Source organism: Theropithecus gelada, chromosome 5 (assembly GCF_003255815.1).
Source record: "Theropithecus gelada isolate Dixy chromosome 5, Tgel_1.0, whole genome shotgun sequence".
NCBI lineage: Eukaryota > Metazoa > Chordata > Mammalia > Primates > Cercopithecidae > Theropithecus > Theropithecus gelada.
The window spans coordinates 87,143,418-87,287,596 of record NC_037672.1 but is presented as its reverse complement, the minus strand read 5'-3'; the positions used below and the strand labels follow the sequence as shown (position 1 = coordinate 87,287,596).

General features: G+C 40.8%; 1 protein-coding gene across 4 annotated transcripts; it reads left to right on the top strand.

The window, feature by feature from the left end:
• The first annotated feature begins 31,660 nt into the window (after positions 1-31,660).
• On the top strand, positions 31,661-115,025 carry KIT (KIT proto-oncogene receptor tyrosine kinase). 4 transcript variants are annotated; one of them, XM_025385348.1, is made up of 21 exons: positions 31,661-31,808; positions 70,263-70,532; positions 73,083-73,364; positions 74,431-74,567; positions 78,079-78,247; positions 81,500-81,689; positions 83,809-83,924; positions 97,895-98,009; positions 100,132-100,313; positions 101,556-101,662; positions 101,754-101,880; positions 102,161-102,265; positions 102,349-102,459; positions 103,673-103,823; positions 105,657-105,748; positions 106,201-106,328; positions 107,399-107,521; positions 110,815-110,926; positions 111,038-111,137; positions 111,491-111,596; positions 112,743-115,025. In XM_025385348.1, the coding sequence occupies exons 1-21, from the start codon at positions 31,742-31,744 to the stop codon at positions 112,869-112,871; spliced, it is 2,919 nt and encodes a 972-aa protein (XP_025241133.1). In that variant the 5' UTR covers positions 31,661-31,741; the 3' UTR covers positions 112,872-115,025. The 4 variants fall into 4 exon arrangements, with proteins under 4 accessions (XP_025241133.1, XP_025241131.1, XP_025241134.1 ...); XM_025385346.1 differs by having other exon boundaries at positions 100,132-100,325; XM_025385349.1 differs by having other exon boundaries at positions 105,660-105,748; positions 112,743-112,916.
• Positions 115,026-144,179: the final 29,154 nt, after the last annotated feature.

Below are 144,179 nucleotides of genomic sequence, written 5' to 3'. Positions count from 1 at the left end.
TCAAAGTGCATTTTTCCTCTGCTCTCAAACCACCACCACAGAAGACTTCTGTGATCAAACATGTGGGGGGTTTCCCCACATCCCAAGCAACAGATACCAGCTCGGCGGCCTCCAATTCAGTTCCGACACTATCTACCCAGAGATAATGTCAGATTCCACAGGTTGAGGGCTCAGTCCCACAAGACCTGTTCCCCCACTCCCCCAGTCTCAAGTCCAAGCCTCCAGCACTTCTGAGTGGCTTCAAGTTGGGGTTCCCACAACCCCCTCTTCAGGTTTAATTAATTTGCTAGAGTGGCTCACAGAACTCAAGGAAACACTTACTTATGTTTATCACTTTCATAAGAAGAATATTTTATTTTATTTTATTTTTTTAAGAGATGGGGGTCTCACTATGTTGCCCAGGCTGGTCTCAAACTCCTGGCCTCAAGCGATCCCCTCCATCTCAGCCTCCCACAGTGCTGGGATTAAAAGCATGAGCCACTGTACCTGGCCCAAGAAGGATATTTTAAAAAGTACAAATAAACAGCCAGACAAAGAGATACATCAGGGGAGGTCTGGAAGGGCGCCAGGCACAGGAGCTTCTGTCCTCATGAATTTGGGGCGTGCCACCCGCCTGCTTGGATGAGTTCTGCTATGCCTTCCTGTCAGCCTCCATGTGTGCAGCTCTCTGGAAGCTCCCCAGACCCTGTCCTTTGGGCCTTTTATGGAGACTTCTTTTGTTGTCTGTGATGGAAGCATGGACAACTGTGAGGAAATGAGATTGGGCAAAAAGAGTATGATCTAAACCCAGCAAGACCTGTCTGTTCAGATTCTTCTTAGCCTCTTTGTGCAGGATTTCTTCCTCCAGAATATAGGGCAGGACCCTCTTTAGAATGAGAGTCGTAGGACCCATAATCAGGTTAGAGTTCTGCCTTGGGCAGGTGAAAGGAGGATAAGAGAAGGTCAGAGAGAGATATTTTGTTCCCTGAGCCTTGAAGTGCCCCCAACATTACAACAAAAGACTGTAACAATGGCTATGAGAGTTAGGAGCTAGCAACCGTGGACAAAAAACCATATATATTAATATAATCATAATATCCCATCCATCCTACCCACAAGTTCCAGATCAGAATGTTCCACCTGCCTTGTGCCCTCGATTTCTACTGGAATCACATTTCCTCTTAGCAAGAATGCAAGCAGGTTGGGGATCTTCTGGACTGAGCCCTCCAAAGAACATGAGCAGTCAGGTCACCCACTGATACCCGACTAGACAAGCATTGTTTTTGATGCAGACAAATAATAAAGACAACAAAAGCAGCACATCTTAGGGAGTTAAGCAACAGAAACAGGTGGCTGCAAATTCCTTTCTTAACTCTACCATCAACTCCCTGTGTGACCTTGAGTTTCTCAGACTTATCATGAATATAGAGAACCTCAGATAATTTCCTAGGGCTATTTTGAACAATACATAATAATTAATTGGTTAAATAATGCAGTGATTACAAATCATTTTCTGTATGCAGAGTTTTCGCTAAGTAATTCTGCATGACTTACTAAATGACTGAACTGAAAGCAATGAAAGCAATGGAGTGAAGTTCACATTTTTTTTTTCTATATAATGAAAGCTAACAATTATTAAAAGGTTTATTATATACCAGGTGCTTAGCTTAGATGATCTCGTTTAATTTTTCCCAACAACCCTAAGTTGTCAATACTTTTGTTTTTCCCATTTTAGAGATGAGGAAACTGAGGCACAAATAAGTTAAATAACTTCCAAAAGTCTTGCAGTCAAAAGGAGCCAGAACGAGGATGTGGACTCTCATAGTTCATTTTTAGAGCTGATGCTTTTACTCATTCTGCCATAATGCTCACATATGTCTGTAAGTCTCTCAAACCATTGCAGGAAAGTTTTGACAATTCTTTCTTTAAAACATTCAGTCCCATGGATGAAATAATGAATAACTAACACTTATTGAACAATTACTATGTACAACTGCACATATTAAACCATTTAATTTTGACATTAACCCTATGAAGTTGGCACCGATATTACTGCCAATTTAAAGATGAGGCACAGAGATATTAAGAAACTTGTGCAAGGTCCCACAGCTAGCAAGTGGCAGAGGTCACAGCTTTGAACCCTGGGTGGTCTAGGTTTCGAGTTCATGTTCTTTCTCAAGAAATATGCCCAATAAATGACTGAAAGTGTAGGGAAGCATGTAGAGTGCTGTTATGGACTCAAGGAGTAGACTTGGCCACCAAACTAACTGTGTGACCTTAGGCTTGAGTTTCTTCATCTGAAAAATAGATGTTCTCCCTAACCCTGCCAGCTTTATAATTCCGTAACTTAACATGTATGCATTTATTTATCTTTTCTTTTTTCTTTTTTTTCTTTTTTATTATTTTTTTTAGACAGGGTCTCACTTTAATTGCCCAAGCTGGATTACAGTGGCACAATTTTGGCTCACTGCAACCTCTGCCTCCCAGGGTCAAGCGATCCTCCCGCCTCAGCCTCCCGAGTAGCTGGAATTAGGTGTGTGCATTACCACATCCAGTTAATTCTTCTATTTTTTGTAGAGATGGGGTTTTGCCGTTTTGCCCAGGCTGGTCCTGAATTCCTGAACTCAAGCAATCCACCTTCCTTGGTCTCCCAAAGTGTTGGGATTACAGGCATGAGCCATCACACCCAGCCGCGTCTGCATTTAGTAATAAGAGTCTGGAGACAACCATTGCAGTTTCAGAAACAAATTGGGTAGAAAAGATCAGTTTTAGGAATTTGAAAAGAGGCAGGAAGGATACACAGGTTTAGAGTTTCATTCAGGAGCCCTGGGATGCTGGAATCCAGAAGTGCTAAGGAGACTTCAAGGAGATGAAGCCACTTGGCAGGAGAACAACATTTTGATTCCAGCAGGAGAGCCAGCTGGTGTGGCTTATGGAGATCTGAGCAGAGGGGCCCCACAGGATTCACCTAGAACAGAGGTGCCAATGGAGAGGAAAGGGGAAAAAAATTACAGTTTAGTAGACAACACTGGCATTGTGTTTTGTGAACTGGGATGTGATATTGGGGAAAGAGTAGTCACAAATCCATTATTCTTAAAATTCAGGGTTTTATTTATTTATTTTTTATTTTATTTTATTTTATTTTTGAGACAAAGTCTTGCTCTGTTGCCCAGGCTGGCATGTAGTGATGCTAACCCTAATCCCACTCCAGGTTCAAGCAATTCTCCTGCCTCAGCCTCCCGAGTAGCTGGGATTACAGGTGCACACCACCACGCCTGGCTAATTTTTGTATTTTTAGTAGAGACAGGTTTCGCCATGTTGGCCAGACTGGTCTCTAACTCCTGACCTCAGGTGATCCACCCGCCTTGGCCTCTCAAAGTTCTGGGATTACAGGCATGAGCCACTACTCCTGGCCTAAAATTCAAATTTTATGGTCAAGGCAGCATATAAAGAGCGCCCCTAAGGGCTTTGCGGTGGGAGAGACATGGTTCGTATCCCTCCTCCACCACTTTTTAGCTTGGGATACTGAGAAAGTGCCTTAATATTCTCCTCGGTAAAATAAGGATCATACAGATACCAAAGAGGGACTCAGTAAATGCTATTTTCCATCCCAACAGGCCAGGATGGTTTCTACCCAACCCCACCATAAACCTAAGAAAATCAAAACCCAACTAACTCCTAGCAGTGAGGAAAATCTTTGATCTTGAAGAGGACTGAAGATGTTATGTTTACTCCTGTTGTTTTTTTCAAGTTGCTGTAGATTTCTCAGAGAGCTTAGCCCTGATCTTAGAGAGGCAGGGATGGGAATACAATGATAGGCAGCAAAACAAGCAACCCAAAATTAAAAGAGATGAACTTACTCCCAAAGGTAAGTACAGGAGGGTTCTACCAACAGCGTCGGAACAGGGGTTTCCCTTCCTCAGTCCTGTTTCCTCACCGCCACCCCAGGTAGAGTCAGCTAGGCAGATCCTGGCCAATGGCTGACCCACTTCAAGGGGCTATTCAGAGAATGATATTTGCTTATGCAACTTCTCAGGGTCCCCCAAATGGAAGAAACATCAGGCTTAACATCACTCCAGGGCAAAAGTGGGGAGATGAGGTGTCATGTACATAGATGCATGAGAGCAGGAGGGAGACAGTGGGAAAATTCGACCTACATTTGCTTCCTATCGTTACTACAACAAATTACCACAGACAGTGGCTTGAGACAACACAAATTTATTATCTCATGGCTCTTGAGGTCAGAAAGCTAAAATGGGTTAGCAGGGCACCACTCCTTCTAAAGGCTCTAGTGGGTAACTCGTTTCTTTGCCTTTTCCAGCTATTAGAGGCTGCCTGTGTTCCCTGACTATGGTTCTTCAACCATTCCTACCTCTACTTCTTCTTCACATCTCTGACTCTGACTCTGACTCTTCTGTTTCCCTCTTGCAAGAAGCCTTGTGATTCCTTTGGGCCCACCTGGGTAATCCAAGATGTCTCCCTATCTCAAGATCCTGAATGAAATCACATCTGCGAACTTCCTTTTGCCATGTGAAGTTAACATGTTCACAGGTTCTGGGGATTAGGACACAGACATCTTCAGGGTACCATTATTCAGGCTACCACACTACCTACATTTTGGTATCCAAAAATTTGGTTCATCTCCCTATTAACTTTATGACCTCAAACAAGTCACTTCTCTCTAACCTTGCCATCTATATCAGTAGCAGTATTTTACTTGATTTCTTTACTTTGAGGGTTTATGGGGTAATCCATATAAAATGTCTACCACTGAGCCTTGCATGGTGTGAGTTCTACTTCCCCTTTCCCTTCTCTACCACATGAGTAGACATTGTGGAGATGATGGTTGGAAAAGAGCACTGGGACTCTTGCCAGCTGTCACAGGCTGAATTCCTGAGAAAATTGACTTTGCAATGGAGATATGCATGCAGAAACTTTATTAAGACCTGGTCTTAAGATGGACACCTGTACAGGGATATGAAAGAAGCAGGTCTGGGCAGAAGGAGAAGTTGGGCTGCCATGAAAATGCAACAAAGGCCCATGGGGAACCCAGAGTAGACTCAAGTTAGGACAAGGGGCCAGGCCTTTTATATCCCTCCATGAACTAGTCATTATATGTGAGTTGCCCAGAGAGGGCCATGACATTGGCCAAGGTGGCTCTCTCCTATGGAGACAATCCTGGGTGGGGGGTCTCATCCGTGACTCACACTTCCAGCAGCTGGGGGAATGCATGCCCCAGTCATGCAGCAAAGACCTGGAGAGTGTCCCATGGCATCCACTACAGCAGCTAACCCTCTTGGCTCATTAAGTGCAGATCAGAGAGAAAACAGAAGGTAATAGCCTAGCAAGGCTATATACCTCAGAGGCTCAGCGGTTTCGATCCCAAGCAGGTAAACCTGAATTCAAATCCCTTCTTCCCATTGTATGAGTTGGGGCATGCCCTTTAACATCTTTGTGTCTCAGCTTCCTCATCTCTAAATTAGAGGATTTATCTCTTAGAATTATTGTGAGGATTAAAAGGATAGTCAGTATCTCTGCACCCATGAACAGGGGGTCCCATACATGTTAGATTTTGTGGTTAATAATATTCTCAGAACCCCTTGCCTACTCATCCTTTTTGGCTCAAATCTAGATGTTTAAATATGGACTGGAAAGAAAAAAGAAGACTCCTACGAGAACACTCATCATGATTTAAGACATGTATCAGTAAAGACAGGGATTGGGGGTTGGAAGGTGGGAGAGGGGGTGTTAAGAGCACACAACCTGGAGCGAAGCTGCCTAGGTGAGATTCCCAGATGTGCCACTAACTAGCTGGATGACCTCGCAGGTCATTGTGAGAACTAAATGAGAGAAAGCAAGTAAATCTAGTAAGACACTGCCCGACACATACTAGGTGTCATATGTGTTGTAATAGTATTCTTAAACTACAATATAATCCACAAAGGCAACATTGAGGGAAGATTCCAACCTCAAAGATTCTCCAAGAAGTTTAAAACACTCCAGATACACAAAGTGGTTTCCTAAAGTTGGCTACAGCCTGTCTGTTTCATCTGTTACCGGGTTAATCCTTTGCTACACCAATTCTTTGGATTATGTATTTAGTCATTTACAATTACAACAGAACGGTCAAAGAGGATGATGTTTTCCACAGTTTCAGGGGGTATTGAGTGGAGAAAAGAGGTTCAGGAAAAATGATTCCAGGGATCAGCTAAAGGAATTTGTATTCCTTGAGAATCCTGCCAGCCCCCACCCCCATAAAGGTAAAATAAAAGTGTGGTAGGGTAGGTTCAAGTCTCCATGCATTATATATCTTTTCATAATTGTTTTTTTCTACATGAAAAATTAAAACTTTTAGGCTGGGCGCAGTGGTTCACGCCTGTAATCCCAGCACTCTGAGAGGCCAAGACAGGTGGGTCACCTGAGGTCAGGAGTTTGAAACCAGCTTGGCCAACATGGTAAAACTCCGTCTGTACTAAAAATACAAAAAATTAGCTGGGTATGGTGGTGCGTGCCTGTAGTCCCAGCTACTTGGGAGGCTGAGGTGGGAGAATTGCTTGAACCCAGGAGGTGGAGGTTGAAGTGAGCTGAGATTGTGCCACTGCACCCCAGCCTGGGTGACAGAGTGAGGCTCCACCTCAAATAATAAAAAAAGAAAATTAAAACTTGAGGAACTGAATTCAAACACCCTTACAAACCTGCCATTTGCCCCAGTATTCGCTGTCTCCAATCTTTTTTCTCAATCCATCCCTGCCTGGCATACCCATGCTGGGTAGGGCTGCAGAAGATATGAATTATCAGAATAGAGCTGGACCTATACTACTGGAATTGACAGACATGGAGAACGGATTTAAGAGAACACTCTCCTCACAGATGGCCCAGGCTCCAAGCTGAGAGCACTTGCCCTAGCCACTCTCCTCATCTTGCCCTTCGTTCTGCAATAAGTTGAAAAAAAAAAATCAGATGTTCACTCTGATTTTCCTTTTCAAATGCTCTTGATTTTCAAGCCCAGCTTCTTTGGGATACTGCTTCACTAGGCCCAGGCTGGCTTTGTGGACGTCCTACTCCACAGAGTGAAAAAACAAGTCACAGGAATCCCAAGTCACATAGCAAGTCAGTTTTTTTTTGGTCTCATTTAAACTTTGTTCAAGATTAACTTCTCATTCGTTTTATTTGGTTAAGGGTTGCTATGAAGTTTCTTCTGCAACTATGGTGTCTTTTTTTTTTTTTTGAGCAAGTAGGTAGTAAAACGCATGCACTTAAGTATTTTCTTAAGAGGGGCAACTATGCTGTTTCTATCTTTTATAATCTGAGTAACTCCTTGTGACACAGAGTTTGGACATTAAGGGAGATATTTAGCAGACAGGATCATACCCCTGACTTTCATCTGTATGGACTTAAACTCGGTGAAAGTCAGTTCACAGAGATGTTTTTATTAGGCTGGAGTGGACTGTTCATTTCCTGCACTGACTTTTCATATCAGAAGACATTGTTGACTTTAAATCTCGTGACTTTTATTTCCTAGAAAAAGTCAAGAACAGCCTAACAGAGAGTCATGGGACTTGAGGAAAAAGTTCCTAAACAAACTACATCTGACATCTGTGCCCTTCTCACTATCTGCAATGTCACCATCCTAGGGCAGTCAGCCTTACCTCTTCCTGGGGTCACTACTTATGATGGCCTCCTCATTGATCTCCCTGTGTCAATGATTGCCTGATTCCTGTGTGCCTTCTGCACACACAACAGCCAGGAGGATTTTTCAAAAAGTGTGAATTAGATCAAGTCATTCCCCAAGTAAAACTCTCTAGGAACTTCCCTTGTGCTTAGGGTAAACCTGAAGTTCTTACTGTGGACACGTGGCCATGTGTGGTCTGGCTCCTGCTTGTCTCTCCAGGCTCAGCCCACTATCTTCTAGCCCCACTGGATTTCAAGTCCTTGAGTAGCTCTTTCAGGCCTCAGGACCTTCACACATGCTGCTCTACTTGGAAACTTTTTCTCCACCCCATCCCTTTTTTCCAAGTGACTTTCTCCTTATTCTTGAGACTTCAGCTTAAATAACATTTTCGCAGGGAGAACTTGCCTGACTATGCTATTTCAACTAGACTTTTCATTCTTGTCATTAGTCTATTTTAGACTTTTTCAGAGCATTTATTATGATTGTCATCCTTTTTACTTTTTCTTTTTTTTCTGATTTATTTTCTGATTCCTGTGGTTGAATGTAGAGAGCCAAGATCATGATTTTGTCTTTTGCATTTGTACCCTTTTTGTCTAGGAAGTCACTTGGCACAAAGTTAGGGACTCACCAAATAATTGTTGAATAAAGAAACACTTTATTCTGATAGAGAAAACGGCTGCATTTTCCAAGAAGTAGTCTTCTTTTTATTTATTTATTTATTTTTTATTCTTGGTTTTGTTGTTGTTGTTTTTAGAGAGAAGATCTTGCTCTGTTGCCCAGGCTGGAGTGCAATGGTGCAATCATAGCTCATTGCAGCCTCAAGCTCCTGGGCTCAAGCAATCCTCCTACCTCAGCCTCCCAAGAAGCTAGGACTACAGGTGCGTGCCACCATGGCCACCTATTTTTAAAAATTATTTTGTACAGACAGGGTCTTGCTATGTTACCATAGCTGGTCTTGAACTTCTCCTCTCAAGCAATCCTCCTGCCTTGACCTCCCTAAGTGATGGGATTACAGGTATGAACCATCACGCCTTGCCTGCTTTTAAAGCTTTAATTTTATTAAACTCTATATGACATTCTGAAGTGTCAAAATCGTCTAGTTATAACTTTCTTTGAGATTTTTCCCATCCAACTCCTTATGTTTTGTGGTCTTGTCTATTGTGAATTCTATGAATATGAATGTAAGCTTCATTTTGTCTGCCGTATCTCCAGTATCTATAACAGCGCTTGGCATATAGTAGGTATTATATATGTACTGATGCTACAGAAAAGCTATCCAGGATGAAATTTCTAAATTGATTTAGCACTAGGACCACAAACTCACAGGGCAGTGATTCTTAGAGAATTTGCAAACTGGTAGCCTAACGGCTAGCAGTGTCCCAGAAAATTGTATTATTTGACCTGGGTAATATTTTAACTTGTATTCAATCAGTTGCCAATGTATTAGAATTGGGAGACTTCATATAAAAATCCTGATGTGACTTTTCTTAAAAAGCCAGAAGATCTGGTCATATGGGGCCCTCTGTGCCATGTGCCACAGTGGAGTCAAGCTGCCCCTTTTGGAGGTGCATCTCCTCTTCATTTGCATTTTCTATCCATTTGTGTTGATGAAAGAATCATACCCTGTTACGATCATCCTGAAAATAATAGTGGGGGATTTTAAAACTAGGTAAATATAGAATTCCATCAGAAAATTCATCAGAAATGAAGAACTAACTCGGGGAATATTTGTGCAAGACTGAGATGGTGTCAGGCCTGATTAGCTCTTCAGAGATTTGTTCGAAGCGCTCTGCAAGTGGTGCAGTAGGTAGTGGCTGGAATAGAAATTATTTACCCTTGAGATCTTCTATCTTGTTAAATTCTGGGCATGGAGTAAGAAGTTAAACCAATTTCTTCCTCTCAGGAAAAAACTAACTTGGCTCATAATTATTCAAGGACACCACACCCCCAACTTCCAAAGAAAGAAGGAAACAATATAAAGGCAATATTCAAATCTACTCAAGGTCACATGCCTTGAAAGTTGTCAAACAACTAGTGCCTTGACGAGTCAAAGTGCACATTCCATCAACTGAGGATGAGTTAGCAGGAGCACAGAATCACCTTCATTACCATCACCATCATCATCATCATTATCATTTTGGAAATCTGAGTTTTAATATGGACCTTTGGAAACAAGTTGCTATAAAAGGGGTGAAGTTTCGTTTGATCAGAAAATATTTTGGCCATGTGGGCAATAGGGTCAAAATAAGAAATGATCTATGAGAACTGGCGATGAGTTATTGGCTTAAGTAAATTTAGGCTGACTTCAAAATGATAATTAAGTTTATTATAATTTTGCTTTTAGAATTTTATTTTTTGCTTCCATTTACTTGTTTTGGTCATCGTGGGAAAAAAAATAGGCCTGATGAGGGTAAAAACATCCAGTAATGCTGAATTTGATTTGGCCTAGCAATTAGATACATTCTTATAAGTGCTACTAATTGTCCCTTAAAATAAACTGGAATGTCACAGTCTAAAATTACTCATCTATTTTGAAATATAATTCATAGCTTCCACTGAAATGTTTACAGATTATAGTAAAAAATAAGAACTATCAAAATTATAAAATGTTTAAGTATAACTTTGAGGAATTTATCATTCATGATTTAATTAAGCAGTTTTTTGCAGCTGTTCAGATTCATTCCTGGGTAAAAATATCTTGCTCCAGCCGTACTACTGAAAACCAGAATTTTTTCCACAATAAGATTTGCTCTTTTTTTTTCTTTAAAAATGTAAGAAAACAAGAATTTAGGAAATTAGAAAATAATTCTTTTTAAATGTGGAAAAAATTAGCTGGAATAGTAGCACACTGTACCACGTTAACGGACCACTACCTTGGATTGGGATTAATCTGCAATTTCTGGTCCACCTGGGCCCTTAGAGTAGCGCAGCTGAGCTTCAGAATCACTGATGGAGTTAATTAAAAGCATGTGTGTCCCTGGAGCCTCTGATTCCTTCATTCTAGGTTGAAACCTGAAAATCTGTATTTTTGTCAGGTGTATCTGAGGATCACCCATATTAGGCAAGTACTAGGCTAGTTTCAGAGGATTTAGAGACACTAGAGGGACCTGAAATGGATTTGTCAACTTGTTCTTCAAACTCGAGTGAGCCTGGAACCCATGATCTGAACCAGACAAGAGCCCCTCAGTCTGATTTGGTCCTTACATTCCAATAGTCTCGGATTCAAATGCTTAATCTGAGTTGAATGATTTCAGGGGATTGGCAATCAGAAGACTTGGTTCTAGGCATCTTTTTGCTTATAACTGGTGGTATGAAATCAATCTTTTCTTTGGCATTACCATCTTGTAACTGTTACAGGTTTGTTGGCCAACGTGCAGTGATTCAACACACTAAGACACCAGGGTTTGCAGCAGAGAAAGACTTTCATCGTCGTAGGGCAGCAAAATGAGGAGATGGGAGGAAACCTCAAATCCACCTCCCTGAGAGGCTGGGGTATGAAGGTTTTAAGGGGTCTGGGTGTGTAATGGGCTAAAGTGTAAGGATTGCTGATTGGTCACAAAGTAAGAGGTGAAACTGTTGGAGAGAGAGATATAGAATCTGCATTCTTATGCTGAGTCAGTTCCTTGGCAGGGTCTTCAGATGGGTTGGTGTTTGCTGGAATTCATAGTCTGAAAAGCAATTTTGGGGAAAAAGGTCCAGTCTAAGATTCCATCTATAGGAACAATGAAGGACCAAGTGCTCAGCGAGCTACCTGACTCTTGATTAGTAGGCAGCTGCAAGGAAGTGGGTCAAAGTGCATCAGCACAGCCTGATCAATGCCTAACTAAATCTGCCTAAAGCCTGGATTGTAATTCTCATTAACCATGCGAGGGTAGTTTCAATCTGTAAAATGAAGAAGGTGGGATAAATGGTCCCTATGAAAAGGATTACAGAGCAGGGTCCCGAGGGCATATCCAACCTGCAGACTAATTCTACTTGGGCCTACATGGTCTTTGAAAATGAATTTCAGTTATGTTCCAAATAGGGATATCTCACCCTCTAAAAATCTGGATTTTCAGATTCTCTTGGAAAATTTAAAATTCTGGACAACACTGGGCCTCCTGTTCTTATCTTGTAACTATGCTGGGTAGAGTAGTGTTTGTTCCCTTGAAATAGGCCATGAGTTCTTATATTCCAACAGTAGCTTCCGCTCTTTCCCAGCAGCCTGCTCATCCATTTATGTTTCCTGCTCAGCGCCTGGAGCTGCTGGAACTATTGACTTGCCCCTAGGTCAATTTCAGGGTTAAGGTTTCTGGATTCTCCAGCTTACATCTAAGAGCTGGGTCCTTTAACCAGGCCTGGCCTGATTGGCACCCTCCTTAATTTTTGAGTCTGAAAAGCAATTTTTGCTGTTTCTTTTTCAGGGTACAGTGAGTCTTTAAAGAAGAGGTGGCCCTGTGCAGTGGTTCACACCTGTAATCCCAGCACTCTGGGAGGCCGGGGCGGGCGGATCATGAGGTCAAGAGATTGAGATCATCCTGCCCAACATGGTGAAATCCTGTCTCTACTAAAAATATAAAAATTAGCTGGGTGTGGTGGCACGCACCTGTAGTCCCAGCTACTCAGGAGACTGAGGCAGGAGAATTGCTTGAACCCTGGAGGTGGAGGTGGCAGAGAGCCGAGATTGTGCCACGGCACTCCAACCTGGAGACAGAATGAGACTCCGTCTCAAAAAAAAAAAAAAAAAAAAAGTGGGGTGGGGGGGCAAGAGAGTAGAAGACTGAAGGAATGTGGTTGCTGCTTTTTCAGAAATGATCCAAAGAAACTAGAAAATTTCTACGTTTACAAATTCCTAAGTACAATATACCCAAGTGGGTCTTATTTGGGCCAAATGTTTGTACCATGGGTTATATGAAGTTCTAGCAAGAGCAAAGAGATTAGTTAATTGCCAGACTTTTGCAAGTTATAATGAAAATTGTATGTCACTGAGTCTAAAATCTTTGTACCAACATAATAATTGCTGGATGACTAGAATTACTGAAAGGAAGTGGCTTTTCTAGGGAAACAAAAAGTGGGAAATTTTTTTAGCTTTTTCAGAAGCATCTTAAGCCTAAAGGTGGGGCAGTTAGGGTTGAGGGATATGTGTTTGAGATGCTATTGAACTGATATAGACCTGCTTGTGAATTAATCAGATCTCAGAGGTATCAAAGGGACTGACTTACCAGGACGTGCCCTTCACACCACTTACACTTAAACTCAAAATATGCCAAATGCAGAGTGGGTAGAGCAGATATTCTTAGCTTCCCCAAGGGAAAGTAGTGTCAAAAGTACACTTCCTGTCATCTCTTACCTCAAATCAAGCATCCCTGGTCCCCAGTAATGGGCATGATTCTACATTACAAAAGATGGATACAATTTGAGCCCAGAGCTAGTGTATGTTACAGATACCTACGCATGTGACAATTTTTTTTTTTTTTTTTGAGACAGAGTCTCACTCTGTCGCCCAGGCTGAAGTGCAGTGATGGCATCTCGGCTCACTGCAAGCTCCACCTCCTGGGTTCACGCCATTCTCCTGCCTCAGCCTCCCAAGTAACTGGGACTACAGGCACCCGTCACCACGCCTGGCTAATTTTTTGTATTTTTTTTAGTAGACATGGGTTTCACTGTGTTGGCCAGGATGGTCTGGATCTCCTGACCTCGTGATTCGCCCGCCTTGGCCTCCCAAAGTGCTGGGATTACAGGCGTGAGCCACCGCGCCTGGCCAACAGTTGAATGTTTTAAAGGAGCCCATTTTTGAGAAATAAATAATGTGTTATGTAAATAAGAGAAGGATATCATTTAGATTGGGCCTGGAAGGATGAGTTGGGTGGTGAAATGACAAGGAGCATTTAGGCAAAGGATCTGTCAATAGCAACATGTGTTTGGGGGACCCCGAGTGATCTGCTGTGATTGGAGTTGAAGCTTCTTGGATGATGAGAGAAATAAAAAGGAATGAGAATTGGCAAGAAACAAGGCTAGAAAGCTAATTTATAGCCAAATTGAGTACAGTCTTGAATGCCATACTACAGCATTGGAATAGTATTTTTAGGTAATTGTGGGTGTCATTGAATGTTTTTGAGATGGGCATCAGAAATACATTGTTTTTGTTTTTGAGGTGGGGTTTCAGTCTGTTGCCCAGGCTAGAGTGCAGTGTTGTGATCATGGCTAACTGCAGTCTTAACCTTCCAGGCTGAAGTGTTGCTCCCACCTTAGCTTTCTGAGTAGCTGGGACCACAGGTGTGTGCCACCACACCTGGCTAATTTTTAAATTTTTTCCGTAGAGACAAGGCCTCGCTATGTTCCCCAGGCTGCTCTTGAATTCCTGGGTTCAAGCAATCTTCTCACCTTGTCCCCACAAACTGCTGGGATTGCAGGTGTGAGTCACCATGCCCAGCCTGAAATATCATATTTTTATTTGAGAAAAATAACTCTCCCTGCAGTGTGCAGCATGGATTGGAGAGGCAGGTATGATGGAAGATGGGTGGGGCGAGGAAGAAGCAGTGTGCAGCATGGATAGGAGAGGCAGGTATGATGGAAGATGGGTGGGGCGAGGAAGAAGCAGTGTGCAGCATGGATTGGAGAGGCAGGTATGATGGAAGATGGGTGGGGCGAGGAAGAAGCAACGTTCTATTGAGGTTTCTGACTTGGGTTTGTCATTATCTTCTGCATTAAATCTAAAAAAAAAAAAAAAAAAAACCATTCATATTTCGTTCATTAACATTTGCTAACTGTTAATTTAAGGTTAGATTTGAATAACAGTCCTTCCAGTAAATTGAATTATTCTGTTAAAATAAAAATATATATTATTTTATTCTAATATACTCTTTCATTAAAAGCATACATAAAAAAATAAGCACAGCTTAATTATTCAGGGATTCCTCTCACCCCCTTTATGAATTTCCCCTTTATGTCTGTCACTGTAGTCTAAGCAATTTTTTGGTACTTTATGAGCAATACAACGAAGTTTGGCCACTGAATCAGTAATGGGAATTCGAGGTTTGGGCTGGGGAGCTGAATGATTCTGGATATCCCTTCTCTCATTTGCTGCCAAAGCTGCAAGTGTTGTAAGACATATAGAATGGAAACTATTAAGTCATATGTGGTTATAAACCAATAAGCAAGAAATCTTATTATGACAAGAAGTAACAATGAAAAAGATGCATAACCCATTGAGAAGGGGATGAAACATACATATTACTATTTCCAGCATGTTTTACATTGGTCCATTATATATGGGACCTGTTTCAGCCTCATAGAAAATGGATGATTTTCAGCAAAATCTACCAATGGCAGGCCTTTGGGGACACTGGAGGGAAAGGGAGCCCTTGTGTATAAAATGCAATTATAACCATGCGAAATGGCTTATTGTTGGGTCTGGTATTATTGTACTGCTCTGGTAGAGACATACTTAAATGTTCTATTTCTATAAACTGTGGGAAATGATGGCTGATAAAGAACATAAGGCTGTTTCATGAATTTCACATAACTTCAGACACATTCTGCCCACCGATATGCATGGGAAGAAGAACTCCATGGAATGAGAAAAGACTGAATTTGTTATTTTTTACTTTGCTAATACTTTTATTATTTTGGAGAATTACTTATAAACTTTATGCACGCCTTTATTAAGTAGGAGTGTTACTAATTATAGACAATCTCAGAATATTTTGGTTGGAAAGATGGCAAAGAGCAATTAATACACTCATAGAAATTACACTTTGAGCTAAGAGAACAGATGGAGTTGAAGACACCTGCCTCCAAGTTCCTATACTGTGACAGTGATGGACTCTAGGAATTTATGGCAGCAATTCTCTGTCATGTAATCATAAAAGTCACAGTGTAACACAAGATTATTTGCTGCTTTCCTGCCAATACAGGGCGGTCAAGGTTAAGACCTCCAGAGTCAGACAGGATTGCTCTGGAAACTGCTGTGCTGCTTACTAACTGTGTGGTCTGAAGCAACAGACCTACCTAGCCTTTCTGTAACTCACTTTTCTCGTCTGTAAAATGGAAATGACACTATTCTAAGGTTGTTTTGGGTTTTAAATGAGATAGTTCATTGAAAGCAGGATTTATCAACTTCAGCACTATTGTGATGTGGGGCTGGATAATTCTTTGTTGTAGGAGGTTGTCCTGTGCATTGTAAGATGTTTAGCAGCACCCTGGCCGCCATCCACTGAACGCCAATTTCACCTCCCCACTCTCCTCCTCCTCTAGTTGTGACAACTGAAAATGTCTCCAGGCACTGCCAAATGTCCTCTGGTGTGCAAAACCACTCCTCCGCAGTAACCAGTGATTTTAGGAATCTACCTGGCACACAGTAAATACACACAAAAAATTAGCTCTCACAATTATTATTCTTTTGTAGTCCTATTAAGGAGCAGTAATTTTGTACTTACAAAATCTTTGTTTCTTTTCTTGGCCTTCATGAAAATGTGTAGAAAAATGGTAAAATGCAAGGCATAGGGAAAAGATGAGCCACAAACTGTAGAACCAGCTTCTGAACAGTTTTGTTAAATGTAGTGATTATCTTTTTTTCTCATTCTCTAAGGAGAAGAAGGTGACCCCGTACCTAACCCTTGGGTACTTTCTGATGTGTTCCAAATTTTGCCATGCCCTGCAGATGCCTGAGTCAAGGGAATGTTGTCACCATACCAAGCCTGATGTATGAGGAAAAGAGAAAAAGATAACATGGTTAAATCACTTGCATGCTATTAATACAAGTTGCGCTCTGGTGAGCCAAGCCATCCCCGAATGTAATTTCTGTGTATTTCTTCACCTCTCACCTTCTACCATTGCTATTACTTAACCCACTGACCCAGATAGCTGCTTATTAACATTTAATACATGTTGAAGTGTTAGTGGGCTTTGAACAAAACATGAAGAAGTTTCTGATTTGCTTTTAGCTCATTGCCCTTGAACCATTACATGAGTCATTCTTTAAAGTCCTGCTCTGTCATTGCTATAACTGTGGGATGCATATTTTCTTTAAGATAAAAATGAACAATTATGAAAAAGAATTTCCTCCCTCCCCCATGCATGCAAGCTTTCATTCATTTAACAAACGTTGATGAGTTCCTATTATGCTAGACATTCTAGGCTGGAGAGGTCACAATGAACAGACATGGTGTTTATTTTCCAGTTGCTTGTAGTAGGGGAGGTTGGAGGCTGGGAGACAGGAGCACATAAGAGGGGGATTACAACACAGTGTGAGAAGTACAAAGACATTCAAGGTGTGTGTCTGTAAGCACACAGGGGACAAGTGAAACCTGTCCAAGGGCTCCTAACCAGTCTCAGGGGTTAGAAATATTTTCCCCATTTAAAAACAAATGAAAATAGAAGTATCCTCCCTCCCCTCCTAAATAAATAAATAGTCACACTGAGAAAAATACAGGATTCAATCATGTGGGAACCTGAAAGTCTGTGACATCTGAAGTGTGTAACCCTCATATATGCAAAATGCAAGAGCATTTGAGAATAGGAATGTTTAATTTGACATAAATATTTATTAATTCCTAAGTTCATTCCAGAAAATATTTGCCATAGCTAAATTGGGCAAATAGCAACTTATTTTTTTATTTCTTAAAACGTAAAAGTAATACATGAACGTGTTTGAATAAAAGTTCAAACATTACAGAAACAAACAAAGGAAGAAGTGAACTCCTCTACCTAGCCCCCTCCCCCTCATTCCTTAATGTTACCCTCCTAGCCAAAATGAGCAATTAACAATTTGGTTCATGTCTTTTCAGAGATATATAAAGTCACATTATCAGCATCTTGGTATGATTCAACCTCATATTTAATCTAATTCAAATTATCCTACGCATATTATTTTGTGACTTTCTCTTTTCTTTCTTTTTGAGACAGAGTTTTGTTTTAGTCACCCAGGCTGGAGTGCAACAGCGCGATCTCGGCTCACTGCAACCTCTGCCTTCCAGGTTCAAGCGATTCTCCCGCCTGCCTCCCAAGTAGCTGGGATTACAGCTGTGTGCCACCATGCCTGGCTAATTTTTGTATTTTTAGTAGAGAGGGGTTTTCACCATGTTGGTCAGGCCAGTGTCAAACTCCTGACCTCGGGTGATCCGCCCGCCTCAGCCTCCCAAAGTGCTGGAATTACAGGCGTGAGCCACCTCACCTGGCTGACTTTCTCTTTTTCTTTAACAACATATCTTTAAACTTTGTGTGAAAAAATAGAGATTAATCTTATTTCTTTGGCACATAACATCTCTAAAAGCATTATTACAAAATACTCTTGAGAAGATAGATTAGTGCTACAGCAGAGATGCCAATGATGGAAGAGCTGCTGGAAAAATTACGAATAATAAGGGACAATTTGAAAAATAATTCCTGGTCACCTGAGGTCAGCCCAGAGGCCCAGTTCTTTCCAAAAGGCCCAGTGTACATGGTTAAGAAGCTTTTCAGTATGCAAACAAAAGAATGCCCCTGTCCCCTTCTCCCTGCTGGGCTGGCTTTTGCTGGCTGGTGTAATTTACCTTCCAGCCACCCAGCGCTCTCCAACTGCACTGTGCCGGGCTCCAAGCTGTCTGGGAGATCGGCTGGCTGGCTCCAGGACCCAGAAGCCGCAGTCTGAGACTCAGATGAAGTTTTTGTAGTTAACAACAAATGTTAACTTATTTTCTGATGACTGCTGGAGTCTTGGGATATTACCTGATCCTCCTAGATTGTTGTCTAGTATAATTTTTCATAATTTGCTATTTTTCATAATAATGCCCTAAGAGGGCAATTTGAGTAGAAGTAACATTGGATTTATGGTTTAAACATTGCTTTTAAACATCCACTCTCTCCACTGTTTATTAAAACAGATAGACTGGCTAAATCGCATATCCTCACTGAGCCACGATTAGTTTTAATAGCTATAAAACAAGAATAGTAAAAAAATATGTATCTGTCATTTATTGGGTGCCTCCTATATGCCAGGCACTGCTTTTAGCACTTTACATATATTAACTTATGTAATAGTCATCGTAGCCCTAGGAGGTGGTTATGACCCTATTCTCACCCTATTTTACAGATGAAAAAATTGAGGTACAGGGAGGTTAAATAACTTGCCCAAGGTCACACAGCTAGGGAGTGAAAGCAAAAAGGTGCAGTGTTTGAAGAGGAATGAAGAGAGAATTAGGAATGGTTTCAGTAGCTCCACTTGGCCACCAGAGCTAGCCAGGACAAAGAGGGAACTTTCTTTTTTCCTTTAACTTTTTTTTTCTTTTCCTTTCTTTCTTTTTTCTTTTTTTCTTTTTTCTTTTCTTTTTTTTTTTGAGGCAGATTCTCACTCTGTTGCCCAGGCTAGAGGGCAATGGGGTGAGCTCAGCTCACTGCAACCTCTGATTCAAGCCATTTTCCTGCCTCAGCCTCAAGCCATTTTCCTGCCTCAGCCTCCTGAGCAGCTGGGACTACAGGAACATGCCACCATGCCTGGCTAATTTTTGTATCTTTAGTAGAGACAGGGTTTCACCATGTTGGCCAGGCTGGTCTTGAACTCCTGACCTCGGGTGATTCGCCTGCCTTGGCCTCCCAAAGTGCTGGGATTCCAGGCGTGAGCCACCGCACCCTGCCTTTTCCTTTAACTATTGCCCTCATATCAGATAATTAAAATTTTAGAGCTGGATGGAACCTCAGAGATAAGAGATCGTCTGGGGCAAACCTCTCATTTTAAGAGGGACAACAGTAAGTCCAGAACATTGAAGGGACTTGGACAAGGCTCAAACTTGCTGACATGAGTACAGGGCAAAGATTTTGCTGACTATGGTCCTGTCATTCCCTTGGTTTTCTCCATCTGGTTAAATACATCAACAATTTAAAACTACTGTTTATTGTGGAAAAAGTTAAACATCTAGAAAAGTATAACGAACCTCTGCCTCCTGCCTCCCAGGCTTCAGCAACCATTTGGCCAATCCTGCTTCATCTATCTTCCCTGTCACCCCTCATCCCTGCTACACTGGAAAATTTTGAAGTGACTCCCAGGCACCATAGGATTTCATCATAATTACTGAATATATCACCAAACTATAAAGACTCTATTTTTAATGTTAGTACAATGCTACTATCACACCTTAAAAATTATCTTGCTTAAAATCATCAAATATCCTGTCAGTGTTCAAATTACCCCATTTGCCAGACGTATTTATTTTTATAGTTGGTCTGTAGGAAGCAAGTTTTGAACTTGTGTTCAGTACAAGACACCGTAGAGGACACAGATATGGCTAAAAAAACAATCCCTTTGGTTCTAAACAGTAAAGTGTGAAGTTGAAAACCTACTATTAAAATGGAACAATAGTGCACTATAGTCCCATGGTGCAGAGGGAGGCAGCAGTGTGGAGGTTTGCCTGGGTCTATTCTATTCTTCTTTTTTTTTTTTTTTTTTTTTTGAGATGAAGTCCCGCTCTGTCGCCCAGGCTGGAGTGCAGTGGCGTGATCTCTGCTCACTGCAAACTCCACCTCCTGGGTTCAAACAATTCTCCTGCCTCAGCCTCCTGAGTAGCTGGGATTACAGGTGCCCACGACAATACCCAGCTAATTTTTGTATTTTTAGTAGAAATGGAGTTTCACCATGTTGGGCAGGCTGGTCTCGAATTCCTGACCTCAAGTGATCTGCTGGCCTCGGCCTCCCAAAGTGCTGGGATTGTAGGTGTGAGCCACGAAGCCCGGCCTATTTTACTTTATTTTATTTTTGAGATAGAATCTTGCTATGTTGTCCAGGCTGATCTAGAACTCCTGGGCTCAAGTGATTCTCCTGCCTCAGCCTTCTGAGTAGCTGAGACCACAAGCATGGTCCCAGCTGGCTACCTGGGTTCCAAACCTACCTCCACCACTTCCTAACCAGGTGACCTCAAGTAAGTCACTTGACCTTTCAGTGCTTTCCTTTCCTTATCTGTAAAATGGGGCTAATGATAGACCTACCTCAAAGGGTTGTTTGAAGGAGAAATGAGATAATACAAGGAAACACTTCCATCAGCACATGAACCATCAGGATTAATTAATAAACATTAGCTAGTATTATTTCTTGATATGGCTATGGCCCATAAATAAGTCTTAAAGTCACTTGTGTAGTAAAAAGATGGGTATTCTGATCATTATACCATGAATATACAATTATGTATTATTATAATGATAATGAGAATGATGATTATTTTGGCCAGGAATTTTATTTTTAATATGCAAATCAATACTATTGGTGTTTTTCTTTCTTTCCTTTCTCTCTCTCTCTTCCTGGAGAGAGTCTTGCTCTGTCGCCCAGGCTGGAGTGCAGTGGCATGATCTCGGCTCACCGCAACCTCCGCCTCCTGGGTTCAAGCGATTCTCCTGCCTCAGCCTCCCAAGTAGCTGGGACTACAGGCACGTGCCACCGCGCCCGGCTAATTTTTGTATTTTTAGTAGAGACAGGGTTTCACCATATTGGCCAGGCTGGTCTCGAACCCCTAACCTTGTGATCCGCCTGCCTCGGCCTCACGAAGTGCTGGGATAACAGGCGTGAGCCACCATGCCCGGCCCCCTATTGGTGTTTTTCCACTGGCTTAAGCTCTCTCTCTCTCCCTGACACCCCATAATCTTCACAACTTCCCCCCAAGCTGAGGTCAAAAGCATCAGTACTTACAGCCACATTTCCAGGGCATTTCTGTCCTAAAGGGCCTTAGGGATAGAAGAGACCTGATTCCTAACTGAAAAGGGTGGCAGCAGAGAAGTTTCCACAACCCCTATCCTGAGGATAACCATTCATCTTGGAGTGCCTAGTTTATGCCTTTTGTTCTTTTTCACTACTAGAAGTGTCCTAGTATGGATGATAAATTATATGATCATCCTACTTATACGCAACTCAAAATATCAGGTGTGTTTTAAAAAACACAGCTTGTAGAGTCAGCCTTTCCTTATTTATCTCCTTCCTCTTGCCTCGGGGCCGTGCCAAGTAAATATCCCCATCTCGAGAGTCACTTTAACCACTGGAGGCCTGTGGTCAAGCGATGATCAGAGACTCCTTCTGTCGCTGGGAATGGTTTATGCTACAGCACCTGTATAATAAAGGCCATGTTCCTAGCAGGAAGGGCTATCGAATTTTGTCAAAGGCCTTTTCTGCATCTATTGAGATAATCATGTGGTTTGTCTTTGGTTCTGTTTATTTATTGATTTGCATATGTTGAACCAGCCTTGCATCCCAGGGATGAAGCCCACTTGATCATGGTGGATAAGCTTTTTGATGTGCTGCTGGATTCGGTTTGCCAGTATTTTATTGAGGATTTTTGCATCGATGTTCATCAGGGATATTGGTCTAAAATTCTCTTTTTGTGTGTGTGTGTGTCTCTGCCAGGCTTTGGTATCAGGATGATGTTGGCCTCATAAAATGAGTTAGGGAGGATTCCCTCTTTTTCTATTGATTGGAATAGTTTCAGAAGGAATGGTACCAGCTCCTCCTTGTACTTCCGGTAGAATTCGGCTGTGAATCTGTCTGGTCCTGGATTTTTTTGGTTGGTAGGCTATTAATTATTGCCTAAATTTCAGAGCCTGCTATTGGTCTATTCAGGGATTCAACTTCTTCCTGGTTTAGTCTTAGGAGAGTGTAAGTGTCCAGGAATTTATCCATTTCTTCTAGATTTTCTAGTTTATTTGCGTAGAGGTGTTTACAGTATTCTCTGATGGTAGTTTGTATTTCTGTGGGGTTGGTGGTGATATCGCCTTTATCATTTTTTTATTGCATCTATTTGATTCTTCTCTCTTTTCTTCTTTATTAGTCTTGCTAGTGGTCTATCAATTTTGGATCTAGAACTAGAAATATCATATGACCCAGCCATCCCATTACTGAGTATATACCCAAAGGATTATAAATCATGCTGCTATAAAGACACACGCACACGTATGTTTATTGCAGCACTATTCACAATAGCAAAGACTTGGAATCAACCCAAATGTCCATCAGTGACAGACTGGATTAAGAAAATGTGGCACATATACACCACGGAATACTATGCAGTCATAAAAAAGGATGAGTTCGTGTCCTTTGTAGGGACATGGATGCAGCTGGAAACCATCATTCTTAGCAAACTATCACAAGAACAGAAAACCAAACACCACATGTTCTCACTCATAGGTGGAAATTGAACAATGAGATCACTTGGACTTGGGAAGGGGAACATCACACACCGGGGCCTATTATGGGGAGGGGGCAGGGGGAAGGGATGGCATTGGGAGTTATACCTGATGTAAATGATGAGTTGATGGGTGCTGATGAGTTGATGGGTGCAGCACACCAACATGGCACAAGTATACATATGTAACAAACCTACACGTTGTGCACACGTACCCTAAAACTTAAAGTACAATAAAAAAAAATAATAAATGATTTGACATTTAAGAATTGCAAAAGAATTCATATGGGAAGAACCATGGACTAGAAATAGATAATGCTGGATGTGGAACTCTGCAAGACGCTATAAAAAATAGTGTGATAGGATACGTAAAGATTTGCTAATTGGACTGGGAATTTGTGAGAGAGAGGAGTTGATAACTCTGAAGTGATTTGGAAAAGAATATTATGTCAGCATTATAATAAAATGAAAAAAATGGGTCAAAAACGAAATAAATAAAGGCCATGTTCATGTTGCTATTTTTCCATTGTGTTAATAGTTTCTGTCAATCAACAATGAGGGACAGGTGGCTCATGCCTGTAATCCCAGCACTTTGGGAGGCTGAGGTAGGCAGATCATGAAGTCAGGAGTTCGAGACTAGCCTGGCCAACATGATGAAAGCCCATCTCTACTAAAAATACAGAAATTAGCTGGGTATTGTGGTGGGCGCCTGTAGTCCCAGCTACTCGGGTGGCTGAGGCAGGAGAATTGCCTGAACCTCGGAGGCGGAGGTTGCAGTGAGCCTAGATCACACCACTGCACTCTAGCCTGGGCGACGGAGCAAGACTCCGTTTAAAAAAAAAAAAAAAAAAAAAAAAGAATGAGAGGCAGTCCCTAATCTGAGATCATTTAGTTGCAAATGTTAAGAATTGCATAGAGATTATAAATAGTTCTGTCTGCCCAGTCCCCCACCAATCAGGAAACTTGATTTATCTTTACTCTTTCTTGTGTTAAACACATATTTACTCCTTGTATTTACTCAATCACTTAAGACTTTTGTTCTTAAGAATAAAAAGAAGGGCTGGGTGAGGTGGCTCACACCTGTAATCCTAGCACTTTGGGAGGCCGAGGCAGGTGGATCACCTGAGGTCAGGAGTTTGAGACCAGCCTAATCAACATGCAGAAACCCCATCTCTACTAAAAATACAAACAATTAGCTGGGCGTGGTGGCACATGCCTGTAATTCCAGCTACTCAGGAGGCTGGAGGCTGAGACAGGAGAATCACTTGAACCTGGGAGGTGGAGGTTGCAGTGAGCCGAGATTATGCCATTGCACTCCAGCATGGGCAACAAGAGCCAAACTCCGTCTCAAAAAAAAAAAAAAAAAAAAAGAAAACAACAACAACAACAACAAAAAAACTAGAAAAAAAGAATAAAAAGAAGAAAACTAAGTTTTTCTCCTGCAGCAATGTAATGTAACTTCTTTATCAGATCAGAAGGAAAATAATAAAAAGTAAAAAGAGTCATGGTGTTCACTACGAGATTAACATAGATTTGGATTATACAAATTTATGACAATAATAATAATATATTGGATTTCCTGGGGCCAAAACAAATCCTGATGAAGTAAAAACCACAGGGAAAAGCCTCCAGATGCATAATTTGTCAGTAATTATGGTTTTATAAACACAGTGCCTATTGGGTGCCTGGCTTGTCTGGCTGTGTTTTGGGCAAGCCCTTTGTTTGGGACTCACGGTTGACTTATAGTACAATTTCCTCAAATAATTTATTATTTAGTAAAGATGCTGTGACAAGGTTACAAAATAATTGTTATATAAGCCAAAAAAAGATATATGACTTAAAAGATGTCTGAACCATGTGCTAAGGAGATTTATGGAACTCTAAAGTTTAGAAATACTCCTAAATCTGGGAAGCAACACGGATTTAGATAAGATGCCCTATTACTTTACGTATGTGTGTATGTGTGTATGTATGTATGTATTTCTGTGCAGTGCCTCTGTTGTAGGAAGTTCTCAGGAATGATTGTTGATAATTATGAAAAAGTTACCTATTAGTATCATATTTTAAATACTCATATATATATATAATGGGACTCTAGGATTTTTAAATTCATCCTACACACTTCTCCCATTTCTCACTGGCCTTGTTCCTTCTGGTGTCTAATGTTCATTCTTCTATCTTGGCTTTAGATTGTGTTTCCATTTCCCCTTTCAAATCTCCCCCCTCCTTACCTGGATCTTCGAGATCCGTTTTTTTTTTTTTTTTTCCTTTTTCTTTTTCTTTTTTTTGAGACAGGGTGTCACTCTGTTGCCCCAGGCTCAATCAATTCTCCTACCTCAGCCTCCTGAGTAGCTGAGACTATCAGCACACACCACCAAACTCAGCCAATTTTTGGATTTTTTTGTAGAGACGGGATTTCACCATGTTACCCAGGCTGGTCTCAACTTTCAGGCTCAAGCCATCCTCCCACCTCAGCCTCTCAAAGTGCTGGGCTTATAGGAAAGAGCCACTGTGCTAAGCCCAAGATCTCTTTTCTCTGGTGCTTTCAGTAGAGCCTACAAACGCGCAGGGCTCCCCAATCTTCCCTTAACCTCTTGCCTCTTCCCCTCTTTCCTCATACCACCAAACTTGAAGACTTTCCAAGGAACAAATCCCTGGGCCTAACTCTTCACTTCTAACATATTGCTCAACCCCTTACATTCTGAATTCTGGCCCCACACACTGTGTATGTGTGTAGATGGTTATGTAGGTGTGACAATATGTGTTTAAAGTTACCAAAGACTTGTAGGTTTAGGGACGTGAGATATTACAGTAATTAAGCACAGGGGCTATGTCAAGGGTTCCAATCCTGGCATAGGATTCCAATTTTGTGCAAGTTACTTAACTTCCTTGTGCCTCAGTTTCCTCATTTGCAAAATGGGGAGAACAAGAGTATCTACCTGGTAGAGTTCCTGGGAAAATTAAATGAGTCAGTGTACATAAAAGAATTTAGAACTTTGGTAGACCTTGTCAGTTCTTATTACGATGACAAATTCCCACTGATGCTTTTCTGCCCTTATCTTATTTGACCTCCCTAAGAGATATGATACAGTTGAACACTCCAGCTTTCCTGAAAATCTCCTTTTGCCACAGCCCTTTTTTGCCTTTCTGACCCCTGCTTATCGGGATCCTTAAAGGAGTATTCTTTGTTTTTTTGAGACAAAGTCTTGCTTTGTCGCCCAGGCTGAAGTGCAGGGGTGCGATCTTGGCTCATTGCAATCTCTGCCTCCCAGACTCCAGTGATTCTCCTGCCTCAGCTTCCCGAGTAGCTGGGACTACAGAGGCCTGCCACCACGCCCAGCTAACTTTCGTATTTTTAGTAAAGACAGGTTTCTGCCATGTTGGCCAGGCTGGTCTCAAAGTCCTGATGTCAAATGATCTGCCGCCTTGGCTTCCCAAAATGCTGGGATTACAGGTGTGAGCCACCATGCCTGGCCCCTTTATGGGGTACTCTTTGTCTGTCCCTTATGGGTATTTCCCAAGGAGAGGACATCTTTCCTCTGCTTTCTTTGTAATGTACATTTTGTCCGGAGTGACCTCGTGCAAATCTGAGGCTGCAGTCTCCTGTCTGCAGCCTGGTCCAGTGCTGAGCCCCAGGCTTGCGGATCTAGTGTTAAGAAGTCTGGCCTGGCGCAGTGGCTCATGTCTGTAATCCCAGCACTTTGGGAGGCTGAGGTGGGAGGATCACTTTAGCTCAGGAGTTTGAGGTCAGCCTGGGCAACACAGTGAGACCTCATCTCTTTAGAAAAATTAGCCGAGTGTGATGGCATGTATCTGTACTCCCAGCTACTCAGGAGGCTGAGGCAGGAGGATGGCTTGAGCCCAGGAGTTTGAGGCTGCAGGGAGCTATGAGGGCACCACTGTACTCCAGCCTGGACAACAGAAGGAGACTTTGTCTCTGAAAAAGTCAGCTGGGCACAGTGGCTCATGCCTGTAATCCCAGCACTTTGGGAGGCCGGGCTCAGGAGATTGAGACCATCCTGGCTAACACGGTGAAACCCCATCTCTACTAAAAATACAAAAACAAAATTAGCCGGGCATGGTGGCGGGCGCCTATAGTCCCAGCTACTCGGGAGGCTGAGGCAGGGGAATGGTGTGAATCCGGGAGGCAGAGCTTGCAGTGAGCTGTGATTGTGCCACTGCACTCCAGCCTTGGTGATAGAGTGAGACTCCATCTCAAAAAAAAAAAAAAAAAAAAAGGGTCCATGAGCATCTCAAAACCAACAGGCTCAACTCCAAATCCTTGACTGTCCACTACCAACTACCTCCATGTCTTGCTGGATGGGAGCACATGTAGCTCCACAATACTTTTGGTCACACAGGCCTATTGAGTCTTCTTAACTTTCTTATTCATCCCCTCTCACTATTCTCGCCTCTGTGGACTTAATTCAGTTCCCCGTTTCTCCCGTGGATCACTGCATTAGGCTCCTTACCGTTTTCTTCCTGCCTTAAGTTTTGCCCCCTTTCAAGTCACCCTTCACTGAGTTTCTTCACTGTCTTTCCAAAAACGTAAATCTTATCACAACAGGCCATAGCTTAAAGTCCTTTAGTGACTCCCCATAGCTCAGAGGATGAGGTTCTCATTTCCGAGTATTTACAGTTCTTGTCTGTGTCTGTGGCCTCGACTCTCCCCACTCCCCTCCAAGCCCCGTTTCCTTGACTGGGCAGCACTCCTTGTTCTTCCTATTCCTCACGCTGTTTCCGGCCTCTAGCCCTGTGAGTTTGTCCTTTCCACTGCTGGAACATTCTTCTCTCCTTTCCCTTTCCCCTACTCCTGATCCTTCAGAGTCTAATGGCCACCTCTCTGGGAGGCCACATGAGCTCACCGGACAGGTGCTCCTCTGTGTGCAAACATTACTGTGCATAGCTCTGTTAGAGTACTTCATGCCATGTAATTTTTGCCCCTTTATTAATTTCTCCCCTCATTTGCTGGAAATCCCATGAGGGCAGCATCTGTGTCTTGTCTAACTTGGTATCCCTGGCACCTAATATACTACATCTGACACAGAGATGTTCATTCAATTAATACTGAATGAAAGCTGGAATGAAGACCATACATTATCTCCTTTCAGACTCACAAACTGCGAAGTGGCTATTGTTAGTATAGAATCTAAACAGGGGGATTGTATTAATCTATTCATTTCTTCAACTTTATGGACAAAAGACTTTCAGATGATTGCTGAAAACCAAGAAAAGCTATTAAAAAGCAAACTTGAAAAGGATTATACTCTTGGTGTAGTAGTTCCAACCCTGGGTAGGAATGCATACTTAATAACTAATCAGGAGCAGGCAAGTTTTATTCACCAAGATATTAATCATCAAGTAATTTATGATAGTAAAAAAATTGGAAAAAAAAGAGAAATGATTAAACACCCAGAATTATGGTACATCCATACAACTGAACATTATACTGCCATTAAACAGTATGTTTCCAAAGGATTTTTAATGATCTATAATAATGCTTATGTTATTTGTGAAAAAGCTGGATAGAAAACTGAAAATATACTAAGATCTTAAATTATGTAAAGGGAAAAAAACCTCACAAATAAACAGAGAAAAAAGAAAGGAACATATTAAACTCTTTAGTGATTGTATCTTGAGTGCTTTTTTTGTTTTTTATAATTTTTGATATTTTCCAAGTTTTCTACAATAAGTATCTTTACTTATACTGTCAGAAATATAATAAAATATTTTCAAGTTCGAGATTTTAGCTGTGTTAGTTGTATTTGGGTGGCATTATTCCTCTTTCTTCTGTTGATGGTGCATCAATTTTTCTTTGGGGATGCACCCCTCCCCATCTCAGTCCACTGGTGTGAAGTGGACCCCTGACCCTGGCTTCAGGGGTGGGCACATGACTCAGACATGGCCAATCAGCATACTCTATCCCTCTGGCTCCTTCCCAATGGGCACATGACTTAAGCCAGGTCAGTGAGACTCGGTTTCTCCCATAAACTTTTATAGGAGATGTTTATGGGGGCAGGAAAGCTCTACTTCCGTTGGTACTAGTGAGCTGTAAGCCTAGAGCCGCCCTGAGTGTATACAAGGATGGCAGAACAACACAGGAAAGTATTGTTGAGGATAAAGGAGGAAAGTGTACGTGCACTTGTGCACACATGCATCCACACACACTCACCCTTCAAGTCCTGAAAACTTTGAGTCCTTGGATCTAGGAAAGTCTGAAACACTATCATCCTTGGACTTTCTGGTTATAAGAGCCAATACATTTTAGGCTTCTTTGTTTGCTTGCTTAAGTTAATTTACGCTGCTTCTGTAAGTTGCAATCGAGAGTCCTTGCTAAAAGAATTATGAAAACAATGAAATACATAAAGCACAATCCCTGAACATGCCCAGGACTATCATAAAATACAGTATAGAATTAATCCATACATCCTACCTGAGATATACATTTCCATCATTGCCCATGTTCCATTGGACACTGCTGATCTACAATATAGTTCCTTATATATTACAGCACATATGTCCACTCATAGTGCCTTATATATATGCTTCCTTTCTTTATGTAACAGGCAGGGGGTATTACTAAAAACAGCTAACAACCCTAAAGGTACAAGTACTGGAGGCTCTCTGTTGTGGCCAGCATTAACATTTTAATTCCTGGATCTAAGGAGATGTAGTGTGTCTCAAGGTTGGGTTGGGAGATGTTTTAGGGGATGGTTTTTTTTTTTTTTTTGTAATCAGTACACAAGGATTTCAATATTGTGTCAACCAATAAGGCCAAATTGGTGTGTACCGGCTGAACACAAATTCTGTTACCAGATATTATAGTTTCTTATTTGAGTACCTATTTTCCCTGCTGGACTGTGAATTCCCCTAGGCAGAGACTTTGTCTTACTCATTTATGTAGGTCTTATGCCTACCTAGATGCTCAAAAGATATTTGCTGAATGAAAAACTGGAATGACAGTCCAACATTTTATAACTCCCTATTGAGGTGTTTTTTTTTTTTTTTCCTGATAGAAGTTTCTTGCCTAGAATTAAACTGCAATATGGTCTCTTTTCACCCACTCTTTTGAAGATGTTATCCTCTCCAATATCAGTTGATTGAAGAAGAAAATTGTAAATTTTCTCTCTCAGGCATAATGTTGATATTTTAACTCATAGTGATTTTTTCTCAATTCAAAATGGATTTTAGAAATAAATCAAGATCCCAGAAACTTATGATTGCTTTGAGTGGTATCTTTTATCTGTCATCCTAAGAAAAACATGAGATCTGATGGCCCAGAGCACAGAGACCTTTTGTATTTCAGTTCTCCTACAGCCACATGACTCGAACCTTTTGCTGGGAGACTGGGATGTAGGTCCCCATACTTGATTATAAGGACTGTGAGGGCAGGGGCCACATCTGCTTATCTGTCTATTAATAATAGTACTCCTGGTACCTAGCTCCTCGTTGCTCCACAGCAGACACTAAATAAATGCTTGCTGAGTGAATAAATACTTACATTTAAAGAGAGGCAATTATACACATTGATCATTTGATCATCCTCTAGTACTGATAATTTTTAAGTGATTAACTTTAAAAATCTTTTTTCTTAAATCAACCTGGGTCCTCACACTATTAAACAACAGGAGAGCTTTCAACATTAAATGGAGTGGGGCAGCTGGGCAACTATAAATTTTGAATGATACTTCAGAGAAGAGTCTAGGTGTATCTGTTCTATCCCTTTTTCTCATGGGCATCTGCCATTTATTTTCCATTCTTAAGCTCTCAGGAGGGATGTCTTTTTAGTTTATCAGAATCCATAGGGAAAGCTCATCTTTCTTGGAGTAGGTCTTCAAATAAGGGTTCAAGCCCTGGGTCTTCCCTCACTACAATAATAAACATACCTGCTCTACCCTCCTCACAAAGCTGTTATCGTGAGCATGAAAAGAAGAGTCGGTGTGGGGAAGAACTATTAACCCCTATACAGATACCGTGTTGCTTTCCGTTCAAGGATCCACCATGAGACTGTGGGTAAAGCACTTTCTGGGCAGTGAAATCTGGCTTAAGAGAATCATTGTACTTTTATTCTGCTCCTGGGACCGGCAAGGGCAGTTAAGAGGAACACAGGGATCCCTAGCCCTAAAACTGTCGTCTGATACAGAGGCAGATAAATCATTACTGGGGTTGGCAGCGTTGGGGGCAGAGGGGGAAATGTGTATGAAAACCTGGGCTCCCAGAGCAAACTTTGCAACGCGCCCCTCCCCACTTCACCGCCCCAATCTCCACACAAGTCCCGGCAGGGGCTTCTTGGGCGGAGGCCACGCCGACCAATAGGAACCCACTGTATTCTTACAGGTTACGAAGCAGGTGGAGAAACTGAGCAGAAACAATTAGCTAAGCCGGGCTCAGCCTTTACCGCGGTGCCACGCGCTCCTAACAGGCCTGGAGGGTAATGTCGGGGCTCAATTTCCTAACGCTCCCCTCCCCATCCCCGTGTCACCTCCACCAGCAGCGGCGTCCAGCCTCCTCCCGCCCGAACGTGCTCGAGGGACGGGCAGCCGTCCTTTATTGTCTGGGGAGCACCTGGCAGGTGGCGGGCCCGTGCCCTAACGTGCGCGTGGTGACCAGCTTCACAAAGCGAGCGGGCAGCACCTCTTTGGTCCGGGAACGGCCTCGGGCGGGCCGACCACATCCCAGGGTGGAGAGGGGGAGAGAGAAAGGGGCGCGCGCCCTCCTCCTCCTCGCAGGCACAGCCCCCCGGCATTAACACGTCGAAAGAGCAGGGGCCAGACGCCGCCGGGAAGGAGCGAGACCCGGGCGGGCGCGAGGGAGGGGAGGCGAGGAGGGGCGTGGCCGGCGCGCAGAGGGAGGGCGCTGGGAGGAGGGGCTGCTGCTCGGCGCTCACGGCTCTGGGGGCTCGGCTTTGCCGCGCTCGCTGCACTTGGGCGAGAGCTGGAACGTGGACCAGAGCTCGGATCCCAGCGCAGCCACCGCGATGAGAGGCGCTCGCGGCGCCTGGGATTTTCTCTGCGTTCTGCTCTTCCTGCTCCACGTCCAGACAGGTGGGTCACCGCGGCTGGCACCTCGACCGTGCGACTCCTCGGCGAAGCCTGTGCCCGGGAGGGTGGTACACGCCGGAGTGCATCCGGAGAGAGGACTGCGGGCCCTCAGTGCCCGTGCGTTCCAGTCTCCGGGGGAGACTCCAGGTGTCCCTCGGACTCTCCTGCGCCTTGCCTCGCTCACCTGCGCGAGGAGACCCCAGCTGCTAGTGGTGGGGACGCGAAGCCGGGGTTCTTCGGGAATGGGGACAGCGAGGGGAGGTTAGGCGTGAGCGAGGTTGCAGGCTGCGTGCGAGTTTGGGGTGGCTTTTGTGCCGAGGTTGCGCGGGGGGCGGAGGCGAGGGGCTCAGGGGTTCCCACCGAGCGCCTTCTCTCGCCGTGCGAGGCGCGGCCGCAGCTTCCTTTTGTTAAAAGTTGCGTGTGTGTGACCGGTGCCCAGGAGGACCTGCCTGCAGGTTCTCCGCCGCGCGGAGGGCAAAGTTAGAGAGCCCTTTCTCTCCTCTGCGGCTGCTGCCTTCCAACCGCAGGCGCTCTTTGTGCCCAGAGCTGGGGACCGACCCGCTGCCGCCTCTGCTCACGGCGCCACCCGTGGAGACGAATCGAAGCCTGCGGATTTCCCCGCCTCCGGGTTAGGGTTTTGCTCTGGGAGTGCGCGGCGTGTGGCTGTGGGGCCGGACTCCCGCGAGCCTGGAGGTGGTGGGTACGGGGACAACTTGGGCAGGGCGTGTGGAAAGCAGCCGCTAGGTTGCAGACTTTTTGCTTTCGTATATCCTGTGCTCGTCCCTTTCGGCCGCGGCGCCGTTTCATTCCTGCCACGCGCCCCGGGGCGGCTGGAGGCTGCGTTTGCCGCCTGCTCCCGGAAGGCAAGGGACAGCGTGCTGGGATTATGCGTGCCCTGATCCCGGCTGCCTAGCACGCCGGCCAGTGTGCCCGGCCTGCCTGGCGGGCTCTGGAAGCCCGTAGTCCCGGTATCTGCGACCTGTATTCGCAGGTCCTGTTTTCTTCGGAAATTTTTGAGATTAGTGACCGCCCGCCTCCCTGTCCCCGGGGAGGGGACATCTATACTTCAGGACTGCCTGGGGGTAGGGTGGGAGATGGAGTGGAACTTTCTGCAAATCCTACTCAGTTCTTAAAGCTATAACAAAAAACCAGATATATCCGCGCGGGAACTTGGGTCTTAGGTGAAGGATTTGCCGGCTGCTGGAGCCCCTCGGTCAGATTTCTGCCTCTCGTTCCCTTTTTTCCAGGTGTCGCTGGTGCGCGCGAGTGCAGGTCGCCCAGCTCACTCTTGAAGCACTGCTCTCTCCCAGGTCATTTTTAAAACAAACCTTTAAGGTTACCTTGATGGTGTAAGGATAGAAAGTGAGTCTTAGCTGGAATCAAGCGCTTGAAAGGAAGCGGCGCAATGAACGGTTGTGAGACTGTCTACTACTGGTCAGTTTCTCTATAAAGTCTCCAGGAGCAGTCTCCCGCGTCCTGGTCTTGTAACTATTGTGAGGGCTTTCCTGTGGGGGCAGAGAGGCCTTGCATCTGGACCCCTGTGCAGCAGGAGGGGTCAGCAGGGGTCACGAGGGAGTGTTCAGATTCCCTGGAGGATTTGATCACCTAGCTTAAAACAACACATCTGGTCTTTATGTTTTTGTGCCTTGACCTTTTTAATATCAGTTAAGGTATGTGAACTAGACCCCAGTAGGAGACTAGAAAGACCACATCGAATATCTCCCTTTTACAAAATTAAAAGAATCAATGGTTTTCTTCTTCCCAATAGATTTTTGGCAAAGGGAATTTTAAGTCTGTCTCCTGGGGGGGCAGTGTGGTGTAACGACAAAGCCTTGATCTGTCCCCTGGGTTCTCCTTTTCTCTGCCATTTCTTGGCTGCGTGCCCTTGGGCAGGTTGCTTAAGGCAGGTTGCTTAAATTCTGGGGAACCCAGTGTCCTCCAGAGTACAAGGAGGCATCTGCATCATGAAGGATCCTTTGGGTCCAGAATTCTCCAATGTTCTGAGTGTAGACTCAGCACTCTTTTCAACTGTTCCCCCGGTCCCTGTCTGCCTCCTTGAAATTCCTCTGCCTCTCCTGCTCACGGGGACCTCATGGAGTATGGGTGCATCTGACCGTCTGCCCCTGGCTGCAGCAAGGAGCTGTGGCTTATGCTTCCCACCCCTCAATTCCCATATATTCCTCTGCATTGCCCTTTGAGGGCTAGGAGGTGCCCACTTTGTCCTAACCGTCATTCTTCTCCTCCCCCACCACCACCCCAGTATTACAGCTCCTGTGCCTAACAGGATGAAGCTGCAAGGAATGGTGAATCATACCTTCCCCGCTTCATTCCTGCAGGTGTGAGGCTGGAGTCATTCTCAGCAGCTGGATGCAAGGCAGTCTAAATTATTATCCTGCTGGAAATATCCCAAATAAATATCCCAGATAATTCATTTATCCCTATTCTGTTTTTCCCCCCACTCATCCCCATATTTTTTCCTTATGACTCTCTAAATCATGTATGCTGTGCATTTATAGCATGCTTTCTAATGGGCCTTAAATTTTGTATGACATGTGTGTTATACATAGTTGTTGCTCTTCAGTTGGAAACTGTGTGCCAGGCCTGTTGCTTGGGGCTTTACCTGCTATTTCCACTAGTCTCAATGAGCCTAGGAAGTAGTATTATTATTACCCCTAACATTTTACAGCTGGAGAAACTGGCTAAGGATAAGCGCCAAGTCATCAGTGGTGAAGCCTGATGAGATTGGCTCTATGTGCCCAGCTCTATAACCATTCACATGATTCACCAGAATCTGTAGTAAGACTCATTCAAAAATATTTAATGAGTTTTTACTATGTGCCAGGGATTGTTGGAAGTTCTGGGAATGCAGAATGGCCAATGTCACTGCCTTCCCAATTTTGGTGAAAAATATTTAGAATTGGGTGTCTTATGAAAGGGGAGTATTTGTGGAGGGAGGATTAATTAAATTTTAGCTTGGAGGAAGGGTTGTAGGCATTTGACCCCGTGGTATGCTGGCCTTAGTTGTTAGCTGTCTCATTCTAGTTAGCGTCCCTCAGAAATGAAGGTAAGCTATTTCTAAAATGATGATGCAAGCCAGTTAAAAATTCATCTCCCACTCCAAAACATAAAAATGGTCTTGTGCATAGGTGTAAAAGGGAACACCCCCAATAATGGCTGATGCCATTGGCTATTTACCCTGGACAGCACGGTGAGAAATAACGACAATATACCATCCAAAGCCATTTTTTCTCCCAAAAGAAATTCTCGTCAGAAATGTGCCAAGTATTGTGCAGGCTTCCCTTGGAGCACATTTATGTACAGATGTTGTTGTGGTGATGAATTGTGCTGCTGTTGTTGACAGCCCTTCGAAGTTACCCTTAGGGTTTTGACTCATTTCCTCAAGTCTCTTCCAGCTGATTAAAGACGGACACAAGGAAATGAACCTCGGTGTCTCTAGCGGAATTCTCAGAGCTAGACTGCAGTGTGGGGACCCCTTCAAAGTAGTGGTCAAGGCTGTGGCAGCATTTTCTTCAGAATGAATTTAGTTTAAGAGTTGGCAGGCTAGGATGTGGGAAGTGCTTTCTTTTGCTGCATTAATGTGTGGTAACTTTTAAAAGTTGAGATTAAATGACATTTGCAGGAATCCAAATATGCAGATTTCATGTGCAGTTTTGGTAACTTGAATAGATATTGCCACAGCTATAAGTCCAGAATGAGGAAGGCCTGGGGGTGAATTAGAGGAGGTAAAAGTTTGCCTGGAGGGCAAATCCAGTGTAAATCTTTGTTGTATGTAGAGAGGAATTGAGTTGAGTTCGCTTGGCGCAGCAGCTCTGATTTCTGACATTTTTTGGACATGATCATGTAGCTCATCTTTTGACCTCAGACTCTTAATAAGTAAAGAGCAGTTGTAATCTGATAGCCCGCGGAGACATGTTTTCTTTGGCCTACATGATGCTTTTCAGAAAACATTGAGGCGGTATTAAGCAATCTAGAGATTTTTTTAAAATCAAGATCTCTATTTATGTCTCCTCTTTAAGAATTATAGGTCATGGCTCCTGCAGATGAGGCCTGTGCTCTTCAGGTTGCATTAGGCTCTAGGGCCTGCCATCCCTTAGGCATTTCTCACTGGGCAATGGTGAGTGCAGGAATCCAAATATGGCCCTGGAACCAGGCAGATGACAAGTGGGAGGAGCACAGGCCTGCCTACCTTGTGTTGGTCTGATGGCTTCATGACTGACAGCTCGGTGGCCTTAGAGCAAATTGCTTAACCTTTTTGAGCTTTCATTGTCCATCCTAGTTTTGCCACTTATTAGCTCTGTGACTTTTGACAAATTACTTAACCTCTCTGTGCTGGTCAATGTGTTGCTACATGTAAAACTTTTGGAATGGTGCCTCATAGTAGAGGCTCAATATGTGTTAGCCATAATTATCATCTGTAAAACAGGAATTATTATTGTCCCTAAAATGGGAATAATGCCCCCTCTTTTAAGATGATTGCCCTAAAAATTAGAGATTTTTTTTTTTTTTTTTTAAGAAAATGTCTCGCCCTGTTGCCCAGGCTGGAGTGCAATGGTGCAATCTTGACTCACTGTAACCTCCGCCTCCCGGGTTCAAGCGCTTCTCTTGCCTCAGCCTCCTGAGTGGCTGGGATTACAGGCACCTGCCACCGTGGTCGGCTAATGTTTGTACTTTTAGTAGAAATGGGGTTTCACCATGTTGGCCGGGCTGGTCTTGAACTCCTGACCTCAGGTGATCCGCCCACCTCTGCCTCCCAAAGTGCTGGGATTACAGGCATGAGCCACTGCACCTGGCCTTACAGATATTTGTAAAGATTCTTAGCACAGGGTTTGGGATGGGATAGGCACCTAATAAATGAGTGAATGCCTCAGGTATATATAGAACTTGACTACTTCTCTATGATTCTTGAGCATGGGTAGCAGTAAATATGAACTTGACAGTTTTTTTGTTTGTTTTCGAGATTGAGTTTTGCTCTTGTCACCCAGGCTGGAGTGCAATGACGCAATCTCTGCTCACTGCAAACCGCCACCTCCCGGGTTCAAGTGATTCTCCTGCCTCAGCCTCCCTAGTAGCTGGGAGTACAGGCACCCACTACCATGCCTGGCTAATTTTTGTGCTTTTAGTAGAGGCAGGGTTTCACCATTTTGGCCAGGCTGCTCTCGAACTCCTGACCTCAGGTGATCCACCTACCTCGGCCTCTCAAAGTGCTGGGATTACAGGCATGAGCCACCATGCCCAGCCGACAGTTTTTAAAATAAACTTTAATTTTTTTGGTCTTGTTTTATTTAGCTTTTGATAAGAGGAAATCTCTAGTCTTAGAGATTGAATAGATCTTGAACTTTTTCTTTCTCTGGGGGGGAAAAAAACAAACTACACATCTTATAAGATTTCTTCAACAGAAACATTTGTGTCTGGTACTTTTCCCATTCATCTTATGTTTTAACTGTCATGCTTACATTTTGGTTATGACACACTTGTTAGACATCTTCCCATGCATACCTTTCTGACAGGTTTTCAACATTTTTGCAAAATTTAAGGTTTAAGCCAAATTATTATTCAGGACATGTGGCATCAGTTAATTATGAGCTTGGGCTCTGAAATTGACACCCTGGATTTTCATTCTAGTTCTGCCTCTTCCCTGCTGTGTGCTCTGGGACAAGACACTTAACCTCTCCTTAAACTTCATTTCCTCATCTGTAAAATGGAGATGATGACATAGGGCCCCTGTGAGGATTAAATGAGATTCTGCATGTAATGTGTTTAGCACAGTGCCCCTCATAGAGGAAGTGTGTGGACTCCACTATCGGGCTGATTTTCTTATGTTCCCCTTTCAGCTTTGCCTCTTAGAAAACGTTGAAAATGTGTAAATAGAATATGTAGAGTGTTTTTTTTTTTTTTCATATTAAGATGAAGTTGTTACATTTAATTAATATACTGCAATTAGTGGTAATGCATGTTTATATGCTTGGCCCTTTGTTTAGCTGTATTCTTGGGTTACTTTCCACCAAAAGAGATACAAATTTCTTGATAAAAGTTTAGATGGGGGGAATATCTGCAAGTGGCCATTTTCTCTAGGTGAATAAGTTCATGTAGGCAGTCGAGGAGCTTTTCCTTGACTGCTCTGTCTAGGAGTTCAAGGACCAAGCTGAACTTGGCCATTGCCCCAGGCTAGACACAGTGGTTGGTGTTCAGTAAGTATTAGTTTAACATCTTTTCTATTCTCCAGCACTTATACTAAGTTTTGAACATAATAAATGCTCAGTAAACATTTTGGATTCAGTTTAACAGGCTTATCAATCCCCATGCCTTGGTCCTCCGTTACAGGCTGGGGGTGGAGGAGGGCCAGGGCAAGAGCACAGCCCCTGATTTGAAGTAGAATTTGGTTGTCTTACGTGCAAAGTGCTCTGGGCAGGATTTTCAAGGAGATGAGCTTAAATCTTGATGGGCAGGTAATAGAGATCAGGAATCAGTAAAAACATCCACATCGGAGATAATATTTGAGATTAATTTCTGAACCTTAAAGGAAGAGGGCAGTATAGTTGTGACTTCAGCTGGAAAAAACTGCAGTACATGGAGCAAGGCATTAGGATCTTACTTGAGGATTATCAAACCTTTCTTTTGGTATGATGGCTGGAGGTAGGGAATTGGCTGGGAAGGTAAGACTCCTCTTATTAGCCTCAAGGAGCATGGAGGGAATGTGTATTTAGTGCTGAGTTTGGTCTAGGTTATGAAGAAGGCTTTGAAGTCAAGGCTAAGGTGAACTTGACCGAGGAGTGGCTCCCCAGGCTTTGCTTACTAGTCCAGGGCTGCCTATTCCACCATTCTGTCCAGTTAGACACACTCCCCAACCTGTTTCAATAGTCTGAGGAGGCCAGAGGCCAAACCCTGCCTTAAAACTTGGACACTCCCTTGCTGTGGGCAACCAAGACTAAGGGAGAGTCTGTTTTTATTATTCATTTATTTATTTATGAGACAGGGTCTTGCTCTGTTGCCAGGCTGGAGTGCAGTGGCACAATCATGGTTCACTGCAGCCTCCACCTCCTGAACTCAAATGACCCTCTCATCTCAGCCTCCTGAGTAGCTGGGACCCCAGGCGTGTGCCACCACATCCGGCTAATTTTTTAAATTTATTTTTTGTAGAGAGTAGTCTCGAACTTCTGAGCTCAAGCGATCCCCCAGCCTCAGCCTCCTGAAATGCTGGGGTTACAGGTGTAAGCCACCACACCTGGCCTGTTTTTTTTTTTTTTAAAATAGTAAAACATACATAATGTGAAATTTACTACCTTAATCATCTTTAAATGTATAGTTCAATAGTGTTAAGTACATTCGCATTGTTGAACACTTTCATCTTGCAAAACTGAAATTCTGTACATATTGAAGAGCAGCTCCCCGCTCCCTCCCCCAGCTTCTGGAAACCACCATTCTACTTTCTGTCTCTGAATTTGACTATTCCAGGTACCTCGCAAATGCAGAACCATACTGAATTTGTCTGTGTTTTTTTGACTGGTTTATTTCACGTACGGTACCATAACATCCTCAAGGTTCATCCCTGTTGTAGTATAAGTCAGAATTTTCTTCGTTTTTAAGACTGAAAAATATTCCATTGTATGTATAGATCACATTCTGTTTACCTATTCCTCCTTTGATGGACATTTAGGTTGCAAACAATGCTGTAATGAACATTTGCATACAAGTATCTAAGGGAGATTTTTTGTGGAGACTGTTTAGGAGCGTTAAATTCACGGCTACGAGTTATGTGTTGGGGAGCTGGGGAGAAGATGGGCTCTTTAGATTATCTCTGGGTGAAGGGGTATAGGACCTGGGTATTAGGGTGCATGCTTTGGAAAGAAAGTACCCTTAAGACACAAGAGGAGGATAAAGGTGCAGGTCTTCACTCACTCGGACTATTTATGGGCACCTTCATCAGGCACTGTTGAGACTGAGGGGAAGGAGAACTGGAATTATCATGGGTGTAGGTAACTGAGAGTAATGTTGGTACTATGGAATTAGTGGAAATAAAGCCAAGAGGAGTAGCCTATTTAAGGGAGAGAATATGATGTTGGACTCTGCTATTTGTTCATTGATTATTTGTGAGCGGCATTTTCTTGAAACTCAGTTTCACAGACACGGAGGGAAGATGTCAGTGAAATTCTTCTTAGGGTCAGGTCTCTGTAAGAAATAAAACTAAACCCCAAAGTCACAGAACATGACTCTATAATATTATGGTAGCATTGGGGATTATAAAGAATGGTATGTTAACTGTGAACCAGTCATACGGTGAAAAGTAAGTTTTCATGAAAAGAAGTGTATACTAGGAAGAGAATCCTGGATTCTTCTCTGCATTAGGCCATGTTGAAGGTATGTTTTTTGTTTTTCTCAGAATAAAATGGCCATATTGGGTATAGAGGAGGACATAGAATTGATGAAAGCTTTGGAAAATAGGTCCTTTGAAGGCAACTTAAAGAAATTGGATTTATTAAGCCTGGAGAAGATAAGGTGAGGGAAGTTTTAGTGAATGACAGTCTTAAAATATTTTTAGTGTGTGAGTGAAGAGCAGAACAAAATGAGAGTCATTTAAATTGCCCCAGAAGGAAATTGAAATTTTTTGTTTGTTTGTTTTTGTTTTTGTTTTTTTTGAGACAGAGTCTCACTCTGTCGCCAGGCTGGAATGCAGTGGTGTGATCTCGGCTCACTGCAGCCTCCACCTCCCGGGTTCAAGCGATTCTCCTGCCTCAGCCTCCCGAGTAGCTGGGACTACAGGCTCACGCCACCATGCCCAGCTAATTTTTGTATTTTTAGTAGAGACAGGGTTTCACCATGTTGGCCAGGATGGTCTCAATCTCTTGACCTTGTGATCCACCCGCCTCGGCCTCCCAAAGTGCTGGGATTACAGGCGTGAGCCACTCCGTCCAGAAATTTTTTTTTTAATGGGAAAATTCTTTCATTGGAAGAGTTGGCAGAAACTTTATTCGGTTATAGGGCCTTTGCTGGAGCTGTGAGGAAAACCAAGTAATTGTCATTTTGAAATGGTTCTTAGGTCCTCCCCAAGTCTGTTGGTTTGATGGCCCTTTAAGGGCCTGCCTGAAATCGTTTGGGAATAATTCAGAAATGGGAAAATAACCAACTGTTTTTCTTTCCTCACTGCCTTGGCTGTGGAGCAGAGTTTCTCATAAATGCTGATTAGATTCTAACATAATCCACTACTATAGTCACAATTTCGGCTATATTGAGAACAGCCAGTAAAGAACCCACAGCCTCAAAATGGGTTATCGATCTGTTAGGTGTGGCGGGATCTAACCACAGAAGAAATTGTACTGTGTGATAGCTTAAACTGAGTGTCAAAATAAGACAAATAAAAGGAAGCTCAAGGTCTACAGAAATCCATGATTAATCACTTAGCCCTACCCTAAGAATCGCTGTGCTGGAACGCAGCACGTAGCCAGAAAGTCTGTAAGGATGAAGGACGGCTCCCAAAGTCCTTTTCTCTTGATTACTCAGGGGTGGATTGGTTACCCACCACTCTTGACTACCCTTTCCATCTGTCCTTTCCCTCTGGTCATTTTGTGGTCATGGCTCAGTGGCACGTTTGAGATCAGCCCGTGGTCCAGTGGGGAAGGTGGTGGAAATGAAATTGCAATTCAGCAGCTACTGGTTGATAACATTTTATTAATACCTGTCACTTCGAAATTGATACCTAAGATGGGATCCCTGCCTTTAAGGAGCCTAGGACCTATAGGAAGATGGTCCTGGGTAGGTGCCAATGTTACAGGATTTGTAATAAGATTTAAATGAACAATTCGGTCCTATTCATTACCATTGGTTTGGAGGACATAGGCATCACTTCTTGAATTGAATGGCCAATTCAAAGGAAGATAGGGGCCTGAATTAAATCTTAGAAGAGTAGGGTGGAATTTGGTCAAGATGTGAAGAAGAGAAGCAAAGGTTAGAGTTAGCCAGAAGGCTCTGCTCCCACCAACGGAATGTCTGTAGAGACTAGTGGGAGATGAGATGGGATAATTTTTAGAGCACCTAGATTTTTATTCTTCAATAATTGAAGTCTTTCCTGCAGTGCTATATGTGATGAGAGTTTTGTAAATCTAATCTGGCTAAGTAGTTGCCTATTCAGAGAAATAACTTAAAAATGGAAAAGTATGGATATCACTTTCACATATATTACCTATTCAATGTGTTCAATGCACATCCAGTATAGATATGTATTTTTACTTGTTTTTAAGTCCAAGGCTAATTCTGCTCCCTTCTCCCTACCCACCTTCCCCACCCCAGCCAAGATTAGAGATTTTGTGGGCTCAACTTCTGATTGTGGCAGTAGATGACCTTTCATTTGCTTATTAACATATTTTAAATATTTAGCAAAATAATACACCTTATTTATGTCAGTTCATTCATTGAAGCAAAGACAGCAATAAACAAGCCTGCAAACCTTGATAAGGGGCCTGTGTGGTTTGGAACATTTTGAGATTCTTCCCCGGATCCCCCCAGTCCTGTTTTAGAAAGCTATTAGGGACACACTGGTGGCCGCCCTTCCCAACCCAGGGAGTCCGGGGAAGGAGGAGGAGGCGGCTGTTTGTGGTGGGCAGAACTCTGTCACTTAAGGAAAAGGCGTGTCTGATAGCACTTGTAGTGAATGCCTCATTCTTGACCGAGAAGAAAAAGATAAGAGGGAAAATGAAAAAGGTGAAACGGTTCTCCTTTACCTTGTATTTTTAAATTGCTTAGTGAGGCAAAATATCTACCTTCATTTGGCTTTACCCCAGGTAACTCATTTCTGAGGGTGTTAGAAAATTCTTCCAAACAACTCCGGGACTCCAAGTAATTTAAATATAATGGCCTACGTAGGTTCTTAAGCAGAGGAATTAGTTGACAGAGTTAGAACAAAGGAGAGCATTATCACAAAGAGCTCTGGAAGTTAATGTGTCTCTTTTTATTGGAAAAGAAGTATTTCTAGAACGGGATTCAATTGGCTTCTGGGGAAAATATTTACTGGAGATTTTAGAAGTGTGAAAGGTGGCAAGAGACGTTGGCTGTCTATTATTCTACTTGGCTAGTGCATGCTTAAAAATAAGACTATGTTAAAAAGATCTTGAGAATTCTACTTGGGAAGACTGAAGTAAAGATAGTACAGGTACTTTTCAAAGGATATAAATTTTGGCTCATAAAGTATTTTAAATGCAATTCCATCCTAACTTTCACAATGCAGACTTTCTTTTTGTGGCTGATGTTGAGAGAAGGTACCTGAGAAAGATTTTCAGTTCAAGAAATGAGTGATATTTATTTGGTTAATAAAACACCACAGGGACTGGTTTTTAGAATTTTTGTCATTGTTAAGCCAGTATTCTTAACCTAAAATATATTAGGATAGTTAATGAAAATACTTAATTGGAATGTTTAAATGTTTCTCTACTTATTTTAGTATAGTCTGTATATGTGCTGCTGGGAAATAGTATATACATTTTTAGCCGAACCAGAAAGCATCACTTTGATAAAAGAGGACCCCCCTCCCTTTGCTTTTTTAAAATAAACCAGCATATGTAGAAGGGTTTGTGAGTTTTTTTAGTAGATCTGAATGTGTTGCCCAATTTACATTCCAGCATTTTCAAGGGATATTATTTAACAAGATCATCTTGGTTTCAGAACCACTGCCTTTCAAAGAGGCTGGCTCAGAGCATGTGTGTGTGCCTGCAAGTGAGGGGGGTCCCCCACGGGGGCTAGTGGCTTTGCACCATCCTGGCCACTGGGAACACCAGCTCTGGCCGTACAGCGGGGGCACTTAACATTACAGCGTCATTCTCCATTCTTTTGGTCCCGTCTCATATGTTTAATCTGACCTTATACCAGAAATCCATAGATTTATTCACAAATAAATAAATTTGAAGCATCAGAGGTGTAGCAGTGAACATACCAGGCAAAAGTCTTTGTCCTCTCTTGAGGCTTATGTTTTACTGAATTATTTTTCTCTCCAGGAGAGAGAAAAGTCCAGGAGTCCAGAAAGGTTAAAAAAAAAAAAAAGAAAGAAAGATGTAATTTGAGGTGCTCTCATAGAAAGCAGTTTAATTTAGACTTATTTCAGTTCCACATTATGGTTAGTTAAGGAAGAAAGAGAAAAGAAAGGTTATGCAGAAGGTCCAAGGGCACCAGTTCAACAAAGAGGAAAGCCAGAGAAGGCAACTAGAACAACAGGAAAAGGAGATTCAGGGGCTGGGGGAGACTGGCAGGAGTGGAGTCAGGGAAGCTTTGTGAGGCGCTTTTCACTACCTGCCACCAGTCCTGCCCTCCAGAGGGCTGAGCACCAGCTCCATCCCAGCATGTCCCTGCCCCAGTTTCTGTAACTTCAGAGCAGCAGGCCTCTTGATTCAACAGGTGTTTTTGATGGAGGATTTACCAAAGAGGCTTGACTAGTGACAGGTGTCTTCACTTTCAGGCCCTTTGGCGCCTTTAATGTGTTTTAGTCTGCAGGTTTGGAACTGTTTGTTCTGGAATGTGCTGGAATGCTCTTTCACAGCTGAGAGAGATGCTTCAGGGTCCAGGCTAGATGCTCTTTGGTATCTCTCCAAGGACTGGAGGTTCTGCACCTCTTTTTAAAATTCATTCATGTTTTTCTTAAAATATGACCGAACTCCTAACTCTTGCTAACCTTACCTCTGGGATTCTTAGGCCCTCAGCTGAAGAACTTGATGAATTTCAACTTTAAAGAGGTTCTTCTAACACTTGGCCATTTCAACCAGGCTTTGCTATAAAGTCCTGTGGAATTTGGGGACTGAAAGCCAATTACTTAGATCACAACTTTCCTGTGAAAACTGCAAGGACCTGCTGTCAGGGCTCATTAAACCCCAAAGCATGGCACCCTGGCATGCAGACTACCCTGACCAAGAAGAGACTGGAAGGCCTCAGAAGCCAGGTCTTTGTCCTCTCCTGGTTCCTGCACCCTTTTCTCCCCCAGAGTGAGTCACAGAAACCAGAATTCTTTTTCCCCAAGGCAGGTCATAGGAACTAGAACTCCTTTCTCCCAAAGCCAGGCATAAAACCTAGCAAGGTCACTCTCTCCCTTCTCCCTGGAAGACCTTCATTCCTGAGGGGTCCTGCCCCATCCCTGGGGGAGGGGGAATTGTCCGGAGCAGTCTTGCCGGGTTTCCCCACTCCATCCATCACCTTTAGGCCAGATCCTTTGTGTCCAATCACATTTCTGCATGGCTGTTCATTCATCAAACCTAAATATAAAAATAAAGGTCTTCCCTGGGGGAAAAATATGACAGACTTCGGTTTTAATCATAACTGTTGTAGTAACTGTCGGTCTGTTTGACACGGTGCTGTTTAGCCACCATCAGCCCTACTGCATGTCCAGTTTCGATGCTTCTGTTACTGGCCTGGGTGAGGTGCCCGCAGAGAGGTGACAGGGTGACTTCATCTGACTTTTTGCATTTTCGCTTTAGGGTGGCCTTTCACAATTCCATGAAGTGATAAGCTCTCCAGTTTCAAATGAAGGACGCCTCAAATTGAGAACTGACTGCATTGCATTCCTCAGGAAGGGAAAGTTCCTTCTCTGTCAATTCTTGGGCACTGGAGTAGGACTCTTGCTGCAGATGGTATTGTTCTGGTTCTCAGGAAGGAATCCAAGATAAAGTCTGTCTGGGGATAGAAAGTGGTACCCTCGGCCGGGCGCGGTGGCTCAAGCCTGTAATCCCAGCACTTTGGGAGGCCGAGACGGGCGGATCACGAGGTCAGGAGATCGAGACCATCCTGGCTAACACGGTGAAACCCCGTCTCTACTAAAAAATACGAAAAAACTAGCCGGGTGAGGTGGCGGGCGCCTGTAGTCCCAGCTACTCGGGAGGCTGAGGCAGGAGAATGGCGTAAACCCGGGAGGCGGAGCTTGCAGTGAGCCGAGATCGCGCCACTGCACTCCAGCCCGGGCGACAGAGCGAGACTCCGTCTCAAAAAAAAAAAAAAAAAAAAAAAAAAAAAGAAAGTGGTACCCTCTTGGAATATGGGCAGGAAGGCATCCCCAGTGACCATAGCCTTGGTTGAAGGTATTAAAGAGGAATCTTGAGGTGCTTGGCAGGGTGTCAGGTGACAAGTTCAATGAAATTAGCAGCATTAGGTCTGTAGGTGGCTGCTTAACTAATTATGAACTCAGCTGCTTAACTGTATTTGCTCCAGGTTTCACAATTCCTTTTGTCTACAGTAATTATCATTGGTTAGCACCTATTGTTTTGGGTGAGAATTTCAGGGTCTACATTTAAGTAGACCCTATTTAAATTTATTATCAGTTGACTAGGGAAGGGTTAAAGAAGCAGTAGGGAGTCTATGACTTCTAGAATATTCCCTGGCTTGTTTGAAAATGTGTTAGCAGCCATTTTATTTCAATATGAAAGAACTGAACTTTAAAAAAATGTGTATTTTTATTTATGGCAACATTTCAAATAGGATAGTGTAATGAACCCTCATATAACCATCTAGCTTCAACACTTACCAATACGGCCTCTACTCACTTTATCTCCCATTATTGGGAAGCATGTCTCAAGCATCATAGAATTTCATATATAAATATTTTCAGTATGTAGTCCTCAACTACAAAGACCTTCTTTTCTGAACATAATGATGATGCCAATATCAAACCTTTCCAAATAAATACAATTACATAATGTCATTGAATATCTAGTATTCACATTTTCCTATTGAAGGTAAATAAAAATATAAACAAATGTTTGCACGTTTAAAAGAAAGCAAACAAGATCTACACATTGTAATTAGTTGATATGTCCTTTAAGTCATTTCTTTTCTGTAGGTGTTAGCTCCTTTTTTGTTAAGGAAACTGCAGTTGTCCTGTGCAGCTTTTCATTCTGATTGCATTCCTTGGTCTTCACCTGTACCATTTTGAATATGTCCTGTAAATTAGTGACTTAGACGTTTGATCATATTCAGTTTTTTTGTTTTTTTGTTTTTTTTTTTTTTTGTTTTTTTTTTTTTAATGAGGGTACTGCGTAAGTGGTGTGTTCTCTTGTTTTGCTTTCTCTTTTTGGTGTACCTTTGGTTATTTGTGAAGATTCATATTTTTTGTTAGATTTGTATTTTTGGTTTTAATGATTGCCTTCAGACTGATGCCTTTCAATAATACCCTTGTCTGCTCTTTCTGAGGGGGCTATTTTTCATTGGTTTGCTACCATAACATTTAAATTAGCCAGCGTTTGTTCTTTGCTCTCTCTTTACTCTCCTGAGCTGGGGATTGGAAGTAATATTCTTTTACTTCCAGTTAATATCTAAAAGGCAATCAGCAAGCATATTCTACTTTTCGGAACTTCACCTATTCCCCATTTTTCTGATGGCTGTACTCATTTTTCAGAGCATACAGCAGTTATATATTCTGCTATCTCCCTTGTTACCATCATTTAGTTTTAGCTGTATAGGTAAATATCTGTTTAATGCTGGGGGCCAGTCCTCATATCATGGCTTTCCTGGCATTTTCGTTTTCTGAAACGCACCCTCTAATAGATGCCTTATGGGAAGTAGTTCCTGAATTATATGTCCACAACGGCGAGTGTGTGGTCTCTATATTTAAAGGTCAGGTTGGCTAGTATAAAATCGCTGGCCCATCTTATCTTTGCTCAGATACCTTTATTATTTTACTGTATTGCCTTTTGCCATAAAGTGGTGTCAAAATCTGATGATGATCTTATTTTCTTTCCCTCACATTTAACTTGGTGTGTTTGCCTAAATACCCAAAGGAATGTTTTTCCATCTTTATTCTTTAAAGTCCACTAGTTAGTTTTATAGTATTGGCTGCTGTAGGTTGATTTTTTTTTCCCTGTAGACACAATGTGCTGGTTTAACGTGTAATTTTAAGAGTTCTTTTTTATTTCGTCTCCAGTAAAGATTTCATTTACGATTTGTTCTGTTCTTTGTTGGCTTTAGGAACTCCCGTTATTCATGTTAGACCTTCTTTGCCTGTATTCTGTATCTGCCACTTTCTCTCAAATCCTTTCAATCTCATCATAATTCGTTTGAATTAAAAAATTTTCCTCCTTTGTGTCTTCTGGTTCATTTAAGGCACTGTTCATATTTATTTGCTCTCGTGTTATCTTTACCTGTCATTTCTGAAATGATTATTTTCTTTATTTTTAATTCTTAGTTCTTTTGCCTCCATTTTTAAATCTTCATTTTCTTCAATCATTTCTGAGTTTTAAAAATTCTGATTTATGCTGTTCTTCATGGCGTCTTTCATTTAGTTAATTTCTCTTAGCTTCTTCTGAAATATTAGGTCATAGCTTTCCTTTGTGCCCTTCTGGCCTGATTTTATTGTTTACATGATGGATGTCATTCTGCTCCTTAATTTTTCTTTAAAAATAACTATGTGGAATTCAACTGTGATTCTTTTCTGTTGTTAACTGAGTTTTTCTATACTTTTAGGAGAACCAGTGTAGATTTTCTAGCATCAGAGATCTAGGAGACTCTTAGTTGTTTTCATTTTATTTTATTTTATTTTTGAGACAGAGTCTTGCTCTGCCTCCCTGGTTCAAGAGATTCTCCTGCCTCAGCCTCCCGAGTAGCATGCGCCACCACGCCCAGCTAATTTTTTTGTATTTTTAGTAGAGATGGGGTTTCACCATGTTGGCCAGTCTGGTCTTGAACTCCTGAGCTCAGGCAATTCGGCCGCCTTGGCCTCCCAAAGTGCTAGGATTACAGGCATGAGCCACCGCGCCGGACCTCATAGTTGTTTTCATAAAGTGGTAATAAAAATATGAACTCTACTTTCCTATATCCTAAGACTTTTTTTTTTGTCCCTACCCACACTGCTCACCTGCGCAGACTTTCCCTTACCGTGCCCCTATTTCCTCATCTTAGATCTCATCCCCAGGAGCTTCTCCCCAGTGTGGGGCTTTGCCTTGGCTTGTTAATTCATAGGAATCGGACCTCTCCCACTCCAGAACATTCTGGCACATTGGACATACAGGGGGCACAGCCCTCTCCACACTCTCACCAATTAAACTGGACCTTTTTTCTCCGTCTGCTCTCAGGACGAGCCTCTGAGCTTTCCAGTGAGTGCCTGACGGTGGTTCCTGCAGCTGATGGTAGTTTGTCAAATAGAGTTGTTGTGGATGTTGTCCATGGTTTTTGAGTCTGCTCTTTGTCAGTTTTTATGGTTGGGGAGAGTCAATAATTATGCTGCCACCACCATCTTCCCAGAATCTATATTGACATTTTAACATAAAATTTGGCAACCTTTGGGTCGACCAAATCTGGACTGAAGTCCTGTCTTGAAATCTCAACTCACAAGTAGCTGTTTTTCAAAATAATTTGCTTCCAAAATAAGTTATTAAAAATTTCTAACTATCTGAAAACTGATTACTATGGAAATGAACACTGTATGGCCTACCTAACATTAGCTTTCTAAGCTTATTGTTTATGACCAAATATAGTGGCTGAAATCATCCGAGTGCCAGGAAACTCACTGTTGAGCTATTATTTCTGAGGAAAATTTGTAAGAACTGACATGCTTTTGTCATCATTTGTTTGGTGTGAGATTCCTTGAGTTCTGAAGGAGAGAGTGCTGTTTTACAGTTTTAAAAGTATTAAACCACATTTATACTTAATGCCATCTAATAAAGATAACAGCATTTCTTAATTAGGTGTATTTTTCTCTGATTTTTTTTTCCCCACTGAAAAATTTGCATATCTCTAATTATAATCATTTCTGGAAAAAATGCTGCTAGGGATTGACATAATATTAATTTAGATTTCCAAAAATACTAAATTTCCTTCCTCCAACTTGAGTTTTCCTCCAATTGGCCATTGATTTAAATTACCTACTAAAAGGTTACAGTTTTAGAATTGACCTCTTTACCCCTTGGCCATATAAAGAATAAGGAAAGATTTCTCAGTAGAAATATTGGAAACTTTTGTTATTTAAATTCTGGAAAATAGAGCAAGATTGTTTTTAGACATTTCCTCTTGTTTTCCACAAAGAGATTGAGAAGAAATCATTTCAAACACAGGGCTGGTCGTTAAGAATTCTTTGCAAAGGGAAACAGGCTTAATGTATTGCTGTAAGTGAATGTCACCCAAGAAAAATTAAGGGAAAAGTGAATACTCATTAAGCAAATTGACCAGCAAGCGTTCTGATGAATGTTGAAACAAATTTGAATAAACTAATTTTGTCCATTAGTGTGCTTTTAAACCAATGTGATTGTTTGGCCTAATTATTTTCTATTTTGCTTATTCAAATGTAGAATGGTTGCAGAATTAACTATTGCAGCAATTATCTGATTAGCAATTTGGAAAATTGGTGAATGGTATCTGACTACTCACCAAGAAATATCTGGTATTTCATAGGACTGTGTGAAAGAACAGACTGTCCAAGGAGGATAGTTGCTGTTTTTCACTCACTACAAATGGCAGCTCAGAGACTCTCGCTGGATTACTATGGACTGTGGATGTGGGCTCCGGGCTCTCAGATGTAGTGCACCAGATTGAGGTCTGATGTGCTGCAGAAGTTGTATTTGCCACCCGGTGTCACTATTCTGGAGTCCCGTAGCTGTGACTGGAGAATTCTGCAACATTTCCCACTTCTAAAGCTTGGGGATTCGAGAAATCTGTGCCCGACTGGCTGCCAAAGCTTGTCAGGGGGACCCAGTGCTAGGCCGATTTCTAGGTGTAAAAGCCAGGCAGATTTGCTCACTCAAGAAAATCTGTTTTTGCAGGTTTGCTTTGAGTTCCAAGATACAGATCCTGGTAAAATTGTTTGCTGCGTTAATGCCCTGGGTTTCTTCTGGTAACTGGGTTCCCGAGTGTGGTCTGGACCAGCAGCATCAGGGTCACCTGGGATTTGTTAGAAATGCAAACTCTCCGCCCCTACCCGAGACCCATTGAGTTGGAAACTCTGAGAGCAGGGCCCAGCAATCTGTTTTAACAAGCTCTCCAGGTGATTCTGCTGCAGGCGAAAGTTTGAGAACCACTGGCCTTGAGTATAAAAATTACTGGGCTTTGTCACAGCTGTCAGCCGTGCTAGTTGAAAAGTTAAAGCCCTCGTGGATTCTTCAATCCTCTTAATGTCAGAACGTCAGACCAGGGTGCAATTCTCAGCTCTCCTTCTGTCAGACGGAGAAAGATAGATATGCGTTTCGGTTAGTCCAGACAGGACAACAGACAATTGGAGTACTGTAGGACTGCACTGCAGTAGAGGCTTCGAGAAACCTGCATGGGTGGAGGGAGCAGGGGAAGAGTGGTATTTTAAGAGGACAAATACGATAGTGTCCCACTCTGATTAAAACCTTTCAGAGACTGCCCAGTGCTCTTGGAATAAAGTCTGACCCCATAGATCCCTTTCAAGCCTCCAGCATCTCCTTTTGATCTCCATTTTGCACACAGCACCTGCCTCATTCTTGGCTTTAAGTGCACCCTGCACCCCCAAAGGTGTCCAGCTCCTATCCACCCATCTGTGGCCTCTGCAGGAGCTGCCCTTCTGTCCGCTGCCAGAGGCCCCATGCTTCTCCCTGGCCTCCTAGTGCACTTCACAGCCCAGCTCCCACCCCTCCTTTGCAATCTTCTCTGACCTCCCAGGGTAGGTCAGATCCGTTCTCATTGTACAGTGTGCTTGTTCGAACGCATCACATTGTAATTATCTAATTGTATAATTATTGGTTTATTGCTGGTGTGGAGTTAAATATAAACTCGATGGGTGAGGGGTGGGGAAGTCTTGCCCTCTTGACTATCCCAAGGGTCCAGCACACAGCAAGCTTTATTATTGGATGAATGAATGGTGGGGCAGTCCCCATCTTTGTTCTTAGGACACATGGGCTGGTTAATATATTAAAGTTTGAAGTGTCACCTGAGGTTTAGACCTCTCCATCCCTCCCACCCCCGTCCCCACCCTCGTTCTGGGAGCGTTTGCCACCACCATCTCATTCTATGGGAAAGGCAGGTCCTTGGCACAGTGGCAGTGAAATTTCATAACTTGGTTCTAACTTGGGGTCTGCCCTGTGGGACACCAGAGAGAAGTTCTTGAGTGTCAGTATTTCAGGGATATGGGGAAGGAAGAACTCCTTTGCTCTTGCAGACATTTATAATACATGGATCAGAAGCCAGCAGCCTGAAGAGTAAAGGTGGCCCCTGGAAGGTTTTCAGGGAGAATGACTGTTGCCTTCTCTTTCCTCAGGGCTTCCAAGAAGTGCTGCCTCCTTCGCTCACAGAAGTTGATGGCAGGCAGGGGGGTTGTGGGTTGTGTTTCTTCCCACCCACTTCCACATCTATTTGATAGAAGATATGCACTCCTTTGCCTATTTTAGTCAATTTACTTTGGCCTGGTTAAAGCCAGTGTTTTTTATTCCTGTTCTAGAAGGTAAAGGCATGGAAGTTGCCCTTCAGAAGCAACAGCTGTGCAACATTGGGACATTTGTCTAAAATAAGGAACTCAGCCTTGCTGATTTAATAGAAAGCTTGACAATAGCTTATAAAAATACATACATTGAGAATGAGGGCTCATTTTTTGTGAAAGATTGGGGTTTCAAGACCTAGAGGGTAAAGAGGCTGATGTGTTTATGGGAATCTTGCTTTTGATGGAGGAACTGGTAATCTGTTGACTATTTACACATTGATTGATTGTTGTGTGGTTTTTGTTTTTTACATTTGAGGCTCAACGTACTCTCTCATACCTATTGTAAATTAGATTAAGTAAATGTAATAAAACAGTAAATTTGGGAAAAATTATAAACACAATTCCTCAGTCACTGTCAGAATACTGTAGCTACCATCTGCCAGCAGTGTTGATAGCAGGAAGAACTATAATTTTGTGCTTTGTTATCTGTTTCCTTTATCTTCATCGGGTGCCATTTTTCTTCATAGCTTCAATGCATTCCATGGCTGGCTGGCTCCTTCCTTTCTTCCTTCCTTCCTTCCCTCCCTCCCCCAATCCCTGTGAGGCAGTCTCCCTTGCTCCTTCATGTTGCCTCACCCCCTTCTCTTCTTGATGTAATTATAGTACAGTAATTATAGTAGTAGTAACAACAGGACCATTTTATTTTAGTATAAAGCATTTTATTTTGAAGCATGGATTTGAAGGTGACGTGAAGATTCCAACCTATTTTACCCCCATAGATGTCAAAACTGAAGTTTGTAGAGGTCAAATGAGTTTTCCCAAAGTCTCACATTGCTTAAATTGGAATCCATGCATGTCTGACTCCAAAACCCACACCTGTTTTCATAATATTCCTGTTGTTTTCACCTGCTCACCCAAGCTCAGAGAGACACCATAATTTCCAGTGTCTGATCCTCCTCCTAGACTTTCCAATATTGCTGAATAAAGTTACAAAGCTGGACCCACTTTTTGTTTTAAAGCTCCTTTTTTGGAAATAATTTCAAACTTACAGGAAAATTGCAAGATTAGTACAGAGAACTCCAGTACACCAGTTGTTAACATCTTACCACATTTATTTTGTTTTATATACATATTTTTTTCTGAACCATTTGAGAGTAAGTTGCTAGCATGACCCCCTCCCCCACCTTCGCTGTGCCCCTTTGAAGACCCACCGAAGGAGACAGCCTTGTGTTCCATGAGAACACTGAGACCACCCAGGGTGAGTTCCTCTGTCTCCACCCAAGTGCAGCCTTTACCCCTGTCCCTCTAGAGCTGAGGGCCCTGCTCCAAGGAGTGACATTGTGAGCTGCTCACTTGTGAGCCCTTTAAATTAAACTCATATTCTAAAACACATGCACTGCCTTCCTGGAATTGGTTCTCTCTAGCACTTAAAAAACAGATCCTCCTCTATGGCAAGGTAACACAAAGGCAAGTGAAAAGGGGCTCCCTGAACGTTTCTACCGACTCCAGAAAGAGGGGAGAAAGGAGAGTCGCCTCTGCTTGTTATCCGGAGCTGTAGGTAAACTGTTCTGCTGCTGATAATACAAGTCTGTTTGCAGAACAGTTATCAAGGGCAGTAACCTTTTTTCTAGCAACGGCCTCGGATAAAACTTGTTTTTCTTATTAATAATTTTGTTTTTACTTCCTTTGGTATAAACCATCCCTGTGGCTATAAAGTGACAGGTTTGAAAGTGGAAATAGACGGAAAAATGTCCTCTCTGTTCAGTGTGTGGGATGGAGGGGAAGGTGCAATTTTCCCTATTTGACAGGCCCATTAAAAGCAGGATTTCAGAGTATATTCACTAGCAAAATGTACTGATTTATCCATTATAATGAAAATTAGCTTAAGTATCTAAGTCAAGTATAATTTCTAGCATTTTTAAGAGCTAGAAAATCAGGCCTTTCCAAAACGTAGATCATAATTGAAGACAGGTTTTAAAAATGCCTTAGGGAAATAAAATGTCAAGACGAATGGATAAACAAAAATATAGCATCCACACAATGGAATGTTATTCAGCCTTAAAAGGGAAGTCAACTTTTACAAATGATACAACATAGATGAATCTTGCAGACATTATATTGAGTTAAATAAGCAAGAGAGAAAAGGACAAATACTATATGATTCCACTTATATGAGGTACCTAGAATAATGAAATCATCCAGACGGAAAGTAGAATCATGGTGATCAGGGGTTGGAGGGTGTAGAGAATGGTGAGTCATTATGCAATGAGTACAATGTTTCTGTTTGGGATGATGAAAAAGTTCTGGAAATGGATAATGGTGATGGCCGTACAGCAACATGAATGTACTTAATGCCACTGAACTGTATACTTGCAAGGTTAAAATGGTAAATTTTATGTCATGTATATTTTACCATAGTAAAAAATTTCTTAAATGCCCCAGTTGCCAGATATATGTGTATATATACACGTGCACACAGATACGCGTATGTGTATGTATAAATGTTAATCAGTCTCTCACTTATCTATGTTTCATTTGATATCATTCAAATTAGATGCCATACGTTAGAACTAGAGTTTAGGATTGTCACACTTTTTTATGTCTGGAAGTTTTCATTCATTCGTCCTTTTTTGTTGTTGAGAAGGAGTTTCGTTCTTGTCGCCCAGGCTAGAGTGCAGTGGCGCGATCTCGTCTCACTGCAGCCTCTGCCTCCCGGGTTCAAGCAGTTCTCCTGCCTCAGCCTGCCGAGTAACTGGGACTACAGGTGCCCACCACCAAGCTCGGCTAATTTTTTTGTATTTTTGGTAGAGATGAGGTTTCGCCATGTTCGGCAGACTGGTCTCGAACTCCTGACCTCAGGTGATCCACCTGCCTCGGCCTTCCAAAGTGCTGGCATTACAGGTATGAGCCACCGCGCCAGCCTTACTTGTCTTCCTCAAAACCCCGTTTTCCCTCCTGAGTCTGCCGGGAATTGACATTTTGCAGAAGTCTGCGTTGCCTGATAGGAGGAAATTTGGTGATTAGTGAATATTGGAGCTCACACTCGCTCACACCCGCACACGTCCAGGACAGTGCTAACATGAAGGCAGTTTGCATTTGACAGGTCCTCCTGCAGGATCTTCTTGCGAGGATCCGGCTACCCCCATCTGTTTGTAAAGCGTGCAGCCAGGAGGATCTGCTGGGAGGTGAGACTGCACCAGGGCTCCCTTATTGTATGTCCTAGGTCTGGGGCGGGGGTGAAGCCTTTGACTAGTGTGGCTGACCTCTGCCATGCTCTTTTGACCTGTTTCTTTTTACTTTGTTCTGAATTGTTCTTTAAGTGAAGGAAGCGAATGTTCAAAGAAGGGACGAGCTCTCTACCCCCACCCCAAACTTCACAGATGGTGAGGGCCTTGTTCTGGTGTTTATTGGATTCCAATCCTTAGTGCTTTTCTGGTTCACATTTCAATATGTGCTTTCCAGAAATCAAAACACAGAAATCTACATATTTACGGCAGCAGCGGGCAGGTAGAGAAGACTGTGCTAGGCTCTTGGGAAGAACCCGCTGGAAATGGGAAGGTTCCTCCTTTCTACTCAGGGGTGGATCCCAGCATATTTTCCTTGTCACATCCAGACCTTATGCAACTCCCCAAAGACTGACTTCATAATGGCAGAGAAAGGTTTCTTCTTAGTCTGTCTCTGAGATCAAAAGGGAAGGTCTTTCCTCAAGCCTTAGGTTGTATTTTTGTTAGGATGAGTGAGTGAGAAGAGAATATATTTAGTAGTCCTACGAAGGTCTTTGCTGCTGGTAATGTGTGCGTATCTAGGAGAAGTTTGACCACATAATTAGCTGAGAAAGGTACGTCTCTGAGTGTCGAATGATACTTGCATCTTCACAGTTAATTATAAGATGTCAGAGCCATAAGTCAAATTTCATGTTTAGGTCCTTATTCTAATTTTGTGTCCAAAGAGTAGTGTAAAAACAAAGTAGGCCTGGCATGGTGGCTCACACCTGTAATCCTAGCACTTTGAGAGGCCAAGGCGGGTGGATCACCTGAGGCCAGGAGTTCGAGATCAGCCTGGCCAACATGGTGAAAATCCGGCTCTACTAAAAATACAAAAATTAGCTGGGCATGGTGGCGGGTGCCTGTAATCCCAGCTACTCGGGAGGCTGAGACAGGAGAATTGTTTGAACCTAGTGGGGACGGAGGTTGCAGTGAGTGGAGATCATGCTGCTTCACTCCAGCCTGGGAGACAGAACAAGACTCTGTCTCAAAAACAAACAAGTTATATATTTTATATATATATTATAAAAAATATTTTAAAATTTATATATTATAAACACATATATGTTTAGCTGTATGTTTATATTATGAGGGAATCACTGCTACTCATTCTTGCCACAAACATTTCAGTGCTTTCTATGTACAAGAACTGAATTTTCTTTTCTTTTTCTTTTCTTTTTTTTTTTTTGAGACTGGATCTATCTTTGTTTCCCAGGCTGGAGTGTAGTGGCACGATCACAGCTCACTGCATCCTCAACTTCCTGGGCTCAAGCGATCCTCCCACCTCAGCCTCCCAAGGAGCTGGGAGTACAGGCACATGCCACCATGCCTGACTAATTTTTGTATTTTTTGCAGAGATGATGTTTAGCCATATTGCACAAGCTGGTCTCGAGCTCCTGGGTAAGCAGTCCTCCTGCCTTGACCTCCCAAAGTTCTGGGATTACGGGCGTGGGCCACCATGCCTGGCCCAAGCACTGAATTTGTATTAATGTAAGAGATTTATCTGTTTTTTTTCCTTTTTTTTTTTTTTTTGAAATGGAGTCTCACTCTGTTGCGCAGGCTAGAGTGAAGTGGCACGATCTTGGCTCACTGCAACCTCCACCTCCCAGGTTCAAGTGATTCTCCTCCCTCAGCCTCCTAAACTGAGATTACAGGCACATGTCACCATATCCAGCTAATTTTTTTGGTTTTTTTAGTAGAGATGGAGTTTCTGTGTTGGTCAAGATTGGTCTTGAACTCCTAACCTCAAGTGATCCATCTGCCTCGGCCTCCTAAAGTGCTGGGATTACAGGTGTGAGCCACTGTGCCTGGCTGATATTTCTTTATCTTGATGGTTTTTTTTTTTTTTTTTTTAAGACAGAGTCTTGCCCTGTCACCCAAGCTGGAGTGCAGTGGTACAATCTCGGCTCACTGCAACCTCCGCCTCCCTGCAACCTCCGCCACCCTGGTTGAAACAATTCTTGTGCCTCAGCCTCCTGAGTAGCTGGGATTACAGGCATGTGACACCACACCTGGCTAATTTTTATATTTTTAGTAGAGACAAGGTTTTGCCATGTTGGCCATACTGGTCTCAAACTTCTCAAGTGATCCTCCTGCCTCAGCCTCCCACAGTGCTGGGATTACAGGTGTGAGCTACTGTGCCCAGCCTATCTTAACCTTCCTATGGCCTATATGTTTAATGCCAAACATACAATGTAGAATGATTAAATCAGGATATTTGGGGTTATCCCATCACCTCAGCATTTATTTCTCCTAAGCATTTAATTACAGATCTTAGAATTGTTGGTGGCTTTAGACTAAATATTTACTTCGTCAGATGAGAAAAATGAGGCCTAGATAACCTAAGTAACTTGCCTAATGATTTAGAATCCAGAACTGCTATGTCTCTACCAGTATATTTTTCCCCTTCACATCCTTCACTAATTGCTTAAAAGTGTGCAGTTATGACCGGGCACGGTGGCTCACACCTGTAATTCCAGCACATAGGAAGGCAGAGGCAGGAGAATAGCGTGAGCCCAGGAGTTCGAGATCTGCTTGGGCAACATAGCGAGACCTCATTCTCCACAAAAAGGCGGGGGGCGGCAGCGGGGGGAAGACAAAAACCCCCAAAACCCAAGTGTAACTACCTGCAAAAGTATGCTGTTATACATTTAATCGAATATATACAGATTTTAAATATTTACCAGACTGCAAGCATTTAATAATTTTGCTTGTCTTCTCCAGCCTGAGAAAAGCTGTGACAGATGTCCTGTCTCTAAAACTCACTCACTGGAAGCTTGAGTCCTTGATGCTGGGTCCTCTTAGTAAGTTTCCTTAGAAGCACACAGAACATTTAACATGTTCTCTCTCTTGGGAGTGCCGTTCAAAAAGCAGAAGCAGCCTGAGGGCATCTTCTCTTGCCACCAGGTGGCACGCTTGTGAATTGGGAACTGGTGGAAGGAATGAGTCAAGGTGAGGGTTGCACTAAAATGAATATCCTAGCTGGGCAATTTTGAGGAATCTGAGTGGGAAAATGCTTCATTGCAGAGAATGAAGTCCGTCTGATTTGCCCAGAGATCACAAAAATAAAAGACAGAAAAGCACAACATGAAAATGCTACAGGAAAGGTGGGATTGACACAAACGATACCTTGGCACTATGTCCGTGTGGTTTAAGGCAGAAAATTGAAGGGCTGACTTGGCCCTTCAAAAAGCCCTGAGGAGGAAACTACTCAGTAGCAGAGGCAGGAAGGGCCCAAACCACAGGTGAATCCACCCAGGTTGAACGCCCACACAGAGGTGCGCGGGTGGGGTGGGGTGGTGCAGCCTGACTGCCTCCACTGCAAAGGATGTGCCTTTGTGTGCAGTGCGACATCCCTCTCTAGCCTTGGGGAGCCTGCGAACCACTTCCTCTCACATGTCCTTGGAAACGTGGGACCCACATGTACCATGGGCTCCTTTGTACCACTGAGAGTCTCCTGAAAAGAGTAGGTCCAAAAAAAGGGGGTCTTGAGCCCAAAATGAGCTTCTGCACCTTATGGACACATGCATCAGCTCCTGAGGCTAGCTGCAGCAGCCTGGGTCTTGGGCAGGTCATCTTAGGAGACCTTCTAGTCACCCCTCTGGCTGTCCCTCCCCTCAGTTCCTTCTTTCTTTATTGCCATCTTTCTCTGTGGATGTTCAGCTCCCTAACTCTTCATTCTGAGCCCTCTGGGAGCACCCTGTGTCTTCATGCCGCCATCAGGCACTGTCCCCCACAATCACTGATTTTGAGGGTCCTCCCTCTACCTCCTCCCCCAACCTCTTCCCTGACACCAGCCAGCCCCCGCGATTGCTGCTCCCCCAGCAGCACGACAAAGCTCCCTTCTTCCATGTCCCACTTCTGCCATCCCAACGGCCAGGCCTGATTCTGCTGTACCAATCGCCATGCCCTGCATCTAGAGATCCTGGTGTGACTACTGTAGGCAAAACTCTGGTGGTTCTGACATGCAGCTGGGGTTGCTAATGAGTGTATGAGTTCTGTGATTGTCTGTCCTCACTGCTGTCACTGGCCAGTCCTGTGCCCTGGAGACTTGGGGGTGGGTTCCCCATCCTTCTCTGCTCCCCCACCTGCTGCCTTGTCCTCAGAGATTCTAGTGTCCATCTGTTTTGCCATTAAAAGTAATGGCAAAAACCGTAATTACTTTTGCACCAACCTAACAGAAGGCCCTGTGCACTGTCTGATCTTGAATTTCCTGGTTCTCCTTTAGCAATGTAGTCATTGTCATCTCTACCCTACTTCAGCCACCCTGGGCCTTGTCATTTCCCTCTGGCCCCTCTGTTCTTTGTAGTCTCCACTCCCTCCCTGGGGGATTTCATGGACACCACTACCACCCTCTGTGTGCCAGTAAGACTCCAGAGTATATCTGTGGCCTCGACCTATCCCTACCTCCTGCCTCCAGTTTCCAGAACCTTTATGCTGCTGCCTGCTGGGCCAAATGCCTCAAAATCTGTTTTACCCCTCCAGTCTATTGGCACCCCATCTCCCCATCATGTAAGACAAAACCGGGGATATTTTTCTCCTTCTTGCTTCTTCACTGTCCAGGGCCAGCCCAACCAAGGTCCTAGGCTCACCTGGCATATAGCCACCCTTCCCCTTCACCCCACTGCCTCTGGTTGATGCCCTTGTCAGCTCTTTTCTGGATCACTGACTGGTTGTCTCTGACTGACCTTGTCTCCGGTTCTTTTCCCCTTGCACTGTCCTTCACTGCTCCCAGAGGAGTCCTCCCAAAACGTACATCTGCAGCTCAACCCCTTACCATGGTGGAGGAGGCCTCCGGGGGTCCTGCCCTCCGTCCCTCTCTGGCCTCACACCTGCAGCAACTCTGAATGATTTTGTGACTCCTAGGCACTGACTCTACTAGTTCTGTGATATTTGGTCTTGAATGTCTCTCCCTTCTCCCCCAACCCAAGTGATAGACTTTTCTCCTCTTCTACCCCTCAGCCTGGCCACATGCATCACTTGTTTTGAGCCCTAGGAATCTTTTTCTGAGCCCTCTCCACTTGCCCACTGCCTTAGGTTCCCAGCTCAGTTCTCCATAATACTCTGCCCTGTGTTTTAGCCTATACTTGCTATATTGTATGGTAATCAGATGAGTCTGTCTTCCCCACTGGGCTGTGAGCCCCTTCTTTGTACTCCCAGGCCAAATGATAGGAGCTCAATTCCCATTTCATCAATGAGGACATGTTACAGAAGTGCTTGCTTTGTTACTGATCCAGCCTTGTTTGCCATTAATTACTGACACTCTAGCTTTAGCTTTATTTCTCTGTTCTGTGATTCCCCTGTGTCAATTAGTTCATCATCTTTAGACCAACCTTGAAATATACTTAAGGAGCTATTTAAAAAAAAAAAAAAAAAAAAAAACTAAGTATGCTGTAATGAAGTCTGTTATTTTGTGAATTTTAAATGGCTAATCATTTTAAAATGGTATAGTGCTATTGCTTGAAACCTTAAACTGTCCAAATTCTGTAAAATCACTAAATATCATGTACATAATACAGTACTGAGACCTGGCATGCAGATAGAACATTTCTTTAATTTTTAACAGCTAAACAGAAATTTGCTTTGTCTAAGGGAACTGGTTTCTCAGGCCTGGACGTGGGAGTATTACAATGAAAGGTAAGGAGGAAATGATGTCCAACAGTTACCTATCATTCACCTCATGACTAAACCTGAGAAGGTTTTTTGTTTTTCTTGAAATGGGGCCTTACTCTGCTCCTCAGGCTGGAGTGCAGTGGCACAATCTCAGCTCACTATAGCCTCGACCTCTTGGGCTCAGGTGATCCACCAACGTCAGCCTCCTGCGTACCTGCAACTACAGGAGTGTGCCACCACACCCGGCTAATTTTTGTATTTTTTGTAGAAATGGGGTCTCACCATATTGCCTAGGCTGGTCTATAACTCCTGGACTCAAGTGATCTGCCTGCCTCGGCCTCCCAAAGTGCTAGGATTACAGGTGTCAGCCACCACGCCTGGCCCTGAGCAGATTGTAATCATGAGTTCTGCCTATATACGTGCTTTAATCTCTGTGTTACTGGATTAAAGATAGATCTGAACTTTCTCTTACCCAGAAAAATCTTTGGAAATAGAAAGTGTGATCCATCCAGGCATGCTCTCAAACTTTTCCATGGAATACTTTTTTTTTTTTTTTTTTTTTTTTTTTGAGACAGAGTCTCGCTCTGTCGCCCAGGCTGGAGTGCAGTGGCGCGATCTCGGCTCACTGCAAGCTCCGCCTCCCGGGTTCACGCCATTCTCCTGCCTCAGCCTCCCGAGTAGCTGGGACTACAGGCGCCCACAACCGCGCCCGGCTAATTTTTTGTATTTTTAGTAGAGACGGGGTTTCACCGTGGTCTCGATCTCCTGACCTTGTGATCCGCCCGCCTCGGCCTCCCAAAGTGCTGGGATTACAGGCGTGAGCCACCGCGCCCGGCCTCCATGGAATACTTTTAAAGATTGGAGGGACCAGGGGTTTGAGTGGGACGTTTGGGGATGTGTAGTTGTAAAGTAATTCAATTTCTTCGAAAACTCATGTATTTCCTCCTGAAAAAAATATATTTGATTTTACCTTCTATATTACAATATGTAAAACAATATGAAAGACTGTTTAAAATTATTTACCACTGAGTGAAATCGACCTTCAAGAAGTCTCATAATCAACTTTGGGAGGCCGAGGCGGGTGGATTACCTGAAGTCAAAAGTTCAAGACCAGACTGGCCAACATGGTGAAACCGCATTGCTACTAAAAATGCAAAAATTAACCGGGTGTGGTGGTGCACCCCTGTAATCCCAACTACTTGAGAGGCTGAGGTGGGAGAATTGCTTGAGCCCAGGAGGCAGAGGCTGCAGTGAGCCGAGATCGCGTCACTGCACTCCAGCCTCGGCAACAACAGAGCAAGACCCCGCCCCAAAAAAAAAAAAAAAAAAAAAAAGACTAATAAACATCCTCAGTGAAAAAGCATTGCTCTGTAGGGTGATGCCACAAATTATTTAACCATTCTTTCTTTTCTGCCCCTTTGCATTTTCTGTACTGTAGGAGATTCCTTCCCTCTGCACTTACTGAGCACGTGCCATATTCCTGGCACTGGACAGAGACCTTACTTTGGATTGTGAGAGCTCAAAGCTTGGTTGGGTTGGCGTCCCCAAAGGACTAGCTTTTCCTGAAGCACCGCACCCGTTCATGCTTTGAGAACTTTGTCTTCGCCTTCCTTTTCCTTGAATACACGTAGAAACACATACACATGCAAATACATATACAAAGTCTTCCTGGCTCAGCTCTCCCCTCCACCCTTTCATGAGTCTTCTGGGCAGCACAGGCCTGTAGCATGTGCATCACCTCTTGATATTTTTATTTCATTAGCATTTTGTCTTTGCACAAGGCTGTGAGTTCCCCCAGGAGCACTCGTTCTGGTTACACAGTACATGCATGTTGAAAGGTCACACTTTAATGATGATGGTGGAGTGGGCTTCCCACAGTAGAACAGGGACAGTTTTGGGACTCTGTTGCATGACTTCCTTTGGTTCGTGTGGGTGATCCAGAGTTGATTTAGTCTCCTCACTTCTGAGCAAGAGCATTTTGAGGACTCGTGTGGTTTTCACTGAGTTCATACTCCCCCTCCCCCATCTGCACGCTATTTCCAGTATCATCTCTTTGTTTGTAAAGCCTCATGGGTGTTGTGGGCGATTACTGGGATCCTTCCATCTTGGTTATCATCCAGTTTATTCCTATGGGGATATAAAAGTATATCAGAAACAGTATGATATACAAATCATTAGCTTTTTTATTACGAATTGTGGTTAAACACTATGTGAACCAAAGAGTAGTTGAACTGCAATGCACAGGCTGTGCCCTAGTCACAGTTCTTCCTGCTCTACTTCCCCAAAACTAGAATAGGTCTCTCTAATGTAGTGGATTTTCTTTTCTTCCCCGCCATTATTTTATCTAGTTCCTTATATCTGTGTCTAAAGGAAGACAGGTTTAGAAAGGACTTCCTTACTTTTAACCCCAGCTATCAATCCAGTTGTTGGAGCTTTAGCCTTTTGTGAAGGATAGAAAGACCTTGCAGTCATGGTTGACCTGGGCCAGCCACTGCTGAAATTGCCTGGGAGCACCCTTGGGCTCCATCAACAGGTCTCTCCTACTTCCACAGATCACTGCGCCCAGAATTGCAGTCTCAACTAGTCTGGGAATTGACGTGTTAAAAAAATACTACAGGTATGCTTGAATATTTTGTTTTTACTTAAAAACAGAAGAAGGACAGTTGCCTATCTTTTGATGGAGGGCCAAAGCCTCCTCTTTGAGTTTTGGTTGAGCGATGGTCTTTCTCAGGAAAGTTCTGAGCTGCCATTCTTTCCATACACCACACCCACAGTGCAGGATTTGTGATTCTTATTTTTGTGTCCTTAGGTGGAGTACTTGTGAAACAATCCAAATGCAGAACCCCCGCTAAGGAGGCCCTCCCCCGATTTGCTAATGTTTGCCACATTAATTCAATAGTAGGCTTTCTTTAGTTGAGCGACCCATAGAAAGCCTTTCTTAGTTATGGAAGAATTAGCATCCTTCTCCCCGTAAGCACACACTCATTTTTTACCCATTTCTTTAATGTGCACTTTATACATATAATTTATACATAATAAAATATCAAATACAACTCCCATAAGCAGGTTTGGGGATAAAACCACATGACTCATGGTGTGAGTAGAAGAGCAAAGGTACACTAGAGAAGAACTTAATAGCATTGGACATTAAAAATGCCTTGGGCAGGGTCAGTGTGGTTTAAAATAAGAGCTAGGTCTTTCCGCTCAGAGAGTTAAAAGACCTTCCCCTGCCAATGCTTATTTAGTATAAGCTCAACTGTATAGAAAAACTAAATAAAAATAGTGAAGCAATTAATTTTTTAATGACATGATTTAAAACAACATTGAGGGGTTCACAGAGGCTAATAATAGAGGCCAGTGTGATGAGATAAAAAAAAAGCGTCCAGATACCTGAGGCAAGTTTTAGGTTTAGCTGGGCATTAAAGAATTGTTGAGTTTTAAAAAAGTTAATTGCGGTAAAATACATGTAACTTAGGATGTACTATTTTTAAGTGTCCCAATTCTGTGTGTCACCAAGTATCTTCACAATGTTGTGTAACCATCACCACTAACCATTTCCAGAACTTCTTCATATCCCAAACAGAAACTTATTAAATAATAACTGTCCATCCCCCTCTGTACTCCCTCCCCACACCTTGGTAACCTGTTCTACTTTCTGTCTCTGTGAATTAGCCTATCCTAGGTACGTCATATAACTGGTATCATACAATATGCCTTTGTGTCTGGCACATTTGACCTAGCATAGGGTTAGCAAGGTTCATTCATGTGCGGCATGTATGGAGTGCTACTTTTTTTTTTTGGCTGAGTAATATTCCATTGTATGTATATACCACACTTTATCCATTCATAAGTTATTGGACCACATTTGGGTTGTTTCCACCTTTTGGCTATGGTAAATAATACTGCTGGGAACATTGGTGTACAAGTACGGGTTTGAGTTTCTGCTTTCAGTTATTTTGGTTGAATTTTATACTACTAGTGATGAGGGAGACATAGCAAGTATCTGAAGAGGTTATAAGCAGAGGGTTTGTTGGCATTTCTTTTTTTTTGAACTATCACTAAAATCTTGCATTGTTGACTGTTCTTAAGTGTCCCCTTCCTCCTTAAAGCTCTTTGAAAGCAAAGGCCATTTTCTAGGTTCAGCACTTACCAAGTACCTGTATTTACTGAATAAGTATTTATGGAATGGTTTCTGGAGTTCCTAGCTTAGAGCCATCATTCCTTATAGTACTAGCTGGTCTCCAGAGTGTTGGGTTTTGCCATCTATCCTTTTTTTGGGTTCATTAATTAACACATGTTCAGGGAACAGAAAACAAACCTTAATATTAGCCTCAGCCAAACGTAATTGGGGAAGTACATTTGCTAATGCAAAAAGTCCTGATGCAGATAAAACACAATTCAACAAACATTTGTTAACAACTTGCTGTCTACCACACACTTTTCAAAATTTGGAATTTCAGAGCAATTTCAAAGCTAAGTTGGAATACCTTTTTGAAAGGCATTCTCTTAATATGAAGCTCTACTCTTTTAAACAAATCTTTACAGTTTTTAACAATTGTGAGACTACTATAACAATATTAAACACAATTTAAAAAAGAGAATAAACATTGCAGTCCCACCCTAATAAAAGCCCTATTTTCATTTTATAATGTGAGTTTATAAATCATTTATTTTGAAAATAAAACCCTGAATACTTCTGGTGGCAATTAATTATTTTTTAAAACTCTAGAAGTGAAGCATGAACTCATGATCTTGAATTTAGAGGGCCCTATTTGGAGGTATGCATGGCTTTTTGATTTAATGAAGCCAGGCTTTTCTTGGTGGAGCAGCAGAATTGACATGGGTCATCTTTTGGGGATAGATCTGTAGACTGTTGACATCTGTTATAGGGACTGGGTGTTTAGGAGCCTGTCCTCTCTTTGTTTTTTCATATGTTCAGGATTGAAGAGAATGTTTGTATTACTGTGCTAGAGGGAAAAGTAAGATTTAGGATCCTTACCTGCAGGATCTAAGACCTTGGAGTGGGTGTAGGAGATATGGATACAGTTGAACATCAGTACAAGGCAAATGAGTGATGGACTGCCTTTGTTGGTGAGATTTAGTGAGGACAGGTTATCGGGACATGGAGTGGCTAGGGAACAACATCCATGAAGAGGCTGTCATCAGCAAGGCTTTACACAAGATAAGACGTGTCCAAGGGACACAGGCAGAAAGAATGATGGGCATGACAATGGATGAAGAATGTTCTCAGGATCTTTAGCCAGTCAGCCTAAGGAGAGGCAGGTTTGGTCTAGGGAAAACAGCTAGAAGTTCACCCCATAGCAGTTCCTTTAAAGTTGTAAGAGCTGCTACTGTTAGCTGCTGCTGCCTCTGTTGTGGTTTTGAGGCTGGGGGTGGAGTTGTTTTTTTTTTTTTTTAAAAAAAAAGGATATTGTTTTAGGCTGGACCTCAGCTTTGAGGGAGGATGAGTTGGGGTGGGGTGGGTGGTGGCTGGCGAGGAGTCTTTTAGGAGAGGATGTTAGCTCTGTGAAGTAGTTGGCTGGTCTCGGGTAGGACAGCAGGAATGGAAGGGATACAGGGTGTGTGGAGGAGGCTCTGAAGGAAAGAATGCTAGGATGTGCTGCCCGAGATGGGGAAGTCAGGTAGGAACGTGTTTGGCAGATGATGGGAACTCGTCCCATACATAGGAAGTGGGTGAGTCTGGACTGATTTGGAGGGCCAATAAGAAGTTCCATTTCTGGAATAAGTGTGCCTGACATTATGTGTTTTCCATGTACCCAAGCATAGTTCTAAGAGCTTTACATAACAGCCTTATAAAATAAGTACTGTTACTATCCCCACTTTACAGATGAGAAACTGAGGGCAGAGTTGAGTAGGAACTTGCCCCAGGGTTACGCACTTAGTATCAGAGTCCAGATGCAAGTCTAGACAGTCCTAACTCAAGAGCCAAGCTCTCACTTTTGGTATGCTGAAAGGCTTTCCTGCTTTTCTATGATAGCATGTATTAAAAACTGTCCAGTCCTGTTTTAATCTCCTTGCATGTGTTACTTCACCTGATTCTCAGAAGAATTCTATGAGATGAGGATATTTTTATCCTCATTTTCCAGGTGTGGAAAGTTGGACACAGAGTTAGGGTGATTTGCCTGTGTCACACAGCTAGACTTAGCTGCATTGGCCTGGTGTGTCTCAGGAAGTCAAGGATGTTTCCTTGACTGGATTGTAATTATCTATATCCATCAGATCAACCCATGAGAAAATGGAATTGATTGAAATAGATTGCAGTATAAATCTTTAAGAATTACTGGGTCAAATTTGCTATCAATATCATGCACATTCATTGGGAACTGTTCCTTTTTTAAAAGGAATAAATAATAGAAATAACGTCTCTATTTATTGCTGCCTCTGTTTTTATTATTTAGTGCTCTGTACAACTCTGAAAATAATCCTGGCCACTGCGTGTCCATATTCTTGCTGCCACATTTAGATGCTGCACCTAGCAGACTCAACGTCTCACTCTATAGCCTTTATCACGTTGTTGGTGCCTAATAATATTTAGTGTTTATAATTGGCCTTATTGTCTTTTGATCTGGGGTGTACTTTGCTTGACATAATGGGGCTACGGTGGATGCCACCACAGGCAATATTTGGCTAACAAACAGGAATTGAGACTGGTCATCTATACACACACCTGCAGGAAGCAATTTCCACCCTCCTATAAAGCACCTTCAGTCTGTCCCTACCCATAGTGCTCTTCTTTCTATCTCACATGTGAGGAGGTCTCCTGTTTTCTTTACCTTTAAGCCTGGTTCGGCTACAGATCTCTATTTCCATCTTATACTGCCAGAACTACCCAAGGGAGAGCTCTGCATTTGCAGCCTGTAACCCTGGAGCAAATGACACTTCCCACTCAACTGAAATTGTACTTTAGAATTTCCAGCGGTCTCTTTGTAACCAGATTAGGGGTCTTTTGTTCATTTCCTGCCATCTTACTGTGGCATCTGCCCTTAGAGCCACCACCCTCTCTTTGAAACTTTGTACTGCATTGACTTCTTTGCCACTTAGCCTCTCTCCCCTTTCTTCCTGGTGGTTCTTTTTCTTAAATCTCTCATGACCCTTTCCTACCCCCTCTTGGCTGGAAGATCCCTTTAAGATCAGTGCTTGGTTGGTTCCTCAAACCCGTTTCTTTAATGATCTGATCTTGTTTTTTAACTTCACAAGGTGTCACTGGACCACCATCATCTGAATTCCAGGTTATAAGCAACCCACTGCTGAGAAGTCCCATTGCCAGCCAGGTTGTACCTGTGAGCAAATTACACCTCTCACGTCCCCTCCCCTCAGACTATGCCCCCATCCCCTATCCTCAGCCATGCTGAACTTGTGTGGCTCACTCAGATCAGTCCTCATCTGCAACATTGCATATGGTGGCAGGGGACATAAATCTGATGTGCATGAACCGTTCCCCGAACCATTCCCCTCACCATTCTGCAAGAGGTCACTGAGAGCCCCCAGGGAGTCTTGTTATCACACTGCCCCAGCCCACCTCACCTGGGGACCTTGCCTTCTGCCTCCTCACTGAGGTCCTCCCTGACTCAACCTTTTGCTTTTTCATCCCACTGACATGTCCTTCCTCTGACAATCTATGGTGTCTTTTCCTCTTTATTCTGAATTCCTTACTGTAGGTTCTCATTACTTCTGCCTGCGACTAGCACTTTTCACTCACTTCTTTGAATCTAGTTGATTCTCTGGGATCTCACTGTGCATGTCACTTCTCTGCTGAAAAACCTGGAGTGAATCTACAGGTACATTCCCAGAATTTACACCCAGAAGTTCAGAACCCTTGGTGGATCTGGTTTCACTCCATGTAGTCTCACCTGTCACGTGCTCCACAAGGTACCGTTTTTTAGCCAGGCCAGTTTCTGAATGACTCTAGAGGCTCTGTGCTCACTTCACTGCCAGCCCTTTCTTCATGCTGTCGTCTTCTCCTTCTCCTCCTTTGCCGTTATGATATGGTTACACTGCAGCCCACCTCTTCTTTTTCTTCAGATTGACAGCAAATCTCATAGCTATGTTTTACTTCAGTAGTTTGTTCTGTTTTTTTTTTTTTTTTTTTTTTTTAGAGAGACAGAGTCTCACTCTGTCACTCAGGCTGGAGTGCAGTGTTGCAATCACAGTTTGCTGCAGCCTTGACCTCCTGGGCTTAAGTGATCTCCCGCCTCAGCCTCCCATGTAGCTGGGAATACAGGTGCCCACTACCATGTCCAGCTAATGTTTTTTCTAGTTTTTGTAGATGTGTTGGGGGGGCGGTCTCACTGTGTTGCCCAGGCTGGTCTCGAACTCCTGAGCTCAAGCAGTCTTCCCACCTCAGCTTCCCAAAGTGCTGGGATTACAGGCATGAGCCACGGCACCTGGCCAGCAGTTTGTTCTTTAAACCCTGAAATGTATGTGAGGATCATGTCTCACACTAGCATGAACTTTTCCCCAGCATCTATCATGGTGCTTTTGTAGATGATAATGAATAGGTATTTGATTACATGGCGGCATGCATGACTGAATGAATTGGTTGTTGTAAAATTTCTAGAGTTCAGGTTTCATATTCAGAGCCTAAAGTTTGCATCTTTATACACTAAATAGTTTCCTATCTAGGAAACCTATTTAGGCATTTGGGTGTTAAAACAGGTGTATCATTTTCTACTTTAGTATTTAGAGATTTGTGAATGGTTCTCCTTTTGCTGAACATTGCCATGTAAAGGGAATTATATAGAAATAACTGAATTCACACAGTTTTAAGGAAAAGCTATTCTATGTCATGGTCATGTACGTTCTGCCAAAGAGAGTGACAGGCCAGTAGTTCCCCGCCCCCCATAGTGTGAGGTTTTGTTTCTGTTGTTTCTAAGCTAGGTGTCTGCATGGCCACACTGCGAAGATGGCCCATATTCAGAATGAAAACTTGACCCAGTTGTATGTTTAACCCAGAGAAGGCTGTGGCATCCAGCACGTCCTGGCTTGGGGACCAAATGTGACCCTCAGGATTCATTGAGGGTTGGAGAAAATAACTTAATTTTCCAGATGAACTTAAGAAATTTTAGGCAGAACTCTCTTTTCAACCATAAATAGCAGGGCAGCTTTGTCCTATTTTTATTGTAGAGTACACAGAAGATGGAACTCAGTATTGGAAGAAGTGCTTTATTTCGCCAAGGAAGACGATCATACTCAACACGATTCTGTTTTTCTTGGCAGGCTCTTCTCAACCATCTGTGAGTCCAGGGGAACCGTCTCCACCATCCATCCATCCAGCAAAATCAGAGTTAATAGTCCGCGTGGGCAACGAGATTAGGCTGTTGTGCATTGATCCAGGCTTTGTCAAATGGACTTTTGAGATCCTGGATGAAACGAATGAGAATAAGCAGAATGAATGGATCACAGAAAAGGCAGAGGCCACCAACACCGGCAAATACACGTGCACCAACAAACATGGCTTAAGCAGTTCCATTTATGTGTTTGTTAGAGGTAAATGCTTGGCTTTCTGCGATGCTGTGCTTTCGAGAATTTAATATCCTGCTCTTAATTTTGGATGACATATGGATCACTGAGCCATAGATAAAATATTTCTGGCTGGGTCTAGGAAGCCTAAAACACATGTTTCTTTACTGTTCTCCCCCATCTTTTGATATGATACATAGTGGCTTTGGGTATGACCCCAGCTGGAGGACTGCAGGACTGTGATACTTTTCCTAATGAGATTACAGTAGGTTTAGCCCATTTGTGCTGGTGCTTTGAGTAAACCTTGAGAATCAATTAGGCCCTTTGGGAGAGCTGCATTTTAATGCCTTGAGATACTAGATACTCCCACTTAGTGAAAACACTTCAGGGAACCAAAGGCCTCTCAAGGCCTAACCAGACCGACACTTCAAAAGATGTGGCCCACTCTTAAGGAGTAAATTTCAGAAAAATAACTTGGTCAGCTAAACATCCCATGTCTGTCATGGGTTCTTTGTAGAGTTATCCATAGAAAACATTGTGACCTCTTATAAACAAAAGAAAAATAAATATGGTAGTTGGAGTTCTATGCCTCATTTCCTATGACAAGTTCAGTGATTTGCCTATGATTTTAATAGGCTTGTCAAGAATAGGCATGCTGGGCAGCAGTGTATCTTGTAGTTGATGTAAAAACTGATCCACTGACAGTTTATGGGGCATATCCAAGTGACGGGAGGAGAAATAGAGTCCTGTTTTCTAGTTCTCAGTGTCCCTAGACTGGGGCTGTCTTTGAAACAGGCCAGAGTGAGAGGCCTTATCCATGGTATTATGAATGAATAATGGATACTTTTATTCTAGATTGGAGATCGTAGGTGCCTCCTGAGTTCAGTTCCTTACTACAGTATTTGGATAAGATGATCCATTCTGTCTTGTCTTCCTTACATAATTGTTAGGGAGCCCGGATGGTACAAATTCTAACATGCTCCATCAGGAGTGAATAAAGCTGACTCTAAAGCTTGACTGTGCCTCTCCGCTTTATCAGTTGTTCTTTCCTAAGTAGGTAGCTGCAAAGAGATATACCCTGGTAAATCACCACTTCGCCTCAGGGCATGCTTCTGTAATTGCTGAGCTAACCCATGTGCTGTCCTTTACATTCAGGAAGGCATTCTGCAGTTTCCAGGTGGTGATGAAGTAGCATGACAGTTGAGTAAATGAGGAAAACTGTTGAATTAGTTAAATCACTCTAACAGGGCTCACAGACTTTCTTCATAGGGAAAGTCATCTTCTGTGTCTTGGAACTATCCTTAATTATAACAAATGTAAGATGTTTGAATACTTAAGTAATCTGTGTTAAGGCAATGAAGGAAGGTGGAGCATCGTTGTAGGAGCTAGACTCAAGTGACCTACAAAGAGTAGAAAGAACAGTAACCAGCTATGGCCTGGGACCATACATAGTTCAACCATCATGAAGTCATTTATTTGCAGAATAAATTAGTAAGCCTGGGAGATGCGTAATTTATCTTGGAAAACTTTTTTTCAAAATTGGTCAAGGTTAAGGATAAAACACAAACCTATTTCAATGACGTCAAGTTCATGTTTGTGAAACACCTGATTTTCAGATGGAAAGGACAGTTTAAAAACAGATTTTAAATGTAATCTGTGGGCCTAAACATGTATCTGTATTATCATTACACTGTAGAGGGTGGCAGCATATTGTGTATACGGAATTAGGTTTGTCTGGCTTCTGTGAGGCCCCAGTCAGCCTGAGCCACTCCCAGTCTGTGCCTGGTGTCCTGTCATAAAGACTGATAGTGTTCACTTTCACTCACAAGCGTCCTGGCGGGCTACGGTATTTGTCACAGCATTCCTGAAACTCACAAGCTCACCTTGTGCATTTGAAATAATTTGATTTCCAGAAGTTACATTTGCATGTTTCTTCAGAGGAATATGAATCGAGTGAGGCTCACCTATCATGGGTACTAGGTGGCCTGGTGAGAGTTTTCTGGATTCTCTTTAGAATCCGAAAGACTCTGGAGACGGGAAACCCTGGAAAGGGCCGTGCACCGAGGGGTTAGAAGGAGGAAGCCTTTCCTGCTCTCACTAGGAATGATCACACTGGCTTCTTGGCGGATGATCCCTGGAGTTGTAATAAAGTTTTCCCAAAGTTTTAAGAGCTCAAAACTTTTCCCAAAGTTTTAAGAGCTCTCTGTTGGACCTGGGTTTGAGTTCCAATCAGCCATTTCCAGGTCATGTCACTTTAGGAGGGTTGCTTTTATGACGGTGCAGTTTCATCTATGAAATGGCAATAATGATAGTGCTGATCACGGGAGGGGCAATTTGAAGATTAAATGAGATTAAGTGTAATGGTGTCCAAGCTTAGTGTGTGATACATGGAAAGCGTTTAATAAATGTTAATTCTCAATAGTACTAGATGGATAAATTTTGCTTTTGTTTACACAGAAAAAAGCAGCCATTTGCACCACTAGTCATGAAAGGCAACATATTAGATCTTTTACAAAGTGTTTTCAGTGTCTGTGACCAGCCATTCCAACTACTAATTTTGGATATGCGCTTCTACAGATCCTGCCAAGCTTTTCCTTGTTGACCGCTCCTTGTATGGGAAAGAAGACAATGACACACTGGTCCGCTGTCCTCTCACAGACCCAGAAGTGACCAGTTATTCCCTCAAGGGGTGCCAGGGGAAGCCTCTTCCCAAGGACTTGAGGTTTGTTCCTGACCCCAAGGCTGGCATCATGATCAAAAGTGTGAAACGCGCCTACCATCGGCTCTGTCTGCATTGTTCCGCGGACCAGGAGGGCAAGTCAGTGCTGTCGGACAAATTCATCCTGAAAGTGAGGCCAGGTACTGGCTGTTTCTTATCTGCTTCTGGGAGTTGAGAACTCACTCATCTAAAGAAGACTTCTCTTTTCGTTGGTCCACCTTAGTGTAGTCAGTCAGGGAGCTGGCTCTTCATAGTTCCCCCAGCTTCAAAAAATGTCATCTGCTTTTGAGTTTGTTTATTTCATGGTCCTGACCCTGTGTGGCGGTTCCACAACTGCCTCTCATAGAGGCGAATGTATCTGCCATCGATTGGCATTTAGACTGGACTGACTTAAGTCAGCCCAAAGTTTCATAACTGCATCAAGTATTCCTTCCAAGAGAAACCCATTGGGCAGCTTCAGTTGTGTTGGTTGAAAAGATTAGCATGCAGATGATTCATTCTTTGATTTACTATTGACATGTGAATTGGCTTTCCCTTCAGCTGATCAATTGCAATGCATTCTCAAACTGTTTGAGATCTGAGAAGGAAAATTCCAGTTGACTGTGGAACTAGTTATTGTTGTGCCATTATGTAGAATATTTCGTTAGCTGGAAGATAATCTAGGTTTTAAATCTCAGGGATCATCTAATTCAACACCAGCTGACATTCAGCTATTGAGTACAGTTTTTACTAAGGCTTTTGAAAAAGTATACTTATTGAAATTAGGGAAAATTTGATTATTTAAAGCCTGGGATTTCCAGAAGTGAGCAGGGTAGGATTTGCATGAGAAAGATGCCTGTTTGCTTGAAAGAATATAAGTAGTCGTTGGTCACATCCTCATGACACCATCAAGGTTGTCTGAAGTAAAGATTAAAGCAGCTTCCCTATGCTAGGGCTTCTCTTGGTTTTGAAAAAGCATTTTCCAGAAGCATTATAATCTCACAGTGGGCATTTCTGTTATTTTCACTCAACGTACTTGAAGGAGGCATGATTTAATTGCTGATACCTTCAGATATGCAAGTTGTACAGATAGGTTAGCACCATGCTTTGTATTTTATTTAAAAGATGACAAAGTAAGCTGTACACATTTGAGGAGAAATGGTAAATCAAAATTTCATGCTATAATACAACAAATTATTTGAGGGGCCACATTTCTTTTCATTCTAGCCTTCAAAGCTGTGCCTGTTGTGTCTGTTTCCAAAGCAAGCTATCTTCTTAGGGAAGGGGAAGAATTCACAGTGACATGCACAATAAAAGATGTGTCTAGTTCTGTGTACTCAACGTGGAAAAGAGAAAACAGTCAGGTGAGTGAATTGCTTCATTCTTCTCAACATATTGTTCTGTCTCTGTGGGAGATGATAAGGTTTCTCTTTAAGAAAGGTCTGTCCTGGAACTACCTCGATTAGTGTAGTGGATTGTCTGGGAGAGAGTTGGGATTGCATATTTCCCCCTTTCATACCTCCACATGGAGATATATACATTTATTATTAGTAACAAATTAATTTTATACATTTATTTTGAGAAACTTGAGGGAACTTCAGATTCATGTTATTACTTCATGCTGTTTCTTTGAAAAACTCTGTTAGGGACTTAAAAAACATGGTTAACTTCATGAATACTTTGATTTAAACTATTTTGATACTGTTTAGGCCAGGCTATTTAAAATATTGAAAAGCGTTGCCACTTCCATACTTAAAAAGAATAGACAGTCTCAGATATTCACCAGAAAACTGTATTTTCTTTCTCTTCCTCTTCCTCCTCCTGCCCCATATTCAACATCGGCAATTTTATACCTGTTTAAAAAACTCTTTGCTAAACAAATAACCATGGTGATTACCATAATGCAAAGACATTGTGATAATATTCATGTAGACCTGTGATGGATGATATCTTGCTAAATGAAGCCTGCCATTGACTGGAAGAATGGATTGTACTGTAGACTATTCTTTCAAACCAATGACTCAGAGAAACATTTTAGTTTTTGTATCATATAATGTAATAAAAACAATAGCTTAGGTATGGATTTTTGGCTAACCTTACAGAATACAATCCCATATTAATTGGCTTTCTATAATCCTTGATTTCAGATGAGAGAACAATTTAGACTGGGTGTGCATTTGAGCCTCTGTATAACTTGAACATTACCCTTTTTTGAGATGAGAAATTAAATTGCCCCAGGCAGTTTTGTTCTGAACCATTTTTCCCAGGAGCCCTGCATGCCATTCCCAATTAATCCACTGGTGTTGGTAGATAAGACTTCAGTGTTAGGAGCTCTTTGGGGAAATCCCAGTGTGCACCTCCAAGGGTTAAGGAAAACCAAATCACGTGCAAACAATATGTAATGTGTGACTTGCAGATGGGGCTCATGGCTGTCTGCCAAGTTTCATCCATGAATCTTTTATTGATATCTTTTGGCTTAATTTGGAATACTATTAGCACTATCAAATTATTCAAAAATCCATAATATTTTATTCTGACCCTTTGGAATAAGTTTAACTCACAATGTAATTTAGGGTAAAATGACTTTTTAGCATTGTTGCCATTGTTTGTTTCAGCGCAGGGGAATCTTGGAGTTTGTTCAATACTGTTAATCTTGGTTGGTTAGCTTTCTTAATGCCTCTAAACCCTCGCATTTTTACTTACTTATAATCAGAATCTTTGACAGTATCCTAAGTTATGGGCTTTGGGTTTGGATGTTCAGGCTGCATCTCTTGTGACTGCACTATTCCTTTGGGCGCTGACAAGTTCAGTGTTCCTGTTTGAGTTCTGCTGTGGACTCTTGGGCTCTTGAAAGAACTAGAAGGAAGATACCTTAAATCGAGACTTTAGTATGTTATCTGTCCATTGTCACTCTGCCTTTGTAGAGAAGTCTGTAAAACTATGAACTGGGAAAAGCCAGTTTGAAAATGTTGCTTCACCTTGCTTTTACATCTTCTTGACAATTGATCTTATGCTGTGAAATGGTACATTTCTGCCAGTTATTAGAAGACTCTCTTAGAAGGGGGTAGTAGGAAATCTACAAAGTGTTACACACTGGAAAAGTCTTTAAAGATAGTTTTGTTCCCAAATACCCTTTTAGAAACAAAAGTCAAGCCTAGTGATGCTCTTGACTTACCTAAGATCTCACAATTAGTTAACAGCAAAGCAGGTTTCTGTTCTTTTTAAAAAGTTTGAAACATTCAGCTTCAGCAGTCAACTTTTATGTGTGGTTACTTCAATGTAAAAATATTTGTACAACCATAATAACATTAAAAAATAGGTATAATCCCACCATCATAGATAGCAATGCTGTGTAATAGAAATATATGAACCTTATATGTAATTTTAAATTTTCTAGTAGGCACATTACCAAAAAAAAGGTAAAATTGATTTTAATAATATATTTTATTTGACCCAGTGTGTCCAAAATATTATTCCATAATGTAATGAACATAAAAATTATTAATGAGATGTTTTACATTTTTTTTAATACTAAGGCTTCAACATCCAGGACATATTTTATATTTACAGCACAACTTACTTTGGACTACCAGATTTCAACTGCTCAGTAGTCCCAAGTGTCTAGTCCTTATAAACGCTATATAGTCTGCATTTTTTCATATTTTTTTATCTTTTCCCCTATGCATATATATTATCACATGATTGCAATTTTAAGGTACATTCAATTTGTGCTTTTTAAATAGGTAAACACCTCTCTTACAGTCATAATGCTATACTTGATATACATTTAGGTCGTTTCTGAGTTTTTACCACAACCAACATGTTGGAGCTTTTATTTTCTGTTGTGCAATTTCCTCAAGTTAAATTTGCTGGAGTTGATCAGAGGGTATGAACATCCTGGCACGCTCCTTTCCAGAAGGATTTTTCTGATTTATAATACTGTCAGATGCTTTATTAGGTTTACCAAAGCCTCGCCAAGGAATCACTCTTGGTCTCATTCCATGTCAATATTAACTCCTTTTACTTTACTTAGTTGTTTTTTTTTTTTTTTTTCTCATTGTGATAGGAGTGTGTGTACATTACAGAAAATTTGGAAGATGCAGAAAGCTATATTTGACTTTCTTTAATCTTTTCAGAAAGCTGTTGTAGCTTATGTTATGGTTTCCCCCATGACTTTTTAAATACGAGAAATCTCTCCATGTCTCGTCTGCAGACAAATAATGAGTGAGATGGTGTTATCACAAGGGTAAATGCACAACCTTTTCTTTTCAGCTCATGCTCAAATAATTTGGGCCTTGTTCTTAGATGTCTGTTATACCTTGAAACTCCCATCAGTGGTTCACAAGATTCTGCTGGGTGAGAACTGCAGGATGAGTTTCCAAGCTAGTTGTTAATATTGTGATTCTGTTTTCATTCTTGCAAATAATAAATTTTAACAAAATAGAACATTATTGTTATTAGCAGTGTGTTTGCTCTCAGTTGTTGGGACATAGAGTAGAAAAAGATATAACAGGACATGACAAAAATATGTTGACTCATATTACAAAATATCAGTATCCCATAATATTTCATATATAGCAACTTTTAAAATTTAACATTGCATAGAATTTGGAATTATACATACTAGGGTTAAGAAATGAATTTTCATTTTTTTCCCAATCATTAATAATGACTGTCTTTCAATATAATCCTGTAATATGAAGTGTTCCAATGACAGACTTGTCATGACGCTTTATTATTCTTACTTAAGTAGTGTATAATGAAAGCTAATATGGAGAAGTTAATTGCTGCTATTTTTAATTTATCTAGGAAAGATTCTGAATATAAATTATATGGTAATCTTTATTTTTTTTTCTCCTTTTCTGAAACCAGCAGACTAAACTACAGGAGAAATATAATAGCTGGCATCACGGTGACTTCAATTATGAACGTCAGGCAACGTTGACTATCAGTTCAGCGAGAGTTAATGATTCTGGAGTGTTCATGTGTTATGCCAATAATACTTTTGGATCAGCAAATGTCACAACAACCTTGGAAGTAGTAGGTAAATACCTCTATGGGAATGTTTAAATTACTGGCAGTAGTGAAAGAAGAAATTACTAGATAGTTTCCTTTTTATGTAAATGGAATGTTGAACAGATTCTTAGAATTTTGTTATCACTGAATGAATGAATGAAAATTATTGTAGCCTCTTGCAATGAAAGCACAAAACCAAATTCTACCAGTTTATTGGAGGAAAGTGGAAAGCTGTTACTAAAATTGTTCAAACCTATTATTCTCTGTGCACCCCACCCTCCTTTCCCCACCAAACAAACAAAAGTTGAGGTTTTTCAAAAAAGCTAGTGCTCGCTGAATGACTTGAGTTTGGAAACGGATGTAGAATTTATCAAGGATCACAAATGCTTAGAGCCTGAAGTATTTCTCTGAAACTTTTGGTAGGGGCTCTGCCCCTTGATTTATTGTTTTGCCACTCATCAGCTCTAGTTCCTTGTAGTAAGGACTGAATTGGACTATTCCTCCCTAGAATGCCCTACCTCCTTATCTCACCTGTTCTCTAAGCATAAAGGTAATAGCATAAACCTTCAGGAAGGAGTGACATTGGGACACAGGTCATTGGTTCTACAAAGCATAAACTACAACATGGTAATCTGTCCCCGGGCCCCATCATATCTGGTATGCACAATTGGTTTAGCCTTATCTTCTCTACTCTAGAAATTTCACTAAATATTTATTTTCTAGTTAAAGAGAGCAGAGCATAGTCAGTTTCTTCATGCTTTTGATTTACTGAGATTAATAAGTATTTTTAAATTACTTTGTTTACAATTTTTTTTCCTTTTGAGTATTGTTTGAATTTAATCCATTTTTCTGTCTTTTTAGTACAGCCATGTTCCTAGTGCTTGACTTTCATTAAATGCTTCTAGGGTGGCAAAATTCTTTATCAAAAACAATAATAAAGTGATGCAGTATTTGTTTTCATCTCTTTCCTCGCCTCACCAAATTTCTTCAATAATTTATGTGGCAGTATTAAAGCTTTATGATTATCCCACAATAATCTCGTAAAATTTTGGCATTTCTGCCCATGTTATAATGGACAGTTTCTCCCTAGACTGAACATGGAAAAGATACTTTACTTGCAATTATAGTCAGCACACAGAAAGTGTACTACTTTGTTCCTAAACATGATTGTGAACCATTTATTAATTTGAATAGAAGGCTATGCTTTTAAAATATTAAACTCCATAAGCACTAATTTGCTAAGTTGATTAGGGAGCATGTTGATATATCAGCTTCAGCTCCAGAAAGCAATTAGTAAGGATGTTTTGAGAACATTGTTGTATGTAATCGGATTTTTAAAATCCATTCATCACTTTCCAAGAATTATCACTGTATGACTGGAAGGACTTGTGGCTGTGAAACCTGAATCTGGTTTTGTATTGTTTTGAGAATGGGTTGGGGTGGAACAGGAACAGGAGGAGACAAAGAGAAAAGTAATTTTTTAGTGGCTAGGAGGAGGATTTGGATCCATCATGGAGTGATGAAGAGAACAAGGCTTTGGGATCACTCTTTTTTTAAGAAATAATTGTTTTAATTATATATTTTTAAGATACACAACATGATGTTATGGGGTACATATAGATAGTAAAAAGATTACTGTAGTGAAGCAAATTAACATATTCATCATCTCACAAAGTTACCCTTTCTTTGTTTTTGGTTTTGTGATAAGAGCTGTTAACATTTTACCTGGTTTTGAATTGGGGGCTCTGCCTGTAATCCCAGCACTTTGAGAGGCTGAGGCGGGCAGATCTCTTGAGCCCAGGAGTTTGAAACCAGCCTGGGCAACATGGGATTTCTACCAAAAATACAAAACCCAAATTTCAATGGGTTACAAACCCCATTTCTACCAAAAATACAAAAATTAGCCAGGCGTGGTGACACATGCCTGAGTTGCAGCTACTTGGGAGGCTGAGGCAGGAGGATTGCTTGAACTCAGGAGGTCGAGGCTTTAGTGAGCTGTGATTGTGCCACTGTGCTCCGGCCTGGGCAACAGAGGGATACCCTGTTTCAAACAAAACAAAACAAAAAAACAAAAGACTAAGTGTCACAATTATTAAGTAAAAGGTATGCTAAAGTACTTAAAGCAGTTCTTAGGACATAGTAAGCACATAAATGGTGGCCACAAAGATAATGTTAGCAATTACTTTATTGCTTTCTTTTTCAAGATCTTTTTAATATTATTATATAACCTTTTCTAAGGACTCCATTACTTATTTAACTAGTTCTCTGTTTTGCCAGTTTAAAAATTATAATAGTGTATGATAGTGTAAATAGCACTTTTTTTTTTTTTTTGGCCTATAGCTATCTATCTCATTTTAGGAAGAGTTCTCATATGGAAATTACAAGATTTAATCAAGGAATAGATAATTTTAAAAAATCTATATTGCTAAATGCTTCCTAAAAGAATTGTGCCAATTTACAGTGTGTAATTCAGCATGCTACTTTTACCACACTGGCAAAATTATTGAGTTTAGTTAAAATTAGTTTTGCTATTTTTAATAAGTGAAAAGTGATGTCTTATTTTAATTACTAGTTTAGCTAAACATTTTTTCTACATTTTATTCTCCTCTTTTTCCTGTTACATTATTTTACTATATAGACATTTAAAAATATTTATAGATTTAAATTTGTCTTTTATGATGTTTTTCTTCTGTTGCTTCTAAAATGCCTAGAAAACTGCCCCCTCTGTAGAAGTTTCATAGGAGTCAATTCTGTTATTTAGTTAAAAATATCATTTTATTGTTAAAATGCTCTTTGATTTATCTGTGATATATGGTAAGAAGACCTAAGGTTATTTTTCTTCAAATACTAAAGAACATTCTTTGAACATTTTTATTAAACATTAGGGGTCCCTTTTTTCCCCTTGATTTATGATACCTTATCACATATACAATTATGTTGGGTCTGTGTATGAACTCTCTATTTATTCCAAATATTTTTTAACCTAATAAACATCAAGACTAGTAGATTTAGAAGACTTTTAAGATGGTAACAATCTTTAAGAGGATTGCTTAAGAGACGGAGATGGGAGAATCAGTATTTCAAATGTGTATCCTTTCTCACTTGTGACAGTGATTCTACAAGAGCAGAATAAAATGGAAAACGGCTAGTTAAAATGCTCTTACTGCCAATTAATACTGGAAATCAATCAATTATCTTTATAATTCCAAGGTGAGGTTCTGTTTTTTTGTCCAGTAGTTGTAGGTAATGGTTTCTTTCTGTCTTATTTCATTCTAATTAGATAAAGGATTCATTAATATCTTCCCCATGATAAACACTACACTATTTGTAAACGATGGAGAAAATGTAGATTTGATTGTTGAATATGAGGCATTCCCCAAACCTGAACACCAGCAGTGGATCTATATGAACAGAACCTTCACTGATAAATGGGAAGATTATCCCAAGTCTGAGAATGAAAGTAATATCAGGTAAGAAACAGACCTTGCCCTAGGGGATTACACATTACCCCCTTTTCCACTGGGCTTATCAGATTATTTCTGTAACCCGTAAATCCACAAGAAGATACCTGGTAAAGAAGAAATTCTGGGGCTGCTTCCTGTGTCCTCATCCTAGTATTCCATTTTGTTGTGTGTTTAGAGCATACACATGTGTGCACACACACACACACCTGTGGGCCTCAGTTTTCTCACTTGTAAAATGGAAGACAGTTTTCTAGAGATCTGAGCTTAGCTCAAAGCAGTAACTGGCATGTACTCGGGATACAGCAAGTCTCTTCAGAGAAAAAGGGAAGTTAATACTTATAATTGTTTCTTAAAGCTCTAAGAAAACTAAGAGCCAAATAGCTTCGCTTCAGGCAATGAACCCGTGTTCTTTTACATTAGACCTCTCATTTGATCCTCAAAACATTATAGTAAAAATAGTAGCAATAGTAATACTTCAGGTAAGACATAAGTGCTTTTTTCTGAAGCATGGTTCTAAGTACTTTACATATATTCACCCACTGACCTGAAGCCTCACAGACATTGTGAGTAGGCATTCTTATTTCCCACCATTTTTATAGAAGAGGAGACAGAGGTACAGAGGGGTGAGGTAATTTGACCAAGACGGAATGGCTAATAAGGGCTAAGTACCTGGATAGGGTTTTGCTCTCTTTTTCCAGTCAGGACTGTTGACTGTTGGAAAAATATGGGTGAGAGATGATAGCGTCCCGGGCCAAGGGCTAAAGGTTGGAGGGAAGAGGATAGATTTGGGAGGTCTCCGGGTGATTGAGAGGGCAGGAGAGGCAGGGAGGAGTTGAAGATGGCTTTAGGTTGGGTGGTGAGAGACCATCCCATTCAAGGAGAGGAGGAGGAGGCAGAGGGGCAAATTTCTGAGGAAAGACAGTGACTTCAGTTTGCGGTTTGTTGGATTTCAGATTGATAGTGGGATCTTGAGTGGGATTGTTCATGTAGGAAGTATATTAGGTCAAACGCCCTAGAAGCAGAGCCTGAGACAGGGATTCTGAGACAAGTGACTTATGCAGGGAGAGAGAGACTGACCAGGGAGTAGGGGAGGAGGGGTGGGGGGGAAGGGAGGCAAATAAGGATGTGGCTCAGATGACCCCAAACCTCAGTCTTATCCAGGAGCTGAGCGGGGCTTTTGCACCTCTCTGGCTGTCAGTCACTTACTGGCTGTAGACCTGGCTGTACAGTCAGCTTCTTCCAAGGACCGCGCAAGGGCAATCCTTGGGAGAAAGCTGCAGTCAAGGGTTTGGGGCCGTGAAAGTAGCTCTGTAGAGGAGACATGGTACAGAGAACCCCGCACTGGAGGTAAAGATGTGAAGCCTGTGGGCCAGCAGCGAGCAGCTCAGTGTGAGAGAGTGGGCTGCCCAGGGAGCTCGCACAGTGTGAGAATCGGAACACCGCCTATGGCAAGTTGGTGTTGTGGCCCATGTGGATCGTGTGTGTCATGGGCTGCCCAGGGTGACACATGTACATCAGAGCCCCTGCCAGTAACCCTGGCAGGATGGTAGGGTGCTCAGTGTACACAGCCCTGTATGGCAGCCTTGCAAGAAGTCAGAAGCTTGAGCAGCAAATACTACCAGGAGCACTGAGAATCTCCGGGGTGGAGGAAAACCAGGAGATGGGGGTGTTGCAAGAAGGAAGGTGAGCAGCGTGGACCTCGCTGAGGGCCCAGAGTGTCTGTATGAGGGCAGTGAGCATGTGCGTGCAGAGCAGGCAAGTTCAGGACACTGGGGAGCAGCCTCCTGCAGCACCATGGGCAGGGGAGGAAGTGGTATGGGGACAGCCCGGAGTGGTGGGGGAAGGGGGAGGTGGTGGGCCAGTGGAGAGACTGCAGCCTCTGTCAGGTTGCCTTTGTGCTTAACTTTCCTCACTCTGTGTTCTCTCACAACAGGCGTTTGTCCCAGATGGAATATGTGTGTGCGTGTGTGTGTATCTGTTAATGTGGATTTTGCTAATATTTACTGAATTAAATGAGTTGTATTTTTCCTCAAACAGGCATAGATTTCCAGGTAGAAACTGAAAAAGACATGCCTTCCAAGGCAGACTATCCACAGGTGATTGATTAATTGTCTTTTCTTTGTAGATACGTAAGTGAACTTCATCTAACCAGATTAAAAGGAACTGAAGGAGGCACTTACACATTCCTAGTGTCCAATTCTGATGTCAATGCTTCCATAGCATTTAATGTTTATGTGAATAGTAAGTAACATGAAGGGCTCCTTATCTTTTAATTCTTTATTCTTTTAAAATTGTGGCTCGTGTTTGTAACAGCTGCAAGGACTCAACTTGGGTTCTATGTAAATAACGTTTCATGATAATCTTGACCTTCACAGAGACTTTGTGGTTTGGTGGTTAGAGTGTGTCAAAAAACCAGTTCCTTGTCCTACATTTCACTGACCACAGGACCTTGTAGAAGTTGCTCAAATTCTGTGTGCTGCCTTTGAAGTAAACAAAGGAGCCATAGAAGTTGACCATAACAGTTGTTTGAGGGAAAATGTATTATTATTGATTGTTGGAATGGGGGGATAGTGGTTGAATAGGAGCTGAATTACTGTATCAGGAAAGAGATGCTATCGAGCCCTGACATGATTTCTTTGTTACAGTGCCATCTCTTTTGAGGCTGTGATGTTATTTGTGTTTAGATTGCTCTTCCACTGAGACAAATGCAATATTGACAGGCCCATGGCTCACTACTGAGTACCATGTGGTATGTGGGAGAAGGTAGCAGATGGTTTAAGATGGGAGATGGGCATGGCCATGGGCATCTGTGGGGTCCCACCCACCCCACTCCTACAGCCCACCACTTCTTAGAGAAATGTCTGCTCTGAAGTTGAGGCCAAGGGAGCCCAATCATGAGCTAGAGCATTTGCCAAGTGCAGGGCTTCTTCCTGGCTCCACTCTGGGCCCTGTGTGCATTTCCAAGGAATGTGCCTGCCACACCATACCTGCTAGGGCAGGGGAGGCCCCCAAAGACTAGGAATTCCAAGGAGTGGCCCAACAAATGACTCTCAGAATTGGTTTTCCTGGGTGTGTGGAGGATGAGGAGACACCTGGAATATTTCATAGAGAAGAGCTTAGGAGCTGGGCACTTTATGTGTGTTGGGCTATAGGGAGTTGTGGGAACAAAGGACTGGGGCCAATTCCTTGTCTTAAAGGAGCTTACTTTCTGTACAAAGTGTTGTGGTTTTGGTTTTTTTTTGTTTTTGAGACAGAGTCTCTTGCTCTGTCTCCCCAGCTGGAGTGCAGTGACATGATCTCGGCTCACTGCAACCTCCACCTCCCAGGTTCAAGTGATTCTCCTGCCGCAGCTTCCTGAGTAGCTGGGAGTATAGGCATGCCACCACACCCAGCTGATTTCTGTATTTTTAATAGAGATGGGGTTTCACCATGTTGGCCAGGATGGTCTTGAACTCCTGACCACAAGTGATCACTTGCTTCGGCCTCCCAAAGTGCTGGGATTATAGGCATGAGCCACCGCTCCCAGCTAGATGTTTTGTTTGTTTGATTTTGAGACAAACATGTTTTTGTTTTCAAACATGTTGACAAACATGTTGAGCCAGCGTCTGTCTCTGTCACCCAGGGTGGAGTGATCATAGCTCACTATATCCTTGTACTCCTGGGCTCAAGAGATCCTCCTGCTTCAGCCTACCAAATAGCTGGGAGTACAGGCATGCACCACCACACACAGCTAATTTTTAAATGTTTTTTAGAGACGGGGATCTTGCTTTGTTGCCTAGACTGGTCTTGTCCTCCTGGACTAAAGCAATCCTTCTGCCTTGTCCTCCCAAAGCACTGGGATTATGGGAGTGAGCCACAATGCTCAACCTGTATGAAGTCATTTTACATAATTGTCTTATTTGATGCTACAGCTCAGGAAAGATGGTAGGGTGGGTGGTGTGAACCATTTATAAATGAAGAAAAGAAATAACTGGACAGATTTTGATTGCTAATCCAGAGTCTTTTGACTATATGAGCATTTCAAAAATTGTGTTTTCTGAATAAGACATTCATACGAGTTTAGATGAAGAAGGTCACATTCATGTAATTAAACACATATCTTTATTACTGGCCTTCCCAGAATCCTAATGTGCTGATGTGACTTTGCCGGAGGGGGCCATGGGATAGGAAGTATATATCCCAAACTTATTTGATCACACAGTTCTCCCTTTTCAAGGGAAACATTAATTATTATCTGAGTTCCAGCAAACAGTTTTGATTACATAGCATTTCACTGGCCCTCAATTCAAGTATCTCTAGATTAATTTCAATGTGAATCAGAAAGTAATAGTATATAGAGGCTGGACGTGGTGGCTCGCACCTGTAATCCCAGCACTTTGGGAGGCCGAAACAGGTGGATAACCTGAGGTTGGGAGTTCGAGACCAGCCTGGCCAACATGGTGAAACCCCTTCTCTACTAAAAATACAAAAATTTAGCTGGGTGTGGTGATGAGTGCATGTGATCCCAGCTACTTGGGAGGCTGAGGCAGGAGAATCACTTGAACCCTGGAGACAGAGGTTGCAGTGAGCTGAGATCGCACCATTGCACTCCAGCCTGGGCGACAGAATGAGAGTCCGTCTCAAAAAAAAAGTTATAGTATACAGAGCTTAGTATATTACCCATGGACAAAATTACTTGCTTCTGAAAAGTCTTAATGTTCATCTCGTTTAAGAGATGACTGGAGGTAAATTCATATCCTTGCAAGCATAATATGCATATTCATACAGAATTTTATTGTGGCTGCTCTTGTGTGATGCATCTCAACCTTTCTATGGTAAAAGGCTTTCTTTTCTAAGATTCCCAATTCATTGTGGATCAATACTTCTTGTAAAATATAGTAAAAACCAATTACTAGAAAAGTGAAATGAAAAAGAACAGCGATATACAAAATACAGGCTCGGGTTTTTCTATGTTTTAGATTCAATAGATATAAAAATTACTCTCTGTCAAATTGTTCCTCCTCAGGGCTTCTTCTGAGTTTCTTATTTATCTCCTATGCACCAGCAACAGCAGACCGTGGGTGGGGCCCACTCCACAGACCTCACTTTGAGAGCTCAGTGGTTGGGAATTTTATAAAGCAAGGTGCTTTGTGTTATCACTGTTTCCCTGGCTTTAAGTCCAAAGGGGCGTTTAGATGTGTCTCTTTTCCTCCTTTTTCATGCTTCCATTTGCCAGTGTGTGGTCTGCCAGTTGGTCATGAGATACTGACCTCAGGAAGGTGTTTCTGACTTTTCTGTGGCAGGGATAAAATTGCTACCATTTTACTTACCAGGCTAATTTGCCATTCCCGCAGTCTCAGTTTTAATCAGTGCTGCTGGTGAACCCATGCCTATTTGAAACTAGATAGGATATGTTGTTAACCTTCCAAAAGGATATCTTCTTGGATTCCCTGTAGGTAGGAGGCCTTTTCTGCATTCTGGAGTGTGGTTCTCTTCATACCCACCCAGCACTTCCTGAGGTCCCACCGTATTTCACTGGATATACAGATGAGGATCATGTTGGTCCTGACCTCAAGTTAAGCTCTTCAGAAAGTCTCTTCCTTGATGTCAGTTTGTTACAAATAGCAAACTGACAAAGGCATTTATTTCACTTACTTAACACGTTGGATTTCTTGATTGCCAAACGTTTGGACAGAGGTAGTAGCATTTACGTTTGAGCTTTAAACTGTCTCTGAGGTATGTCGCAGTTGCTCTTTACAGATATGGTTAGCTGATTTGTTTGTTGATTTTTTAATTGAAAAAAATTTTAGTTAACATTATTATGTGGTGGTATTCTTTTAAATTTTATTTCAATAGTTTTTGGGGAACAGGTGGGTTTTAGTTACATAGATAAGTTCTTTCATGGTGATTTGTGAGATTTTGGTGCATCTATCACCAAGCAGTGTACACTGTACCCATGTATAGTCTTTTATCCCTCACCCTCCTTCCACCCTTCTTCCCAGGTCCCCAGAGTTCATTCTATCATTCTCATGATTTTGCATCCTCATCCCTTAGCTCTTGAGGTAGGATTTTTTTCATGTTAAATTTTAAAATCAAAAGCTAAAATAATTTTACAGTTTTAAACTTAGGATAGTTGTGGCCTTTTTGACATCATGTTAGCTGAGCCAGTTACATATGTAGGTGTACTGTATGGTTTATTTTGTAAATAAGCTCAGCCTCAAGGACAAAAGGGATTGTGTTCTGCAAAAATCAGAATTGATAAAAATCAGAATAATGAATGCATAGTGTTAGTGCCGAAATTCAGCCTACTTTTACTCTGTGACACTAATGCATAATTGCTTAATAGATTCATCTGCAAGAAATGCTAGTGAAATCCTTGATTTGTCCTGGTTAAATGTTTGGCGGTTGAAAAATCTATTTGTTTTGAAAATTCCACATGAAAATTTCAGTATATTGAATGTGGGGAAGGGGCATGTTTTAATTGCTTATATGGTAGACTTTAAAAAAATATTGTGCTCTGACAATTTATGTTAAGAAAACCAGTATATAACAACATGTTAAGCTTAAATGTTCTAATACTCTTTCTAACCTCTCTAATCAAGCCATGATTTACATGGACATGTTGAACTGACTCAGTGACATTTAAGGTGGTTTATAATGGCCAAGAGCTATAACATGGTTGCCATTTTTGAGAACTTCTAGTGGAAACTGATAGGAATTTTCATTAAAAAACAAAGCAAAACCAAAAATTAGTGATTATATCTGCATTGAATTTGCATTACTCTAATTACTTTTGGAATTGCTTATCCAAGATGTGTATAGAAATCAAGTTCTTAGATATGAAATGTTTGATATCCTTCAGTGAAAACGGTGACTTGTTTTTCTTGGAAGTGAAAATCAGGAAAAAAGTAGAGTTTTGAAACCTTACCTCAAAGTGCTTTCTTAATAGGCATTACCCTTTCCAAAATTATTGGAAATACTAGAAAAAATGACATTGCCAAGATGCTATGGGTAGCTTATGCTACTTATTTAGGAACTGATGGCCTCTTTGGTTATATTAAATGTCACACAATGAGGTTTTTTGCCAGATCCAGGACAAATAAAAGGCCAAATATGCACTTTAATCCTAATATATCCATTTGGCCTGTTTTCCCACTCCATCTCGTATTTCTTGAATAAATAACAAACTTTGTAGTGGACTGAAAGGATAATCAGTAAAGTAAATATTTTGTAGGTTTATTTTGGCTTTAATTTTAAATACCCATGTGAATCCCGAAGTAATTTACATAATTGTAGAAATAAATTATGACTGATATGATAAGCCAGTTGTTTTTCAAACCTTTGGAATGATTTTAAGAAGATCCTGTAACCTTAAAGTGGATAGTTCAAAACATGATTTGGTAGCATTTCCAGGGCGGTATTATGCATTTAAAATATGTGGCAAATGGTATTTAGGGATCATAAGTAGATCTCTTTCCCATCTTAAAGGCTTATCCTTTAATGACGATTTCAGCCAGTGCAGTGGGAGTACTGTGATCCTCACGTGGTAGTGACGGGGAGGCAGACATTGAGAACTGAAGGGCTCCCTTTGATCATTAGCCTTACATAGGATGCATTTAATGTTGAGCTAGATTGAAACCCAAATGGCTGCTGAAGTGCACCAAATTAACTCAGAAGTCACCAATTTCACTGAATTTATGGAAGGGTATTAACAGGGAGTTGAGAAACAATTTAAGGAAATGTTAAATAATGTATTATTTCTGAATCACTGCATCATATAATTAACATCCTATCTGTTGTTAGCAATTATTTATAGGTCATACAGTATACCAAAATCAGCCAAAGCAATAAATCACCCAGAATAAGGCCTCTTGATGAGAAAGATCCCCTTTGACCATGTTTGCAAAGTCTGGGCTGCCTTTTAGTATTTTTGGATATAGTTAAATCCAGTTATGGATGGCTAAACCAATTCTAGTGAGAAACTCCTGCAGATAAAGCACATAGCCAACTAGCTTTTGGCCAGCCTACCAGAAGTGATCACAGGTAGACTACTGTCAGTGCATTTGTGTTGCTGTTAAAAAACAAAACAAAACAAAACAAAAACCTGAGGCTGGGTGATTTATAAAGAGAAGCGGTTTATTTGGCTCAGAGTTCTGCAGGCTGTAAGAAACATCTGCTTCTGGTGAGGGCTTCAAGAAGCTTCCACTCGTGGTGGAAGGGGAAGGGGAACAGGCATCACATGGCGAGAGAGAGAGAGAGGAGAAGAAGGGTGCCAGGTTGTTTTTAAAACTCAGATCTCTAGGGAACTAATAGTGCGATAAGTCACTCATTCCCTCTAGGACAGCACCAAGCTAATCATGAAAGAAAGATCTGTCCCCATGACACAGACAACTCCCATCAGGCCCCACCTCCAGTATTCAGGATCAGTTTTTAAACATGAGATTTGAAGGAGACAAATATTCAAACTGTATCACAGACCTGGGAAGCCAGCCATATAGATGACTTCACCTGTTTGCCAGCTCTCCGGGTCACCCACCTGACTGGAATCTCCAAGTACTCTTATCCAGAGTAAAATAATAATGGCAGTCTTGCCTGCAAGGACTGCTCAGATTTGGTCCTTAAGGCCACTGTGCTGTTCAGGAAGATCCTCACAAAAAAGAGCGAAGTTACTAGAACTTCAACTTTTTTGGAAGATGGAAATGTCTTCCCACCACTTAACCTATTAGCTTTTTATTTCCATTTTTTTTAAAAAATGGTAGGACCTTTCAAAAACATGCGTGTCCAAACCATACTTGTGTTAGAGGCCACAAATTTGAAGACTTGCTGTTGATTTTTGCTTGAAAGTCTTTGCTTTTCAGTGTTTTCCCCCATTAGGTGGATTCTATTAGAGTGACTTCCTCTTATATTAAATAATTAGAATTTTTAAACATTAAATAAAGTGCTGAATAGGACTCCTTTCTGATTTATTTACTTGCTTTTGAGAGTTTGCTCTAAGGCTGCAACGGTAACTGGAACATAGCTTGGTTTGTGTGAACATTTGTATACTGCATATGTTTTTAAATTAAAACAATTTTTTCTTATTACAAAAGCATTATGTGAAGGGTAGAACAATTAGAAAATGTAAATAAGTAAAAATAAAAATCATTTTAAGTTTATTTTTACTTTTTATGTTTCTTTACTTTTTATGGATTACCATTACTAATATTATTTATAATATATTCCTCCAGACCATTTTTTTAATAAAAATGAGATCATATTGCTTTATAACCTAGATTTTTGGCGCTGCACAACAAAAGCATTGTGAATGTCTTTCTATAACATCATTTTGGCATCTCAGTGTATGGATCTTTTATAATTTCTCTAGCCCATGCGTGATGCAATTTTGAGACATCCGGGAGTGAGGTGGGACTTTGAAATGATGTGACTGAATTTTAAAAGAAACCCGTCAGATGATTATTTAAAGTTTATAATTATCTTGTTTAATCTCGAACGAGTGACCTTGCTTAAGTGGCTAGAAGTTAATAAGGTTATCATCTGTCGTTATTTTTCATGCTCTGTGTCTTCAATATATGATATGGTAGATATACTGTGCTATCTTTCAGGATAGTTTTAAATTAAGGAATAATTTTCAGATCTTCTTAGTGTGGTAACTAATCTATGTAAAAATCATTGCTTGTCTTTTCACATTAATCTTTTTATAGATAATGTGTGTTCATTTGAGATATCTGACAGTGTTTGAACTCTGTTTTTATTTTCTCTTCCTGAACTTGAAATGAGATTTTGTTCTCAAATTGCTTGGGAATTATGAATGTTGTTTTTGATGTGACACTCTAATATCTCTTTCTCCTTATAAAGAGGATCTCTGTGGAGGCAAGAATTGTTATAGATGTTTAAATTGGAAAAAAAAAAAGATATAATGGCAACCTACTTTTAAAGTAGAACTTGATTCTCTTCTGTTCTGAAAAAATGTAGCAGATGTAGCTCTGAACTAAGCTAAACATCTTCCCCTCCTCAAAGGTTGGTGTCATTACTGTTCCTCCCTATCTCATAAGAAAGTTGGTCTGGTGGATGTGTTGCTAATTTAGGGGCCTTGATGTAAACACTGAACCTGTAAGAAAACCAGGTAACCTGTCTGGATCCATAGCCCTTGGTTGCCCCCGTTTGTGTGGTTTGGCTATTTTTTTATATTGATGGTGGAAAAGCAAGAGAAACAGGTTTAGGTATGTAGCCATATAAACTGCTGGAATTGACTCTAAACTTGGATACATAGACTTTGCTAAAAGCATTGAGTGGCCCCTTTTATATCGTGGAACTTCCACTTTGTGAAGATTTTCTTTTCAATTGAGCCACTTGTTTTTACATCAAATTAGCTTCCTTCATTTACAGATGTATGCAAGGTCACCTGTAATGTAGTGAAATTTAAATTAATCCAAGAATAGGGACTTAATGTTTCCATGGGCATTCTGTCAATACTCGTCTTCTACACTTTTGAATTATGTGGCAAAATGAATTAGCTACTTTTCCAGAGTAGGAAAAAGGAGACTTTGTCCCATGCCTGCACTGCTCGGCAGCAAGCAGAGTGGAATTGTGATGTGTGTACAGGCTTCTTCCCCACGGCTGGGTGATATAGCAACAGTGCTCCTGTAAATTGAACAGTGATTCTGGCTGAAGAAATCTCTGTCCAAGTAGTTTCATCATTTTTCAACATAATCTCGCAATTGGGATATCTTTTTGATTGCTGTTTAGAACAGGGGTTGGTAGAACTATAGTCTGCTGGCCAAAATTGGCCTGTAGCTTGTTTTTGGTTTGTTTTGTTTTTTGCTTTTGAGACAGAGTCTTGCTCTGTCGCCTGAGCTGAAGTACAGTGGCACAATCTTGGCTCACTGCAACCTCCACTTCCCAGGTTCAAGCAGTTCTCCTGCCTCAGCCTCCTGAGTAGCTGGTATTACAGGCACCCGCCACCATGCCTGGCTTGTTTTTGTATTTTTAGTAGAGACAAGGTTTCACCATGTTGGCCAGGCTGGTCTTGAACTCCTGACTTCAAGTGATCCTCCTGCCTTGGCCTCCCAAAGTGCTGGGATTACAGGCGTGAGCCACTGTACCCAGCCTATAACCTGTTTTTGAATGGCTCACAAACTAAGAACGTTATTGAATTTATTTTTGAGTAGTTGAAAAAAATCAGGAGATTTCATGAGACATGAGAGTACAACTCAAATGTTAGTGCCCACGAGGAAAGTTTTATTGAAAACAGCCATGCCTATTTGATTATATGTTGTCTATGAGCACATTTGTCCTACAGCTGCAGAACTGAGTTGCAGGAAAGACCTGATGACCCACAAATCTAAAATAGTCACCTGGAATATTTATCTCACCCCTTTAGAGTAAAACTTTGCTGAGCCCTAGTTGAGAACATCACTTCATTAAGAGAATGATTTTTTCTTTTTAAAATGACAGTCACTGTTAAAGTTAAATAGGTACAGCAGATCATAATTGAGTTTTATTTTGTTTGTTAAATAAACTTCTGTTAGTGTCCATATACCAGTTTCTGGATATCTTTAAGAATGTATAAGACACAGTGTATGTCTAAAATATCTATTCTGGGAATTTTTTAAAAAGTGTAATATTGCTTTTATAAGTAAAGTTGAGTTATTTTTATACTCCAATTTTAGCTGACTTAAATTTCTTTATTATAATGGTATTATGGCATAAGTGTAGGTTTTACACAGACCCCAAGACCGGGATAGTGACAAATTCTGGAAAAGCACTACTTCATTGCCATTAAACACCAGCAAACCTCAAACTTTAAAAACAGAAATTCATTCTTATGATCCCTCTTCATTTAGTCTTTTATTATTTGGATACTTAAGTGTTTGTGTTTTTTGTCTTGCTGATTATAAAATGTGGTCAAATGCTCATTTATAGCGGAAGTTGGTTAAAGTGGCTGGGGTGAGAGAACTCTACTCAAAAAATGCCTCCCTGCATTTAGATGAAGAAAGGAAGACCCCTTCTACCACTGGCTTGTGTATTCCCTTTCAGCCACCAGCCCTCAGCTTTGTTATCTGTATTGTGTTCTTAAAACTCATTTTGTTCTTGCTTTCCACATGGACTGGATGGTGATGAAAAGGAGTATTTTCCAAGATCACAAATCTGTGGGGTAAATCACTGGATGTGTAGGAGTTTTAATTGCAAGAGCAATAAATTCTCAGCAGAGTTACAAGCATCTGAAATCTGCCTACAAGCTGATCGGTGTTGTTGGAGATATCCGAATGACTCAGGTCCACAATGTTTTTAAAGGCAAAAAGGCTATTTTTTTTTTTTTTTTTTATCTCCACAGTAAATGCATAACTTATATACCTCTTAGGCTTATCTAAACCTCCAACTTGGGAGGAATTAGGGAATGTGTCATTTGCTATACTGCTTATTGCAGAATATCTAAGAAGCCACAGCTCAGATTTAACCTGGAGAACTGCAGAGTTATGTATCTTTAAAAGCAAGATGTATATTTAATGCCAAACACGGTGCATTGAGGCACTTACAAAATGCAAATGAGCTGAGATTTTCATTTTTAGGAATTAGATTTCTACCTGGCTCATTCTTTATGCATTAAATATTTTCATAGTGCAACTTGCCATATACAGCTCATGCTGTACTAGTATGTCTCATCCTTTTCAGAAGGAGGTCTCTTAGCACCAATGTTAGGGAAAGGGCTGGACCGAGGTGAGGCAAGAAAGGCACCTAGAGTGTGAAATGTAAGGAGGTACTCGCACAGGTACCCACTCGTAGGCCTTTTAGGGTTAGTGCCCTTCTTATTTTTATGCTCTGGGTGCTTCTCTTGCCCTACTCTAGTCCTGGCTTTGATAAGGGTTCCTTAAAGGCCCTTTAAAAAAGTACATTGCTGGCTCATATCCTCAGCTTACCAGATCTCTGGAGGTGTGGCCCAGGAATGTGCATTTATCCTCTTCCCTTAGAGAGTCTAAGGCATATTGAAGATTGAGGACCCTGTGAGCTTGGTTGGCCAACCTCAGGCCAACAGGACAAAAGCTGCTCAATTAGCCTTAGGTTATGACCCACCTGGGATAGGAACTTAACAAAACTGCTTAATTAACCGGCACATGGGAACAAGTAGGCCAGCCAGACCACACCGTTGGCAGCCATGGCTGTTGTATAACTGCTACCAGGTGTCACGCTAGAAGGCTTGGATGTTAGAGCACACTTGTAACCAAAGCTAAATGGAATTGATTATGTAATTTTGAGCTGTTCCAATTTTTTAATTAAACAATGTTTTATAGGTTCACTTTCAGCTACCCATTCATTGAAAAATAAAATTAGAAATAAAAGAGTAAAATAGAAACTTTTCATAACCCTACTACCCAGAGATAATCATTGTTGACATCATCTTCAAGTGTGCTTTCAGCCCTTCCTCCGCCAATTGAGTTAATATTTAATTCCACTAAGAATTTACCATGTAGTGTTATAAGCATTAGGAAGTATGAGTGTTAAGGGAATATAGGTATGAGTACATCTGTTTGTGAACTTAGCTCCTATTTGAGTCCTATTCAGTTATCTCTACCATCTTAGTGTAGACTGATCCCACTCATCATTCATCTCAGTGTTATAAAGAATTCATGTGGTCAGCCACTAGGATTTCTTATCTCATGGCCCTCTATTGCAAAAATAATAGAAATAGTGCCGTATTTACAAAAGTCACCATTAGGCTGTTCTCACAGTTCTCTTCTTGTGATTCTATAATTGAATGCCTTTGGAATCTTAGAGACTTGTTCCTTTGGGTGGGGTCTTCATTATTCAACAGCTCTTACTGTGCGCCTGCTGTGGGTCACACTGAGCTAGGAGTTACAAGTATACTCAATCCATAAGATGCCATTTCTGCCCTCGAGAACATCGAGTCTGATGGAGGAGGCAGACCAAGATCTTGCATACCAGCATCAGGTGTTCATAAATGCTTTGGGAATAAGGAAAGGAGAGAGACCAACTTGGCATCAGAGAGTTTAGGCTTGCTTAGAAAAGGAGGTGACACATAAACTGAGTCCAGAGAGACCCACAGTATGGCACCTAGAGTCCCCAGCAAATAGCATTATCCTAAGGGTCTGCTGATTTTTTGTGTTGTGTCCTACTTTTCAGCTTGATCACACAGTTGCCCATGATAATTAAATGAAACTTGCCAGATGGATGCTTTCGCAAGACGATGGCTTGTCTTCTTGCTCTATTTGTGAAAGCTGGCATTGGATCCAAACTCTCAAGGATGCCCCTACCTTGAGATTGTTTTGGAGAGTTTCTCTTTTGTGTATATTAGCCAAATGGCCTGCTCATCAGCAGGGCCAGGTTGAGTGACAGGTGGGTGTGTCATGCATGTGGATACTCTGATCTCTGCCTACTCATTTGCCTCCAGGGAGGTGAGATGCTGAGAGGTTGTTCTACAAAGATGTCATTTATCAGTGTTACCTTCCTTTGGGGAAATAAACTTCCTAAGTTTCTGATCTGTCAATCTTTCCTTCTCACTGCTTTTATTTTCCCTATCAGTTGTAACATAATTGATGTTGAATTCCCTGTGCATTGGGTTAAAATATATACCTTATCAGACTATTTTAAAGAAGGAATTTTTAGATTATTGAGGAGAATAGAGTGGCAAATACAATTCATTTGTAGTGAAATTAATTATCCAAGAAAGGTAGATATTCTGATTATAAAAGAATAACTCAGGAATAATAGTAATAAAAAATTTTCTTTTTGAGATGGAGTCCTACTCTGTCACCCAGGGCTGGAGTGCAGTGGTGGTCACTGCAACCTCTGCCTCCCAGGTTCAAGCCATCCTCCTGCCTCAGCCTACCGAGTAGCTGGGACTACAGGCGCATGCCATCATGCCCAGCTAATTTTTGTGTTTTTAGTAGAGATGCAGTTTCACCGTGTTGCCCAGGCTAGTCTCTAACTGCTGACCTCAGGTAATCCACTGCCTCAGCCTCCCAAAGTGTGCTGAGATTGTAGGCTTGAGCCACCGTGCCCAGCAATAATAATAATAAATAACTGTTTCATTTCTATAAGTCATTCTTAGCTCTCTCTATGTGCCATCTCATTTAATTGTCTCAATATCCCTATGAGATGGGCACAGTTATTATTCCCATTTTACACATAAGAAAACAAAAATTTAGAGAGATGTAGAAACTTACTCAAGTTCAAAGACCTGAGAAATGTAAGAGCTGGTATTCAGATGTGTCCACTATGCATGGGGCTCCCGTAATTCTGTGCTTAGACTTGGCACAATCAATGCTGTACTCCAAGTACAGGGTGAGCATATCACCATCCCTGCCATCCTGATGCTTCTGTTGAGCTTATTTATTCTCAAAGGGTTAGAATCCTTCAGATGTATTGCTATCGAAACCACCGAGTGCATCTTCCTTTCACTTTGTAAATAACTTCAAAAATTAGAAAGTCTTGAGTATCAGCTGGTTATTGTAGTTACATAGAAATACCAAATTAGAGCATTTCTGCTGTTACAGCGAATATATTCAGATATATATATATATATATATATATATTCAGGTTCATATATACATAAATACATAAATCTTGGGCTGGTTTTCTCTTCTAGTTTTCTGTTCATATTTTGCATTTGAAACAAAGATTTGAAGTAAAGCCCATATTGTGTTTTACTCTTTATGTTCTAGCTTCTGTGTAAATAGAGTGATGCAGCTTTTAATCAGCACCACCCTTCCACCCCGGAAAAGGAGACAATTCTTGTAAGAGCAAAGAGTGGGGCTTATCTTTTCCTCTAACAACTCCTAATTTCATCCATTCCAGTTCCCACAATAACTTGAAATTCCTAGGGCAGGTACCGTTGCTTGAAATCCCATTGGCAGGAATCCTTTAAAGTGGATTTTTACCTATAGAGCACTTTGGAGTCCTGGAGTCTTGATTAGAAGCAGTCTTTCAGATCCCCACTCCCTGAAAGCAGAAACTCTGCAGTTGGCCCTGCGACCTCTGCCTCAGCCATCTGCTCTGGGGCTGGGCCACTGTCGCTGGGAAAGCCTTTCTGGGTTGGACCCCGACAGCCGCCTCCTTGTACCTTCCACTCCCTGGTTCAGATTCTGCCCTTTGAACGTGCTCCCTCAGCCTCCTCAGCAGCCTCAGGAAGGTTGTAGGGATTAGACAGGGAGTGAAGTGAATGTCACTGAGGTTTTTCAGCACTCTGACATATGGCCACTTCTGTTTTCCTGCAGCAAAACCAGAAATCCTGACTTACGACAGGCTCGTGAATGGCATGCTCCAATGTGTGGCAGCAGGATTCCCAGAACCCACAATAGATTGGTATTTTTGTCCAGGAACTGAGCAGAGGTGAGATGACTTTTTTGGCACTGTTTATAATGCAGAGAGGAAGGACTGTAGTTCACTTGAATTTCAAATATGTTTTCTGATTTTTTTTTTTTTTTTAAAAAGCTTTGTTTTGATTATTTTTTTTTTCTAGCCATGTGGCTTTTTAGAAGGGATAATTGCTGTATTTTTCTTGGTAGACATTAATTTTGTTTGCTGAAAAATGATTACTGAATGACTTCTCTATTTTGGTGGTTATCTTTCTGGATTTATCATGCAATTTCTAGCCTGCAGGTAGATAAAGCAATTTTGCAGGACAGAGTAATTAGATTTCCATTCTATACACAGGAGGTAATGTGTGTGGGAAATGTGACTGTAGTTATCATGAAAAAATTACCTCAGTAGTTAATTGCCAAGTTACCAAAAAGTAATGATCGCACAATTACAACATACATATGGCGTTTGCAAGCGACGGCTTTTAAAAAGGGTTTCTTCTTGATTAGGTGCCCAGCCCCTGAACAGAGAACATCTGGCACTGTGCTGCTTGCCCCTCACCATCCACACTTAAGCCTTAAATTGTCCTTTTGCGTTACCTGAAGACGAAAATGGGGTCACTATAGCTGTTTTCATCCATCAATTGCTATTTTATGCTCAGGCTTTAAAAGCCCAGGTTAACGTCACAATTGAATAGTCAGTATGATCGCGGAAATTTTATTTTTCATGGAATAAGCCTCTTTATCACAACAAGTTGGAAGGGGTTACATCAGATTGCTGTTTTCAGCTGGATTTTAGGAGAGTGTTTTGGGGAATACTAAGGAGCCCCTGGGAGGAATGACCACAGCGGAAGCAAGCCCCGTAGTTACAGGCATTAATTCAGTAGATACACAGGGAGTGGCGAGTGTGTACCAGACACTATTCTAATGGACAGAACACACCCAAGTCTTTTTGCCTTTATGAGTTTATATTCTAGTGCAGGGGTGTTCAATCTTTTGGCTTCCCTGGGCCACATAGGAAGAAAACGACTGTCTTAGGCCACACATAAAATACAGTAACACTAATGATAGCTGATGAGCTAAAACAAAAATTGCAAACAAAACTCATAATGTTTTAAGCTTTATGAATTTGTGTTGGGTCGCATTCAAAGCTGTCGTGAGCCACATGTGGGCTGCAGGTTGGACAAGCTTGTTCTAGTGGGTAGAGACACATAATAGATGGAATAAATAGTGAATGTATGTAGGTGTTAAGAAGGGAAACAGGAAATAGCTAGGTGTTTAGGGAAGTTGGGGTCTGGCTCATGAAAAGATCCCTTGCAGTGGTGGTCTCAGCCACTTGCAGTACAACTAGGCCTTCCTGCTTAGAACTCAAACTTCGGTCCCCACTTTGACTATTTCCTGGTCTACATTCTTGATGTTTTTGTTGTTGTTGAGACGGAGTCTCACTCTGTTGCCCAGGCTGGAGTACAGTGGAGTGATCTTGGCTCACTGCAACCTCTGCCTCCTGGGTTCAAGTGATTCTCCTGCCTCAGCCTCTGAGTAGCTGGGATTACAGGTGCCTGCCACCACGCCCAACTAATTTCTGTATTTTTAGCAGAGGCAGAGTTTCACCGTGTTGGCCAGTCTGGTCTCGAACTCCTGACTTCAGGTGATCTGCCCGCCTCGGCCTTCTAAAGTGCTGAGATTATAGGTGTGAGCTACTGCGCCCAGTCCCTTGAAGATTTTTTATGCTTTCCTCCTCTATGCTATTTATTTTCAACCATTCATGTACCCTTTTGAAGCTTGTTTATTTTAGGGATCTGCTGTGTACCAGCATATATGCCTGCCATTTTATTGAATTCCTTTCCAGTCCTTTCAGTAACCCTCTGCAATGGGTATTACCATCCCCGTTTTACAGTGGTAGAAACTCAGTCTTTAACTCATCAGGATTCAAACCCACATCTGACTCCAAAACCTCCTCTGCCCTTCTCTTCCCCAGTGCTTTTTTCACTCACTAGGTTACCAAAGTGCTTATTCTTAGACACTTGTAAAAGGACATTTTCTGTTGATTATGAACCTCTAACTTTGTTTTAAAAGTGTGCCACATCCCAAGGGTCTTATGTATTTATTTATTTTCCTAGAGTAAACCTGGGCTTTTGTTTTCTTCCCTTTAGATGCTCTGCTTCTGTACTGCCAGTGGATGTGCAGACACTAAACTCATCTGGGCCACCGTTTGGAAAACTAGTGGTTCAGAGTTCCATAGACTCTAGTGCATTCAAGCACAATGGCACGGTTGAATGTAAGGCTTACAACGATGTGGGCAAGACTTCTGCCTATTTTAACTTTGCATTTAAAGGTAACAACAAAGGTATATTTCTTTTTAATCCAATTTAAGGGGATGTTTAGGCTCTGTCTACCATATCAATCATGATTTTAAGTTCATTCCAACATTGACCATGTCATTTCTGGTAATACGTACATCACACCATACTGTCATCAAACTCGCTATGTTTCATTTTGTACTAGCTTGTTAAGTATATGTTTTTACCAGAGCACTTTTAACCATGCTACTTTATATATTTTACATGTATGTGCGCCTCTTTTATATTAGTTGTATATTTACAATTGTCTCCATCAAAAAGGGGTAGAGAAAGCAAATGGGGGGAATATATTTACCTTACACCCAAACAGAATTAGAACAATCTAACATTTAAATTCAATTAAAAATTTCAATTATTTAAAGTGAATTATTTTAACACTTTGCCAGACACTGTATCCAAAAGTTAACACTGCCTTTATGAAGTCATGTTAGCAAGTTATTTCTTTAAAATATTTAAAATTTGATTCATGTGTGATTAACTCTCTTAACATAAGTTAAAAGTTCCTTGTGAGCAAATTGCTGAATTGGTACAAAGTGGGAAGACAAAGAAAGTGGGCACTTACTTTTTAGGCCTTCTTGGGTTTTGTTTGTTTTTTGTGGGTTTTTTTGTTTGTTTTTTTTTGTTTGTTTGTTTGGTTTTTTTGTTTTTTTTTTTTTTTTTTGAGTCGGCAAAGACTAGTGCCAAAAAGTGGCGTATTTTCTCAGGTTTTGAGTAATGAGGGGAAGAATCTTCCATTGTTCTACATCATCGATTTTTCAGACGGGGCAACGAAAAGCATAGCTTAAAAATGGTGTTTTTTTCTGGTTGTGAAAGACATTCATGCTCAGTGTAGAAAATTTAGAAAATACAGGAAAGTGTAAAGAAGAAAATATAAACCATCCATAAAGGAAGCTTCTTTTTTAAAGTTGTACAAGGCAGGGATTTGATTGAAGTACAAAGTGCATTCAGATGTTGCTTTTCATTAAAAAACAGCATAAATTATTCCTTTTCTACAGAAATCTCAACTTCTATTCTGCAGTATTCTGGTTTCAAGTTATATTTTTAAAGATTCATTTGAATAACAAGAGTACGATGTAACCAAGGTGAAGCTCTGAGAGTCACATAGCTTTGCTTCCTGCCATGGGCTGTGAGTTGGGAGGTCAATTTGGGAATGAGTGGCTGTGGTAGAGATCCCATCCTGCCGAAGTTTGTGATTCCACATTTCTGTTTGATTTTAGAGCAAATCCATCCCCACACCCTGTTCACTCCTTTGCTGATTGGTTTTGTAATCGTAGCTGGCATGATGTGCATTATTGTGATGATTCTCACCTACAAATATTTACAGGTAACCATTTATTTGTTCTCTCTCCAGAGTGCTCTAATGACTCCGACAATAATTCTTAAAAGGTGATCCATTTTCCCCTTTCTCCCCACAGAAACCCATGTATGAAGTACAGTGGAAGGTTGTTGAGGAGATAAATGGAAACAATTATGTTTACATAGACCCAACACAACTTCCTTATGATCACAAATGGGAGTTTCCCAGAAACAGGCTGAGTTTTGGTCAGTATGAAACAGGGGCTTTCCATGTCACCTTTTTGGGTACACATAACAATGACTTTAAGGAACTCCAGTAGCTTCCTTTGTTTTGTTCCACCTGAAACAATGAGTTTTCTGTGAAATTGCACCCCTTTTGATAGGTTTGGCATAGAGAACATTGTAGGAAAATGTCTCTAGACAAAATTGTTTTTAATTCCTTTATTGATTTTGAAACTACATAAATGATCCTTCAATTCCACCACCAGCACCACCACCACTTACCTTGTTGTCTTCCTTCCTACAGGGAAAACCCTGGGTGCTGGCGCTTTTGGGAAGGTTGTTGAGGCAACTGCTTATGGCTTAATTAAGTCGGACGCGGCCATGACTGTCGCTGTAAAGATGCTCAAACGTAAGTTCCTGTATGGTACTGCGTGCGCTTGACATCAGTTTGCCAATTGTGCTTTTTGCTAAAATGCATGTTTCCAATTTTAGCAAGTGCCCATTTAACAGAACGAGAAGCCCTCATGTCTGAACTCAAAGTCCTGAGTTACCTTGGTAATCATATGAATATTGTGAATCTTCTTGGAGCCTGCACCATTGGAGGTAAAGCCATGTCCAAACTGCCTTTTATTGTCTGTCAAGTTATCAGAACATGACATTTTAATATGATTTTGGCAATGCTAGATTATAAAGTGCTTGGAAGATTTTTTACCCAGATTATTGTTCTCTCTTGCTAGATTTTGTTTTCCTTATTGTTCTTAAGAATGCAGGTTTTAATTTTATCATTATGGGGTAGAACAGCCCAGGACATACACTAGTTATTGTCGTGTTTGTAACATCAACAACATTGGCCTCTTGTATATCTCATCCCGACCAGAAGGCTTCTCTTATCTTGTAAGCTTTATATATTTCTTGATCATATTTAGCCACTGAAAGGGTTAATATTAATTTGCATACTATAATTTAAAATAGGCCCCTAAGCCTACTGGTTCTCAAATATACACCAAATGAGGCAAACATTTCACTTCTGTAAAAAATAAGTTTCCAATTTGAAGCCTTAGTTGAGGTTCCCATCGAGGATGTCTGTGATGTTCGCAGAAAGTATTTCAGTTGAAAGAAACAAAGATGTGTAAAATGAGCTGTTTCTAGAGATCCATGGTAAAGTTGACAGCTTTATATAATGTCTTCAAACAACCCCCATAAATGTTGCTTCACCACATCATGAATTGTTCATGAGAAAATTTCTTTCCTAAGTTAATTAGTTGCCTGTTACTTCCAAATTACAGTTTTAAACATTCATAACACCAAAATTTTTTTCAACTAGTAGTGCTCAGAAGACAGGTCATTTTAGGTTTTCACTCACTTTCCAGTCTCGTCCCAGCTGGCTGCTCCATGTGACTGATTTTCCCACTATGCCGCAGTTTGTGCCTTCGTTATTTCCATAATAACGTTACAGCGAGTGTGTGAAGCCCTGCTGTAAACAGAAGTGAATCAAAGGATTCACGTAGGAAGCTTGATAATAGTAGAACCTTTGAAAGCAGTAACTTCTGTCTGTAAAATCAGCAATCACGCTTGGCCCCAAATACTAATGTCATTTAGAAATTCAGGTTAAAAGAGACTTGCTTGTTTTATGTTACTCCACATAATGCTGCTTTTTTGATAAGCAGTGTTAATATATAGGATTGTATTGGGACTAAGGAGGCTTATCCACTGAAGCTGAATATTAATGGCCATGACCACCCTTGGATATTTTTATGGGAGGCAGAATTAATCTATATATCTCACCTCTTTCTAACCTTTTCTTATGTGCTTTTAGGGCCCACCCTGGTCATTACAGAATATTGTTGCTATGGTGATCTTTTGAATTTTTTGAGAAGAAAACGTGATTCTTTTATTTGTTCAAAGCAGGAAGATCATGCAGAAACTGCACTTTATAAGAATCTTCTGCATTCAAAGGAGTCTTCCTGGTAAGACTGATTTACATAAATAGTTAGCTGTTGACAGGCAGTTCATGGGGTCATAAGGGTTTGCAATCAAGGCTGATTCTTTATAAAATGAACTGAGGTACTCTGAGGTATGAAATCAAAATTATTAAATCATTTAAATGTGATTAACAGTTTAGAAAGTTCAAATTGTGTTTTTAAAGATTCAAACTGTGTTAAACCTAGATTTTTGCTGATTTTTAAAAAATGCATTTTTAGTTTTTTTCTACACTTTAGTTTCACGCAACTGAATGAATTCTATTTCTGTTTCTCTTACGGTTCTGTCCTGCATGTATTTCCATTTATACCGTTGAGCTTGGTACTGTATGCATGTTTCCAGTGAGACACTGTTTATAGGGAAAATGCTAAAGCCTCTCAAGTTGCCACAATAAAGTCCCTTTAAAACCTTTAGCAGAATGGCAAAGAGCTCTGAACTTATCTCTTTTTGACCTCTGGATTATTCCTATATACCTTGCCTCTTGCCCCTTTTAATTCATCATGCTATTAAAAGTCGTAACTATTCCAGCACGTTTTTAAAAATTCTGGACATTATTTTCATCTCTTTCATCATTGATGCCATTCTGAATTTGAATCATGTATAAAGAGCTTCGAGTTTGATTTACAACCAGAGAATTCTTCTTCTCATACCTTGCCGATTCTTTCTTTGGAAATGCTGTTAAGAGCCACCATTTGAGAAGACTTCCTAGATGTACTCAGTCCAACAGAAGTCATGGTTATTTCGCCCAGTCCCCTATACTGTATATTGCTGCAGTTGTGCGGTAGATTTTTCCTATCCTTCTTATGCACTTTATATCCACTGCATCTTGCGATGACAAGACATTGCCTCCTGAACCCTTAACACCAGGCCCTCAAGGAGACCTCAGTAAATATTATTGATGGGCAATTACCTCTTAAAGCCATTTTCTGTACCTCTGACTAAAGTTTAAAACCCCAGGTGAAACTTTTATGTTTTTTTAATCCTATAAACTTGAGTAATGTAAAGTGGTAGTAGAAACTGTACAAAACCACTTTTTGTTAGTTTCTCCTGGGCATGTGCTCATTATAGGAAGAAATGAGCCATTTTGCTTCTTTCCGAAACCTTGGCCCTATATATATCCTTTAACTTTCTGATATAATGGCCTAAATTGTTCAATCCTGTGTGATGTTCTTTGTGCTTTGGGATCCCATATGGGATTGGAACCACCAGCACACTCTGAAGGAGATTGTTGTCATGGTGTTTCTATGCTAATCAGAAGCAGGAAGTACTAGAAATCTTGAAGAGTCTCCAGCCAAATGTTGCAGATTGAAGAGGTCCAGATGGTTCAGAAAATCATCCAAATTATTGGTGTTTATCTGAACCAACTTGATTTTTTTTTAAAACCTTTTTCCATCAGTCACTGTATGTTAACGATCTCTGCCTCCCCCATAACACATCTTGGAAGCTCTTCTTTGTCTTTCTTTCATCTTGTCTCCTGGGGCTCATTTAGAGAGTTTGAGGTGATACAGGATAGCATATTTGGCTCTCTGTCTCCCATTAAATTCATTGTGTCAAGAGATGGGAAATTTCTAACCTGAGTCCTCTATATGATTAAACACAAAAAGGACACCTAGTTTCTGGGCATGGACCCCAATATCAAATATTAAAAAGTCATATCTTACAGAATAAGATTTTCAAACTCTATTCAAACTTTACATGGCTTTCTTCAAATTGGTCCAGTCTATTATGTAGCAAAGGGGATGAGGAGGTAGAGCCTGACCCGTGAGTGCCCTTCTGCATGTCCCACTTGATTCAGTCATGACTTGTTTCATCTCTCCCAGCAGTGATAGTACTAATGAGTACATGGACATGAAACCTGGAGTTTCTTATGTTGTCCCAACCAAGGCTGACAAAAGGAGATCTGCGAGAATAGGTGAGTACCTACCTATCAAGCAACAAGAGCAACTTTATTTACAAAGAGTATATGTATCATGCTAATGTAGAATATAACATCATTCCCAGTAGCAACGATGCAGACCAGTTCTGCTTTACGGTAGCAATGCCAATGGTCAATGGCAGTTAGGGTTGTAAGTGGGAATTTGGGGTCAGAGCATTTGTTTTTGTGCCTGAGCATCTTACTATAGATATGGGATCTTTGTATTAATTCGCCATCCCTCTCTACGGATTTTGTAACTCAGCCTAGGATTGTTAAATGTTAACTTTGTGATTCAGCATCTACCTTTGCTGGACACGAGGGAAGTGATCTGCCTGCAAGTTCACATTGGTTCATTCATTACCAGCCTTTGGTATTGTCATTGCCACTGTCTTTTCCTGTCCTAACCTTTATGGTTTTAATCGCTAAGAAAAATCCTCTCTTCCTCACAGGCTCATACATAGAAAGAGATGTGACACCCGCCATCATGGAGGATGACGAGTTGGCTCTAGACTTAGAAGACTTGCTGAGCTTTTCTTACCAGGTGGCAAAGGGCATGGCTTTCCTTGCCTCCAAGAATGTAAGTGGGAGTGATTCTCAAACGAGTTTTGTGTTTTGGTTTTTTGATTTTTTTGATTTTTTTTTTCTTGAGAACAGAGCATTTTAGAGCCATAGTTAGAATGCAGAGTGTCATTTTGAAGTGTGGTAACCAAAAGCAGAGGAAATTTAGTTTCTTCATGTTCCAACGGCTGTCTCTTTGGAATTCCTGTTCTAATTTGTAAGCTTTAAAGTGCAAGCCTGTCTAAATGAGTTTTTCTATGAATATTCTTTTATATGCATTGAAATTCATTTAAAACTTTTGGCTTTTAGGACATAGGATATGTTCCTAGAGAACAGAATCATTTTATCAGTAAAAGCAGAGGGCACCTCATAGTTACAAGGCTTAGGGTGAACCATAGGCTTGAGTTTTATTGAAGTTAGATCCAAATATTATATGTGTGGCTTATGAAGTATCAGGAAATAAGGGGTCAGAGAGAATAATAAACACTTGGGAGAAGGATAGGAATGGAAAGAGAATGATGGAATGAAAACAAGGAGCATGGTCTGTGGAAGGGTGAGAGGATTCCTTAGGAAGTAAAATTAACCAAACAGAATGAGGTTACCAGTCCTACCCTTAAATGTCATGGGTGACATTTCCCAGCAATTACCAAACTAAGAAAGGATATAGGATGGCTGAAATAAAGACTTTCTTCCGTGTGTCCTTGGGAGATGTTAGATTGAAGTTGCAAAGGCACGTTAGGAACTCTGTGAAAGGACATTCAAAGAAATGCATGCAAAATGAATTTTCAGTTTAAACAGTATGATATGACTATTTCTTATGTATTTCCCTATGAATGAAAGCAGTCCTGAGAAGAAAATAGCATTTATTAGAATTGCTTTTGAAAGAGATTATAGTAATTAGACTCTTGATTATGTGAACATCATTCAAGGCATACTTTTGATTTTTATTTTTGGTGTACTGAGTACTTTAAAACAAAAGTGTTGGATTTTTTATAATATAAGCAACACTCTAATATTAAAAAGTTAGTTTTCACTCTTTACAAGTTAAAATGAATTTAAATGGTTTTCTTTTCTCCTCCAACCTAATAGTGTATTCACAGAGACTTGGCAGCCAGAAATATCCTCCTTACTCATGGTCGGATCACAAAGATTTGTGATTTTGGTCTAGCCAGAGACATCAAGAATGATTCTAATTATGTGGTTAAAGGAAACGTGAGTACCCATTTTCTGCTTGACAGTCCTGCAAAGGATTTTTAGTTTCAACTTTCGATAAAAATTGTTTCCTATGATTTTCATAATGTAAATCCTGTCCAGGGATATCACACATTTTAGCAGTCAAATTAAGTGTCCTTCAGCAAAATTTGCATGGTATGCTGAACATTACTACAACTAACAGTCAATAATAGAATTCCTAATTCTAATTGTGTAATTATGGGGCATGGGAAGGAAACAGAAATAGCCTTAATTTTCATTATAGCCTGAGAATGGCAATGAACTTGATTTTGCTCAAGTGTAACAAATGTAGGTCATTGAAGGTCACAGCAGCATAAATTTTGGCGGGATTGACATGCCGTGTGAAAAATACTAAAATCTAAGATCGTGTTCAGAGTTAGCCATATAGAATGTTGGATCCTAGAATACACGGAGAGCTATTAAATAGGTTCATAAGTAATAGTGGGTTTGTAGAACATAGTAAATGTTTTTCAAAGTGCTGTATTTCATTGCCAATTACTGAATCCTCAGAACAAACCCTCGTCCTATGATTGCAGCACCTTCCTATTTTAAAAGTTGGAGAAACTAAGGCATAGTATATTTTAGTGCTTTTTATCTGAGGTGACACAAGGCAGTAGAGACTGAAACCAGAGCCTGTGATTTCCAGATTGGCATCTCATCGCCATGGAAAACCATATCGCCCTTTATATTCTTCTGTGCCTGTCTTCCTGGGCTCATTTCTACAGTCAGATTTATTCCTGGAGGTGGAATTGGGCCCCTTATGATAATGTAGTGTCCCCCTCATCACTGCAGTGTCTCTATTGGTAGCCTGTACCCGACTTGGTTTTGTAAGAGTGTTGCTGTGTTTATCTCCTGGCCAAAGCATGAATTTCTGAAAAGGCTGCCCTGAAGCTAGATATTATCATCAGGAGTGATAATAAAAACAACTTCTCTTCATCCTCGGGCAATTTTGGAAGGAAGAATGATAAGTTGTTAATTATCCAGTCCTCTGAATATTGACCAAAGGGAGGAGGAGGAAGGTGGCAGTCTCCAGGCCCAGTCTTGATGAATTCTGTAATCTGTCTCCATTATTTCCTGGCTGTGTAATTTTGTCAAGAGTTATCCAATAACTCTGAATCTTTGTTTTTCTCCCCTTGGGAATAATAGTGATTCCTGACTGAGAAAGTTATGAGTTAATATATGTAAAGTGCTCAGGACAGTGCCAGACAGATTGTTACTATTCTTTATAGATGTCTTATTTACGATCTGAATAATCGTGATGATGGTTATATACTGTCTTGTTATTAGTTAGTGACCTTAGTTTGAATTGACAGAGGGGTTGGCTCCATCAGGCTTCCAGACTGTAGAGTCCAGTTCAAGTCAGTTGAACTAACCAATCACAGACGTCGCTTTCACCTGTCTAGTGGGTAAGGAGAATTTCTGGAACAAGATAAGAAACTCAAACATGTTACTGCCCTGCATTTATGTCATCATCATTTGAGATCTCCTTGTTACGTCAGGTTCTCTGAAGTTCTTTCCTTTCACGTGAGTTCTTCATCATTTTTCATGTCATGGCCCCTTTTAGAGTCTGGTAAAGCCTATGGAACCCTTATCAGAACACTGTTTTCGACGCCTATGATGAAATATGTAGGATTACCAAGGAAAACAGTTAAACCGAAATAACTATCACGTTATTAAGTAAATTTGTGATATGTCAGTACATGTGTTTACTACAGAGAGTAACAGGCTCTGTTAGGTTGGTGCAAAAGTAATTGTGGGTTTTGCTATTACTTTTTTCTAAAAACCACTGTAATTTTAGAGTGGTGATTAATGTAAATATGATTTTGAGATACCTGTAAAGACTTAATAGGATATGAAGATGTTCATGATAAAGTCGCAGGTACAGCTAATACTACTGTGGTTTATCACCTTTCTTAGTAATTTGAAGAAATGCTAAATTTCATCTAGAAATTAGCAAAACTAAGGATGTCATTTTTCCTTTCCAAGTTCACAGGCCCCTGAATTTGACACCCATAGATCTCAGGTTAGGAGCCCTCATAGGAACTTTAGCACAACATCTAGGAAGAGAAGGGATATTGGAAGTTTGTTTTGTCTTGTTTTGTTTTTTTAAACTGACTAAAATAACTTTAACACCAAAAAAAAAAAAAAAAAAAAAAAAGCTGTCCCAGATTTCAATCCTAAATGGATTAAGAGAAGGATTGATTTAGCTTTTCATGGCAGATTAAGATTGGGAATCCAGAATGCATCTAAGAGGAATAGTTACAGAAAGTTCATCTCAACTTTAATGGAGAGAGTTCTCCAAAGAGTCATGATCACAAGCCACTACTGTTTATTGGGTACTTGCCTTTATTCTTGGCAGTTTTTCAGATAGCACTGAGTCAGGTGGTGCTAAGCATTTTTACCCACATTGTCTTATTTAATGGGACAATTCATAAAATTCATAAAGGACAATTCATAAAATTAAAAGTGTTCATTTTGTTTTACAGAAGATACGGAGGTTTAATTACAGATATTCTAATGACTTCCCCAGTGTATTAGAGTTTTGGGTTTTGACAGAAAACCCAAAATAAAAGAAGTCTAAGGGTAGCAGGCCAGGATTGGTATAAAGATTCCATGGAGTACCTGGGCCAAGTCTTTCCCTTCCATGCTTAGCCATTCCTGGGAGTAACCCCCATGTCCATGGTCCAAGATGATCACCAGGTAGATAGCCAGCCATCACATCCAGAAGGCAGGGGGCCCTTGCACTACAGAAGAGAGGGCAGAAGGCACATGCCAGCTATATTGTAAGGAGGTATTCCTGAAGCTGCCATACAGCACTTACAACTTGGTGGCCAAAACCGAGTCACCTGACTACAGCTAGCTAGCTGCAAAGGAGGCTGGGAAATGTAGTCCTAATTGTGAGAGGCCATGTTTCTGTTTTTAAGGAAGGAGAGGGACATATTCAGTGCAAACTAACAAATCGCTGCATTACCTAAGGCCCATGATAGAGCCAGAGCTAAAATGTCTGGCTGTCTCTGATGTTTGTGCTCTTAATCTCCATGCCGTACTGACATAGTGTTCACATCTTAAAATGGGGATAATGAACTTGTGAGCCATGTATTTCAGAGGTGATTGGGATCATCTGAGATTATATAGGTAGAAGGTTTTTGTGAGATGGTACTTAAGTTATCATCTCACATTTCAGCAACAGCAGCATCTATAAGAATATCTTCTGTTCAGTTTTGTTGAGCTTCTGAATTAACATTGTTGACTCTGTTGTGCTTCCATTACAGGCTCGACTACCTGTGAAGTGGATGGCACCTGAAAGCATTTTCAACTGTGTGTACACATTTGAAAGTGATGTCTGGTCCTATGGGATTTTTCTTTGGGAGCTATTCTCTTTAGGTAAAATGATCCTTGCCAAAGACACCCTCATTAGACTCAGAGCATCTTCTTGAGGTTTCATTAGTGTCCTGCTTCCTTGTGATTAACACTGCTTTGCAAACTGTGTCTCAGGAAGCAGCCCCTATCCTGGAATGCCAGTCGATTCTAAATTCTACAAGATGATCAAGGAAGGCTTCCGGATGCTCAGCCCTGAACATGCACCTGCTGAAATGTAAGGGTCGAAAAATTTTTCCTTTAGATCACATTTTCCCTTTTATTTTTCTTTTTAAAGACAGAAACCCAGATGTTGAGGGTTTTCATAACACAGTTTGAAATGTCACTTGGTTTCTTTATGACACGCTGGTCAAATGTCATTTCTGTAGTTTATTTTCATAATCTCTTGTCACCAAAAATACAGAAAGTTTCAGCAGCATTTCATACATGCAGTGTTTTATGTTATCCATACGTCAGTCCATATGTCCAGTTGCATAGCTCTGGAATTATTACTGAAGTTGCTGGATGCCATACATTTGAAAACAGACTGAGGGTGTTGAGGAGGGATAGTAAATGGCCCTTGTCTTGCAGGTATGACATAATGAAGACTTGCTGGGATGCGGATCCCCTAAAAAGACCAACATTCAAGCAAATTGTTCAGCTAATTGAGAAGCAGATTTCAGAGAGCACCAATCATGTGAGTATACTCTGGCCGAATCCTCCTTCTCCCAGTTCCAGGTGTGTCCTCCTCCTCAGGTTTTCAAGGTGAGGACTAACCTCCCAACCCCTTCTCTCCTCATCTTAGGTTGCAAATTGGGCTTCAGGTAGGGGAAGTAAAGCAATGGAAACCAGTTCTTTCTGCCCAGCCCTCCTGTTCTGAGCCAAAGAAGGATGTGAGATTGAGGGGGAAGGGTGGAGAGTTTTGTACTCAGTGGAAGTAGAAGTTTCCGTAAGGATTTGCCATGTTTCCTCCCCTATCTCAAATGCTGGTCATGGGGTCAGTATTTTCTCCCTCTCACATGTCAGGGCCATTCATCCTTTGGAGGGTTGGGGTGATGTGAATAGAATAAACGCATAGAAAAGACAGCTTGTTACTGCAGTGAAATAAGCCTTCTGATCAAACAAGCATAGCCAGAAAATGGCAGATAGCTGTCATGCCCACAAGCCATATAGAATGAAGAGCTGTTTGAAGTTGGGAGATCCCTCCCAGTGATTTGGGAAGTGGGGGGGAATGAAAACTCAAATCTATTATTTCCTCTCTTGCTTTTAAGGAAGAATTAGTGATACTTTGACTCTGATTTTTTTAAGCTGCTTTCTTTACTGGGCTGTGTGCTTGGAGCTATCTTTTCTTTCCTAATAGCACACCACTGATAATTTTTGGGTTAAAGCTTGTTCTTCTGGGTTTCAAAGCATGTTTCAACTTAAACAGCATTTTTCACCCAGTTACTTTGATTCTTGACAGGAGACCCCTGGAAGGGCCATGGGTTTCTCAGCAAATTACATTGGTTGTTGGGTTGTAGTTGGCTGTAGAGATTTACAAGCCTCTTTAGATAGGTTTGATAGTGCTTGCTCCCTGGTGTGCCCCATTAGAAGAGCTAAGCTTGTGCATGTTTTGTCCCTACTTCTTGTATGAAGTTATTTCCTTTGGAAAAATGAAGGGGAAAACAAAGCTTATATTTGTTTTGTCAGTATGACTTGGGTTTTGGCCATAAAGTTCTTGTAAACCACTTCTCTCTTAAGAGTTTCCATCAGTTAGTGGTGATCTTGACACTGTAAGTATGCCTTTTGTTGCTGTGTTCATTGTAGGGACCTGGTGTATTGACTATGCGCTTGTTTTCCCCAGATTTACTCCAACTTAGCAAACTGCAGCCCCAACCGACAGAAGCCTGTAGTGGACCATTCCGTGCGGATCAATTCTGTCGGCAGCACCGCTTCCTCCTCCCAACCTCTGCTTGTGCACGACGACGTCTGAGCAGAATGAGTGTTTGGGTCACCCCTTCAGGAATGATCTCCTCTTCTATTGGCTTCCATGATGGTTATTTTGTTTTCTTTTGACTTGTATCCAACTCCAGGATAGTGGGCACCCCACTGCAATCCTGTCTTTCTGAGCACACTTTAGTGGTTGATGATTTTTGTCATCAGCCACCATCCTATTGCAAAGGTTCGAACTGTATATATTCCCAATAGCAAAGTAGCTCCTACCATGAACAGAAAACATTCTGATTTGGAAAAAGAGAGGGAGGTATGGGCTGGGGGCCAGAGTCCTTTCCAAGGCTCCTCCAATTCTGCCCAAAAATATGGTTGATAGTTTACCTGAATAAATGGTAGTAATCACATTTGGCCTTCAGAACCATCCATAGTAGTATGATGATGCAACAAGATTAAAAGCTGAAAACCTAAGTCCTTTATGTGGAAAACAGAACATCATTAGAACAAAGGACAGAGTATGAACACCTGGGCTTAAGAAATCTAGTATTTCATGCTGGGAATGAGACATAGGCCATGAAAAAAATGATCCCCAAGTGTGAACAAAAGATGCTCTTCTGTGGACCACTGCATGAGCTTTTATACTACTGACCTGGTTTTTAAATAGAGTTTGCTATTAGAGCGTTGAATTGGAGAAAAGGCCTCCCTAGCCAGAACTTGTATATACGCATCTATAAATTGTCCGTGTTCATACATTTGAGGGGAAAACACCATAAGGTTTCGTTTCTGTATACAACCCTGGCATTATGTCCACTTGTGTATAGAAGTAGATTAAGAGCCATATAAGTTTGAAGGAAATAGTTTATACCATTTTTTAAGGAAACAGTGTAACCACAAAGCACAGTCTAAAAATCTCCTCTTTTAGCTGATGAACTTATTCTATAGATTCTGCGGAACAAGTCTATCAGCTTCAGAATGGCATTGTACTCAATGGATTTGATGCTGTTTGACAAAGTTACTGATTCACTGCATGGCTCCCACAGGAGTGAGAAAACACTGCCGTCTTAGTTTCGATTCTTACGTAGCAGGAAATAAAGTTTAGGTTCAGCCTCCTTCACAGGCATGTCCTGGACGCCGGGCCAGTATCTATATATGTGTGTGTACGTTTGTATGCGTGTAGACAAATATTTGGAGGGGTATTTTTGCCCTGAGTCCAAGAGGGTCTTTTAGTACCCAAAAAGTAACTTGGCTTTCATTATTAGTACTGCTCTTGTTTCTTTTCACATAGCTATCTAGAGTAGCCTACCAGAAGCTTCCATAGTGGTGCGGAGGAAGTGGAAGGCATAAGTCCCTATGTATTTGCAGTCCACCTGCACTTAAGGCACTCTGTTATTTAGACTCATCTTACTGTACCTGTTCCTTAGACCTTCCATAATGCTACTGTCTCACTGAAACATTTAAATTTTACCCTTTAGACTGTAGCCTGGACATTATTACTGTAGTTTACCTCTTTTAAAAAACAAAACAAAAAACTCTCCTTCCTCACTGCCCAATATAAAAGGCAAATGTGTACATGGCAGAGTTTGTGTGTTGTCTTGAAAGATTCAGGTATGTTGCCTTTATGGTTTCCCCCTTCTATGTTTCTTAGACTACATTTAGAGAACTGTGGCCATTATCTGGAAGTAATCATTTGCACTGGAGTTCTATGCTCTCGCACCTTTCCAAAGTTAACAGATTTTGGGGTTGTGTTGTCACCCAAGAGATTGTTGTTTGCCATACTTTGTCTGAAAAATTCCTTTGTGTTTCTATTGACTTCAATTATAGTAAGAAAAGTGGTTGTTAGTTATAGATGTCTAGGTACTTCAGGGGCACTTCATTGAGAGTTTTGTCTTGGATATTCTTGAAAGTTTATATTTTTATAATTTTTTCTTACATCAGATGTTTCTTTGCAGTGGCTTAACGTTTGAAATTATTTTGTGGCTTTTTTTGTAAATATTGAAATGTAGCAATAATGTCTTTTGAATATTCTGAAGCCCATGAGTCCTTGAAAATATTTTTTATATATACAGTAACTTTATGTGTAAATACATAAGCGGCGTAAGTTTAAAGGATGTTGGTGTTCCACGTGTTTTATTCCTGTATGTTGTCCAATTGTTGACAGTTCTGAAGAATTCTAATAAAATGTACATATATAAATCAAGTGGAATCATTTGATTGTTGAGATTCGTGAGATTAAACTTTAAAGCATTAAAGTGCATTCATCCTGACAACATTTTGTACTCAGTTTTCATAAAATATGTGCAAGACTATCAGATCATACTAGGATTTACATACTTAGAGATTGAACAGATATTAAGAATTTTCATCCGTGTGATATTTTCTCATTTTAGTCTTACAACCTGAGGTCTCTGTTTAAATTGAAAAATAGATACAGTGAACATTCTAAAAATTTTACACATAGCTATGATTACTATTAGATTGATTCATGTGAATTTTTGGTATTCATGTGAATTTGCTGCCATTTTTGGCAGCAAAATAATGGTCAAATAACAGCAATTTCATGTGGCTTAATTTAATATGACTGGCATGTTTCCTCCCAGAAGAGACCGTCTAAAAATATGAACAGTAAAATAATAGACCAAGTTAACATGAGGAATCCCAAGAAAGTGGCTTGTATTCTTGTTGGCTTGAGTTTTGAAGACAGGTTATTTCAAAATGAGATATTCATGCTCCACCTGAAGTCCTTATTCTTACTTGCTTCTGGAACAGAGTTAGGTTCCACTTCTACTTGGAGGGAGGTGCTTAGTATGTATGAACTGGGTGCCGTCATGTGGGTGAAACATTCTGCATGCCCAAGTGATACTGTCCAGACCACTGGAACCCAAACAGAGGCCGAGAGTTCTTCAGCTTGAAACAAAGGAAGCACCCTGAATCACATAATCCTATTAAGAATGAATTAGGCACCCACACACTCTCAGTCATGACTGCCTTTATTGATGTGACATCTACACCTGCAGAAATGTCTCCTGAAAGGAAAGGGAAGGGGTGAAAAGTGACCTGTAATGAAAAGGAATCCTTTTAAAATCAAGAGGGAATTGTGTGGCAAAGAATGCGTCAATAATCAGTGAAAAACACCCACATTTCAGTCAGGCGATTCCCATTATTTTATTACAGACAGGAATGAATGCTAATTGACCACAAAACAAAGAAGTCTTTTCTTTCCAAATGTTTTCGCTGTCATTTAGCCTTTGTCATGTGTGAGAAATTTGCGTTAGAAGCGGTTGACAGGCCCCTGTGTTAGGAGTCTAGCTAATTTTCCTCACCAGCCTAGCTTTTCAAAGGAAAGTAATACCAGGTCTTGGTGCCCAGGCTCAAACTTGGTTCAAATCTCAGTGCCACCCCTGTCTCTACCACTTGCTGTTGTGTGACATTAGGCAGATTAGCTCTTGAAATCTCAGTTCGTGGGAGTAGTGTCTACCTTGATGTATTAATGTGAAGCTGTCGAGACCAGCTCGTTCATATGCCTAATAAGTTTTGCCGTGGCCAATTCACCTTATTAAGCAGGGAGGGTGGTGCTTCTGTACTGACACAACTCATATAAAATTATACAATCAAAAACTTGCTTCTAATTTTCTTAGGTGCAAACAGTATTGTACAAGTGTGCTGCAGAACTTGACGTTGCTATAAAGATTTCTGGGTGGTGGTGGGTTTTTTTGTTTGTTTGTTTTGTTTCGTTTTGTTTTTAAATCCCAGTGTTTGGCCAGGAATTCAAAACTCTCTATTCTTGCTCCAGCCTTCCTTCCTACTTCTCTCCCATTATCAAAGGCCCATGAGTGTGCCCCATGCTCTTCTCTGCTTCCATTCTCAGACTGCATACTGTCCCTTCTCTCCAGCAAGACAGACCAGCAAAATCATCTCGATGGGAAGTTGTCGCTGAACTCCCACAGCACTCTTTACTTTTTATGGCTCTTACAATTGATTTTCCAATTATTTTGGCTCTTGTCTTGTCCCCACCCCCACTATATCCAGACTTAAAATCAGTTAACATAAAATTCCCGTATGTGCCAGGGTTACTGCATTTACTTGTTTAAATATTAAATTGTCCAGACACTCAGGGGTTAAATTGCCCAAGAGGTTGCAGGAGTTACGTTTTGCCCAAGTTCACTGAGCAGTACATGAAGCCAGACTTAGAATCCAGATCTGTACCTCAGTGATGGCAAATACCTGGTCTTCCCACACTGGTGTCTCCAACCACCCTGGCCATGCAGACATCACTCATCTGCCACCACACCCTCCAGCTGAGCCCAGGTGCCTTAGAAGTCACAGTCTTCTCCAACAAGCTGATATGAATCAATTGGTGTTAGCCTGCAGAGAAACTTACCTGTCCCCTTTAAATGATGACCAAGTTTCCATCTTCCTGAGGGACAGATGTTCTTCATCTCAGACACCCCCAAAGCTGCTAGCACAGTACTTCAAGAGTGGTTCTTTTTGAACAAATAATTAAACATCCCATCAGTGTTTGGAGTGAGAGAGAGCCATTTGGGAGGAAATGGGCCCAAGAAAGAGGGGAAATAGAAGAAGACAGAAGGCAGTGAAGTTAGCTTAATTTCACATGAGGGGGTGGCACTTTGGGGAGAAGGGAAAGGGGAACTAGAAACATTCCTTTGGACAGCCTTACTGAGGCCTGTACAGAGGCTTTGTGGGAACAAGGAGAAGAGAAGAAAAGGAAGGCGCTGGTAGACTGGGAAGGGTGGAGAGGAAGGGAAAGTGGCAGGAGTGCTCTTCCTTATTCAGAAGCAGGGAGAGGAGCTGAAGCTGACAAGCAGTTTCTGGGCTTGAGGTGCAGAAGCTGAAGACAGGAAGACCGTGCCACCCCACACTTGGTCTTGGAGAAGGTCAGCAGCACTGGCGTCTGCATGAGAAAACGCCCCAGCGGAGAGGTCTCGGGATGAGCAAGGCTTCAGGAAGCACCAGCTGGGCAGCCTTTGAGTGAACCTTTATGAAGAAAAGTGTATTGGTTTTCTAGGGCTGCCATAATAAAGCGGTTGAAACTGGCTGGCTTCCGTATGGAAACTGATTGTCCCACAGTCCTGGAGGCTAGAAGTCTGAGATCAGGGTGTTGGCAGGGTCAGTTCTTTCTGAGCACTGTGAGACTCTGCCCCATGCCTCTGCCAGCTTCTGGTGCTTTGTCGGCAGTCTTTGGCATTCTTTGTACATCTCTGTCTTCAACTTCAACTTCACATGGTGCTCTCCCTGTGTGTGTGTCTGTGTCCAAGTTCCCCCTTTTGGTGAAGACACTAGTCATATTGGATTAGGGGTTCAACCTATTCCAGTACAAGTTCATCTTAACTAATTACATCTCCCAAGACCTTATTTCCAGTAAGGCCATATTCTCAAGTACTAGGAGTTATGGATATGACTTCAACATAGGAATTTGGAAGAGACACAATTCAACCCAGAACAAAAAAATCTCAAAACCATCTTGATTGCAGGTGACCTGGTCCTCCCTAGAGTACTGAAATGGGCTCTCTAAAAACTCTTGAATGATCTCCAAAGTTCCAATTTCAGAGCCCTCTGTTCAATCATTGCATTACCTAGAGCAGTGTTTAGAACAGAGTCTGGTCTGTAGCAACCACTCAATTGTCAAATAAATGAAGCTTTATGCATTGAAATACTCCTCCTTGTAACTTGCCTTCTTGCCTGCATTCTCTGCTCCTCCTCTTGGTCTTCCTCCAGCACCCTTTTAAAAGTGGCAGTTCCAGCATTTGGTCCTTTCTTATTTCAGCTGATACATTCTCCAATCTCTGGTCAATCTCATCTAATCCCTGAGATGTGGCTGTCATCAACCAACCTACAATTTCCAACTCTGTCTCTGGCTCTGACATCTCTCCCTTTGTGTAGACTAGAATTGCCAGATAAAATAGAGGACATCCAGTTAAATTTGAATTTCAACATTTAATATAAGTATGTACCCTTAAGTATTTAGAACATATGGATCCTAAAAAATTATTGTGCACTTGAAGTTCAAAGTGAAACTGATGACCAGTATTTTGTTTACTAAATCTGATAACCCTTGTCTAGATTGTGAGACTCTTGAAATTAAGGACGGCACTTAATTAATTATTGGATATTCTAAGTCCAGCACATGGAAGAAATGCAGTTTCAAAGACACTAAAATATGGAAAAGGAACTTTATTTTATTGAAGATCTGCAAGTGGCAAACCCTTTACTTTTTGATGTCTAAATTGTCGTTTCACCTTCATTCTTAAAAAAATATTTTCACTAGATATAGAACTCAAGGATGGCAGTTATATTTTTCAGCACATTCGTTTCCACCCTCTTCGAGTTTCCATTTTTTGCTATTGAGAAGTCTGTTCAGATTGTCATTCTCCTGAAGATATTATTTTTTTGTTTTCATTATTGACTCTAACATTTTCTCTTTGTCTTTGGTCTTTACAGTTTCACTATGATATGTCTAAGCTTGAATTTCTCTTTACTTATTTTATTTGAAATTATTTGGACTTCTTGAATCTATAGATTGGTGTCTTTAATCAATACTGGAAAAATCTCAGTCCTTTTAAAATTGTTCAATCTTTAAAAAATCTTTCTTCTCCATCTTATTTCTCGTCTCCTTCTGGTACTCCAATTCAATGCATCTTAAAGTCTCACTGTATCCTCCATATCTCTTAATCTGGCTTTCGTATTTTCCTTCTTTTTGTCTTTCTATGCTACACGCAAGGTAATAACTGTTCTTCCTGTTATCCAAATTCCCCTTCAGCTCCTGTCCATGGAGAACCATTTTAGTACCTTCACTGAGGTATAATGAACATAGCATAGACTCCACTGGCCATTGTAAGTATAAAATTCAATGATTTTATTAAATTACAGAATTGTGCAACTATTCCCACAATTCAGCTTTAGAACATTGCTGTTATCCCCAAAATTTCCCTTATGCCTGTTTGCAGTTAAAAGGTATTCAAATAATTTTAATGGATTAATTTTCAGTTACTTTTGCCCTGTGAGATGATACCACATATTTGACTTTCTCTTATATTACTCACTCATTGAGTCATTTATTATCTCTAGGCTCTTTCTAGATGTTTTGGTCATATAAATAACAGTGATAATCAACAGGTTGCCTTGGTTGGAGAATTATCAGTGGTGATAATACTGATGATAATGAGAGCTACCATTTATGTAATGCCTATTATGTCCCTGGATCTTTATTGGGTGTGTTATACGCATTACTTTATTTGAGCCTCACAACAATCCTGGAAGGTAGGTATTATTTGTCTCCATTTAAAGGTGAGAAAACTTGGCCTCTGAGAGACTTGCTATCTTGCCCTAAACTTCACGGTTATGGGCAATGGAATTGAGAGGTAAGCTCTAGTTTGACCCCTGAGTCATAGGATTTTAAGCAGCAACTTCACCAAAATGAGCAAGCCCTTTCTTTTTCTCAGTGTTGGATGATCTTTTAGCCATTTCATTTCACTTTTAAAAATACAAGAGAAGGCTGAGCATGGTGGTTCACACCTATAATCGCAACACTTTGGGGGGCCAAGGGGGAGGATTGCTTCAGCCCAGGAGTATGAGACAAGCCTGGGCAACACAACGAGACTGCATCTCTATAAAAAATAAAAGTAAGATAAATAAAAATACAAGAGAAGGTAAGGAAATCAAATCAGCCACTTTGCTACTTACTACTAATTCCTCTAAAATGCTGGTGAGAATGTAGTTGAAGTAAATGCTAATATAGGCTCCAGAATTATCTGTTGATGTCACAGGTTTGTGATCTGCCCACTTCCTGGTGTGCCATGTGAACTTCCCTATGTCCTTCAGGGACATTTATCCCTCTGTTTCAAAGAATAATCTTTTTCATTTGAGCCTAGTGAGAAAAACAAAATGCTGGATTTACAGAGGGGTGTGGAGTCTGAAGTGTGGAGAGGAGCATTAGATAGAGCCAATCAAGAATTTCAGATCAGTGAGAGTGTGGGTGAAAATACCGCCTTTCTCTCGATCCAACAGTTGTTATTGTTGATTATAAATTAACAAGCTGTTACCCATATGTCTCCTCCACTGTCGATTCCATGTTCATTGGTTGAACGCGGCTTCTATGATGTGGGTTCTTCTATGAAGGGTTTAACTTCACAAGGGCTAAGTCCTCAGGGTAAACGCTCCTAGTTGAAATCAATGTTCTCAAGTGACTCAGCTGTATGTCTCCATCTGTGGCTGACTTTGAAGTGTGCGTGCCTTTTTGAGCACATCAGCAGGACTATGGTGTATTTTATGATACTGACCTTTTTCTTTGTGGTCTGTGGCTTAGCAGCCACTCTTGTTCTATAGCAAATGAAGAATGAGGACAGGCAAAAGGACTTTCTTCATGGCTGCTTGTCTCAGGATATGAATAGGCATCCTAGGGAAACTGAAAACACTTGTGTCCACACAACAGGCCACCTGGGTGGCCTGAGTGCCAAACCCTCTTATGTGGCATAATTTGCTTCTAATCAGGGTGCATTTTACTCCTATGGAGTGTTTGGTATAGAAAGCGGGTATGTGTGAACTGAATTTCTCTACTGCTACATTCAGATACTCCAGCTGGCATGATAGCATGATGTGACAATAGTTTTTATTGAATGATCTGGTTCATTAGCAAAGACATGAAGTGACTTTGTTGAGAAGGATACAGAGGCTTCCAACAGGTTCAGTGAGAAAGAATGCTGTGGTTAAGTTCTGTCTGCTTGGACATAGGCATGGGGAATTGTATTTTGTGTGCTAACTCTTACATAGCACCCATATATAGCTCGTATGTTCTCAGTGCTTTACATACATTCATTAGTCTAATCCTCTCAAAAACCATATGTAATAGTTATTATTTTACAGATGAGGAAAATAAGGCACAGAGAAGTCAAACAGCCTGCCAAATGTTACAAAGCTAGTAAGTGGCCAAGACAGGACTGGAATCCAAGGAACCTGGCTTCAGAGTTTGGGTTCTGAACCACTATGTCAAACTGCCTCTCTATGTACTTATTTTCCCATTCTAATCAAGACAGACTACCTAGGTCAGCCAGATTCCATACAGGCCTCATATTTTTTCCCTGGCCTAGGATGCAAGAGGGGGTCTTCTCCACACGGATGCCTCCTACACATGAGTTTCATGGGACTTGAATGCCCTTCTTTTCTCCTAGGCTGACAAGGATTTAGATTCCTGACTTTGCAAAATGAGATGGCTTTTTCAGGCAGACAATAAGGAAGCTCCAAGGATAAATAGGCACCCAGAGCACATGTTGGTGACAATTGAACTGTCTCTGAAATGCATGATATCTAAGGATGACAGGGAAAGTAGAAGACAATGGTACAGTGTAAGGCAGCAGTCCCTAACCTTTTTAGCACCAGGGACCAATTTTGTGGAAGACAATATTTTCATGGACGGGGTGAGGAGAATGGTTTCAGGATGAAACTGTTCCACCTCAGATCATCAGGCATTAGATTCTCATAAGAATTGGGCAGCCTAGATCCCTCGCATGTACTGGTTAACAATAGGGTTCATGCTCCTATGAGAATCTAAAGTTGCTGCTGATCTGACAGGAAGCTGAGCTCAGGCAGTAATGTTCCCTTGCCCTTGCAATGCAGCCTGGTTTCTAACAGGTCATGGACCAGTACCGGTCCCTGTTGGGGACCCAGGTTGTAAGAAGTCCCAAGCCCATCCTCTTGCCTTAGTTGTGCTACTGTTTACCACTTACCTGACCTCCTTTCTTAAGCAACCATTTATTAAGCATTAAACACTTAACTTGCATTATTTCATCCCATCCTCACAACAGCCCTAGGAGATAGGGAGTTATCTGTATTGCAAAGATGAGGAAACTAAGACTCAAGGAGTTTAAGTAAATTTTGTTTAACTCCAAATTCCCTCTCAATGGAAGCAGAAAATTTCCACTGTTGTTACTGCTGAACCCCAAATTAAGTCCCAATAAGCAAAACAGACAATAGCGATAGGGGTCCCTGAAGTCCACTTGCCCGCCCAGCTCTTCCTCCACAGCTACCCCGCAGACTCTAGTCTTTCACAGACCACATTTGGGAAACCACTGGAAGTTCCCTGCAGTTCAGCAGCTTAAAATCCCACCTTGTAGTGATGTGGTTGACTGTGGCTGAGGTCTCCTCTTACTGAAAGACCTCCAGTCCCTGGGGCACCTTGGGGGAATTCCCCAGTCTCTTAAACTCAGCCTCTTCTATTGACTCAAACAGGAAGACATGGAAGGAAGCACACCTTCCCTGTCTACAAGTTTCCGAGATTTCTCCAGCAATAAGGCTCTTGTTTTTAAATTTCTTTTTAATTTTTATGTAATATGCTATTACATTCAAAAGATCTGCTCAGCTCTTATTTTCCTTTAGGTAATCAATATTAACTTTGATATAATATCTTTCTGTTCTTGTGCATATATTTATATCTATTATTTAAAGAAATGGGATTATTCTATTAAGGAAGGCAAAGAATTTTTATCTGAGGAATGTGAGTCCTTTCTAACTTTTAGGCCTAAAAAGCCATTAAAATGAGAAACAATCACATCCTACTTCCCTGCTTTGTGAGCTATGCATTCATCCACTGAACCTGCTTGCTATTGCCTAATTAATCTAATAATGCCACATCAAACACTATAACCCACACTCTATAGTTTAACAATGTATAGCCAATCACTAATCAATGTTATTTCTATAAACCAATGAGAATTCCTGACAAACTGAGTGTCCTGTCAGCCCACTCCCTGTCTCTCTTTTTTTCTTTATCCTTTAAAAATCCATCTGTAACTTCCACTAATTGAAGTATACATTCATGGCAACTTGAATCTATGCTTCCGAGTTGCAGTCCTCAACCTTGGCCCAAATAAATTCTCTGCTTACTTATATTAATTTTGCCTCAGTTTCTTCCTTTCCTTTTATGTCAACATTATATATATATGTTATATATATACACACATATATATGCAACTAACATTGCATTGCATATATATATATGCATTGCATGTATATATTCTGCAACTAGCATTTTAACTTACAATGTATTATGATTATCACTCCATATCATCACATATAGATAAAATTTACAATTTTCCACAGTATGGATCTACCACAAAGCTGATATTTTCAGGTAAGAACTTGTCACATTGGCTATTGGCAGTCTAAGATCTTATCATTTTTGGTCCACTTCTACCAAATGCAGAGGATGGCATACATTTGTTTGTATGGACTAAAAGCTAAGTCAGGGGGAAGTATGTGATATTCTATTTTGGTCAGTTTAGTAAGTAAAGATAATTTATATGAGAGGGCCTAGTGCAGTGCCAGTTGAGGCGCATGTGCTCATTAAATGTTAATTAAATCTCAAAATACAATATGCTTTGGTAAGTAAGAATAACTGAGAAAGTAGAAGGAATATTAGTGTGCCTGGACTGATTTTTATTGAATGTATTTTAGAAGTAAGATTATTAGTTTTTGTAGATGTCTAAAGGAAATGGGAAGAAAAGGAGTTATTTTCCCATCACACACATACTTCTATAGATTGTCTGCCTATGATTAAAATAGAGCCAAACCACACCAGGGTTGCATTAGACATTCACCCTTCAGATAACAATAGGTTATCACTTTCCTTTTGAACTGCTCTCCAATGAATGCAACCCCCCTCCTCCCAAGAATGTCAATCAATCCTTACTCCAGTTTGGGCTGATTGGTAAAGCATTAGCCTGCTCTTAACCGCAATGAAAATAGCTGCACTCCAGGTACTTGTCTGGCAGTATAAGCTCCAACTCCCTGGCATTCAGAATCCATCAAAAGCCTGGTTGATAGAAACAATACTTATGCACAATTGTCTAAAGAATAATCAGTTCATCTGCCCTCTCTTTTGAAATTCAAGTTCTATTCATGAACGTAAGAAAGCTGTGTGTATGGATTGGGTTATATTGTACCATAACCCCAGAAATGCTTTTGCCAAATTATGCTTTGGGTTTAATCCATCAGCTTTCACCACAGATTAAAGAAATTGTTGAAGAAGAGCATTATTACGATTAATGTTTATTGTTTGGAGTCCAGAAGAGTTGAGTTTTCATTCCACCTCTGCCATCTATTAGCCATAAGTCTTTAAGGAAGTCATATAATTCTCTAATATACAGAATTTAAAAGGAACAACAACAACAACAACAACAACAACAACAAATAATCACATTCACAAATGGGCAAAGGACATGAATAGACATTTTTCAAAAGAAAACAAATAAATGGACAAGAATATGAAAAACTGTTCAATATCACTAGTCATCAGAGAAATGCAAATTAAAACTACAATGAGACATCATCTTATACTAATCAGAATGACTATTACAAAAATGACAAAAAATAACAGATGTCAGTGAGGATGTAGAGAAAAGGGAACTCATACACTGTTGGTGGGAATGTAAATTAGTACAACCTCTATGGAAAACAGTATGGAGATTTCTCAAAGAACTAAAAATAGAACTTTCATTCTATCCAGCAATCCCACTACTGGCTATCTAATCAAAGAAAAGGAAATCAGGCCAGACTTGGTGGCTAATGCCTGTAATCCCAGCACTTTGGCAGGCTGAGGCACGTGAACTGCTTGAGTTCAGGAGTTCAAGATCAGCCTGGACAACATGGTGAGACCCCCATCTCTACAAAAAAATTCAAAAATTAGCCACATGGTGGCTCTCACCTCTGGTCCCAGCTACTTGGGAGGCTGAGGTGGGAGGATCACTTGAGCCCAGGAAACGGAGGTTGCAGTGAGCCGAGATCATGCTACTGTACCTCAACCTACACTGAATGAGACTGTTTCAAAGAAAGAAAAAGAAAAAGAGATTACATCAAAAGATACCTGTACTCATATGTTTATCTCATCACTATTCACAATAGCAAAGATAAGTAATCAATCTAAGTGTCCATCAATAGAAGACTGGATAAAGAAAACATGGTATATATACACAATTGAATACTATTGCGCCACAAAAAAATAAAATCATATGTTTTGTAGCAATGTGGATGGAACTGGAGGCCATTATCTTAAGTGAAACAGCTCAGACACAGAAAGACAAATACCACATGTTCTCACCTATAAGTGGGAGCTAAATAATGTGTATACATGGAAGCAGAGTGTGAAATGACAGACAATGAAGACTTGGAGGGGTTGGGGTTTGAGGGGGTGGATAGTAGGAGGTTGCTTTGGGGGATACAATGCACATTGCTCCAGTAATGGATGCACTGAAGGTCCTAACTTCACTGCAATGCAACACATCAATGTAGCAAATTGTACCTGTACTCCATGCATATATACAAATAAAAAAATTTTTAATGAGGAAAATACTATTTAAAAGCCTAGAAGAAATATATAATCAAAATGCTTCACAAATTATGTAATTTCACACTCCAATTTAAATAAACTGAAATTCAAAATCATAGATGATGTATTGTGGATGTGATGTATACAAGAAAAATGGCACCATAGTTCAAATCAGAGGACTTTTAATCAAAGAAAGGGCATTGAAAGACTGGAGAATGAATGTATGTTCATAGAATTAATTTAAATAAAAGGTTTAAGGTATTACTGAGTGTTTTTTTTTTTTTTTTTTTGGCTTTTGTTTTTGTTTTCAATCTGTCAGTGAGTTACTAGACCCAGATAATTTTTATTGTATTATTTTCACTAACAGCACTTTTAAGACTCATGAAAGAAATCTCATGAAACAGAATGTTTTTGGATTTCGTGAATCAAATAATGTTTTTTTCTCTTTGTAGTTACTCCTAGAAAGCTTGGAGCCAAATGAGCGACTTACCCCTTGCAAATGGAGACCATTTGATGATACACATTTTGTATTAATCTTGTTTCCTCCCTCATTTCATTTTCCTTTATTTGTTTTAAAGATTTATGTTATTTTATGTAACTCTATGTATCATGCAAGATACAGATATCAAACCTGCGACCTTTCTATCTCAAGCAGAGAGGGATTCAGTGTAGAATTAGGTGCTTAATCAGGGGCTGGAATGGTGGGCTCTAGGCTGGTTCTCCAAGAATATCTTCCGGAAAAACACTGCTAAACTGACCACAAGGGCTGCTGCTGCCTCTGACACAGTCAGGATATGAAAATTGGGAGGCCACCACTGGAATCGTTGATCTCAAAAGCTCACTTCATAGCTGTATCCCAAAGGTGAGGAAACTACTGTTGCTTAGGTTGCTGCCTCTGCTTTCTCATGTCCATAAAACCAGGAGCTGGGCAATGTAATACAGAAAAACTCCCTTCCCAGTGCCCGTGTTTCCCAGCAACAGCAGCTGAAGCAGGAGGGGAATTACCGCCTCGCCCTCACTTCCTCCTGCTACACCTCAGATAAGTACTGCTGACAGGTGGAATTGAATTCACAGTAAGAACCCTAGCTTCAAGAGAGTCCAGGAAATACTTTCTTGTCAAGCACTCTGCAGCACTGCAACCAAACTAGAAGAAGGCTGCAATGAACGCTAAGAGCCAATCCAACTATAAGTATTTTTGTGAGTCGCCATAAATCCTTTCCAGTCTAAGGTATGATGGGTAGGGATATAATTAGAAAGATGCTCCGAATCCCTTCACCTTTTAAAAAATAAAAGTAGCATATCCCCTCCTTACATTATATCCAACATACCTATTTTTTCCCTCACACACATATTAAGAGTAACACTTGGAGAAAAGAGGAGACTGGAAATTAATAAACTAGAGCTGAGCACTGATTCTACTAGCCATGGGACATGAAACAAGGCTGAGAACCAGTTTTCTCACTAATATAATGAGAATAACAGTAACACCTTCCCTAACTACCTCACATTATATTCTAGGGATAAAGATCTCTTTATTTTTGCCTTTAAAAGACATGTGGCATTTATGTTTCTAAATCACATTTTATCTGCTGTACACCCCCTATCCTACCAAGCTGGCAAGATATTTAATCTAAGTCATTATTGGGCTTCCTCTCTTCCCCAGAGAGGACTTACACAGTAAGACAGGAGAGACGGTTCTTCGCCTTTGGTCCGTAGTAGTTGATGTAAGATCCTCATTTAAAAGTCATGCATGGTGCCTTGAAACCAGGCATTTCTGTTGCTCCCGTACCAGCTGGGGAGCCAGGTCTTTGGTGCCAGACATACATCGACAGATGAGGCACAGACAGCGTCCTTAAGAAGTAGATGGGCTCCTGGGAAATAGAGATCATAAATACATAATTTATTACAATGGGATCAGGGGTAGGTATACAGAATGCCTTAAAAGCATAGAGCAGGGATTGATTAGTTTTGTCTGGGGAGTCAGAAGAGACTTTATGGGGCCTGTCATAGAGTAGCTACTCAATAAACCTGGGGCCTGGCTCTTCTTTGTTTTTCAGAGTATTCCTAGAGTATTGAGGTGTCACAATGCATGAGCCCCACTTAGCTGCTGCATCGCAAAACTCCTATTTTCTTGCGAGTCTCAGGAAATTTCCCCAAATATCCCTTATCCCCTCTGAGAAAACCTAGCATAATGCATTCTATAAGCCCAGGTTTTAAAAAATGAAGGCTACAAAAAGGAACAGGTGTTGTCTTCCGGCAACTTCTGCCTGCCACACAAATTAATCTCTCAACAAATTGTACTGCCACATCTGAAAAAGAGTTCTCAGACGTGTCAAGTGTTATATAAATGCATAGAACATAACTCAAGGCCTTGCTGTTTGTCTAATCTAGTACGAGGCTGGTCCTAACAAGTAGCGGCATTTTGGCTGCAAGATTCAGAGAATGCCCTGAAAATTGTACAGATTAGAAAATATACAGCATTATTTTAATTGTTATTTTTAGAAGATTAGAAAGAAAGGAAGCAGAAGGTCATAATGAAGGAAAACCTTCTTCAGGTCTGTCTAATCCCACCGATACGCTGCCAAGCAGCTGGGGGACTTTGCACAGGTCATTTAAGGTTTGTGGGAGCTGGATTTGTCATCTTTGAAATGAGATGACCCTGATATAGCAATGGTTTTCAACATATTCAGTGGGCATGAGGACGGGGGTGGATAGATCTCTAACCTTGTTTTAATTAGAGCTATCTGACATTTATCTGGTTTATAGATTGGGTAAGAAGAAAGAATTCTGCACTCAAAGCAAGAAAAGGTTTTGAAAACCACTAGACAGATTGATCTCTAGGTTCTTTGCTTCTGTGAATGCAGGTGAATCTTCTGAGAACAGGTGGGGCATGCTGTGCCATCGAGGTTCTCTATTAGATGCCAGCAAATGATGGCTGCAGCCCCAGCCATGGGCTCAGAACCCAAAAATGCTGTAACAGGACTAACCCTCCTAGGATGTGCATAGCTCCTTGGGAAACAGGAGTTGATGGTGCAATGCCTCCTACTCTGGCTTTGCCAATCCCTCAGCCTTGTTTTATTTTTTATTTTTTTTCTTGTAATCTTGCCTTGGGGTGCACATGTTTGAGGTAAATGAATCAGGACACAGGCAGGCAATCTTACACTTCTCTTTCGGTTGCCTTCACGGCTGCTCTGTCGTTTTCCATACTAGTCAAGTAAAGCCCACAATTCTAGAATCTGAGCCACTAGCTCCAAAGTCACAGCAGATAACATTAATTTTTTTAACCACCACAGTCTTCCATGCAACAAACATTTTCTGCATACCTGCTCTGTGTGAGGCACAAGAGTAGGTGGCAGACATACATTGATAAAGAAGTCATAGACAGCGTCCTTAAGAAGTATATGGGCTCCTGGGAGATAGAGATCATAAATATATAATTTATTGCAATGGGATCAGGGGTAGTATACACAATGCCTTAAAAGCCTAGAGAAGGGAACAATTTCTTTTGCCTGGGTGGTCAGAAGAAACTTTATGGTGCCAGTCATATAGTAACTACTCAATAAATATTTATCAGTGAGAAGATGTTTGAGGTGATAGACTTTGAAGCTAGACTGCATAGAATTGGATCCCAGCTTCATCACTTTATCAGTTGTGTAACTTTGAGCAAGATATTTAAGTTTTCTGTGTCTCAGTTTTTCTATCTGAAAAAATGGGGTAAATTGTACTGGGGTCAACTGTTGTGGTGAGGATTAAGAGTTAATGTAGGTAAGGTACTAAAACAGTGTCTGACATGTGGTAAATGCATTGCATAGGCTTGCAGCTTACTGTGGGCATTGAACTGGAGTTTGCAGGATAGAGAAAAGAAGGACAGATAGTGCCTGGGATCCAGATTAAAAACAGAATTTTTCTTTTCCTTTTTTTTTTTTTTCTGTAGATTAAGAATTTCCCATGTTTGTATTTTTATTATTATTTTTTTTAAATTATACTTTACCTTCTAGGGTAAATGTGCACAACATGCAGGTTAGTTACATATATATACACGTGCCATGTTGGTGTGCTGCACCCATTAACCCATCAATTACATTAGGTTTATCTCCTAATGCTATCCCTTCCCACTCCCTCCACCCCACAACAGGCCCCGGTATGTGATGTTCCCCTTCCTAACACTGCATGTTCTCACTCATAAGTGGGAATTGGACAATGAGAACACAAAAACAGAATTTTTCAATAACTCAGTGAGGAAACTTGCTCTTAGTGGAATTAAAGAAAAAGGGTGGGGCTGGGGGGGGAGGGCAATGCGGGAGCCCCAGCTCCCTGTACTTGTCCTCCCTTATTCTCTGTCTCTGGCCTCCTGCCATCTTCTTCTCTATCTCTCATTTTTGGTAACGTTTTGTTCTCCTTTCTTTCCTTCTCCTTTTTTTGACCCCAATTCCCTTTTCCCTCCTCCATCTTTCTTCTACTCTTTGCTTTCTCCTCTCCTTCCCTCTATCTCTCTTTAGCCTCCTGAGACCTCCTCTTTGCATCCTCTGTTTCCTCCCCTTTTTCATTTCCCTGAATCCCTGTTCTTCCTCCCCCTGCCCACTCAACCAAGCTGGCTCTACAGATACTTTTCCAAGGCCTGAAAAACCAGACCTTCTTCTTCTCTCTGCCCCCCTGCCCCTGGCAAGAAGCATAGTAATAGGCTTAGGACAGACAAGAACAGAGAAGTAAATCTTTTTTGTTATTGTTGCTTCTCAGAGAATGATACCAGTGGTTGCCCCTTTGTTCCAACATAGCCAGGGCTCTCTTTATGACATGTGTAGCTTGGGGTGATCATGGCTTTTGGTCTTCTAACTTCTCACTGTCAAACATTTTAGCAGTTTTCAGGGTTTAAATGGCAGTCATTGATATGAACAGAACCACCCCTGCTGACACCCTGAAGGGGATAAAGCCTGAATCTTCAGAAGGAAAAATTCATGAGTTTTCTACACTCAGAAGTTAATGCTTGGGCATGAAGTGTAAGCCTGGAGCTGGGGCAGAAGGCCTTTGAGAAGTCTGGCCTGGGCATCTCCCGAGAGGGGCTTTCATTTTCTTTTTTCGTTCTGCAAATGATTCCTGCACATTGACTGCATTCAAGGCGATGCAATGTTGACAAGACAGACAAGGTCCTTGCCCTCTTGGGATGACTTCTAAGGGGGCAGGTAGACCATAACAAGTCAAAACATGAAAGAGTTACTTTTAGATAGTAGCACTATAGTTACTTTTAGATTACTAGTGCTATAAAGAAATTAAGACAGTTATTAACACAGGGATTTTTATGGAGAAAGAATTTGCTTCAAATCACATAGTGAAGTCCTCCCTGAAGAAGAGCCCTTTGAGCTGGATCTTCAATAATAGTAAGAAGCCACAGAAAGACCTGGGGAAGGGAATTCCAGCAGCCAGAAGGGCAAATGCCAAAGATTGGAGATAGGAAGAGTTTAGAGAAAAAAGACCCCAACAGACGGAGAGTAGGGACTGAGTGGGGAGGGTGGTATGTGATGAAGCTGGGGAAGGAGGCAGTGACCAGAATATACAAGCCCTTCTAAGTCATGTGTGTAAGTCCATTTTGTAAGTGACAGAGACTGACTGGCTGATTATATCAGAAAAGTAATTTGTTGAAAGGAGCTTAGGTGTCCCACAGGATTGCCAGGGAAGGATATGGAAAAGAGATTAGATCACAGGCAGTAGCTGGACACTTGCAATGCCAGTGTTGTACTGCCACCCTTGCCATCACTAGACAGCAGCCTTGTTGCCTCTGCCCAACACCTGGATAGAGTGGTGGGAAGATTAACATTCTAATGTTAATGTTAATCTCATTCAAAAACACCTTTGCAGACACACCCAGGATAATGTTTAACCAAATATCTGGGCACCCGTGGCTCAGTCAAGTTGACATGTGAAATTAACCATCAAAATGAGCAAGTGCAACTGATTGGCTAAGTGGTCATGAGCCTATTCCTTCAGAATGTGAAAGCCTGGGAAAGTGAGTATATAAGGTATTCTTGAGTGAAAAGCAAAGTCTACCACCCAAAACTCAAAAGGTGGGGAATTTCCCAAGGGTAGAATGTGGATTAGGATTCTAGATAACAAAGGAAATGACAAATGTCCACTTTAACTTAGCAAGAGTTATCTTTTTATTTAAGTGCAATGGGAATTCATTGGTGGACTTTAAACAGAAAGTGATATGATCAAACTTGTATTTTTAAAAGGTCTCCCTGGCTACAAGGTAGAGAGTAAATTATAAAGGGGCAAAAGTGAAGTCGGGACTCTCCTGCAAGAGATAATGTTGAGAGATGATGTTGACTTGACCAGCATGTCTGCAGTGAAGGAGGTAAGAAATGGTTAGATTCAGGTTTATTGGAGGTAAAATGAACAACACTTCCTGATGATTTAAATATAAGGGATTAGGGAATGGGGCTAATCAAGGGTGACTCTAGTTTTCCAGTTAAAACATTTGCTGGATGGTGATGCAAGCTACTGGGATGGGATGGGGAGACTGGGGGTGAAAGAGGAAGGGAAAAATCAAGAGTTCACTATTGACATGTTAATTTTGACATGGATGAAGTTCCTATTAGTTATGCAAGTAATGATATAAAGTAGATATTTAGATGTTATAGGCTTGAGTCGGGAGAGAAGTCAAGGTCAGAGATAGAAAATGGCAGGATGGGCTTTAGAGCCAGTCAACTTTGCTTTGACTTTTGCTTCTGCAAATTACTAGCTGCATAAACTGGAGCAAGTTGCATAATGTCTTTGAGTTACAGTGTCCTCAACTGTAAAACAGGAGCATATTAGTTTTCTCAGGCTACTGTAACAAAGTACCACAAATTAGGTAGCTTGAAACAGCAGAAATTATGTTCTCACAGATCCAGGGGCTAGAAGTCCAAAATCAAGTTGTCAGCAAGGCCAACCTCCCTCTGAAGATTCTAGAAAAAAACTCCTTCCTGGCAATCATTGGCATTTCTTGGCCTGAAGCTCCAGTCTCTGACTCTGACATCAAAGGATATTCTCTTCTCCCTTTTCTGTTTGTTTTTGTGTCTCTATGTTCAGTCTCCTCCTTTCTTTTATAAATATACTAGTCACTGGGTTGAGGGCAACCTCAATTCAGTATGACCTTCCTCATCTTGATTACATCTGCAGAGATCTTATTTTCCAAATAAGGTCATGTTCAGGACTTCAACATATCTTTGGTGGGACACAATTCAACTCACAAGAAGGGATATCTATTTTAAGTGCCTGCTACTAAGTAATTGCTCAATTAATGCGTGCACTTATTCTTTAAAAATTTTTTTTCATTTCCATAGGTTATTGAGGAACAGGTAGTATTTGGTTACATGAGTAAGTTCTTTCATGGTGATTTGTGAGATTTTAGAGCAGACATCACCAGAGCACTATGCACTGCACCCTATTTGTAGTCTTTTATCTCTCACCCTCTTCCCACCCTTTTCTTCTGAGTCCCCAAAGGCCATTGTGCCATTCTTAGGCCTTTGCATCTTCACAGCTTGCTACCACTTATGAGTGAGAACATACAATTGTTTGGTTTTCCTTTTCTGAGTTGCTTCACTTAGAATAATAGTCTCCAGTCTCATCCAGGTCACTGAAAATGCCATTAATTCATTCCTTTTAATGGCTGAGTGGTATTCCATCATATATACAATCATATAACTGTGAGATATATATATATATGTATATTTCTTTATCCACTTGTTGAGTAATGGGCATTTGAGTTGGTTCCATGTTTTCGCAATTATAAATTGTGCTGCTTTCATATAATGACTTCTTTCCCTCTGAGTAGAGATACCAGTAGTGGAATTGCTGGATCAAATGATAGTTCTACTTTTAGTTCTTTAAGGAATCTCTACACTATTTTCCATAGTGGTTGTACTAGTTTACATTCCCACCAGCAGTGTAGAAGTATTCCTTGTTCACCACATCCATGCAAATATCTACTACTTTTTGATTATGGCCATTCTTGCAGGAGTAAGGTGGTATAGCTTTGTGGTTTCGATTTACATTTCCGTGATCATTAGTGATGTTGAGCATTTTTTCATATGTTTGTTGGCCATTTGTATATCTTCTTTTGAGAATTGTCTATTCATGTTCTTAGCCCACTTTTTGATGGGATTTTTTTTTTCTTGTGGATTTTTTTTTTAAATTTCATGTAGATTCTGGATATTAGTCTTTTGTCAGATGTATAGATTGTGAAGATTTTTTCCCACTCTGTAGGTTGTCTGTTTACTCTGCTGATCATTCCTTTTGCCATGCAAAAGCTCTTTAGTTTAATTAAGTTCCAGCAATTTATCTTTGTTTTTATTGCATTTGCTTTTGGGTTCTTGGTCATGAATCCTTGCATAAGCCAATGTCTAGAAGGATTTTTACAATGTTATCTTTTAGAATTTTTATAGTTTCAGGTCTTAGATTTAAGGCCTTAATCCATTTTGAGTTGATTTTTGTATAAAGTGAGAGATGAGGATCCAGTTTCATTCTCCTACATGTGGCTAGCTAATTATCCCAGCACCATTTGTTGACTAGGGTGTTCTTTCCCCACTTTATGTTTTTGTTTGCTTTGTTGAAGATCAGTTGACTGTAAGTATTTGGGTTTATTTCTGCATTCTCTAATCTGTTCCATTGGTTTATGTGCCTATTTTCATACCAGTACCATGCTGTTTTGGTGACTATGGCCTTATAGTATAGTTTGAAATCAGGTAGTGTGATGCCTCTTTTTTTCTTAGTGTTGCTTTGGCTGTAAGGGCTCTTTTTTGGTTCCATATGAATTTTAGAACTGTTTTTCCCAATTGTGTGAAGAATGATGGTGGTAGTTTGATGGGAATTGTGTTAAATTTGTAGACTGCTTTAGGCAGTATGGTCATTTTCACAATATTGATTCTACCCATCCTTGAGCATGGGATGTGTTTCCATTTGTTTGTGTCATCTATGATTTCTTTCAGCAGTGTTTTGTAGTTTTCCTTGTAGAGGTCTTTCACCTCCTTGGTTAGGTATATTCCTAAGTATTTTATGGGGATTTTTTTGCAGCTACTGTAAAAGGGGTTGAGCTCTTGATTTGATTCTCCACTTGGTTGCTGTTGGTGTGTAGAAGAGCTACTGATTTGTGTAGATTAATTTTGTGTACAGAAATTTTGCTGAATTCTTTTATCATAAGTTCTAGGAGATTTCTGGAGTCTTTAGGGTTTTCTAGGTAAATGATCATATCATCAGCAAAAAACAACAGTCTGACTTCCTCTAGTGATTTGGATGCCCTTTATTTCTTTCTCTTGTCTGATTGCTCTGGCTAGGACTTCCAGTACCACGTTGAAGAGGAGTGGTGAGAGTGGGCATCCTTGTCTTGTTCCAGTTCTCAGACAGAATGCTTTCAGCTTTTCCCCATTCAGTATTATATTGGCTCTGGGATTGTCATAGATGACTTTTATTATATTGAGGTATGTCCCTTGTATGCCAATTTTGTTGATAGTTTTAATCATAAAGAACTGCAGGATTTTTGTTGAATGCTTTTTCTGCACCTATTGAGATGATCATGTGATTTTTGTTTTAAATTCTGTTTATGTGGTGTATCACATTTATTGACTTGCATATGTTGAATCATCCCTGAATCCCTGATATGAAACCCTCTTCATCATGGTGAATTATCTTTTTGATATGTTGTTGGATTCAGTTAGCTAGTATTTTGTGCTAGCCATAAGTAGAAAGCTGAAATTGGATCCTTTCCTTACTCCTTATACGAAAATTAATTCAAGATGGATTAGAGACTTAAATGTTAGACCTAATACCATAAAAACCCTACAGGAAAACCTAGGTAGTACCATTCAGGACATAGGCATGGGCAAAGACTTCATGTCTAAAACACCAAAAGCAACGGCAGCAAAAGCCAAAATTGACAAATGGGATCTCATTAAACTAAAGAGCTTCTGCACAGTGAAAGAAACTACCATCAGAGTGAACAGGCAACCTACAGAATGGGAGAAAATTTTTGCAATCTACTCATCTGACAAAGGGCTAATATCCAGAACCTACAAAGAACTCAAACAAATTTACAAGAAAAAAACAAACAGCCCCATCAAAAAGTGGGCAAAGGATATGAACAGATATTTCTCAAAAGAAGACATTCATACAGCCAACAGACACATGAAAAAATGCTCATCATCACTGGCCATCAGAGAAATGCAAATCAGAACCATAATGAGATACCATCTCACACCAGTTAGAATGGCGATCATGAAAAAGTCAGGAAACAACAGGTGCTGGAGAGGATGTGGAGAAATAGGAACACTTTTACACTGTTGGTGGGATTGTAAACTAGTTCAACCATTATGGAAAACAGTATGGCGATTCCTCAAGGATCTAGAACTAGAGGTACCATATGACCCAGCCATCCCATTACTGGGTATATACCCAAAGGATTATAAATCATGCTGCTATAAAGACACATGCACACGTATGTTTATTGCGGCACTATTCACAATAGCAAAGACTTGGAATCAACCCAAATGTCCATCAGTGACAGACTGGATTAAGAAAATGTGGCACATATACACCATGGAATACTATGCAGCCATAAAAAAGGATGAGTTTGTGTCCTTTGTAGGGACATGGATGCAGCTGGAAACCATCATTCTTAGCAAACTATCACAAGAACAGAAAACCAAACACCGCATGTTCTCACTCATAGGTGGGAACTGAACAATGAGATCACTTGGACTCAGGAAGGGGAACATCACACACCGGGGCCTATCATGGGGAGGGGGGAGGGGGGAGGGATTGCATTGGGAGTTATACCTGATGTAAATGACGAGTTGATGGGTGCAGCACACCAACATGGCACAAGTATACATATGTAACAAACCTGCACGTTATGCACATGTACCCTAGAACTTAAAGTATAATAAAAAAATTAAAAAAAATATTATCATATATTTATAAAAAAAAAGAATTTTAGTATCTCTTTTCATCAGGGATATTGGTCCTTAGTTTTCTTTTTTGGTTATTCCCTTTTCTGGTTTGGGTATTAGAGTGACACTGGCTTCATAGAATGATTTAGGGAGAGTTCCCTCTTTCTCTACCTTGTGGAATAGTGTCAATGTGATTGGTACCATTTCTTCTTTGAATGTCTGGTAGAATTCTGCTGTGAATCCATCTGGTTCTGGACTTTTTTTTGTTGTTGGTAATTTTTAAATTACCATTTCAATCTCACTTCTTGTTATTGGTCTGTTCAGGGTATCTAATTCTTCCTGATTTAAGCTAGAAGGGTTGTATCTTTCCAGGAATTTATCCATCTCTTCTAGGTTTTCTAGCTTATATGGATAAAGGTGCTCATAGTAGCCTTGAATGATCTTTTGTATTTCAGTGGTTTCAGTTGTAATATCTCTTGTTTTGTTTCTTATTGAGCTTATTAGGATATTCTCTCTTCTTGGTTAATCTTGCTAATGGTCTGTCAGTTTTATATATCTTTTCAAAGAACCAGCCTTTTTTTCATTTATCTTTTGTATTTTTTGTTTGTTTGTTTCAATTTCATTTAGTTCTGCTCTGACTTTGGTTACTTCCTTTTTTCTGCTGTGTTTGCGTTTGATCTGTTCTTGTATCTCTAGTTCCTTCAGATGTGACCTTAGATTGTCTGTCTGTGCTCTTTCAGACTTTTTGATGTAGGCATTTAGGGCTATGAGCTTTTCTCTTAGCATGCCTTTTCTGTGTCCCAGAGGTTTTGATACATTGTGTCACTATTGTTCTGTTCAAAGAATTTTAAAATTTCCATCTTGATTTCATTGTTGACCCAAGGATCATTCAGGAGCAGGTTATTTAATTTCCATGTATTTGCATAGCTTTGGAGGGTCCTTTTGGAGTTGATTTCCAGTTTTATTCCACTGAGGTCTGAAAGAGTACTTGTTATAATTTCAATTTTCTTAAATTTATTGAGGCTCATTTTGTGGCCTATCATATTGTCTATCTTGGAGAATGTTCCATATGCTGTTGAATAGAATGTACATTCTGCAGTTGTTGGATGGAATGTTCTGTATATGTCTGTTAAGTCCACTTATTCCAAGGTATAGTTTAAATCCATTGTTTCTTTGTTGACTTTCTGTCTTGATGACCTGTCGAGTGCTGTCAGTGGAGTATTGAAGTCCCCTCCTATTATTGTGTTGCTGTCTCTCTCATTTCTTAAGTCTGTTAGTAATTGCTTTATAAACTTAGGACCTCCAGTGTTAGGTGCATATATATTTAGGATTGTGATATTTTCCTGTTGCACAAGGCCTTTTATCATTATATAATGTCCCTCTTTGTCTTTTTTAACTGCTGTTGCTTTAAAAGTATGCTTTGTCTGATATAAGAATAGCCACTCCTGCTCGCTTTTGGTGTCCACTTGCATGAAATGTCTTTTTCCACCCCTTTACCTTAAGTCTCTGGGAGTCTTTATGTGTTAGGTGAGTCTCTTGAAGGCAGCAGATAGTTAGTTGGTGCATTCTTATCCATTCTGCAATTCTGTATCTTTTAAATGGAGCATTTAGGCAATTTACATTCAGTGTTACAGATGTGAGGTACCATTCCATTCATCATGCTACTTATTGCCTGTATACCTTGGTTTTTTGTTTTTTGTTATTGTTTTTTAAATTGTGTTTTTGTTTTATAGGTTTTGTGAGATTTATGCTTTAAAGAGGTTCTGTTTTGATGTGTTTCCAGGATTTGTTTCAAGATTTAGAGCTCCTTCTAGCAGTTTTTGTAGTGATCAGTTGGTAGTGGCAAATTCTTTCAGAATTGTTTGTCTGAAAAAGACTGTATCTTTCCTTCACATATGAAACTTAGTTTTGCTGGATACAAAATTCTTGGCTGATAATTGTTTCATTTGAGGAGGCTGAAGATACAGCCCCAATCCCTTCTAGCTTGTAGGGTTTCTGCTGAGAAATCTGCTGTTAACCTGATAGGTTTTCTTTATATAGGTTACCTGGTGCTTTTGTCTCACCGCTCTGAAGATTCTTTCCTTCATCTTTACTTTAGATAACCTGATGACAATTGCCTAGGGGATGATCTTTTGGCAGTGAATTTCCCAGATGTTCTTTGTGCTTCTTGTATTTGAATGTCTAGGTCTCTAACAAGGCTGGAGAAGTTTTCTTCAACTATTCCCCCAAATATGTTTTCTAAACTTTTAGATTTCTTCATCAGGAACACCAATTATTCTTAGGTTTGGCCATTTTAACATAATCCCAGACTTCTTGGAGGCTTTGTTCATATCTCCTTATTCTTTTTTCTTTGTCTTTGTTAGATTGGGTTAATTTGAAGACTTTATCTTCGAGCTCTACATTTCTTTCTTCTACCTATTCAATTCTGTTGCTGAGATCTCCCAGAGCATTTTGCATTTCTGTAAGTGTGTCCATTGTTTCCTGAAGTTTTGGTTGTTTTATTATTTATGCTATCTATTTCTTTGAATATTTTTCCTTTCACTTCTTGTATCATTTAAAAAATTTCCTTGCATTGGGCTTCACATTTCTCTGGTGCCTCTCTGATTGATTAGCTTAATAACTAACCTCCTGAATTCTTTTTATTTTTTCAGATGGAATTTCACTCTTCTTGTCCAACCTAGAGTGCAATTGTGTGATCTTGGCTCACTGAAACCTCCACCTCCTGGGTTCAGGTGATTCTCTTGCCTCAGCCTCCTAAGTAGCTGGGATTACAGGTGCATGCCACCATGCCCGGCAAATTTTTAGTATTTGTAGTAGAAACAGGGTTTCACCATGTTAACTAGGCTGGTCTCGAACCCTTGACCTCAGGTGATCTGCCCACCTCAGCCTCCCAAAGTGCTGGGATTACAGGCATGAACCACAGCACCTGGCCTAACCTCCTGAATTCTTTTTCAAGTAAATCAGGGATTTCTTCTCGGTTTGAATCCATTGTTGGTGAGCTAGTGTGATTTTTTTGGTGTTTTGTCATATTACCAGAGTTGGTTTTCTGGTTCCTTCTCATTTGGGTAGCCTCTGTCAGAGGGAAGATCTTGGACTGAAGGCTGTTGTTCAGATTTTTTTGTCTCACAGGGTGTTCCCTTGATGTAGTGCTCTCCCCCTTTTCCTATGGATGTGGCTTCCTGAGAGCTGAGCTGTAGTGATTGTTACCTCCCTTCTGGATCTAGCCACCCAGCAAGTCTACCAGGCTCTGGGCTGGTACTGGGGGTTGTCTGCAGAGAATCCTGTGATGTGAACCGTCTGTGGGTATCTCAGCCATGGATACCAGCAACTGTTTTGGTGGAGGTGGCAGGGGGCTTGAAATGGACTCTGTTAGGGTTCTTAGCTTTGGTGGTTTAATGTACTATTTTTGTGTTGGTTGGCCTCCTGCCAGGTGGTGGCGCTTTCCAGAGAACATCAGCTGTGGTAGTATGGAGAGGAACAGGTGTGGGCAGGGCCTAGAAATCTCAAGAGTATAATCCCTTTGTCTTCAGTTACCAGGTTGGGTAGGGAAGGAACACTGGGTGGGGGCAGGGCTAGGCGTGTCTGAGCTCAGACTCTCCTAGGGCAGGTCTTGTGGCAGCTGAGTATTTGGGGTGTCTCCAGGGTCCTGCAGGAGCAAGCCACTTCCTTCAGGTGGTCTGTGGGTCCTCTCAGGTTTCCCGATTTATTCTTGCAGTCGATCCGCAGCAAAAGTTCATGATGCAAGCCTCCACACGCTGCTCTGTCCCTCCGAGTGGGAGCTGCAATCTAGTCCTGCCTCCCGACCGCCATGATCCCAGCGTGCACTTATTCTTTTTGTCCTTTTTGGTATGGATTCCACAGGAAGCTGTTATGATGAGATTGTGCTGAATATATTAGTAGAGGGCAACAACAACAATAAATAAAACACATGCTTCCTTAGCATGGTAATTCTGGATCATTAAGAGTTAGGAAGACAGAGCTCTCATAGCTTTATTGTCTTTGTATACAGTGGTCCTTTGGAGTCTGTTGAATTGTATTAGAATTCAGTCAATAAGCATTCCTAAAATAAACATTGGTTGAATTATATTGTTTTTAGTTACGTTTTTATGTTCCCTTTTGGAGTTCAGGTAGCATATATATTTTCACTACCTTCAGTGCCTAAAACAGGGCCTGGCACATAGTAGGTGCTCAGTGATTGAGCTGAAAAATCATAAGAAAAGCTATGCAAACTTCGCTGGCTTTATCTGTCCGCAAACTTAAGGAATATTACAAATGACTTGCAAATCTATGCTAATTCTATATGACAGGAGTCTGACAGGGTTGCTGGGGACATCCTTCTCATTAAATCTATCTATATGGCTGGGATTGGAGTACTTCTCAGTAACTAGGTAGAATGGTCTGTGCAGGCTTTTCATTCATTTATTCAATTTATCTGTAACACTTGCAAACTCAAAAACCACGTCAACTAGTCTCAGTGCAGTGAAGTTGTCCAATAAACCAATGCAGTTTTTAAAGAAATTTATTTGAAAATAACTTTCAACTTACAGAAAATTTGCAAGAATAGGAATAGTACATAAAGCACAACCAATAGCCTTTACCCAGATTCACCTGTTTTTAATATTTGCCTTATTTGCTTTCTATTTGTGCTTTTTCTCTCTCTCTCTCTCTCTATATGTGTGTGTATATATATGTGTGTGTATATATATATACGTGTGTGTATATATACCCACAAATACACATGTACACATATATATATATATACCCACACATACAAATATATACATATATGTATATAATAAAATATTATTTTCCAAACTATTTGAGAGTAAGTTGCATTCCTCCTGGTTCTTTATGCCTAAATATTTTAGTGTACATGTCATAAGAATACTACTCTCTGTTGTCCAGTTAGGTAAATCCATCCAAAAATACCTTTTATAATTTTATTCCTATGTGCAGGATCGGGCATGACATTTAGCTGCTGTCTCTTTAGTCACCTTTGATCCAGAATGTGTCCACAGCCTTGCATGGCACAGACATTTTTAAAGAATATGATTGTGTTTCCCCTTCTTTAGATTTTTTTCCTCATTTTTGGTTTGAGTGATGTTTCCCATGGTTAAATTCAGATTTTGCTTTTAGACTGGACTGTTACATAACCAAAGTGGTCTTCTCAGGACACACTTCTGAAGGCATAGGATGACCATCTGTCCCACATTGGCAAAGCAATTTTTTAATAAACATTTTAATTGAAGTACAGTATATACATAGAAAAGTGCACAAATAATAAATGGACAGCTCTGTTAGTTATCACAAAGTGATCACGCTCATCACCTTATCAGCTCATTAACTTACTAACTGTCCTTATTAGCAGAGTTTTTTAATAAGTCTGGATGTCCGGTAAGGTAAGTTCTCTATACTTGAACTTCTTCAAATTTTTTGGGGGGCTATTCTTGACCCTTTGTATTTCATATAAAATTAAAAATTGCCTCATTAATTTTTAACAAAATTGCCTGCTGGGATTTTGATTGGCATCACATTAAATCTGTGGATCAATTTTATGAGAATTGACATTTTTATAATATTAATCTGATTCATGAAAACTGGCATAGCCTTCAATTGATTTAGAATTTTACAATTTTCTCTCAGGAACATTTTATAGTTTTCAGCATAGAGATCTTGAACAGCTTTTATTAGATTTAGTCTTAGATATTTGACTGTTTTGATGCTATTATATTTTATAGGTTTTGTTTGTTTGTTGTGGCTGGTATATAAAAATATAAATTATCTCTTGTTTCTCTTATATTCAAAAATCTTACAAATTAACTTATTATTTATAAAAATGTATATGTAGACTTCTTAGGTGTAGATACAAATCATGCCATCTGTAAATAAGGACAGCTTTATTTCTTGACTCTTAATCCTTTTACCTTTTATTCTTTTTTATTACATTGTTGCCTTTTTTACATTATACTGGCTAAGACCTCTAGTATAATGTTCATGATGGGGCATCATTATCTTGTTCTTGATCTCAGTGTTTAGTAGAATTTTTGCAGATAGTTTTCACCAGATTAAGGGAGCACGCTTCTATTTCTAGCTTGCTACAAATTTTTATCCTGTGTGGGTGTTAAATTTTGTAAAATGTTTTTTCTGCTTCTATTAAGATGATTATATGATTTCTTTCCCCTTTGTTCTATAAAAGTGGTAAATCACAGCTACTGATTTTCAAATGTTAAATCAATTTTGCATTCTTGGAATAAACCCAGCTTAGTCCTGATACATTTTCTTTCTTATATTCAATGCGCTAATACTCTTTTTGGAATTTTTGGAATTTTGCATCTCTGTGAGAGACTCTGGCCTGCATTATAATGCGGTTCTTAGGATTTAGTGTCAAAATATTGCTGGTCTAATAAAATCAGTTGGGAAATGTTTCATTTTTTCCTTTTCTCAGGAAGAGCTTGTACAAGATTGATGTTTTTTCTTCCTTAAATAGCTTAAATATTTGGAAGAATTCACTGATGAAGCCATCTGGGTCTGACTTTTCTTTGCAGGAAAGATTTCACTACACATTCAATTACTATAACAGATACATGGCTGTTTAGATTTTCTTTTTATTCAAGGATGCATTTTGGTAGGTTTTGATTTTTCTATTTGCTTTTTCCTTATTTTTTTACTTTATTGGCAAAAATTATTCATGATATTCTTTTATTATATTTTCAGAGTCTGTAAGATATAGAATGACATTCACCTTTTTATTCTTGATATTGGTTATTTGACTATTATTTCTTTTTTCTTCATTAGGTTATCAAGAAGTTTATAAAATTTTTTAGTCTTCGAAGAATCAGCTTTGAATCCTTTGTATTGTACATGGCTTTTCTTTCATTAATTTCTACTCTTATCTTTATTGTTTTCTTCCTTCTACTTTCTTTAGTTTTAATTTGCTCTTCTTTTTCTAATTAACCTTTTTAGTCAATTTCTAAACATTTGAAGTTATTTTTATTATTGATCTCTAGCTTAATTCCTCAGTGGTCAGAGAATGTACTCCATATGATTTCAATCCTCTGAAAATTTTGAGTTTTGTCCATCATTTGGACTCTAAAGAAAT

Coding starts and splice junctions, on each gene's coding strand:
- KIT (XM_025385346.1), top strand. CDS start 31,742: ATGAGAGGCGCTCGCGGCGCCTGGGATTTTCTCTGCGTTCTGCTCTTC. Junction 31,809..70,262: donor CCTGCTCCACGTCCAGACAG/GTGGGTCACCGC, acceptor TTTTCTTGGCAG/GCTCTTCTCAACCATCTGTG. Junction 101,881..102,160: donor CAGAAACAGGCTGAGTTTTG/GTCAGTATGAAA, acceptor TCCTTCCTACAG/GGAAAACCCTGGGTGCTGGC.